The sequence below is a fragment of the Sminthopsis crassicaudata genome, chromosome 1 (assembly GCF_048593235.1).
Source record: "Sminthopsis crassicaudata isolate SCR6 chromosome 1, ASM4859323v1, whole genome shotgun sequence".
NCBI classification, from domain to species: Eukaryota; Metazoa; Chordata; class Mammalia; order Dasyuromorphia; family Dasyuridae; genus Sminthopsis; species Sminthopsis crassicaudata.
In genome coordinates, this window is record NC_133617.1 from 317,322,027 (window position 1) to 317,466,205 (window position 144,179).

The 144,179-nt window shown below is 32.8% G+C and overlaps 1 long non-coding RNA gene and 1 pseudogene across 1 annotated transcript; both read right to left on the reverse strand.

The window, feature by feature from the left end:
* Positions 1 to 25,338: 25,338 nt before the first annotated feature.
* On the reverse strand, positions 25,339 to 42,179 carry LOC141549859 (large ribosomal subunit protein eL20 pseudogene; annotated as a pseudogene).
* A 4,666-nt stretch (positions 42,180 to 46,845) lies between these two features.
* On the reverse strand, positions 46,846 to 118,733 carry LOC141554143 (uncharacterized). Its single transcript, XR_012485785.1, has 2 exons — positions 118,499 to 118,733; positions 46,846 to 47,816 (listed from the first exon to the last, which is right to left on the reverse strand). It is a non-coding gene; the product is annotated as an uncharacterized LOC141554143 (long non-coding RNA).
* Between the last annotated feature and the right edge of the window lie 25,446 nt (positions 118,734 to 144,179).

Below are 144,179 nucleotides of genomic sequence, written 5' to 3' on the forward strand. Positions count from 1 at the left end.
ATTTATTATTTCTGCCTTCCTGCATTTACCTTTGAGATCTTTATGTCCTAATATATGGTCAATTTTTGTATAGGATCCATGAACTGCTGAGAAGAAAGTACATTCCTTTCTATTGCCATTCAGTTTTCTCCAAAGGTCTATCATACCTAGTTTTTCTAATGTTCTATTTACTTTTAAAATTTCTTTCTTATTTGTTTTGTGGTTTGATTTGTCTAAATCTGAGAGTGCAAGGTTGAGATCTCCCACTATTACAGTTTTACTGTCTATTTCTTCTTGCAATTCTCTTAACTTTTCCTTTAGAAAGTTAGATGCTATACCACTTGGTGCATATATGTTTAGTATTGATATGGCTTCGTTATTTATGCTACCTTTCAGCAGGATATAGTTTCCTTCCTTATCTCTTTTAACTAGATCAACTTCTGCTTTTGCTTGATCTGAGATAAGGATAGCTACCCCTGCTTTTTTGGCTTTACCTGAATCATAATAGATACTGCTCCAACCTTTTACCTTTACTCTGTATGTATCTCCCTGCTTTAAGTGTGTTTCCTGTAAACAACATATTGTAGGGTTCTGATTTTTTGATCCAGTCTGCTATCTGTTTCCATTTGATGGGAGCGTTCATCCCATTCACATTTACAGTTAAAATTACTAATTCTGTATTTCCTGCTATCATATTATCCCCATATTATGCTTTTTCCCTTGACCCCCCTGAACCCGTTCCCCGATATTTAATTTATAGACCCCACTTGTGATGCAAAACCCTCCCTTTTCTTTAGTATCCCTCCCTCCTCCCTCCAAGTCCCTTCCCTTATTCTCCTTTTTCTTTTCCCTTTTCCTCTCCCCCCCTTTTAATGAGGTGAGAGAGAATTCTCTGAAAAACAAATATGTTAATTATTTACTCTTTGAGCCTCTCCTGATGAGAGTAAGATTCACACAATATTTTTCCCCCTCTCTGAATTCCCTCAGATATGGTATATTTTCTATGCCTCTTCCTGGGAAGTAGTTTCCCTCTTTTTATCACTCTTTCCCCTTTTTCTGCTACTAGCCCCTTCCCTATTCTATACCCCCCTTTTTTATATCAGTAAAATCAAATTATCCATGCATACTTTCTATATATCCACAACAGAGATACAGTTCTCAAGGTTCTGTGTGCCTTTTTCTGTTTCTCTTTAGTCTTGTGGATGTAGATCAATTTTTTTGTTTAAGTCTGGTTTTTTTCTTAGAAACATATGGAATTCCTCTATTTCATTGAATGACCATCTTCTTCCATGGAAAAAAATGCTAAACTTAGCTGGGTAGTTTATTCTTGGTTGCAATCCTTGATCTTTTGCCTTTTGGAATATCAGGTTCCAGGCCCTTCTATCTTTTAATGTGCAGGCAGCCAGATCTTAAGTGACCCTTATTGTGGCACCTTGGTATTTAAATTGTTTTTTCTAGCTGCTTGCAAAATTTTCTCCTTTGTGTGGTAATTCTACAGCTTAGCCACAATATTCCATGGTGTTCTTTTTTTAGGGTCTATTTCAGAAGGAGTTCGATGAATTCTTTTGACGTCATTTTTCCCTTCTGTTTCTATTATCTCTGGACAGTTCTCTTTGATGATTTCCTGTAAAATAGAATCTAGGATCTTTTTTTGGTCATAGTTTTCAGGAAGTCCAATTATCCTCAGATTATCTCTCCTAGATCTATTTTCTAGGTCTATAGATTTTCCCAGTAAGTATTTGATGTTATTCTCCAGCTTTTCATTTTTTTTTTTTTTTGACTGATTGTTGGGTTCTCAATGAATCATTCATTTCTATTTGTTCCATCCTGAATTTTAAGGAGTTATTTTCGTCATTCACATTTTTTAGTTCTTTTTGTATATGCCCAATTGAGTTTTTAACTGAATTATTTATCTCTATTGAATTTTTTTCCATTTCCCTATTTTTTTCAGAGAATTACTGTCTTTTTCCAATTCAGAAATCCTATTTTCTTGAGATTTTTTTATATTTTCCAATTCAGAAATCCTACTTTCCTGTGATTTTTTAATCTTTTCTAATTCACAAATTTTGTTTCCCTGTATGTCCTGTGAATTCTTTATTTTTTCCAACTCCAATTTCATAGCTTCCCTTTCCTTTCCCCATTTTTCTTCAAATTCTCTTAATTTTTAATAGTCTCTTCTAGTAGAGAGTTATGTGATGTGGGGCAGATATTGTTCCCCTTTAGGCTGTTATCTGCTGACACTATGCTGTTAACTTCCTCGGGGTTGGATACCCGCTCTTTCTCTGTGTAGAAGGAATCAATGGTTCTTTTTTGCTTTTTACTCATATTTTAAAAAATCTTTTGGGGTCTGTACCTGGGGTAGGAAGTTATTTATTTATTTCTTTACCAGCTTCCTCCTAGACTGAGTGGATGCAGCCGCTCCTTTGCCTGAGCTAAGAGAGAGCTTTGGGAGAGATTTCACCACCCCCTCCCTGGAAATGCCTCAGAGGTGATTAGCAGGGCTGTGCTTTGAGGTCGCTGCGTGACCTAGAGACTTCCCTGAGGTTTAAGACTGAACAGTGAAGGCGACACAAAGCCCAGCCAATGCGTCCCGTGGGGCGTGGATGTCAGCTGCTGATGTGAAAAGCCCCTGTGCTCAAACTGGAACTGTCTGCCCTGAAACCACGGTCCCTATTTCAAAGGTTCCACTTCTCTGGGATTTCCGGGGCTGAGTTCCACAGCCTCCAGCAGAGACAGGCACGATGTGTTGCCTTGGGCCATGTCTGCCCGCTTTTCAATCTCTTAAGTACCCCCAGGTGAAAGTCAGGACAGCCTAAGTCAGCCACACCCACAGTGCCAAGATCTATTATGTCACTTCAGGATTGGGGTGGTTCTAGTATCTGGCTTTATATTTTAAAGTGGCTTGATTTCTCTTCTGAACTGCTGTTTTATAAGCAGAGAAGAGCTAACAGCCTGTGCCAGATTCTTCTATCTCAGTGGCTTCTCTGATCCCAGAGCCCTCCCCAGCGTGATTGGAGCAGCGTGCCAACACCCAACCATCTGTGCTGGCCTCTTTTTTTTCCCTCCCCTGGGAACTGACCTTTTCTGTTGAAATTCCAGATTCTCTTCAGCTGGTAAGTCATGCTTCCAGTCCTTGTGGTTTCTATCAGTCCAGCGCTATTTTTGAGGCTAATTTAACTAAATGGTAATGAGGGAAGAAGGGAGCTCACAAAATCATGTGTATCTTCTCCACCATCTTGGCTCTGCCCCTCCCTATTAAAAAAAAAAAATAAAAAAAAAAAAAAAAACCTAGAGAACATAAAGGGAGCCTTCTTTAAAATGACAAGCAGTATCTCTCTAATCGCATAACCAGGCATTATCTGTAATGAGGATAAGCTCAATCCCAATAAGATCAGGTGTAAAAATAGGATGTCTCTTATTACCAATATCATTCACTATAATAGTAGCAATATTAGCCATAGCAATTTAAGAGAACAAACGAAATTGAAGGAATTAGATTTGGCAATGAGAAAATAAAACTCTCAAAATTATACCAAAAGAACTTTAGGACATCAACTAAAAAACTGTAGAATATAAGATAATGTCACATAAATCATCTGCATTACTTTATATGATCCACAAAGTGAAGCAGCAAGAGATAGAAAGAAAAAAAATCCATTAAAATAACTGTAAACAATATGAAATAGTTTGGAGTCTGCACATTAAGAAAACCTAGGACCTATATAAACATAGTTAAATTTTTTTAGCAAAAATAAAGGCAGATCTAAGTAATTTTTAAAATATTACTTGCTTGTGGGTAAGTCAAACTAATGTAATAAAATAATAATGCTGTCTAAATTAATTTATTTGATAAGTCTCCTACAAAACTGCCAAAAATTATCTGATAGAGTTTTTATAGAGAGAGCAACAACAACCTGGAAGAACAAAAGATTGAGAATATAAAGAAATTAATGGAAAAAATAAAAAGGAGTATGTCCTAGTAATAACAGATTTCAAACTATATTATAAAGCAGTAATCATCAAAGCTATCTGAGATTAGCTAAAATATTGAAGAGTAGATCAGAGGAAGAATTTAGGTACAAAAGAAACAGTAGTCAATAACTATAGCAACCTAGGGTTTGGTAAAGCCAAAAACCAGATGTTCTGAGATAAGAACTTACTAAATGACAAAAATTGTTGGGAAAACCAGAAAATAGTGCAAAACTAGGTATGGACAAACCTCTCACACAGTGTACCAAGAAAAATGGATGCATGATTCAGACATGAAGTATGACAATCATAAGCAAATATAAAAAAGCAAGAAGCAGTGTATCTCTTAGTTCTAATGAGAGCAAAATAATTCATATGTAAATGAAAGGTAGAGAACGTTGCAAAATGCAAAAAGATAATTTTGATTATATTAACTTTAAGTTTGTGTAAAATAAAACTTATGCCATCAAGATTAGGAGGAAAGCAAAAAGCTGAGTAACAGTTTTTACAGCAAGTGTCTCTGATAAGAGAATCTTTTTTCAAATATATAGGAAACACTTAAATTTATATAAATATTAGACATTCCCAGTTAATAAATGGTCAAAAGCTATGAACAGGTAGTTTTTAGTTTAAAAGATGAAAGCTATTTATAAGCATATGGAAAAGTGCTCTCAATCACTTTTGATTAAAAATTTACAAATTAAAACAACCCTGAGTACTATCCCACACCTCTCAGATTGGCTAATATTACAAAAAAAAAAAAAAAAGTGATAAATGTGAAAGAGAATCTGGGAAAATTGAGGCACTAATGTATTCTTTGTAAAATTATGAACTGATCCAATAATTTCGGAGAACCATTTGGACTATGCCCAAAGGGTACACAAATGTACATTTCTTTTGTTTTAGCAATACCACTACTAGGTCTGATTTACATAGAGAGAGCAAAAAAAGGTGGGGGGGAGAACGTACATATGCAAAAATAATCATAGTAGCCCTTTATGTGGTAACATAAAAATAGAAATGCCCATAATTTGGAGAATAGCTGAACAATGTAATGGAATACAATTGGGCAATAAGAAATGGTGAACAGGACAATTTAAAAAAAAATCTTGGAAAAACTCATATGAAGTGATGCAAATGAACAGTATCAGGAAAATATTATAGACAGTGTCAGCAACATTTTATGATGATCAGCTCTGAATGTCAGCTCTTCTAAGCAACACAGTAATCCAATACAAGTGCATAAAATTCACTAAGGGACATTCTATCCATACCCCGATAAAGAACGGATGGACTCTGAAAGCTGATGAAAGATTCTTCTTCATATTTTATTTTCTTTTGATCTGTTTCTTCTTTAACAACTATGATAAATATAAAATATATATTTAACACGATAGCACAGGTATAAACTATATCAAGCTGCCTACCATATCCAAAAGAAGAAAGGGAGGGAAGGGGAAAAAAAAAAGCTCAAAATATTGTAAAAATGAATGTAAAAATTTTCTTGACAATTAACTATGAGAAATGCTATTTAATGAAAAAATACATTGGATTAACAAGAAATCACAGCAGTCCTTTCTTCTTTCATAACTTCTGTAATATGGCAAGCATCATTGATAATGAAACATTGCTAGAATTTTGATTGCCTTAATATGTCCCTATGTGAAGGAAAGGGGAAATTGAGATACAAAGAATTTTAAATCAATTCTCATGCAAATTAATAATTCTAAGTAGTTAAATGCAAGTTACATCTTATATATCCTTGATTTTATTTTACTTCTTTACCTTTTTTTTCCTTCTGAACTTCCTTTATTTTATCTTATTATTAATTAGTGAAATAAAACAATTGTTTCCATATCATAGTACAGCTAAAGAAAAAAAATGATTGTGCATGAAACTGAAAAATTACTACACCCAACTTGCTATTCCTTTCAAAAATCCTACAGTTATCATGCAAATTTCTTTTTTTGCTTCCCTCTTCAGAAATCTACCATCAGACACAAATAAGTGTGTGTGTGTGTGTGTGTGTGTGTGTGTATGTTTGTGAAAAATTGTTTTATACATTTCTATTAGTTCTTTCTGTGGATACAGATATCATCTCTCTTATAAACTTTATATTTAATTTGGATAAGTATAATAGTTATTTATTCAAAGTCATTCTTAAAAGAAAAATGTTGTTACTATATAGAATCTACCCTTGGTTCACTTTTTTTTATTTACTTTGGATTTCTGTATTGGTCTTGGAATTTCTGCTACATTCATCTAGCAACTGTACTTGTTCCTCTCCAATTGGCACCCTTTGCTTTCTAGATATTCCCAATTATGCATTTCACAGAAATACCTTTGCTTTGGAAGTCTACCTCATTCTTGGTTTTCTCACACTGCAAATCATCTTTTTTTTCTACAGCTTCTTCCTCTGATTTTCTGGTTCCTTGTATATTCTACAATTCAAAGAAAATACCCTGGTCAAATAAGTTGTCCTTCTCCTCCAGACCACATTCCTGACTGTCTATACTTAGTTTTTCCAGCACAGTTTTGCTTTTTAGAGTCAAATTATACTTAACTATGCTCCAATTTGTCTTTTGAAATACCCAACTAATAAGATACTTAGACAAATGGTTTACATATCCATATGTAAAACATAAACAGTTTATCCATTACTGAGTCCCTTATATTAGTCTTTGGTTTTTACGTAATGTTTCTCTTAGATCTTGCATGTCAATTTTTCAATTTAGTTAAAAAGTTCAGGTCTTTATATAACAAAATCCTGAAAGCCTTGAAATTCATTGAATTTTTTTTTTCATTAAGGATTATGCTTAATTTTGCTGGTTTTGATATTTTTGGCCTAAATCTCAGTTCTTTTGCTTTTGAATAGTTAGTGTTCCAAGACCTGTAGTCTTTTAATGTAGCTACAGCTATGTCTTGTGTGATTCTAATTGTGGCAATACTATATTTGAATTGCTTTATTTTATTTCTTGCTCAAAATATTTTTTCCTTGATATCTAAGTTTCAAAATTTGACTATGATGTTCCTGTAAGTTTTCCTCATGGAATATCTTTCAGGTAGCAATTGGTGGATTTCTTTTTATTTCTGCCTTTCCCTCTTCTTTTAATAGTTGAATACAATTTTCTTTAATTATTTATTGTATTATTGTAACACAATTTCTTTTTAAATTGTGCCTTTTGGGTACTTCAATTATTATGTTTTGTCTTCATTTGTAATCTATATCTGTTGTTTTGCTTATGGGATGTTGCATAATATCTTTTATTTTTTTCATTCTTTATATTTTGTTTCATTATTTCTTGGTCTCATAGCTTTTCAGGATCCCTTTTGCCTAATTCTATGTTTCAAAAAGTCATTTTTTTTAATGCAGGAAAGAAAATCCAAAGGAAGTGTTTTATTTCCTCTCCTGAAGCACAAGTCCCTCCCCTGATTTCCCATTAATTGGATATTACAGAAAGTACAGGACTTGAATCTTCATCCCTACTTACAGAGTCCATCCTTTCCCCCACGGAGCTTACACTCTAGAAGGGGAAAGATAACAGTGAAGAGCAAGGATAAAGTACAAAAGATTTTTTTCAAATCTCAGGTCATCACACCTGATTACAAAATTCAGTTCCTGCCCCCAAGGAGCTTACACTGTTTTGAGAGAAGATCCATCCCATTATTCCTTGATGTCCTTGTGTGTTTCAGTTTTCTAATTTTAAGTATCATTTCTCCAATTTAATTTTCATAACTCTAGAAAACAAACAAATGCCCATCCATTTCTCACAATTTCTGCCCTTTTAAATTTTTTTTATAATTTAGTTTCCATTTTCTTTTCTAATCTTTCAAATGTGATTAAATCATACATATAAATCTTAATATCTGCACAGATCTCCTTAAACAGAGTGACAATTAATCCCTAAAGTCTCTGCTAATTCTTCTGGAATTACTAGGGTTGTACTAGACAGGAATGTACTAGAAATTAAGCTATCTCCAATTATAACACTTTTCCTTTTTTTTTGCCAAAATTCATTTTAGAGTCATTCTATTTTCTCATGTCATTCTGTTAGTGGTGTCTAACTACTCTGCTCCCTTCAATGTCTCTCTGGTATAACTTATGCAATAATATTTACTCACCAGAATCCAAATTCAGAACTAGATTTCTAGCCTTGAATCCATAAATTATTATCCTTCACTTAATTCTTCCTGATTCAGTCTTACTTTCTTCTTCAAATGCCAGCACAAAAGGAATAACCAATTGGATTGTTACACAGGTGCCCCTCAGTTCATAAGCAAAACAGGTTTGACAGTGCTGCATCCACAATATCACCCAAGGTTTGATTGAGGTATGTTCATCCCTGAGAAATTGCCAGAGCTACCCTCCATTACATTTTAAGGTCATTAAAGTTCCTAGATTTGAGAATCTTTTACTCTGTCATGGAAGGCAAATTGATTATCTCCAAAGCTAGGGTACTGGTAAAGCCTGGCTTATTCCCTCTTTGAAGGCTAAGGTAAAACAAAGTATTGCAACTCTTCTCAAGAATGTTATTTTGCAACCAGGAGGAATTCAGTCTCATGTTTTTCCATACTAAAGGGAGTCATTTTCATTTTTAAGATTCTGGATCTCCTTCATTACTTGGTTGACTTTCTTTTCATAATCTTCTTTTCTTTCTTTTTGTTTTTTTTTTCTCCAACTCATTTGATTTTTAAAGTATTTTTGTGGATTTTTCTATGAATTCTTTCTGAGCAGATAGGAGAGGCTTTTGTTTTTTTATTTCAGTATCCTCCTCTGAAGATAAATTTCATTCTTCCCTGTCCCCATAGTAACTTTCTCTGGTTAGGTTCTTTCTCCTTTTACTTGTCTTTATATACATATATACATACATATATATACATATATATATATATATATATATATATATATATATATATATATATATATATATATATATATATATATGTATGTATATATATATATATATATATATATATATATATATGTATGTATGTATGTATGTATAAATAAAATTATCTCTATTGGTGTAATCACCTCTAATCCTGAGGTATGGTTGATGGTGCCCTCTGGCCTCATATCCACCTTCAGTTTCCTTCCCCAAACCTAGAACCTAAAATCAAGAATTCAACTCTCCTGAAAGTGTATACAACTCTACCATTATTTTTGTACACACATACTAATGACAGTATTAGACATTTGGTTTACATATCCATATACAATCTCTGAGCCATTGCATTTGTACTCACCTACTGGCCATGTTCTGGTGTCCTCTCATCCAGTGCTATATCACAGCAGCACTGCTGGGTCTGGCATTCCTTATCAGGAGAAATTCCCTTCATCTTATCTGACTCCTAGGTCTGACTCTCTATACTGTCTGTAAGGGAGACATTCCTATAGTGCTTACAGTCTATCTCCTAATCTATGGTAGCTTATTGCTTGCTGTTTTATTGGAAATAATCTAGAGCTGTTTACACTTTAATCCTGGTATCTTTCTTTGGATCTTCTATTGTCCCAGGAGTATCACGATTCTACTTCAAATCTTATTTGTTTTTAAAGATCTAAGTTGACACTGAATTGATTTTTTCTTTGTCTCTTTTTTTGTTTTGTTTTGTTTTGTTTTGTAGGGGAAATCTAGAGAACTTTGTTTTGCCTGACCTACTCTGCTACCATCTTCCCAGAATGGTCTCTCCAAATGTAGAAAATTCTTAAGGAGTAAAATGTGAAATAAGGGAGATTCATGTTAAATTTTTATTTTTTTTTAATTGAGATGTTGAATTACAATTGAATAAAGTAATGAAAAATTGTTTTAGACAATTTTAGACACCAAAATGTTTACTTTGTAGAAATGAAATTTAAGCCATTTACTTTGAAATAGACATATATTTTCACTAAAAACATAAATTGTGTATCAAGTGAGTTTGTAAAAATCACAAGAGTGCTGCTCAAAATATATCTGATACCAATATTTGATTAGATTAGCTATGTGAAGGTCTCTAAACTGAGCAAAGGGATATAGTATAGTATAATTAATATCAAAAGTAACAAATTTGTTTAAGGAAATGGAAAGGAGGGCACTAATAAACTTTATTTTCTATGTTTCCCAATTGCACCAAAGAGGGAGACTCTAATTTCATGAAAAAAATATCTAGATATCACCAAAACTCCTAAGCATGAGGCTCCATGAAATTGCTCTCAAATGTTTCATTCAAAACTTTAATCATTTAAAGATTACAGTTAAGATACTGTAAGTTCTGCCACAGAAAGTGGTAATAGCACTAAATATATAGATTAGTGAGTATTATCATCTTTATTATATTCGCTTGGCCAATCCAAGAACACTTAATATCTTTCCAATTATTTAAATCTGACTTTATTTTTATGGCAAGTGTTTTATAATTTTGCTCATATAATTCCTAACTTTTCTTTGGTAGATAGATTCACAAATATTTTATACTATTGACAGTTATTTTGAAACTAAATTAATCTATTTATTTAGTGCTATACTAATCAGACTTCCAAGAAACTATTTTAATGACCTAGAAAAAATAACAACAAAATTCATATGGAAGAACAAAAAGTCGAGAATTTCAAAGGAATTAATGAAAAAAAAATCAAATGAAGGTGACCTTGCTGTACCTGACCTAAAACTATATTATAAACAGTAACCAAAACCATTTGGTATTGGCTAAGAAATAGATTAGTTGATCAGTGGAATAGGTTATGTTCACAGGACAAAATAGTGAACAACGGTAACAATCTAGTGTTTGACAAACCCAAAGATCCCAACTTTTGGGATATGATTTCATTATTTGACAAAAACTGCTGGGAAAACTTTAAATTAATATGGCAGAAATTAGGCATGGACCCACACTTAACATCACATACCAAGATAAGACCAAAATGGGTCCATGATTTAGGCATAAAGAACGAGATCATAAATACATTAAATGAACATAGTTCTCAGACTTGTGGAGGAGGAAGGCATTTGTGACCAAAGGAGAACTAGAGATCGTTATTGATCACAAAATAGAAAATTTTGATTACATCAAATTAAAAAGTTATTGTACAAACAAAACTAATGCAAACAAGATTAAAAGGGAAGTAATAAACTAGAAAAAAATATTTTTGCAGTTAAAAGTTCTGCTAAAGGCTTCATTTTCAGAATATATAGAGAACTGACTCTAATTTATAATAAATCAAGTCATTCTCCAATTGATAAATGATCAAAGGATATGAACAGATAATTTTCAGATGATGAAATTGAAACCATTTCCACTTATATGAAAGAATGTTCCAAATAACTATTGATCAGAGAAATTCAAATTAAGACAACTCTGAGATACCACTACACACCTGTCAGCTAGGCTAAGATGACAGGAAAAAATAATGATGAATGTTGGAGGGGCTGTGGGAAAACTTGGACACTGATACATTGTTGGTGGAGTTGTGAAAGAATCCGACCATTCTGGAGAGCAATCTGGAATTATGCACAAAAATAATCAAACTGCATAACTTTTGATCCAGCAGTGCTACTTCTAGGTTTATATTCCAAAGAAATACTAAAGAATGGAAAGGGACCTGTATGTGCCAAAATGTTTGTGGCAGCTTTTTTTGTAGTGGCTAGAAACTGGAAAATGAATGGATGCCCATCATTTGGAGAATGGTTGGGTAAATTATAGTATATGAATGCTATGGAATATTATTGCTCTCTAAGAAATGACCAGCAGGATGAATACAGAGAGGATTGAAGAGACTTACATCACTGATGCTGAGTGAAATGATCAAAACCAGGAGATCATTATACACTTAAACAATGATACTGTATGAGGATGTATTCTGATGAAGTGGATATCTTCAACAAAGAGAAGATCTAATTCAATTCCAATTGATGGACATAATCAGCTACTCCCAGAGAAGGAACACTGGGAAATGAGTGTAAACTATTTGCATTTTTGTTTTGCTTCCCTGGTTATTTTTATTTTATGAATCAAATTCTTCCTGTGCAACAAGAAATCCGGTTCTGCACACATTTATTGTATCTAGGATATACTATAACACATTTAACATGCATGGGACTGCCTGCTATCTAGGGGAGGAGGTGGAGGTAAGGAGGGAAAATTCAGAATAGAAGTGAGTGCAAGGGATAATGTTGTAAAAAATTACTCATGCATATGTACTGTCAAAAATAGTTATAATTATAAAATTAATTTTATAATGTTAAAAAGAACATGGTAATATATATATAGAAAAATTAATCCATTTTTAAATTTTAACCACAAATTTGTTCAGATTAAAACAAAACTTAATTAATAAAAATATTGCCTCTTAAAATCTATTGTTTTATCTTTTACTTATGGAAAGATGCAATTGATTAGTCAAAGTTCTTGGGTGTTGGGATGTTGTTAGATGAAGAAGTATAGTTGCCCCAAAACTTCTGAGATGAGGATATGCATTGTAAGGAAAAAAGTGTTCTTCAGTGAAAGCTACTTTGTTTATCTTTGTACTAAACTCATGATTTTGGCAGTCCTTAACACTTAGTAACTAAGTTACTGTTCCAATTTTTCATTTTCCCTGAAACCACTTCTCAAATGCCATCCATCACTAAACATATTCCCTTGCATAAATTAGATACCAGTGATTTTGTGGCAGCAGCTTCTAAGATCTTTTGCATTAAGTAAAGACCTTACTGAAAACCAGATTCACTTCTACTGTTATACCTTTATAAATGGATCCACAAGGTCACTATCTCAGAAGAGTTGGTTAGCAACTTTTTTAGTTAATTTATATTTTGGTTAATTTTATGAAAAAAATCAGGAAAATCGCAAGTTTCAGAAATGTCCAACTGGTACTTTTCAAAAAGTAAATATACATTTATATACACTATTTTACTTCAGTGCTAATGGTATACTATGGTTTTCAGAATGGATGTCATTTCCAAAGAGGTGATATTAATTTTGCAAATTGAAGCAACTAATACTTTATGAGTCATAGGATATAAATATTAGATTAGTTCATTATACTTGAGTTCTCACGTAACTAAGATTGGCATTTAAGAAAACTATAGAGGTCAGTACCAATCTTTCAATACACAAGAACTATTATATTCAATGAAAAGGAGACATCAAACTATTTCCCACTAGTTATGCAGTTTTTGACTTTGAAAAGAAACAGTTAATATTTTTCTTTTCTTTTTATCATTTTATGCTTTCTTAAGCTTCATATTTGAAGATCAAATGTTTTGTTCAGTTCTGATATATTCATCAAAAATCAATAAAACTCACCTTCATTGAATATTCATCTTTTCCACTGAAAGATAAAGCTTAAATTTGCTGGATTGTTCATTCCTGGCTGCAATCCAGGTTTCTTTGCCCTTCAGAATATCATATTCCAGGGCTTTGAACCTTTAAAATGGAAGCTGCTGGGTGCCAGGTGATCCTGATTGTGGCTCCTCAATATGTGAATTGTTTCTTTTCTGGCTGCTTGAAATGTTTTCACCTTTATCTGATAACTCTGAAATTTAGCTATGATATTCTTTAGAGTTTTCATTTTGGGGTCTCTTTCAGGAGGTGATCAGTGAATTCTTTCAATAGCTATTTTACCCTCTGGTTCTTGGACATCAGGGTAGTTTTCCTTGATGATTTCCTGAAAGATTTTTTTCATCTTTTCATCATCATGATTTTTACCTTGAGTGGGTTACTATCTGTGCTGAGTGGGTAGCCAAATCCTGAGTTATTCTGGGGTTCAGCGGCTCATTAGTTGCCTTTTGTAGTTGCATTTGATGTCTCACAGCTAGTCTGCTGATCCATTGACTTCTGAACCAGGGCACAGTAGCCAACACTTTGTAGTTTGATTGAGTCTCCCAGGAGATTTTCTTAGTATGTAGATGCCATACTGCCCTGGGTCCCTAAGCTATGCATGTGTTCAGGTGCCTCCCAGTACTGATTGAAATAGATCATTTCTGAAGTTCTTCCAAAATGTGGAAATTTGTTACACTCCAAATATTTGTGTGTTCTGTCACCCTGAAACAAGTTCAGAGGCTTGATCTGGCATTGATCTCAGGAAAGCTAGGAAGAGCTCAAAGATATGTCTACTCTCTGCCATTTTGACTCTGTCCCCCTCAACATTTCTTATTGAACAATAATATTCCATTACATTTATATACCATAATTTATTTAGCCATTCCCCAATTGACAGGCATTCACTCTATTTCTACTTATTTTCCAATATAAAAAGAAGTCCCACCAACATTTTTTGCACTTGTGGGCCCTTTGTCCTCTTTTATAATCTCTTTGGAATACAGATTCAGTACAGACACTGATAAATTTAAGGGTATGCACATTTTGATAGTCTTTTGGGCATAGTTCCAAATTTCTCTGCAAAATGATTGGATCAGTTCACAACTCCATCAAGAATCTATTAATGCCCCATTTTTTTTCTATATCCTCTCCAACATTTATCATTATCTTTTCCTGTCATATAAGTCAACCTGAGAGGTGTGAAGTGGTACTTCAGAATTGTATTAATTTTCATTTCTCTAATTCATTGTGATTTAGATTTTTTTTTCCTGAGGCAATTGTGGTTAAGTGACTTGCCCTGGGTCACACAGCTAGGACGTGTTAAGTGTCTGAAACCAGATTTGAACTCAGGTTATCCTGACTTCAGGGCTGGTGCTCTATCCATTGTGCCACTTAGATGCCCCAGGAATAAAAAAATTTAATGAAATAGAATCATAATATCATTATATATCCGATGTAAAGTAAAACAATGATAAGGCAATAATTGATATACCGCAAACAGTGTTGTCTAAGAAAATGTTTTAGTAATTAGCCTAATTATAGGTAAGCATAGGAATATCTAAACATTTTTCATTGTCACTTGTAGAGGTCTGCAGATATTGAGGAAATTCTGGATATGGTATGGACTCTTCAGCCCAGAGGGAAGCTGCTGACAATGTTTGGTTTGGCTCCCCATCTCCCTATGGTGCTTCTCACCCTTCCTGAGAAGTCAAGGAGTGTGTGACCATCTATGTTCTACTTGAAGTAAGGGGTACTTACAGTACATATCAATAGAAGGGTGCTTATAGTTAATAAGTGTGCTGTGGTGATGTAATGCTACTATAATTAGTACATACTCAGTGTGCTATAGTGATGTAATCATACTAAGGCATTTAAAGGCTGACAGGACTTCAAATAAAGGGACTCCTGCTTCATCATTCCTCAGTTACTAAGACCAAGGACTCGGGCTGGTCCCAAGAGTCTCCAGAATATTAGTTCTAACAGTATATTTTGGTATCCCATCATGGGGAATTTAGAAAGCATACTACATTTTGCCACCCCAACTTGGGGGCTCTAGAAAGCATACCATATTCACTAAATTGACTAAGATACAGTTTAAGCATTTAGTAAATCTCTTCAATCAAGAAAAATAGATTTTTTTTTTCCCTCAGAACATATCAGTCTAAGGGGTAAGGAGAACATGGCATGTGAATTAATATATGTAAAGGTAAAATGTAATATGGACAAAGAGGAAGACTATATAGTATATTGTAATAAATTGAAGAAGAGTATGTTTCTAACTAGGAAGAACAAAAATAGTAAGATGTTATAATACCCTGAGCCTTGAGGACATGAAAGTTTCCAGTAGGTAGACATAAGGAAACAAAGCCTTAAGGCATAAGGAAAAGTGTATGAAAAATCATCAAGGCAGGAAATAATAGGAGATAAGCAAGACAGAGTTATCAGTTTCAATTCAAAATAATATTTTGTATATTTTAAACATAAATAGAAAAAAGTTTAGAAACACATAATGAAACAAAATATGCAGAATTATAATATCAAGCAAAAGAATCTGCATTTTATCATAAGCAATATGAAGTCAATCAGGTATTTGAAAAGAATATTAAAAGAAACATATCTAAGCAATATAAATTTTTGTCTTTGAAACTATAAGAAGGCTAATCTGTGAAAAGGATATTACTGAGGGCAAAGAACTAGTTAGGATGTTAATATAATATCCAGGTGATTTGTACTACAATTAGTGAGATTACTGCATAAAGATTAGAAGACAAGAGAGAAGCATATTGTGATATTGAATCAATCCAATTTGACAGCTAATTTACTGTGGATGAGACGCAATGAAGATGAGAAAAGAATCAAAAGTGAATTTCTTTTAAATATTACATAATTAGGAGGATAAAGTCAACATAAAGAGACATATGTAATCTGGAGTAAGGACTACTTTTTTAAAAGGAAGATAAGTTTACTTTTTATCTTGAAAAAAATTGATAGGATATCTAGATTTAAATTCCAATAAAATCTTAGAAATATGAATCAGTTTGGGATATTTATAAGTGTTTGGGATTAGATATGTGAAATTAAGAATCATGTAAATTGAGATGACTGTTGAGTCTCTGAGATCACATGAGGTACTTGAGGGAGATGATATAACTAAATAACAGCAGGTCAAAACAGTCTTGAGTTGCAGCAGAATGCTAACAAATGATGAACGGTTCTTTGTAAAGAAAAAATACACAGCATGCACTTTTAAGTTTAATCTGAATTATTTAACCTTAACTCTACCACTTTCTTAAAATTAGAACAGGATTCAGCAAACTGAATCTATGAATCCTATGGACTGTAGGATATAATTTGTTAACTACTGAGCCAGTCACCATAATAATAAATCAATCTCTAATTTGTGCCCTTTGCCAATTTCCAAGGTATAAATGCTTATACTGAATATTTAACAATTTTTCCTCTGGTTTATGATGAGTCCAGTAAATCTTTACTTGACAGATACCTACTTGGAAGGAGAGAGAAAAAAAAAAGCCAGTGAGGAAGAATGTGATGTATTAAGAGGAGAAAAACAAACAAACAAACAAACAAAAAAATCAAAGGACATGGCATATGTGGAATATTTTGCAATCCTTAAAATACTGTATTAAGTCTTGCCATTATTATTGTAATTTTCATTATTGTGGTTATTATTGTTGTTGTTGTTGTTACATGAAACAAAGGAAAGAAAGAATATCTTAGAGTAAGTAGAGGGCAGCTTTGTCAAAAAATTCAGAAAAGTACAAAAATATTGCAACTGAGAAAATAATAAGTGATTTTTTTAATAGTGGGGTCATTGTTTGTAATGTTCTCTCTAAAATGTAATGCTCTCTGTTTCTGTTTTCTTGGGGTCTCTAGAGGCAGCCTTCTTTTAAGTTCAGTAATCGCCAGGAGAACAGCCAGGTGTTAAAGTCCAAATCCTTTATTATCTCTTTCAAAGCCTTGTCCTCCTTTGCTGGGGCCTGGTTAGCTTACTTATAGTGCAGTTCCTTTATTATTTCCTTCCTGAGGCTGGGCACCTTTCTGGAGAACCTTTCAGTCTGGCTTGGTCTTAGTGGGGGAAGTGCAGGAGTCCAGGCCAGCCACCAGGAAGATGGAATATTGAACTGAATTTCTCCCTTTGGTTTTGAGAGCTTAAGCAACTGTCACCAGTCCTTTACCTTCTCTCCAAATGTCCCTGAATGAATCTCGGCTGAGGCTCCTAGTTTATATGCTCCACATATAAGTATACACCAATCATTATATCACTAAGAAACCATTATTTGTTGTAGGATTAAATCAATGCTGAACTAGATTTAACCATTGTCTCCTCAATTCCACTTAGTACCTTGTTTCAAGTTCTGGCCCATAACAATTGTTGATCTTGGAGAGGAGATTCAATAAACAGCAAGAGAAATAAAGTAGTTGCAGAGCTCTGCAAAGCTTAAAGTTCTGTTAAAAGTTTCATCTGGGGAAAAGGAAAAGAAAAAAGATCTAAAAATCATTATGGAAAATGGGAGACAAGGGACCTCATGATGACTAGTGAAAAGAGAGTGACCTTGAGACAGACAAGTTTTGGAACAGATGCAATGGGAAATAATGAAAGAGATTTTTCAGAGAAGAATTAAAATGATTGTCTTGTTAGACTGAAGACCCAATCTAGATTGGACTGTATTACTGGATCTTAAATTGGAAGCCACTGGGGGTGCGAGTAGAGCCACATGTTACGGATGCATCACTTCCACTCTAGTTACTTTCAATGTCTGTATCATTATTCTGGTATACAACATTAATCTTAGTAATAGATTAAAAGAAAAGTTTTCTTAAAATATGTTCTCTTTCAAGTAATTTTTATTCATAAATGACATGGAAATGAAATGTATTTTCTAGTTATGTCATTCAATTGTAACTATCACTATTTTAAATCAGGATATGAAATAAGCAGGATAATTTGCTTTAATTAATAATATAGAAGTAAGCAGATTATGAAAAAAATATTATGGTTAGAAGGTAAGTTTGAAGCTAGAAATACCTGTCCTGCTTTTGACTTGTGATCCTGGGCAAGTTATTTGACCTCTCAATGTAGGTGGGAGCACTTTAAGATTACTACCTCCAAGGAAGGTGGCCCATATTCATAAAATCACAAGTTCATCCCTTGCCTCTTACATATTTTAATGGTAAATACAAAGTTATCAATTAACTAATTAATTATCAACATCACTCAAAATTATTAACATTATTATGTTAATTATAATATAATAATTAATAAGATATTATTATAATATAATAATTATAATAATTTTTACCATTAAAATATGTCACAGGCATTTCAATTATATGCTTGCTGTTCCTCTCTAATATTTCAATTGAGTTCAATTACATTTAGTATGTATATACAGGTTTGTGCACGTAAGGAAATCATTTTAGGCACATACATACACACAGAAACATACAAAGAAGCATACATGCAATGCTTGAATATGTTTGAAAACATGCATTAATGCACATTCATATATGTTTTAAATAACAGTATTTGATTAATTTGATGGCAAAATCTAAATAAATGAAAATATTTTAAATGATATTTAATTCTAAAATAGGTTTTAAATTTCCATTAAAATTCAAACTATTTAAAGTAAATATTTAAGTATAGCTAAAGTTTACATATGAAGAGTTTGGTAACTGAATAAACTTATCATTATTAGCATCATAAACTTCTTGGACGTGAAAAAAAAAAGAATAAAATCTCATTTGTAGTTAAAAAATAAAATATGTATTTAAAAAATCCAGCATAAATTTTGGAGATGATGGTTAATTCAAAAGCTTCCCTGCTCTTCTGATTTTGCCATTGAAAAATGGAATTTTGCTTCAGAAAAGATGCCAAGTCTGTCAATTTAGGTCAAGCATGTGCCTAAGCTGTCCTCTTCAGACAATTGCTTCCTTCACATAAGGTTGGCTCTTAAATCGTCAGCTCTTTCCGAAAGAAAAAAAGTATTTTTGTGGCATCAATAAAAGGCATGCTGATTTCACAATTTGTAGACCATTTTGTAATTAATAGGGCATTAGAAATCTCAAAATAGAAATCCCCTGGGTTAAAAATGAAGAGTTTAAATGGCAATCAACTATTTAGAAAAATACTACCCAGAATGACTGTGGAGCTCAAGAAAAGCTTGTTAAACCCATCAGTCTCCAGAGTGCCAGAAAATAATTTCTCCTGTGGCTTTTTAAGGGTTAGGATTAAAAGAAAAAATTTAGAAGTATTTGTGTGTTTGTGCATGTATATCTCATTTACGGCATTTTGTTCATGGGTGTCAGTTGCTACTCTGACAACTGCAATGTGAATGTAAAATTTACATCAGATGTAATCAAATGGGGGGACTTCAGTATGCATACTTCACATTTCTGCCTGAATGAGAGAGACTTAATAGGATTTAATTTTGCTAAGTCCCTGAGAGTACACACATCACAGGGAGTAGGGCTGAGGGGAGGAAAGAAAAGAAAGAATTATAAGAAAACATCCAAAAGCATTAAATGAAAATATATTACATCTTTGCTTTCTTCTTCTTCTGCCAATGAGCATAGATTTCAAAAGTTATTAGATGTAATGAATACATACTAGAAATATCTCAATTCTAATTAACCTCGAAGGGACACAAATAAATTCTAACTTGTAAGAATGAAGAGAGTATGAAAGGGCATATAAAGGAGAATCACTAACTCTGTGACTCATCCCCTAGGCAACTTAGATAATCTGCTGTGTGACAGCTGAAACAACATTTTCATCAAGCTACTACAACAGATTTTTACCTCTACCAATCTACTGTAAACAGTTTGCAACCACATTTTCTATAATAATTAAAAACAAACACAATGGAAGTTACATCTACATTTTAAATATTGGTCATTCCAGCAATGGTTTCCTTGAACATCTTGAACATATCTTACTGTATAACTTTCCTCTTCAATGAAAATCACATTTTACCCCAAAGGAATGATAAGGCCAAATATATAAGTAAAAAGTATTATTTTAATTATTGGAAAAACAATTTCCAGGTTAGAAATATATAGAGATAATCTTACTTACTTCTAGAACATTAAAATGGCTAGAGGCATAAGACTGATTAGGGAAGTGATCTTATTTATGGTATTATGTTATTATCTTCAGGTTTGTTTTTTTTAAGGACTTTGATAAGCTGAAAAATGTATAAAAGAAGACAAATAGACTTATGAAGTTCATGAATTTGTTGAAAGTACTGAACATTTTCAAAAAATTCATGGGTGAAAATTACAGCTGTCTACAAGTAGTTGCGGAAATCTTTTACAGAGAAAAAATTAGATTTGTTCTACTTGGCCCAAGAGGTAAAACAACAATAACTAGAAGCATTGAGTGAACTTTATAGAAGTTATGCTTAATATTAAGAATACATTTCCTGGGGCAGCTAGGTGGTGCAGTGGATAGAGCACTAGCCTTGAATTCAGGAGGACCCGAATTCAAATGTGGTCTGAGACACTTAACACTTCCTAGCTGTATGACCCTGGGAAAGTCACTTAATCTCAGCTTCAGAAAAAGAAAAAAAAAAAAAAAAAAAAAAAAAAAAAAAGAATACATCTCCTAAAACTTTGATCTGTCCAAACCTGGAATTGGATGACCCTAAAAGTGGTAGATTTCCCCACCTTAGAATTATTCTAGTACCACTACTTGTCAAGTAAGTTAAAACAAATATAGTTATATGTATGTGTTATACTGGTAGCTTCCATAGTCCTTTCCAATTTTTCAGATTCTTTGATTAAATTTTCATCTATTTGCTTTAACATGAGAAAAGGAAAACATTGATAAGTCAGGATTTCACAAAGGAAAAGAGGTTAAGAGAAATATAGCATGTTTTCTCTATAGATTTCTTAGCATCGCTCTTGCCTTAAATGTTTTCTGCATGATGTCCATATTCTACCTGCAGTGCTAAATCGTCTGGTACATATATAAATTACACCAATTGCTTATGTGATGGTTTGACCCAGTTCTTAGGCAACTTCCCTAAATTATAACATCTCCCCTATGTTTCCCATCCACCCCCTAAGAAGTTCAAGGAACATTTGGCAACTCTAAATTTGTAAGTTTCTTGCATGCTTGCATGGTGCAAAAGCCTATTGGTTTTAATAGTTCTACTTCCTAGGGTTGTTCTACTTTTCTCCTTTTCTTTCAATTATCCTAGATCTTTTGGACATGAAATCAGAAAATAAAGCACAGACTTTAAAGGTATACTCATAGCTATTTATGTTTGGAACTGAAAAAAAAAAAAAAAAAAAAAAAAAAAAACTATGTTCTACCCCTATTAATTAAGGTTCAAGAAAATTGGATGTAGGGATTGTTAATATCAAAAAAGTAAATTTGAACAATGTAAAGGAATTTTACTCATTCTATGGATTATTTTAAGATCTCATTCTCCAGCAATAAGTTACATTTATGATCATTTGAACAATCTAATTTACTTATTAAAAACTAAACTAATAATATAATTAAGCTCAAATTTTAATATACATTAGGGAATATATTTAACCCACATAGAGTAGGTAGCAGTAATGTCAGGTACAGGAAAAATAAAGCATAATTATTTTATCAAATTCAGATATTTAGAAATAATGTTTATATTTTTAATTTTTGAAAAAAATATATAAATATGAGAGGTGATATTCAATCAACAAATGTGAAAATTTTGTCAGTTAAGGGACTAAAATAAAACTGATTATCTTATAAAAAATAAAGATAAGAAAATGCCACAACAATGAATACAAATTTTAAATATGCCACCAAATGATTTTATAAATGTATTTACATTTGCTTAAAAATTGGATGAATAATTTTAAATTAACAAATTTTACAGGAAAAAAATCCTTTAAGAAGAAAATAAGTATGTCACAGGATAAACATTTTTTAATAAGAAGTAAATTTTTAATCATTTCTGAGTCCTGGACATCTGACATCAAACATAATTACACACAAAGCAGATTTCTGCATAAAAATTCATCGTGTTGCATAAATCTTGTGAACTGAATATTTGAAAGTCAGAACATATTTTCCTTCAACAAAAGTGAATTTAAGTAGTGGATAGATTCTCAATCTAAACTATACTAGCCTATTTATTTCAAAATTTAGCTAAAATACAATAAAAATAATTTAAAGTTAAAACATTTGCTCATTGTGCATATAAACAAGTGTATATATTCTAAATACTTTTGTAAACACAAAGGCAGGGCTTTGATTTAAAATGATTTAAAAAAAAATTCAATCACTCAGTTATTTCCCTATAGAGTATTCTCTTGCTCCTTGCTTTACTAGTGAATGGTGATATTTGCTGAAGTCAATCTACCAATTACTCCACATATCACTAAAAGTAAGTGAAAAATACAGTAATACCCTAATACCTTAAGCAGGTATGGTTACTTCTCAGTTGAAACTACTGATCCATGATTTTAAACTAAATTTAAATATTCTTTTATTAATTTAAATGTTATTGGAAGTAAATGGTTGAACTAAAATGATATTACAGAATAAGTGTTTACATTGCATAAAACCAGTGATATAATTTAGATTTTTAAAAAAAGATATATCTTATGCTTTATTAAGCATTTCTGAAATTAGGTCTTCTAGGAAACAAGACATCACGGGAAGAGGCAAACAAGCTAGTCCTGCCCTTTATAAAGCTACTATCCACTAGGATACTATAGATCCAAAGAAGAGTGTGAACCAAAGTACTAACAACTGGTTCAGAAAGTCTGCTTGAGTATCTTAACCTGAAGCTTGAAGGCATTTAGGAATTATGAAAAGGTGGTAGGGAAGGAAAGAGAGCATTCCAGACACAAGAAGCCTATGGCAAAGCAGAGAGTGGGGAATGCAATTTCCTTGACTTCAGAAGATTACTTTGACAACTTTTTAGAAGAAGAGAAGAGGGAAAGTGGTCAGTCAGGAGAAAAGATCTAAAATGTTTTCTGGGGTGAAAATATATCTGAAGCCTAGGGAAAAGGTTGTTGGTATCCTAGATGCTCAGGTGAAAGCAGATAGATTTAGCTTGAGATGGCCAGAAGATACCCAGGCAATGATTGAGATGCACTTGCCAAGCCAATCCTGGGGGAGAGGAAAATGGCATAGGAAAAGAAGGCATCAAGAATAGCTTGGGGTGGGGCAGAAAAGTTCAGAAGATTATATATAATCAGTATCCCATCTCCTGTCCCTTTTTGAGCTCTGATATTTTCAGTCCATCCAGACCCAAAATCCTAGACCTAGACCTTTCCTGCATAAGACCCAATGATTCTTGTTCCCTAATAATTTCTGTTGGCCAAGAGTGGGCACATTTTCGAGGTAGTATATGACTGAGTTCCTTCCTCCAAAGAAGATGACAGGGTATGTCTAACTCCAGAAAACATATGGTCATAAGGCTCCAGAATCAAGGAGAGGGAGAAGAGGAGCTCAAGTGAGGAATGTGTGGTAGAGAGGATAAAACCCAGAAGGGATGGGGACAGAACGGGGAATCTGGAATTATAGATAATGGCAGTTTAGGATAGAATTCTTCCAGTCCAATTATGCAGAACACCCTAAGAGCCAGTCTTTCTCTCTTCTTTATTCCTTATTACTTGACTGGGAGAGGACTTTGTGAACTTCAAAGGTTCTGAAGAATTTTTAAGTTCCACTACCATGCCAGAAGTATCTTCAGAATAGTTGTCAATATGATTTATATCAGGAACAAAAAACATACTGAAGAAAGTGAAGAAATGCAGCTGAAGTAATTCAAAGAATCCAAGATAAAAAAGTTATATCTTACCTAAGAGGGATCATCTTGAGGATTCCAGGAAAAGGACTCAAAGGATATTTTAGTTACCTCCACTGCAACATGATCTCAAAAGTTAAGCCCACTTTCCTTTAAACTTTTTATACACCTGTGGGAAAGTATTTCACAAACTCTCCCCCTCAATATCTATTGTTTTTTATACAAGTCAATAGGAAGACACACATAGTGCATACTGATAGAAATATCAAAGCAACTCATACCTCCAGTAATGTGTGTGTATGTGTCAAATGTCTATCTCTTCTTATAGTATTCTAATAATTATTATTCTAATAATTTTGCTTCTATAATCAATATTTCTCTAGGCAGATCACTCAGGTAGATTTCATGAATTTGATAATTATGGTTTTAAAACACTACCAGGAAATGCTTTCACATATCAGGTCCAAAGTATCACAGAATAGCATTTCCCAACTCCCCAGAATTACCCTTGACTAATAAAAAACATTTAAAATTTTACTTCACAAATCACTGACACTTTTTGAATCAGAGGGCTAAGGAGTGGGGAAGAATTTAACAAAATGACATGGAGAAAGTTTAGAAAACACGTAATAATTTTTAAAAAAGGGGAAAAAAACTTTTGTAGATGAGGATATGCTTCAGACTATTATTTGTCCTTAGCCAAGGAGTTGGAAAACACTGCTATAAAGAAACTTAACTATGGTCACTAAAAGTGTAATTTCTTGAAATTCAAGAAGTTAGAGGTAACATTACTATAGGTTTCTTTTTAGAGGAATAATGCAAAAATTTCTAAGTTTTCCTATTACAAAGGGACCTGAGAGCCTATCTCACTTATTCTACCACAAACATCTTTTAACACCTATTATTCTAGACACTGAATTTGCAAACAGAAAAATGTCTGTGATCTCCAGAAGTTTAAAATTCAATGAAGAAGAAGAGTACACAAACAACCAGTATATTAGGAAAGAAGATTAATATAAAGAGAATATCTGTAGTATGCTATGAATATATTTAGGATAAAATAATCTAAGAAGTTAATAGAACATATATCAGTCACTCTCATGGTAGAGAAGGCAATTGCATTGGGCCTTAAAAGCATACATAATTGGGTGAAGCTTAAACCCATCAGTAAAGGATCTGAATTATAATTTATATAAAATTCCTATAGGAGGATGCATCTTGGAAAAGAATATCAATCCTTTTCAACAAAGGGATTGTCTATGGCTGACCTCTATTTGCTTATATATCTTTTGCCCACTAATTTGCAAAAGCCTTAGTATTTCTTTTTTTTTTTTTTCTTTCTTTCTTTTTTTTTTTTTTCCAATTGGAAAATTTATTTAAACAGACCAAACAAAACATATGCCTTCTGGCCTCTGTGTTTAGAAGAAGGTGTTGGGCGTCTTGGTAGTGAAGCTTGGCTTGTGCTGAAGACACAGGACTCTGTGGGGCAGAGGGAACTTGATTTTGGAGTTGTGAAACCATTTGACTGCATGCCCGCGGCACTTGCTGGCAGGAATTTCTTCCACTTTCATAATCTGGATGGAATAGGCCCTGGCACGGTGACGGGCGCCCATATCTTGGTAGCATTAGGTGATGGCATCAGCGGTGGTCAGGTCCCTGTACTCCCTGTACATGTTGTGGGTCCCACTCCTGGAATCGTAGCGCAGCCAGATGCCAACGTTTTTCACCCTAAGAGGTGACTTCTCAAAGACCTGTCCGCAGTACACAATTTCTCCAGAAGATTTGTTCATCTTTTTCAGCTGGGAGACAAAGTACCAGAACCAGGACAACATAGTTAGGTGCAAAGATGTGCATCCCATAAAGAGGTGCCACCGGACTCTAGGGAGTGGGCAGGCACCACCTTGTACTCTTTCAGGGTGCCTGAGGCCTTTACAGTGCTGCTGCCTCACTCCCCCCCAACCTGCAAAAGAAGCCTTAGTATTTCTCACTAATATTCTCCTTATGCTCTCATTCCCCTTCAAAAGTCAACAATTAACCCACAATTAAAGGCAACTAGGTGGGGAAGTGCAGAACAAAGGATCTAGAGGCAGAAGACCTAAGTTCAAATCATATTTTAAACAGCTGTATAACCTCAAGCAAATTATTTAACCCCATCTATTAGGAGAGGAAAATAGGACCTATCTCCCAGCATTGTGAGAATCAAATGAGATGAAATTTGGAAAATTAAAACATTATTTACATGTTATTAGCATAATTGTTAGTATTGTTATCATTAATGATCAGATGTGTCTAGTTCTGACAAACAGGTATTTAATTGAAGTTTTAGTACAATAAAGAGGAATAAATTATAAACAAACAAAAAAGAGGAATAAAAAATAATCCCACATTCCTATGAAAAATATCAGATGAACTAGGTTCAAAACATTAATGTTACAGTTCTTCACTCTTCCTATAACCAAAATATTTTGTTCAGTATCACTAACCATCAAGAAGGGTTCAGTAAGTTTTGTTAATATGCTATTTGCTGTACAAAAAAGATAAAAGAAAAAGTCCCTTTGTTAAAGATGCTTCTTACTCAAATAGATATTTCACAGTTTTCTTAAGGACACTTTAATCTTGGGGAATTTCAAAAGCTTTTACAAACAAGTAGAAGATTAAAAACATAAGAAAAATATTTTTACTCCTTCAACATCTTCAGGATGATATATGACATAAATCCCACAAAACTTCTATTTCTGAGTAGTTTTTATTTGGTTTTATTTTTCACTTTATTTATTATTGATTTTTATTTTAGTTTTATTTTACAAAAGAAAAGAAGGAAGGAAGGAAGGAAAGGAGAGATTCACAAACACATTACATCTGTTTTAAAATGTAGTTCCAGTCCCAAAAACTTTTTTATAGAGCTAAAGAAAATCCTAAATCACATTTGTCTCTTTTTGCAATAGTATAGGAAAATTAATTAGTTCATTCAAATAAACATTCTCCTGGCCCAGCAAGGTTAAAAATTAATCACAGTGCAAATAAATGTCCTTAGTGAAGAATTTTGTACTCATCTTTTCCTTCATTTCCTTCTTTGTTATTTTTTTCTTGGGTGCTTGTTTAGAAATTAAATTTAAGTATTTTCTGACAGGTATTATATAAAATGAGGTAAAATAGAACAATGGAAAGAACAATATATTTGGAGAGGGTTGAACCAGATTTAATTCTTAGTTCTGCCACTCATTAACTGTACTTCCACAGGTATGTTACTTCATCTACTTAGAACTCAGTTTCCTCATCTAAAAAATGAAAGAATTGAACTAGTTACCTTTAGTATTCCTTTTAATTCTGAATATATAATCCTATGACTCTGACTAGAGAAAATGTAATTGGTAAAAGAAGAGACTGAGGGAGTGAAATATTATTAAATATAGAGGAAAATGATCTGTAATAACTACACAAGTGGTTCTGGCAAGGGACTTTAAAGTCTAAAGGACTTTAGCCCTTGACATCTCATTCAACAGAGTTTTACATAAAAAATGGCTTATGGTAATTTAATAAGAACTAAAGTGCAATAAATGAAGATCTAAATATCACTACTACCCACTGTCTAAATCACACATAAGATACAATTCTTCTGCTTAAAAATGTTCAAGATACATATTTCTGATAGGTAAAATTCTATTGCAAAAATAAGAATTTATAAATTTTTTGAAGAAAGACTTTCTTTAGTCAGTGTTTTAGAAATATTTAATTAATCATTTGTTTTCAAAAATCAACCCATGAGCATTTATTGAGTGTCCACTATTTTCCTTGAATTTTGTTAGAAGATTTGACTAAATTATCAGAATTGTCAGTTATCATTTATTATTAAAGTATCAGAATTATACATTTTCTTACTGAGATAATATTCTTACAAATTCTCAAATTCTATTGGAAGATAAAATGATAATCTATGATACCATTAGAAAATAAATCACGAAACACTTAATTTGGCTAAGATGGAGCTAGTTCTATTGTTTGTTATTTATGTGATCTTACTACTAGGTGTTTGCTTTTCTTGATTTCAGTTTCCCCCTCTGCAATATATGAGATTAACTGTATTAGATGAAATGGAAGGTTACTCTCCAACGTATGAAAATCTTATGAAATAATCCATCAATTGTTTTTTGTTTTCTTGAACAAAAGTGCTATAGGACTTGAGAAGATTAAGTTTAAAATATTTTTGTGGAAATAAAATTATTTTCCTTCATAATGAAATTATAAAGGAAATTGAACCAGGTTAAAAGATGTCAATGATTCCAAACACACACACACACACACACACACACACACACACACACACACACACACATCCATGCATGCATTCATCCACTCATCTATTTAACCCTATATATCTGCATATGTGTATAACATCAGTTTGGAATCATTGTACTGTTGTCTCTCATGTTAGAATGTAAGCTTCTCTAGATAAGGTACAGCTTCACTTTGCAATTGTTATCCCCAAAACTCCATATGATACTTGACAAATAGTTGACTCTCTATAAATACTTGTTGATTGATGTATATCTCAAAAAATATTTGGGATATTTTGTTTATTTGTTTATTTGGGGATTTTTATTTGCTTTCTTTATTTTTGTTTTTATCTAATAAAAGGGGAGCAAAAGGAAAGATGGTTCAGAAAACAGGCAAAGCTAAAAAGAATTGCTATGTATAATTGAAGGGCTTTTAGAGGGCACATCTTCTTGTTCTTCTTTTGGCAAGCCTTTGATTTCTTTTTCCTTGGCCTTGATAGTACAAAAGAAAATTCCACAATTAAAAAATAAATAATCATTTACTTATACTAGGCTAATTTTTAAGAAAAGAAAACTTTCCTTTACTTTATTTCTGCTTAGCATCTAGCATAATTATTTTCACAAAACAGAAGGTAACTAAATGTACTTTGAATTGTTTGGTCTGAAATCTCAATAAGCTCTCTATCAGCTAAAATAATTTCCTTAAATATTAGGTGAGGTAGGAGATTATAGGAAGAATAAAGGCATATGGTCAATTATATTTAATATATTTTTGTTCTTGTGACAGTTTTCTATCTTAAATCATTGATTCTTAGTTACTATCTAGTCTAATCCCTATCTGAAGCATGGAGGTGGGGAGGAGGGAATCCCAGGAATATTACCAACTAGCCTCCATCTCAGCACTTTCAGTGATAGGGAAATTATAATACATTTCAAGGCAACACAACTTATTTTTTGAGGGCAGGGATTTCTCAGGAATTCTAAGTCAACTACCAAGTACACCTTTACACTTACATTATATATTATATTACATTATTTTTATGTTATATCATGACAAACTTTTCTTCTCTGTAACTTCTACTGTTGAATGATAAATTTTCCTTTTGTAGTAAATAAAAAAATTCTTCCTTTTCCATGTTTTCCACATCTTGAATATTTCATAACCAGATATGTCTTTCCCAATTCCCATCTCATGCAAATATTTTCTCCATATTAAATATTCCCATTTTGCCAAATAGTCAAAATTTGGCATGATTTCCAGTACTATTAACATCCTTTTTTCTCTAATGTAGACAAACTTTGGCTTGCCTAAAGTACTCTTGAAATGCAATGCTTTAAAAATTAGCTGTCAAATGTTATACATTCTATTTCTCTGAGCTACATATACATACATATATATATATATATATATGTAGCTCAGAGAAAGAGAATATTTAAATATATATATATATACATATATATATATACATATATATATATGTATATATATATATATATATATATTTAAATATTCTCACATCTGTTTTCCTCTTTTCCTAAGTATTTGTATTAGTTTTTCAAAAATGAATTTATAGAAGCCACTTGTCAAAACAATTCAACTATTAATTACAGAAATAATTATTATTATTTGGGGGATGGAGCATAATGTTACCTTTTGATTGTATATCCCAGAGAGCACATAACCATTGCTAAATGCTTCAATGTAGAGTTTCATAACTAATTTATTCACAACAGAGCCAGTAGAAAATATTATTTTTAAAGTGATTTTAAACCTTAAGTTTACAAAAATATTACTTCACTTTGGAACATATGATCTGTTAATGTTTGATGAGTAGTACATAAAATATTATTATCAACAAACCCAATTTGTATCTTGTAGTTGCATTTTGAGGAATGTAGAGCTCTGGAACCTACTTATAAAAGTCTTTGTTTTCATTTTGTAAATACTACCTTGCTACCTACTATAATTATTCACCAGGTAGTAGATTAATTATAGAATGCATCTGACATCAGAAGACTTTTAATTAACAAGCCAACAAGAAGAATCATGTATACTCTATGGCACTACAGGAAGGATAACTTATTGCTAAATCAAACACGAGCAGAGTGTTTCATATATCATTGATTAAAAGACCTCAAATACATTTGGTAAAACTAGCTCAATTCTTAATAAAAAGAAAAACATTACTTTTGTGAGAAATATTTTCATTTCATTTAAAGAACTTGCATTCCAAGTGTTTCAAAAATAAATTCCCTAGATTGAAGAGAAAAATTTATTGACTCAAAATTTATCTGGAAAACACAAGAAAGAGAAAGAACATAGACGCAAAAGTCACAAAATGATAATTCTAATTGAGGATAAAAAATCCATCTTCTAAATTTTTAACTATTCACAATAATCACCAGCTTTATAAAGACAGTAAAATGTGACAAAAGCTTTGTACTGATGAGACTGAGGGGCCTTCTAGATATATTTAGAAATCAATCAACATATGTATAATCATATGTGTAAATTTATCTATATACAGATATATATGTGTACATACATACATACCTGCATGTGTGTGTTGTGAGTGCTATTTAATTTCTAATTAATTAAATGTGAAACTCTAGGTCAGGAAATTGCCTTTTACCAAAGCATATCAAAACACTGTTTAGCACTTTAAAGAATTAAAGATTTCACTGGGGCACTAGGAAGGTAGACAAATTGTACAGGATGAAACAGCTAATAAGAATCAGAAAAAGGACTTAAACTCTGACACCATTTCTTTCTCCATGACACCCCAATAACACCTCTATATTTTTTATTTTAAAATAGTATTATGTAATGAAAATATCTTTAATTAAAGAAATACATTATAAACAAAATTAAAGAAAAAAGGTTATTGCTCATCTTGGAAGGTAGAAAAAGAGATGAGTCAGAATAAATTCATTTGCCTCCGGTAAATATACACTGTATGTTTAAAAATAAAAAGGAGGACTATATATTTGGGGGTTATTAGTCTTAGTCTGCATCATTAACTCTTCAAAGTTGTTGTTAACTTTCGGTGACCTTCACTAGCCATGCAATCAATCTTTGATGACTATTAATTCCTTCCTTAGATAACTTGTCACTATAAAGTGTAATTTCTTCCTAGTTCAAGCAATCTGTAACATCATTACTGTGATTATTTCCTTCAAGAAAAATATGGCAACTTATATATAGCTTCTCATTATAAATAGTTATCTAAATCATGCATTTTTCCAAAAATTCCCATGGAGATCCATTCAGATGAATCTCTGAACAAAAACAATATGAAAGCTGCCCATTTTTCTCCTTTCTTGTTACATTTCTAGACCATAATTTCTTTTTTTTGGTCACATATTTTGGCATTATTTTGTCATCTATATGTCAGTCTCTCTTCCTATGCAAAATTCATAATTGGCAGCATGGAATAACCATATTTATATTCATGGTACATATTCCTTTGTGTTTTGAAAGATGTTCCATCCTAATTCTTCAAAGGTGATATATTACTTGTTTCAAAATCATGTCATTACTAAAAGAACACTGATGTTATAAAGATAAGTTTTGATTTCAGTGAGAACTTTTGATATCCTAAGTGTAATGAATATTTTATTTTTCCAAATGCAATGCAAATCACTATTTTTTGCTATAACTCTAGATTCAGTTCATTGTTCATCTGTAAGGTCTATCCAAGATATAAAGACATATTTACGATTGGTCTGAATCTATATGCCATATATCCTACTGTATTATCATAGTCTGAACGAAAAATATTCTTCATCCCCATATATGATTAGCACAACATTTTTGAGTTGTTCTAGTATCTTATTAAAGAGGCTTTGCCAGCAGCACAAAGACATCTGGAATTTGAAACATTTTGGAGATTGCAGCATCTATAAGGAACCCCTCTTTCATTTGGATTTTCTTATAAACACCCTCCATGACAGTGACAGACACCTTTAAAGAAAATATTTAACACACTTATTGTATGTCTCAGTCATTAGCCAGAATATTATAGAACAAATAAATAGCATGGTGTTCTCCACTTAGAGGATACAGCTATGTAGTTGCTAGAGAGGAATGCTCCAATAATATAACAGGATATAAACTTTCTCAAGTCAAGTATACTTCATGTGTGTTGAAACAATATGAGCCAGTTATAATAAAGTCCTGATTATACCTGAATGAGCTGGAAATAAATTCCCAAATGGATGGGGGTGAATGACAATACTTAACCATAGTGATTCTACCATGATTCAGCATCATGAGAGACAATTGTCAGCCCATAATGTTATATCGTTACATTTCATATTTCTTAGAGTAATGCTATTTCTGAAAGAACTATGTTTTGGGAATCTATAAAATTCCCTAAAGTATTACTTTGTGCTGTTGACCAAATCAGTAGGAAATCGAGAAAGAATAAAACTCCACTTGTTTACTCCAAAAGCAATAGAGCAAAAACAGAAAACAATTAAGGTCCTGAAGAGTATCAGATAAGGGTATTTTCTTGTCTATTCACCAAGCTCACTGTTAAACTGAACTGTGGGTATCAGGGCCCCACAACAATATGCCCAGATTTATCCAAGGTGGATTAGAGTCATAACAAAGTTATCTTCAAACATGTTGGCTACTATAACAAGCAATTAGAAAAGTTTATTCCAACCTCCTTGCTGCCCTTGCTACTACATTATATCTTATGTGAAAAGGGTAGGGTACAATGTAGCATGCATTGTTTTATTTACATATATACATATACATATGTATATACATGTGAGTATACACACACACACATGTATATATGTGCTTATATCCAGGATATTCCTGAACTCTGTGGCTGGGAGTCAAAAATCTGAGCAAATATCACCAAATTGCCTATTAGGAACCTATATCAATAAACCTGATGCTACTACTTCTCCTGGTTGATAAGTCACACATTGTCTACCTGTATTAGATACTGGGATACTGTCTTCACATTCCCCAGTTTCCCACATCAGTGTAAGGATGGACACTGTTTTGTAAGTACTCTCAGGAGGTGAAATGGTCAAGCCTACTGTGCCTGGAGGCAAATGATCTATAGGCCAGACAGGGACAGATTTCACATCTCCAGGGGACATCTCAATAGTCCCAGCTGCATACAACTCTATCCTTCCCAATTGCATACAACTGTATCCTTCCCATCATCAGGTGGGCTGATTGATAATGTCCAAGTATTGAATTTCTAAAGACACTGTGGGTTTAAAATCACCTGCCATCATGCCCCAAGTGTTTTTTGCCTCGGGCCTTGGATCTGGGACCCACTTTTAATTTCCCTGAATCCATCTACATGTTGATACTTAATGGAAGCCTTTGTTGCATTTTGAACATGGAATTTTGCACCTTGTTTTCCCACCCTGTTTTTTATGCCAACATTGAACTTTCAGATGTCCTTGGCAAAAGAGACCCTTCCCATGTTTGCATCTTGAAAAGGCTGCATCATGGCTTAGGTGCAAAAGGTATTTGTGCCCACTGTGGCACAGCATCTTATGATATCCTTTTTTAAAGGAGCATCCTTGCATAGTCCTACAAGCTTCATTAGCATTTTCTTTGCAAGTTGTCTTATCATAGTTTATGTTGCTACATTTTCTCCAATAGCTGTCAGCAAAGAGTTCATTTGGATCTTATGCTATTTTAGTGAAGGCTTGCCCTCAATCTTGTCTTCCTGGGAAGATTCCCCATGCTTTCATAGCAGCAGCAGCAATTTGCTCATATGCTGTGCTAAAGTGTCTACATAAAGACCTATCTACTAGTTGATAAGAGGTGACTGGTATATTAACTCCAATTTGCCTATTTCATTGGGCTTGTATTCTACAGAGTTCACTATATTCAGAAAGATACAACAAATTCTGTCCAGGTTCTAAACATGTCCTTAATTTCAAATCATCAGAGGTTAAAACTTCAAAAGACAAATTCTTTAATAGCATCTTAACATAAAACGATTTAGACCCAGAGAGTGCAAGACTTTTTCAGATCTTTAATAATTTCTAGATTAAACAGAGTGTATCTTCTTTTTTCTTGACCTGAAGAGTCAAACTCTTCAATCAAAGGATATGCTTCTATTTTTAAATCAGATATGTTCTGTCCTTCCTCTTTAGCTTTAATTAGTGCCCCCTTTGTAATTGTGTCATAAGGGGTGCGCAAAGCTGCTTCATGAGTGGTGCTGATAGTGTCACTGTTCTTTCCCCTCCTCCTTCTCCCTCCACCCTTGAGGACCAAATTGAGGATGGTCAAGAGATGGGGAATGCTCTAATGCTCAGGTGTAACTGAGCTGTGAAAGTGAGGAGCACCATACACCATCATAAGTTCATCAACACTGTTCTTGTCCAATTCTCCATGCTTTTCAGCTGCTTTGTAAGTACTATCCCTCTCCTCTTCTTTCTCCTCACACTTCTTTGTCTGGCTGTCCACATTTTTTTTAGAACTTGTAGGATTCTTTAAAGCCTATTGTATTATATTATATATAAGGAATGTTTCTTCAGTAATTGAATCAGGAACCATAGTTTCATAATGTTCAATTAGTTGCTCTCCCATTATTTCCTACATATCTGGCTCTAATTTTTCTTCCTTAGAGAGCCAAGGAGACATGCACTCTAATATATTTAGGAGTCCAGTGATCTGTTTTCAAGTCACCAACAAACCTTACTTCTTCATATATATATATATATATATATATATATATATATATATATATATATATATATATATATATATATATATATGTATATATATGTATGTATGTATGTTTATATATGTATATATATATATGTGTGTGTGTATATATATGTATATGTATATATATACACATACACATATATATGTGTATATATATATGCGTGTATATATATATATATATATATATATATATATATATAATCGAGATATACATATGATAGAGACAATTGATACTATATTTCTGGAGACAATGATACTATCAATCTAAATCACCCAGTTCTATTGATCTAAAAATATTAGATAGCATTGCCAGGTATTTAACATATAATTTAATATGTAAGGTATATTAGACAAATAAATTGAGCTATTTAGAAAGTAGGATGTACATTTCATGGAGTTTGTTTTAAGACCTAATTCACTGTCACTGCCTTATGAAAAATGCACTTTGTTTTCCTGACCTCAAAGTACCAGGAAATAGTTGGGGTTTGGTGACAAAGCATTCTAGATTCAATCTCTAAATGATTTAAGTTTGATAAAATGCTTACCTGACTTAATTTTGTTCAAATCCATTCTTAATAAATTTAGATGTCTCATAAAATTTTAAATTTTTGAAAATCTGTATTGTAATTTTTATTTTTAGGATAATTTTAATAGAAAATAATCATGTGTGTTTTATTAGCATTATGCAGTTGCAATATCTTCTAGTAGCTGAGCAAGGTGATGTCCCCTTCTCCCAGCCCATCTTTTTTCCCCCTTTGAGTGAAATTGAAACCATAAACCTCTCCTTTGATAAATTCTAAAATCATCTTATAAATAGCTTTAGATATTTGAAAAGCTTGTCAACACTTAATGAATTTTGGCCATCATCAATCTCAGGTGCCTTTCATCAAGCAAAGCCCCAAATGATCACAGTTTCATAGCCCGGGCTGCCCTTGCCATATGGTAAGTGCAAATGTTGCAAAAACTGTGAATGTTCTGTCAGGGTTCCTCACTGATGTTTTGATTGGATTGCTCTATTATCTGAACAAGTCTGCCAAAAGAAAGCACCTGCACAATGAAAAGTGTGCAGAAACTGCCAGTCTGCAACAAGAGAAGGAGGGTAAAGCATGTACTGACAAGTTACCTGTCACCATAAGATATGCTGAGTAGGTTATGATAGATGCTTCTGCATACATGATAACTCACAATGTCTTCCTCAAAGGAGGGGAAGCTTTAACTTTAGTAGCCCTGTGTCCTTGGAAAGGGTGCAGTAGTGCTTACTTCAGAGAACAGAATGAGATACTATTTATTAGCTTTTCTGTTGTAGTTCTTTGGAGGAATTATGAAAAAGGAACTAGAAAAAGAGTACAACTTTACAGCTTTGCAACTACAGGATTGGAAGGTGACTCAGTTATTTTGGGCTTCAATACAAAGAATATGGATGGTTATAGGGAAATAAATTATGAAGAAAAATAAGGGCTCCTTTTTTGAAGCAAAGATATATATATATATATATATATATATATATATATATATATATATATATATATATATATATATATATATATATATATATATATGGATATTGTGATTTTAAATTGGTATGCATGGAGTTTGTGGTGTCAGCAGAACATCTATGTAAAAATATCTAGCAGACAATTGGAAGCATGGAGTTACTACTCAAGATGATCTTGGTACAGACTATAAATTCATTTGCAAAGATATTAAGGTTAAAGTTAATAAAGTTGATACTTTTATCGCTGCTATTCATGATTCCACAAATATATTGCTGGATTTAAAATTCTAATTAATTAGATATCATAGACTCAATGTTCCCCCCCAAAAAATGTGCACTACCAGATACTAATGTACAAGTTAATATACTGAAGGTTAGAAAAAGCTGGGTTCAGACCTTCCTCTAACACTTATTCTTTTAGTATGAACAAATTATCTAAATTACTGTGTTGACATGGAGTTTTTTTTTTTTGAGAAATACAAAAGAATCTATGATGACTTTTCATAAAGTTTCAATGAATACAACACAATTTATTAGCAAATTATTATGCATCATGAAAATATCTAGCACAAGGAACAAACCCAAAAACTATGGCCTCAAGATTTTAAATTCTATTGAATAAAAATAAAAGCTACATAAGGAAAGCAAATATATAAAATAAATGCAATGTAAATTGAAAGGAATTCTAGGAGATTAAGATATAGAAGTACTTTGCAAAATTCAAAATGTCATATAAATAATCATTATTATTATTCATATAATACCAATTTATGTTTTCCCAAATTGTGTTTTCATTGTGAACAAAAGAATAAAAGAGAATTTATTTTGAAATTTTAAAATGAATATGAATATATATCAGAATAACAAATCACACTGTAGGATAGGAAGGATGATAGAATGAGACAAGCACTGGTTCTGGAATCAGTGGATAAAAATTCAAATCCTTCCCACTATCCTTATCCTATATGTGACCTTAGTTAAATCCTCATTCTCTTTGGATTTTGATTGATTTATCTGTAAAATGAGAGAGTTGGACCATATAACCCTTAGAAATACTTAGATTTCTAATCATCCTTTCTTGTTTCAGAATTTATGCTTAATTTTAGACTTCTGCTAAAAGAAAGGTAACAATCAGGGACCTATTTCTTTAAATGTCATCCATAATGTTATAACCCCAAGCATTAAAATTAAAACAAAACAGAAATCTGATCTAGTATTTAGTTAAGAATGATACAAGGAATATTAAAGTACAAATTGTTCATCTAGGCTCCCCTTTGTACTTATTGTTAAAACTATTCTGGGGAGTGGAGCCAAGATGGTAGAGAAGGCACATGTGACTTTCTAAGCTCCTCTCATGCCCTCATGCCCAATCTTTGAATTCAGACTCAAAAATAGTTCTTGACTGGTGAAATTCATGAAGATTAAAGGTACAAGGATTTACCAGCTGAAGATAATCTGGAGGACCACCAGAGCAAGTTTATCCTAAGGGACAAGAACAGAGCAGCACAGGTAGGGAGATAGGAAAGATGGCGAACTGAGCTGACCAGAGACTGGGTAGCCTCTGTGGCTAGAAGACTAGTAGAAATGACTCTGCCATAAGCTGATTGCTTTGCCTTGATTGTAAAGTAGTGGACCAGGAGAGAGATTAGAGCCAGAGGCACAGGGTACTCTAAAAATGCTAGAACTTAACAAGATCTGGCTGTACCCACACCAAACCAGAAGTGACTCAGCATAGATCAGCACAACTGTGCAGCTGCATTCTGGAGCATGGCCAGGGCAGCTGCAAACTACACGGCAAAGGGGTGCAGCCCAGGACAGCCTCTAATCTGCACAGTCAGGGGCTCTGCCAGGGGTAATAAAAATTTTCCAGCATGACTGTGCTTCCATGGGCAGAGCCACTTCTGGTGCTTTGGGGACTATTAGCTGGGCAACTGCTAATACCCACAGTCCCACAGCAGGTTTTGGATTGAGATAGTGACACTTTCACTGCTCAGCCTCTTGCCTCAGGGCAGTCGTTAATCCACACAGCTGGGTTCTTCACAGGGAACTTCCACAGCTCCCCAGTGCAGGCCTAAGTCACTTCCATTGGGGATCTATTTCCCAAAGCACTCAGGTACTTGGCCACTCTTTGTAGCCCATTGGCAGGCCATCCATACACCATCTCTGTTCTGAAGAGGAAGCTGGTAACCTCTTGGCCCTGGAGGCAAACCCTACAGACTTTTAAAAATAAGTAAAAAAAAAAAAAAAAAAAAAATCAAAAGGATAATCGATAACTTCTACACAGAAAGAGAGCAGGTTTTCAACCCCAGGAGACTAATAGCAGACAGTCTCCAGACAATTGGTGGTCAACAACACAAAAGACTCTCCTAGAAGAGACCATTAAAAACCTTAAAAGAGAGCTAGAAGAAAAATGGGAAAAGAAAGAGAAGCTTTGCATTGTAACAACTTCCTGAAATGTGAATTAGAAAAAAGAAAACAATTCACTAAAAAAAAAATTAGTGAAATAGAAAAAAAAAATTCATAGAGCAAAACAACTCATTTAAAAACACAATTGGACATATACAAAAAGAAGTAAAAAAAAAAAAAAGCTAATGAAGAAAATAACTCTTTAAAAATCAGAACATGAACAAATAGAAATGAATGATTCATTGAGACACCAAGAATCAGTCAAGCAAAACCAAAAAATGAAAACAACAGACCTGGAAAATAGATCTAGGAGAGATAATCTGAGGATTATTGGACTTCCTGAAAATCATGATGAAAGAAAGCCTAGATAGTATTTTACAGGAAATGATCAAACTGTCCAGAGGTAATAGAACCAGAAGGTAAAATAGGCATTGAAAGAATTCATCGAATACCTTCTGAAAAAGACCCTAAAAAAAAAAAAAAAAAAAAAAAAAAAACTCCAAGGAATATTGTGGCCAAATTTTAGAACTATCAGACTAAAGAAAAAATATTACAAGCAACCAGGAAAAAAAAAAAAGTCATATAATGAGGTGCCACAATAAAGGTCACTCAAGATCTGGCTGCCTCCACATTAAAGGATCAAAGGGCCTGGAATCTGATATTCCAAAAGTCAAAAGAACTTAAAATGCAGCCAAAAATAAACTATTCAGCAAAGCTGAGCATTTTATTCCATGGAAGAAGATGGAAATTTAATGAGATAGATGAATTCCATTTGTTTCTAAGGAAAAAAAGCAGATCTAAACAAAAAAGTTGATCTCCAACCATACTTCTCAAGAAATGCCGAAAAAGGTAAAAGAAACTCTTGAGAACTGTATTTCTGTTGTAAATATATATAAAGACCACATGTATAATTTGATTTTACTGATATAACATGAAAAAGGGAAGTGAATTGTAATTAATAGATAAGAAATATACTAGTTGATCAGTGGAATAGGTTAGGTTCAAAGGGAAAAAAAGGCCATAATTTCAATAATCTAATATTTGCCAAAGCCAACGGCCCCAGCTTTTGGGATAAGATCTCACTGTTTGACAAAAATTGCTGAGAAAATTGAAAATTAGTATGGCAGAAAGTAGGCATTGGCCCACACTTACCACCATACACCAAGATCAGATCAAAATGGGTTCATGATCTAAAAAAAAGAGATTATTAATAAATTAGAAAAGCATAGGATAGTTTACCTCTTAGATCTTTGGAAAAGGAAGGAATTTATGACCAAAGAAGAACTAGAAGTCATTATTGATCACAAAATAGAAAAAAACTTGATTAAATCAAATTAAAAAGTTTTTGTACAAACTAATGCAGGCAAGATTAGAAGGGAAATAATAAACTGGGAAAACATTTTTACAGTTAAGGGTTCTAATAAAGACCTCATTTCCAAAATATATAGAGAATTTACTCTATAAGAAATCAAGCCATTCTCCAATTGATAAATGGTCAAAGGATATGAACAGACAATTCTCAGACAAGTCATTATTAATCAGAGAAAAGCAAAAGCAAATTAAGATGACTCTGAGATATCACTATATACCCTAGAATGACAGGGAAAGATAATGCTGAATGTTGGAGGGGATGTGGAAAAAACAGGGACACTGATACATTATTGGTGGAATTGTGAATACATCCAGCTATTCTGGAGAGCAATTTGAAACTATGCTCAAAGAGTTATCAAACTGTGCATACCCTTTGATCCAGCCACATTGTTACTGGGATTATATCCCAAAGAGATTTTAAAGAGGGGAAAGGGACCTGTATGTGCAAGAATGTTTGCGGCAGCCCTCTTTGTAGTGGCCAGAAACTGGAAACTGAGTGGATGCCCATCAATTGGAGAATGGCTGAATGAATTGTGGATATGAATATTATGGAATATTATTGTTCTGTAAGCAATGACCAACAGGATGATTTTAGAAAGACCTGGAGAGACTTACATGAACTGATGCTGAGTAAAATAAACAGGACCAGGAAATCATTATATACTTCAATAACAATACTATATGATGATCTATTTTGATGGATGAGACCCTCTCGAACAATGAGATAGATGAACCAAACAAGTTCCAATAGAGCAGTAATGAAATGAACCAGCTACACCCAGAGAAATAATTCTGGGATTTGACTATGAACCACTACATAGAATTCCCTATTCTTATATTTTTATCTTCCTATATTTTTGATTGCCTTCACAGGCTAATTGTACACTGTTTCAAAGTCTGATTCTTTTTGTACAGCAAAATAACTGTTTACCTATATACATGTATACATGTATACATATATCATATTTAACTTATACTTTAACATATTTAGCATGTATTGGTCAACCTGCCATCAGGGGAAGGGGTGAGGGGAAGGAGGGGAAAAAAAAGAAAAAGAAATAGAAATAGAAAAAAAAAAAAACTATTCTATTCTCTGTCATGAAATCCACAATGAATTTAGTTGGAGATTCTGAATACTCTATACTCCAGATCACTTAATCATGTCCTACACACCTTGGAAAAGGATAATTTTCTTAACAGTTGAGTTACAGATACCATTCTTGCCTACTCTTTTCAATTAACATGGAGCAGTTTTCGATCATATATTGAAATGTTTATTTCCATATGTAGCTTGAGTTTTAGGTGTGTTTTTTTTTTAAGTAATTTTACAAATCTTCTAATAGTTATTTTATTTTGCAAAGAACAATAAAATAACCAGAGAAAGGTTTTTTCCTCTGACTCCCTAATTCAATTATATCATAAAAAGTCATTGTGTACTTCAAAAATAAATTAACTCAAGATGTTACTCAACTCTCCATCTGCTGCCTTCCTTTAAATGTATTCCATGTACTCCTGGATAAGTTTAAATGATTTTCCACTCAAAGCCAAGGGCTGTTTTTTTTTTTTTTTTGTTTTTGTTTTTTTTTTTTTAATGTCTGACTTTGTTCCAGAAACTGCCTCATAAACTGGTTGATCATATATATATATATATATATATATATATATATATATATATATATATATATATATATATATATATATATATATATATATATATATATATATATATTTTTTTTTTTTTTTTTTTTCTTATTTTTCTTTCACTTTCTCATTCCCTATGAACAGGAATTATTCCACAAAATATGCTTACCTGCTGTCTTTTTATGTAAATTACTTTTGATTGTAGTTTGAAACTTCTTAAAAAGTAACATTTGCACCATATTTTTACAAACCTCCATTTTGTAGAACAAGGGAAGATAATATAAACTAGATCTTTCTTCTTTCCCCTCCATTTTTCTTTTTTTCCTCCTGACTTTCAGTCATGGATGTTCAAGGCAATTTTTAAATAAACTAGAGTAGCTACACAAAAAGTAAAGCAAATTAGTAAATTTTGTTCAAAACATTCTGTTTCATTTGAGGTTTACAGGCTTATTAAGGGAGGGGGGAGCTCTGGAAATCATAATTGACTTTTAGGACTTGAATACATTCTTTAGATGGTTGCTAAGGGAAATCACTGTATATCCAGCTCAAACTACTACATATAAAATATCTTAAACTAGCTCACAGTGTGAGAAATTGTGGGAGGAAGATGAAAATTGGAGTGAATCTAAGGGAAAAAAATAAAGAACAAAGGCTATCTGGCAAAAACAAACAAACAAACAAACAAAAACAAAACAAAACACCAAAATCTGTTTTCAATTGCCCAGAAATAATCCACAATGTTATAACCAAATACAGTAACCTGCATTTGCAGTCCCACATGTTTTCGCATTTTCCTTTTTCCTCTTCCAAATGTGGAAAAGGTAGAGGAGAGAAAGAATCAAAGGCAGCTGGCAGGGGGGGAGGGGGGAGAGAAGAAAGTGGAGAAGATGAAAAAAAAAGAGAAGACAGGAGAAGGAAAGAGTGAGAAATAAAAGGTTAAATGTTTTGAAACACCCATTCTTGTTAGTCATGGGGAAAAGTAAAATGAACAATAATTTTACTGACAATTACATAGCACTTTAACATTTCAAGAGAGCTTTGTGATACAACCCAGTTGTTTTTTCTTGTCCTTTGTTCTCAAAGAGGATTATGAGATCCTGGAATGTGATGTCAAGACATGCAAGTGAGATTAAGTGTGTGTGTGTGGGGGTGGGTGTAAGGTCACCTGCCTCGCTTTCCCTTCCAAAGCCATCTGAGTCTATGACAAAATAAAGATGAAGACAACTGGAGATGGCCCTCCATGAAATTGGAGACTTTGACTTTTTAAAACTAAGGTGTTCAACAAGACTGTTTTACTGAGACCTATATCTATTTAGTTGTTAAAATTAGGTACCAATTGAAGTCAAGAATTTCCTCATGAGCCTGGTCCCCCAAAAATCTAAATAAATGAATCAATCATTCAATTTGGGAGGGGAAGACTTTGAGTTTTTGCTCAAAGCAGAAATGACTACTATTTACATTCAATCTGAGTCAATCAGGAGTCAAACAGTGACCAAATGGGACTTGGCATAGAACTTATTGGTGGTTGCCAATTATAATCAGATTGCTTGTGATTTAAGGCCTGGTTCTTAAGAAACAAATCAAGCCAGTAAGTTCCAGGATATCTTGGAAAGATTCAGAGATGCAAAAGAGGGGGGAAATGATTTTAAGAGCATCTGTAGGTAAGGATATGGTACCCTATATGGACAGAGAGAGGAAAGGAGGGAATGACAAAATGAAAAAAGAAGGAAGGAAGGAAGGAAGGAAGGAAGGAAGGAAGGAAGGAAGGAAGGAAGGAAGGAAGGAAGGAAGGAAGGAAGGAAGGAAGGAAGGAAGGAAGGAAGGAAGGAAGGAAGGAAAGAAGGAAGGAAGGAAGGAAGGAACTAAGAAGGGCAGGAAGGAGGGAAGAAAAGAAGACAGAGGAAAGGAAGGAAGGAGGGAAGATTAAATCAATGACCTAGTAGTGGTTCACATAAATTGTTCCATCAGTTAAGAAGAGGGAAAGATTATTTTTGGATAACAGTAAAAGATCACTCAGGCAGTGAAATTTATATTTCAATGTGAAGGATGGTAAACTTTTAAAGGTAGAGATATCATGAAAAGGCATTCCAGTTAGAGATGAAGATTATTATCACACATTTTTATTACACATATGAAAGCTGTGTATGTTTGGGGGAACAAGGAGTAAATCAGTTTGGGTGAAGTATAAGGTACAAGGAAAAGATTTGTGGGAGATGAGACTGGACAAATAGATAGAACTTAGATGGCTGAACATGTAGTTGCTGAGTATTAAATAGTAAGAACTTCATATGGTAGGTAATAAGAAGGTACTCAAAATTACTGAGAAGGAAGTTTGAAATGATTAGAGCTAAATTTTAAAGACTACTATTCTGGACACGTTGTGTAAATACTATTAAAAGTTTCATTTTATAGATGAAAAATACTGAGAATGAAAGAATAAGTGGTTTTCCTAAGGTCATACAACTAATAAATATCTGAGGCAAGATATGATTTCAGGTTTTGACTCTAAGTAAAGCATGACAGTTTGATCAGACATAACAACTGATTAAATGTAAAAATACATGGATTCTGGAAAGGTAATTTATTAGTTTTTACTGGCTGTGTGAACTTACGATCCTTTACTAGTTTTCTCATCTTAGGGAATTAGAGAATAATAATTACAATTAACAGAAAAAGACAAGTCAGAATCCAGAAGGAGAAGTGATAGTTATAATTGTTGGCACTGATATTATTACTAGTATTGTTGACTATGAAAAATGGGAGAGGGAAAGATGCATTGTTTTGGACATATTGAATATGAGGTGTTAGAAGCACATCCTTGTGAAATTGGCTACTATAATATATATATATATATATATATATATATAATTTGAAATATGGTCCTAGAATACAACAAAGACTTGGAATAGAAAAAAAAATATATATATATACATATATATATGTATGTGTATATATATACATATATATATATATATAGTAAGACTTGAAATGATTCCATAAAGGTACTATTTGTAGCCATATAAGTGACTGAGATTGCCAAATGAGTGAGTGTAATTAGTGAGAAGGAAGAAAAAAAGATAGAACTTGAGGAAAATCTAGATTAAGGATGTAAAAGGAAGTAAAGGATCTATCATAAAAAGTAAAATGCTCAGAGAGGTAGGAGATAAAGAGATTTCATGGCAACAAAAATGTAGATAGAATTTCAAATAGACAATGCATGATCAAGAATTTAAGTTTGAGGAGAGGAATGAAAGGAATGAGGACTGAAAATAGTCATGAGATTTAATGATTGGAAACTCAGTGGATTACAAAGGAGCAATAAGTAATATTAAAGTGAAAGCATCTGAACACTATCTTCAATCATGAAGCTTGGAGAGATATGGAAAGTATTTTTCAGGATTGGAAATCGACTGTGAAAGGAGAAGAAAGAATTATTTGGCAGGGAGAGATGGAAGATGAATAGGAAATGGTTCCCAAGGAAAGAGAAAGATTTGGGGCTCTCTATAAAATCAATTAAACGTTTTAGGCTGATTGGGCAAAATTAGGGCAACAAAATGTTCATGTTCCAACCATTCTAGAGAGCAATTTGGAACTATACTCAAAGGGCTGTCAAACTGTGGATGCCCTTTGAACCCTAAGTGTCTTTATTGGGTCTGTATTTCAAAGAGATCATAAAAAAGGGAAAAGGATCCACATGTGCAAACAATGTTTGTAGCAGCCTTTTTGTAGTGGCAAAGAACTGGAAACTGATTGGATGTCCTCAGTTGGGGAATGGGTGAATAAGTTATGGTTGTATGAATGTTATGAAATATTATTGTTCTACAAGAAAAAATCATCAGGATGATTTCTGAAAAGACCTGAAGAGACTTACATGCTAAATTGATGCTAAATAAAGTGAGGAGAACAAAGAGAACACTGTACACAAGAAGATGATTATATAATGACCAACTGAGATGGACTTGACTCTTTTCAACAATGACTTGATTCAAGCCACTTCTAATAGACTTATGATGGAGAGAACCATGGGTATCCATAAAGAGCACTGTGTGAACTTTGTGTGGATCACATCATATATTTTCACCTTTTTAAATTTTTTTTTCTTTCTCATTTTCTTTCTTTTTGATCTGATTTTTCTTGGCGTAAATTTGGAATATGTATAAAAGATTTGCACGTGCTTAACATATATTAGAGTATTTACTGTATTGCAGCAAGGGAGGGAGAAATATTTGGAACCCAAGGTTTTACAAGGATGAACACTGAAAACTATCTCTACCTCTGTTTGGGAAAAAAAAAAAGAAAGTTATTATTTTCTTTAAAAATGTATCAATTTAAAAAATGTAGCAGTTCCAAGTGGACAGATCATTTGACATAGAGTTAGGAATCATTAGGTTCAAGTCATGTTTCATGTCTTTCTTGTCTTATTATCCTGGGCCAATTCCATCAATGTTAAAAGGGTGAATTGCACTTGATAAACTCTAAGATCTCTTTGAACCCTAAATGTTTTCTTTCATCTATGTCTCTTTGATCTGAAGCATTCCAGAACTTGAAAATACTATCCCCCCATGTGTTTTTCACAAATGATCACTTTGAGGTGGTGATTAGTGGGTTTTTAATTTTTTTTGGATTTCTACTTTTCCCTCTTGTTTTATCACTCTAGGATCTTTTTCTTGGATTATTATTTTTTTTTTGCATTTTTTTATATACAAGTACTTTTTTGGTCACAGCTTTCAGGTAGTCCAATTTTTTTCATTTATTTTCATTTCTTTATCTGTTCTCCAGATTTGTTGTGTTTTTTATAAGTTTTTTCACATTCTGTTTTATTTATTTTCAATGTTTACATCCTGTTTTGTTGTTTCCTGGTCTCTTGTGGCTTTGTTGGCTTCCCCTTTTTCAAATAATTATTTTCTCCTTTCAGACTCTCCATTTCTAGTTAGCTAACTTTTTTCATAATCTTCTTGTTTTTCTTGGATGGTTTTTATTTTTATTGCTTTTTAAAATTTTTCCCCAATCTCTCTCACTTCATTTTTAAAGTCTTTTTAAATTGCTCTATAAATTCCTTCTAGGCCTGTAACCATATAACAATACTCTTTGGGGTAGAAGGGACATTTTTTACTTCACTGTTCTCTTCTGCAGATGAATTACACTTGTCCTTGTCTGCATAATAAATCTCTATGGTTGGATTCTTTCTTCTTTGCCTGTTTATTTATTTTTAATAAAAACAACTATTAATGTAAGCACCTCTAATCCTAGGGGGGTGGTGATGTTTCTAGCTTCACTTCAGTTCCTTCCTCTGACCTGGAACCCCAAACCAAAAGCTCCATCCTCCTGCAAGTGCCTGAAGTCAGTAATATCCTTCTCCCATTGTTTCTGTACCCCCTGGGTGTGCTTCTTCCTTCTCTCCCAGAGTCCAGTCTTTGCAACACACCTGAGCCTTGTGGTACTAATAGAGGTTTCATCAATCTTCCTGGACTCAGATCCCCATTCCTCAGGTGGGAGGTAAAAGTTGAGTTACCAGCCGACCCCAGCTAGTCCCAGGGTTCTCTACTTGCTGTTATTTATGGAGCTAGCCTGGAGGTGTTTTCACTTGACAATGGTTAATCTTTTTCCTAGAGTTTTCCTTCAGTTCTTCTAGGGTTCTGCCCCAAGTCTTCTTTGTTTTACCTGAGGCACAACTTTGTTATTTTTGTGGGGGAAATCTGGAAAGCTTGAAATGTTCTGGCCTATTGTTCCATCTTTCCAGAATCCTCCATGTTTTATATTCTTTAAAACATCCAGTCACTTTAATGAAAAGAAAGATGGAGTATACTGTGACTTTCCCCCTTTTTTCCGTTTTTGTTCAGGATAGCTTCAAAGCCATTACAAGAAGAATGATGAAAAGATTGGAAGAAAAGAACCTGCACACAAAAATGAAAGTGAATTTAATTTTATGATAGGAATAAAATCATTACAAGCCAGATTATTCCCAAAACATTCATGAATCTGACATATAGACAATAAATAAGTGGAAAAAAAGTGTCATTGTTTGTGTTTCAATATTGATTTATTTTTATTATGTCAAGGGCTGCAATCACAATTTATCTAACTTCACTTGTGCTATACAAGGAAGTCAAACTGATACTTAAAAAAGATGAAGTGGATAAGGATAACGGTACCAAGTGACCTATACCATAATGATCATAGAAGAATAGATCTAAAGTTTAAAATCCATCTTATCCAACCCTCTTCTTTTACAGATAAAGAAATTAACAGCCAGAGATATTCAATGAATGGCCAATAGCCAACATAGAAAGCAATCATAAAGGAGAATATGATTCCAAAACATTTTATTCATGTTCAATACATTTTATACTATACTATATGAACTCCATAAGTCCATATTAGAAGTAACATAATACTAAAATAGATACATTTATAGAATCAAAGGAATATAAATAACTTAGAGACAACTCATTACTATTCCATAACAAATTGAAGAAGACATCATTAAGTGTGAACCAACCTTCCTACTTTCTAATCTTTCAACAAATTTTATGAGAATGTTCTATGTACATTTCAAAAGTGTCCTTTAGAAAAAGAGGGGAAAAAACCTTTTCTGAAAAAGTAAAGGTTTTCCTTAAAAGTTTATATATTTCAGCCATAAAATGGATTGCCTTATGTGATATATGATCATTCTATGATAATTATGTGGGAATTTTTTTAAAGAATCAGTTGACAAAAAATTCAAGTATGTGACTCAAGGCAGTATTGGGTATTTTTAGACCTCTTCAAAGCAGTGAATGTTGTATTTTCAGTTAATGTCCTTAAATGATTTATTACTCAATTACAGTCTGTTAATATATATCCCTTTCTAGAGTCCCCAGCGTTTGTTATCAATAACTGATTTAAATGCATTAGAAAGAAGTTGCCCTAAAAGATTATAATATATTTCTTTCAAGTTTGTATCAATATTAATATTAATACTAATAATAGGTAGTCTTATTAACAGCAAATTAAAATTATTCACCATCAATAGCTAATAAATATTCTATTAAAATTTAACACATTTTATTGTCAAATATTGTCTTCTTTATGCATAATATCCAGGGCCTACCAACAGTGTTCCTGGTGAAAGTAGCCATAATATATAATTTCAAAGATTCTTCATGGTTTATAAACATTTTACTTCTTTTTAAAATATTTGAACCATGTTTTTGTATTTTCACTATAATTCCCATATCCATTTTTAATTTGTATTGAAACCACCTTTTTTTCAATGTATATATAAGAAAACCTTATTGGTATTTTTAAACTTTACCTTCTGAGTTTTTGAAACATGTTGTTGAATATGTTACAATTATCTCTACAGTTAATCTTTTTTAAAATGATTGTGAACAATGCAATATGATGTAATCAAGTATCTGACAAAATTATTTTTCTTGCTTCTCTTATAAGGAAATCTTGTTCACCTTTCCATTTAGCTTTAACTTTTACTTTTACTTCTTTCTGAATTTATGCTGAAAATAGCAAAAATAATAAGTTTAAATCCCACATTAACTATGTCAGCTATTTTGTCACAGATAAAGAACTCTTATTTAAAATATCTTTATATAAATTAATTATTATGGTTTATCTTTGTGTTATTTTAAATAAGTATTTACCTAATTTTATCCACTGCTCCTGTTTTTACAGAAATATATTAGGGCTACTGAAGGTAATTTTTTTCTTTGTTTTATTAGTTTTAATGGCCACAATAAAAATGACCAGTATTCTCATGGCCCTATTGTCATCAAGTATTCAGGAAGCAGGAAAGCTGTTCTTTTTAGGGTAATATTTATGGTCTTTGGAACATATAAATTATTTCCAAAATAGCTGGTCAGTAAGTCTTTTCCAAACAAGAATTATTAATCAGAATAAAAAAAAATCTGTAATATCTGAAACCTCAAATTTCTAACTTTTTGTTAACATTTCTATTTCATTTGAATTATTGACCATAATCTGACTCTTAGTTTAATGACATCCAAAACCTTCAATTGCATCTATAAAATATCTCTTTTATTACTCAAGGATATCCTATGGATTTTTGTTCCTGTCCAATGAAATTATTTTCCCTTTATAAATGTATAATAATATGATATAGTGATATATGTAAAGTATTCAAGGCTGTTTAAACAGAGAATAAGTTTAACAACTTATGTGGTTAAACAAGTTCTTTGAAGCATAAAAACTACAAATTTTGCTTCAATGTAGGCTGCTTTATGTTATTTAAGAAGCATTCATGTTTGAAGAGACTTATCATCATCAGATTGAGCACCAAATAAATAAATTTTGTTTTTACTTATATTAACTCATAAATGGATAGGCATGTTTTAATTTTTGAACGAAAAAATTTTATTCTAGGAAACTTATAGATCTGTGAATCATTGAAGACCTACCTGATACTATCGGTCATATCTGACATTAAATATTTGTAGAGAAGATTCTTCTGAACCTTTTGTTTATAATTTAAAACCAACATTAGACCACTTGGATTTACTTCAATATTATGGATAGTACTCATCTGACCTATGATTAGATGACTAATCTACTGTGAGGCACTCAATAATGTAAAACCATATGAATAGGAGTACAACAGCAATCATTATATGTTGACATGTTAACAAGGATAGTTAAAGAATGGGAAATTACTTTTGGAATTATTGAAGATTTGGATTTTTAATGAAGTTTTATATTGTGTTGTTCTTTTTAGTAATCTGTAAAAAGCTACAGTTGAATGGAGTAGGAAGTAGCAGAGAATAATTTGAGGTCATCAAAGAGAAGCTGCATGTTTTTTTGTTGTTGTTTTTGTTGTTTGTTTTTTCATTAGATTGGGACTTTCTGTGTTTCTCTGTTCAGTGATCCACAGAAAAATAGGGGTGAAAATCCATACATTTGTTTTGTTGATTCCCCAGGTAGAGCATGTTTTGTGACAATACCCATATAATGTTTGTCAATATTCTAATAATCTTAGTCTGTAATGAGGAAACTCTTAAAAACAAGTTATTCAATATTTATGATACACCACTTATTCTAAGCCACCAACCAACCACTCTGTGAATATGTTTTGAGAGGCCAGCATTAATGGTTATAACAGCACATGATGAAAATTCTTTGGAGAAATTTACTTTTGGGGAAGGTGAAGCCAAAATAGCAGAGTAAAGGCTGAAATTCACCCAATCTATCCCCCAAACCACTCCTAATTTTTTTTTTAATAATGAATAATTTTTTTAGAGCTTCACAACACCTATAAAGATGAAGTAGGACATATTCAAAGACAACTTAGAAGGTCAGCAAAAAGGTCTGTGGGAGTCCAGTGTGCAGTTCTGGTGCAGGCCATGCCAATATAGTCACAGGCTGGGATGCAGCCCCAGCCCTAGCACCAAATAAGCAAAGCAGGAACAGGTACGTCTAGGGACCTCTGAATCTGCAGCAGAACTGCCTGTTCCTATACCTTTCAGTCCAAAGATGGCAAAGACAATTTGGAAAATCAGTAAAAAAGGTGGGTGGAACCAGTGTGGGAGAATAACATGCAATCCCATTAGAGGCAATGCCAGTGCAATTCTGGCCCCTGCCTCAGCCCCAGACGCAGTCCCTCTAAATCAGTAATGGCACTGGCAATTATTTGACCTTTTAACACTGAGAAGCAAAAGAGGCCCTGGAAGTTCAGCAGCAAAGGTTTTTCAATAGGGTGATAGGTCTTTGGGAAAACAGCAAATGAAGAATGGGCATGGACACTGTGGTGGCAGTGGAGGATTCTCAAGAATCTCACAAGAGGTTGCTTCATTAGCACTGACATAGGACTTTGATGCTTTAGCACACTAGATCATACTGTGGGGCAAGGAAAATTCCAATAGTTCCAGAGCAGAAAAAAAAAATTCCATTTGAAATAATTGTAGACAAAATAAAATATTTGGATGTCTACCAGCCAGGACAAACTCAGAAACTATATGAACACACTTACAAAACACTTCTTATACAAAAAAGTCATATTTAAACAATTTAAAAAATATCAATTGCTCATGGGTAAATTGAGCCAATTTAATAAAATGACAACTCTACCCAAATAGAGCTACTTATTCAGTGTCTTACCAATTAAAGTACCAAAGTATTATAGAGCTAAAAAATAACAAAATTCATCTGAAAGAACAAAAAGACAAGAATATCAATGGAATTAATGAAAAAGCTACAAAGAATGGAGGCCTAGCAATACCAGACCTTTATTATAAAGCATCAATCATAAAAAATACTTGCTAGGGGACAGCTAGATGGCACAGTGGATAGAGCACCAGCCTTAAATTCAGGAGGACCAGAGTTCAAATCTGGTCTCAGACAATTAACACTTCTTAGCTGTGTGACCCTGGGCAAGTCACTTAATACCAGCCTTAAGAAAAAAAGCAAAAAAACAAACAAAAAAAAAACAAAACCTACGTGCCAATGGTTAAGAAATAGAGTGATAGATTAGTGGAATAGGTTAGATTCACATGGCATAATAATAAAGACCTATAGACACCTAGTATATGATAAACTATGAAACTCAAGCTTCTTCGATAAGAACTGCTCCTTCAGGCTTTATTTTTATACTATATCATCATCATATACATTTATTTAGGTCAACATAGTCTTTAGACATGTGTCTGACTTATTGTCCTTTATATGTTACTATATTTGACATTTATTATTTTAGTAAGTTTTTTTATGATAAAATGTTAATTATTGATTACATTATGTGAAGCTAATAATTAAAGGTAAATTTTATACAAGGTTAAATATCAATGAATTTTGTTAGTTTACTTAGGTCTTCTTTGTCAATCCTATGGATTGTTTGATTCCTCTATTTCTCTGACTTTGAACCATGTACATAGACATTCGAGCCAATTCCTTGTTATACTTTAACCAGCTTTTGGTTCCTAGATATTGATCTTTTCTGAGTCTAGGTTGGTAAACACCATTATTTCCTAGACCTTTGGATTCTCTCCCACAGTGACAATGCTTTCCATGGTGTTCTCTCCTTTATCATTTGTCTCAGTGAGAGATTAGTTTTATTAGGACAGAATATGCATGTAAAATAATTTCTAGTTAAGTTGCCCAAATTCTCCTTGTAACCAGATATCTTTAGATAATGTTTAGTGCTGTAATCAAGCCAATTATAAGTTATATAGGAAATAGTAGTCCACTAATGAGAATCATAGAAGGAAATGTTCCTGCATGAGTGCTGTGCACATTTGATCTCAGTGCTGGGCTTTGCCAATCAGCTTAGATATTGTGGTTTCCAACACATGCCTGAATGAAATGGATCTTTTTTGCAGATCTTTGAAATTATCTTCTGCTGGTAATTTCTTACACTCCCAATATTTGCAGGTTCTGCCAGTACAGAACTAATTCAGAGGCTGGATTTGCTAATTAGTCTGAGGGTTGTGGGATAAGGTCAGAAAGAAAGGGGTTTCCTCTCCACCATCTTGCACCAACCCCCATTTGACAAAAAAAAATGTAAAGAAAACTGGAAAATAATGTCAGAAACTTGGCACAAATCTACATCTCACACCACATATCAAAATAAGGTCAAAATGTGTACATGATTTTGGTATAAAATATTTTACCATAAATAAATTAGGAGAGCAAGGAATAATTTACACACCAGATATTTGCAAAAAGGATGAATTTAATGACCAAAGAACTACAGAAATTATGGAATGCAAAATGGTCAATTTTAATTACATTAAATTAAAAAAGGTTTTGCACAAAAATCAATACAAAGAAGATTAATAGAGAAGTACAAAACTGAGAAAAAATTTACAGGCAATGTTTCTGATAAAGATCTCATTTCTAAAATATTTAAGAACTGTGTCAAATTTGTAACATATATCATTCTCACTGTGATAAGATGATGAAATTAAAGTCTTCTAGAGTCATGTGAAAAAATGCTCTAAATCATTATTGATTACATAAATGCAAATTAAACTAATCTGAGATACTACCTCAGATTGACTAAGAAGACAGGAAAAGATAATGAGAAATGTTAAAGGAATGTGGAAAAATGCTGGTAGGTTTATGAATTTATCTAACCATTCTGGAGGGTAATTTGAAACTGTGCTCAGGGGACAGAGACAAGGTGGCAGAATAAAGGCAAGAACTTGCCCAACCTCTTCCCCAAATTGCTCCAATTTTCTTTAAATAGTGACTCTACATAAATTTTAGAGCATCAGAAAATCCAAGAATATAGAGTAGAACATTTGAAAATAAAAAAGCTTTAATAAAAATATATATGAAAAATAAATAAAATAAAATAAAATCAGTCTTTTCAACATTTTTATAAAACAATAATGTTCTATTACCTCTATATACTCCTACTGGTTCAGGCATACCCCAATTGATGGGTATCTACTCATTTTCCAATTTGTTGATACTACAAATAGAGCTACTACAAAATTTTTGCACATGTGTGTTATTTTTCCTCCTTCATGACTTCTTTGGACTACAGACCCAATAGTTTCATTGCTAGGTCAAAAAATTGCATAGCTTTATAGCTCTTGGAGCACAGTTGCAAATTTCTTTCTGGAATAGTTGGGTCATTTCACAATTCCACCAACAATGCACCAGCAAAACTCCATGTTTTTCCACATTGCCACCAACATTTATCATGACCTTTTCCTGTCATCTTAGCCAGTCTAAAAGGTGTGAGTTGGTACCTCAAAGGTGTTTAAATTTGCATTTCTCAAATCAATAATGATTAAGAGCATTTTATATGACTGTAGATGACTTTAATTTCCTCATCTAAAAAGTGTATGCTCATATTCTTTGTCCATTTATCAATTTAGAGATGACTTGTATTCTCATATATTTTAGTCGTTCAGTATATATTTTAGAAATGAGAAGTATGCCATAAACACTAATTGTAAAGATCTTTTTTCCCTAGCTTTGTGCTTGTCTTTTAATCTTGTTTGTTTTGGTGTTTTCTGTGCCAAAATCTTGTTAATTTAATGTAATTTAAATTTTATATTTGCACATTATAATATTTTCTGTTTTTTCTTTGGCCATAAATTCTTCACTTCTCCAAAGATCTGATATGTAAATTACCCCTTGTTCTCATTATTTATGGTATCATCCTTTATCCCAAAACCATGTACACATTTTGACATTATCTTGGTATGGGATGTGAGATGTAGCTCTATGATGAGTTTCTGACATTTCATTTTTCCACTTTTCTCAGCAATTTTTGTCTCTGATAGTTATTAGCTATTTGACTATGTCATGTAACTTTTCTAACCCTCAGTTTCTTTATCTACAAGATAAGAATAATAATTTTCTAAAATGGTAATATTTAAGTAATTTATTTCCTTTTCTTTTAATCTGGGCAATTTATATTTTTATGAATATCCTTTCCTTTTGTTCAATTGCCAGATTTGCTATCATATAGTTGGACAAAATAGCTCCTTATTATTGTTTAATTTCTTTGTGATAAGTTCACCCCTTTCATTTTTGATGTTGGTGATTTGTTTGTTTTTCTTTCCTTTATTAAATCAAATTAATCTTTTGTACAAACAAAACTAATGAAAACAAGATTAGAAGGTAAGTAACAAATTGGGAAAACATTTTTACAGTTAAAGGTTCTGATAAAGGCTTCATATCCAAAATATACAGAGAATTGACTCTAATTTATAAGAAATCAAGCCACTCTCTAACTGATAAATGGTCAAAGGATATGAACAGACAATTCTCAGATGATGAAATTGAAGCTATTTCCACTCATATGAAAGAGTGTTCCAAATCACTACTGATGAGAGAAATGCAAATTAAGACAACTCTGAGATACCACTACACACCTGTCAGATTGGCTAAGATGACAGGAACAAATAATGATGAATGTTGGAGGGGATGTGGAAAAACTGGAACACTGATGCATTGATGGTGGAGTTGTGAAAGAATTCAACCATTCTGGAGAGCAATCTGGAAATATGCCCAAAAAGTTATCAAACTGTGCATACCCTTTGATCCAGCAGTGCTACTACTGGGCTTATATTCCAAGGAGATACTAAAGAAGGGAAAGGGACCTGTATGTGCCAAAATGTTTGTGGCAGCCCTTTTTGTGGTGGCTAGAAACTGGAAAATGAATGGATGTCCGTCAATTGGAGAATGGTTGGGTAAATTATGGTATATGAATGTTATGGAATATTATTGTTCTATAAGAAATGACCAGAATGAATACAGAAAGACTTAGAGAGACTTACATCAACTGAAGCTGAGTGAAACGAGCAGAACTAGGAGATCATTTACACTTCAACAATGATACTGTATGAGGATGTATTCTGATGGAAGTGGATATCTTCAACACAGAGAAGAGCTAATCCAATTCCAATTGATCAATGATGGACAGAATCAGCTACAGTCAGAAAAGGAACACCGGGAAATGAGTGTAAACTGTTAGCATTTTTTGTTTTTCTCCCCAGATTATTTTTACCTTCTGAATCCAATTCTTCCTTTGCAACAACAACAACAAAATTCGGTTCTGCACATATATATTGTACTTAGGATTTACTATAACATATTTAATATGTATGAAAATGCCTGCCATCTAGGGGAGGGGATGGAGGGAAGGAGGGGAAAAATTCGGAACAGAAGGGAGTACAAGGGATAATGTTGTAAAAAATTACCTATGCATATGTGCTGTCAAAAAAATGTTATAATTATAAAATTAATAAAAACAATTTTTAAAAATCAAATTGATCAGTTTCATATATTTATTGATTTTTTCATAAAATCAACTCTTATTTTTATTACTTCAATAGTTTTAGTTTCAATTTTATAAACTCATAAAACAATTATTTAAAATATATAATTATAATAAATCTATCTTACATTATTTAAAATATATAGGGACACAGATATATAGAATGCTTTAATTCTAAATAATGTGGCAGTCTTAGACTCACGAGGAAAAGGGTTTTAAAACAATTTTGTCTCACCTATCCTCAAAACTTAATATTGAGCATGTTCATAGCAGTGGTAAAGACTGAGCTCTCAAGTACATTGCATGTATATTTCTGGAATTATTTAAGTTGCAATTCAGTCAACTGCTCATTATGCCATAAGGAATTCTGTTATTTTTCGGAAGGTATTTTTTTATTTTATAATTATAACTTTTTTTTGACTGTACACATGCATGGGTAATTTTTTTTTTACAACATTATCCCTTGAACTCACTTCTGTTCTGATTTTTCCCTTCCTTCCCTCCACCCCTTCCCCTAAATGTCAGGCAGTCTTATACATGTTAAATATATTATAGTATATCCTAGATACAATACATGTGTGCAGAACCGAACAGTTTTCTTGTTGCACAGGAAGAATTGGATTTAGGAGTTAAAAATAACCTGGGAAGAAAAATACAAACAGTTTACACTCATTTCCCAGTGTTCCTTCTCTGGGTGTAGTTGATTCTGTCCATCATTGATCAGTTGGAACTGAATTAGATCTTCTGAAGGTTTTTCTTGAAACTTTTTAATTTTTTATTGTATCTTAATGTTCCCAAGTAACCTTTGGATTTCATTTAATATCTGCACGTGCTAATTGGCCTTACTAGTGAAACAAAGAAAATAAATTACATAAAGGAGCAATTGTTTCCTTTTCCCCAGAACCATTGTAAAGATCCATATGGTAAATACTGAACACATTTCTATTCTTTATAATTCTTCAAATAATTAAGATAAGGAAATATATTGTGAAATAGATATCATATTTGAGATATACATGAGAAGTTCTATTAAAGTTATTTTATTTAACTGAAACTAATCAGTAAAAATGTGGAGCATGAATTGTTTTATTTTGTCAGGAAGATTGGCTCCTGGGGGAAATATTGACTTCCAAGTAGTTAAACTGAAAATGAAGATTGGCACTTTGCAAAGACACTAACATCAAGGCTCTGTTGGACATCATTAATGTGAAAAACACTTTTTCAAGGCAAAACAAAATGGAGTGTTCTGATGTTGTAAAGGGCTTGTTTTAGGATCTGTTTTTTAAGATCTTTCATCAAATGGGAAATTAGAGACTCTTCACTGGCCAAGTTACCTGAATTTGTATTTGTATGGGTAAGGAAAAATAACTTGTTCTTCTTTTTATTTCTTTTGGTAGAGTTACTGGGTTGGAACTTGTTTATTGAAAAGTTTTTACTATTCATGCTTATACCAATTATTAAATTGTTTTAATTGCAATAACAACAAGAAATTGAGGACACAGGTAAACAAAAGTTAAGTGACCTGTTAAGGAGCAACAAATTAAGAATATGAGGTAGGATTGATCTAATATATTCTCTCCATTGTGCTGTCTTGCTATTCTATGTAGAATCAGCCATTCTTTTCCTACCAACTGCATCCATTTTCAGACAGTGCTAGCATTTTGTAAAGAGCGGATCAGTCCATTATTTTCCACCTGTCTCTTTCTAGAACTCTTATTTTGGTCTAGTTTGTTAAGCCTTTCCTTGTCAGCCTTTATTTCCATAGCAACTATCTACAAATTTCCTACTTTTTTGTCCTTTCTATATGAGGTATCCATTTGTGTCCCATTCAAAACTAATATCAAAACTTGATGTTCACTAATGCAAAACAAATCACCATCTCTATCTCCTCTGTCACTCAGCCAATAAATATTTATTAATCACCTACCTTGTGCCAAGCTCTGTACTAAGTGCTGGGGATACAAAGAAATACAAAACAATGTCCTCAAGGAGCACTTCATCTAGTGCAAGAAGACAAACATATAAGGAAGTATATAATTATCCCTGCTACTAGGGGATAACAAAGACCTGTAGCCAGATGGAAATTATCAATTGTCTCTCCTGGGCTTTTTAAAAAAATGAGCATTTGCAGTGATGAAAATGGCAGGTCATATTAATTACATTAATTATATCGAAGAAATATTAATTCAGGAATACTAGGATCACTTTCTATCATCCTCTTTAATATGAAGGCAGCACTGATTTTTTCCTCTTTTTTTTTTTTTTTTTTTCCTAAAATGGAGATTGGATTCCCTTTATCTTTCAATTTTCATTCTCTCTTTTCCTCTTTTTCTCTCCTTGGGCAGTGTGAGTTTTAATGATTTAATAACAGTTCTCTCTGTCATAAATGATAGTGGCGGGGTATTACTTGGAAAAGAAGTGGAAAGAACAATTTTCTTCTTTTTTTTTAAAGGAATTGGGAAAAATGAAGTATATAGAGGTATTTGCAGTGTAACGTAGATAACCTCAGTAATATTCAACTTAAGGAGAATCATTATTGTTGTTTATAATTTAGTTAACATACATGTTTGCAAAATTCCCTTTATTGTGTCCAGTTTTTTTCTGAAAATGAGAGGAACCATTCTACAAATGTTACCCACCAAAAAAAAAAAATAAATTAAATGGCAATGTAAATGTCTTAGTATTTTTAGTATTTTTTAGGCAATTTAAATGTCTTAGTATTTAGTATTTAGTATTAGTATATAAAATGCCTTTTAACAGAAAATGAGTATGTATATATTTAGTGGAAAAGTAGGTCAAATTATTTTGCTTTTACTCGTAAATAAAAAGCTCAAATCCTTTGGTGGATCAGAAAAATGCCTACATTGATGTAGTTCTCACAGAAATATTTCATTTGACCATACTTTATTTACAAGTATTTTGGATATTAATACTTTGTATTGAACAAAGAATTACATAGATGCTTTATTTTGGCATGATGATGTCTCTGAGTTTTCAAAGACAATGACACAAAAGAGCAAAATTGCTCTTTTTTTTTTTTTTTTTTTTTTTTTTTTTACTGGAAAAGCTTCAACTTTGGTGTTCTCTGAAAACAGAGCTAAGTAAGTCTGCAGAGCAAACTGAAATTGCTTTTCTAGGACTAGCCTAGCTACCAGAAAAGAAGCTTATTTAAAGCAAGTTTCCCATAATTGATTTTAAAAATATATAATATCAATATTCAAATATGTAATATTTGTTCCCCGATGACTGAGTTGAATACTACAGGAGAGATTTAATTATATTACTTTTTTTTTCATTCTTACAATAAAAAGTATTAGATAGAAAAAAAGTGAGCAAATAAATAGGGCAAATACATTGAAGGGGAAAACTAAGGAGTTTATAAATCTGGTTTTATAATGCCTCCTACCTGCTTACTTTTTCATTATTTTTCTTAAGATTCTTGACCTTTTGTTCCTCTGGGTGAAATTTAAACCTGCTGCTGAATAGAACATCAGAGCAAAAAAGGAAATATATCATCCTGCCTGTCAAGTAAGGAAGCATTTTTTCCTGTACAACATCCAAAATAAGTCTAAGTTTAAAATGTTACAAGGTTAAGAATTCTGTAAAATATTTTCTGATTAAAATGAAATCAACATATATATCAAAGGAAAGAATTAACTATTATTTAATGTATGTTTGAGAAATTTTACCTAAAAAAGAATCATAGGTATCAGTGAAACACTCTTAAAAGGCCAAAACACCTTATTTTAATTATCATGTCTAAGCAATCTGAATTATAGTGTTTGTGGTTAATTAGGACAGTTAATATTTATTTTCAATATTTATCTCCTAGAAGCTCAGCTTATCTAATATGTTCATATCTAATATCCAAATGATATAAATAAAAATTAATCATTCATGTCAGTGTAAGGCTTACAGGTTTTCAAGAGGTTATTTAATGAGGGCTAATTAACAAGTATGAATGGGTTGTGTTCTGTATCACTAATAGGATCGATGAGATAATGGATTTATCAAAGAAAAGAAGTATTTGGTATGTATATCCAATCTCATAATTCCTTAAGCTCCATATGGAAATAATATTTTTTGTGGAATCAATTGATATTTGCTATTTTTAAAATTTGAAAGTTCTCATATTTGATAAAATTAGTTTCATGGATTATAGAAAAGAGGAATCTAGTCTCTTTTTGTTTAGAGCTAAAACAGTTGATTTCTGGAGAAAACTACCATTCATCATTAATAATCACATATTGAAGACTAAATGGTCAGTAAAATAATTATGCATTTATTAGGGCTATAGATTGTCAAAAGTGTAAAAATATAAAATTTAGACTCTGCTTTCAAATGAATAATTCATTCTATCAATGCATTAAACAGATTTTGTATTATTTAAAGCTGCTAAACTGAACTGATAAACATAGCCTAAAAAACCCCCTGTATTAGGGCATATGGTATAGTGAATAGAGTGGTGCCTGCCATGAAATAAAAATAATAATAATAATAATCTTCCTGAGTTCAAATGTGGCTTCAGCTATTTACTAGCTCTGTGACCCTGGGCAACTCATTTAATCTTGCTTGTCTCGATATCCTCATCTATAAAGAATGAGCTGGAGAGGAAATTAAAAATCACTTTAGTACCTTTGCCAAAAAAATACCAAATGTAGTCATGAAGAGTCTGACAAGATTGTGTCTGAACAACAACAGATAACATACTAAAAAAGAGTTAACTGAAAAATTAGCTCCCAAATTTTCAAAGAATCTTATCCTTCAGAGTAACTCCCAAGACAACTGGTAAATAAGATTTGCTCAATGATATTATGAATTGATAATATGGTCAAATTTTTGACATTATTACTAGCACAGTAAAAATAAAATAGCATATGCTAAATTCCAAGAATGGTGGCAATATGATATACAAATGATATAAATGAAATTTAAGTGTTTTTTTAAGGAAAGGGGGAAAGCCTTCAGAAAAGAAAATGACTGAAGCTTTAAAAAAAGCAATAATGTATGTAAGTTATTGGCTAATTTGATTTTTTAAAAAGAGAAGAAAATTAAATATCTTGTATCAAAAACAAAAAAGTGTTAAATCATTACCAATGAAGAAGAAATTAAATCAATCATTAGCAAATATGCCTAATTATATGCCATTAAATCAGATAATCTGAGAGAAATCAACAAATATTTACAAAAGTAAAAAAAAAAAAACTACAAGATTATAAGTAGTTTATTTTTACTTGTCTATTTATGTCTAAATAGACACATCTTAGAAAAAAAAATGAACAAGTTATTAATAAATTCCCTAGAGAGCAAAAACAAACAAAAACACTGCTACCAAAAATCAAAAAGAGAGCCAAATGAGTAATCTAGTGAATTTTATCAAACATTTTTTAAACTATTTCCAATACAATATAAGCTATTTGGAAAAAATAGGCACAATAGGAGTTCTAATAAATTGAATTTATGACACAAATATGGAGCTGATATCTAAATGAGGGAGACCTAAAACAAAGAAAGAAAATTGTAAGCCAGGTTCCCTAATGAATATGAATGCAAATATTCTAAACAAAAGACTATCAAGGTAATTATAGCAATACAATATGGAAAGGATTGTATACTCTCATATTTATACCAGGATTGTAAGGTTTGTTCAATATTAGGAAAACTATCAACATAATTGACCACATCAATAATAAAACCAAAAGAAATCATATGCTTATTTCAATGAATACTGAAAAGTTTTTTTGAGAATATACAGTACTCATTCTTAGTATAACATTAGCAAGTATAACAATTAAGGGTGCCTTCCTTAAATTAATAAGCAATTTCTACCTAAATCCATCAGAATGCATTAACTGTAATTGGGTGAAATTATTAGATATAGTGCTAGAAAAATTAACTAAAACAATACAAAAAAAAAGAAATGGAAGGAATTAGAATATGCAATCAAGAAACAAAACTAATACTCTTTGCAATGATATATTATACTTTGAGAATCATAGAGAACCAAATTTAAAAAAAATCTATTTGAAATAATGACCAACTTTAGCAAAGTTTTTTTTTTTTTTTTTTTTTTTATTATTATATATATATATATTTTATAATATTATCCCTTGTATTCATTTTTCCAATTTACCCCCCCTCCCTCTATTCCCTCCCCCCGACGACGGGCAATACCATACATTTTACATGTGTTACAATATAGTCTAGGTACAATACATGTGTGCGAATATCACTTTCTTGTTGCACAATAAACATTAGAATCCGAAGGTACATGCAACCTGGCAGACAGATATTAGTGCTAACAATTTTCATTCCCCTCCCAGTGTTTCTTCTCTGGGTGCAGCTACCTCTGTCCATCATTGATCAACTGGAAGTGAGTTGGATCTTCTTTATGTTGAAGATTTCCACCTCCATCAGAATACATCCTCATACAGTATTGTTGTTGAAGTGTACAGTGATCTTCTGGTTCTGCTCATTTCACTCAGCATCAGTTGATTTAAGTCTCTCCAGGCCTCTCTATATTCCTCCTGCTGGTCATTTCTTACCGAGCAATAATATTCCATAACCTTCATATACCACAATTTACCCAACCATTCTCCAACTGATGGACATCCATTCATCCTCCAGTTTCTAGCTACAACAAAAAGAGCTGCCACAAACATTTTGGCACATATATGTCTCTTTCCGCTCTTTAGTATTTCTTTGGGATATAATCCCAGTAGTAGCGCTGCTGGGTCAAAGGGTATGCACAGTTTGATAACTTTTTGGGCATAATTCCAGATTGCTCTCCAGAATGGCTGGATTCTTTCACAACTCCACCAGCAATGTATTAGTGTCCCAGTTTCCCCACATCCCCTCCAACATTTGTCATTATTTGTTCCTGTCATCTTAGCCAATCTGACAGGTGTGTAGTGGTATCTCAGAGTGGTCTTAATTTGCATTTCTCTGATCAGTAGTGATTTGGAACACTCTTTCATGTGAGTGGATATAGTTTCAATTTCTTCCTCTGAGAATTGTCTGTTCATATCCTTTGACCATTTATCAATTGGAGAATGGTTCGGTTTCTTATAAATTTGGGTCAGTTCTCTATATATTTTGGAAATGAGACCTTTGTCAGAACCTTTGTTTTTAAAAATATTTTCCCAATTTGTTACTTCCCTTCTAATCTTGTTTGCATTAGTATTATTTGTACAGAAACTTTTTAGTTTGATGTAATCAAAATCTTCTATTTTGTGATCAATAATGATCTCTAGTTCTCCTCTGGTCATAAATTCCTTCCTCCTCCACAAGTCTGAGAGGTGGATTATCCTCTGTTCCTCTAATCTATTTATTATCTCCCTCTTTATGCCTAAATCATGGACCCATTTTGATCTTATCTTGGTATATGGTGTTAAGTGTGGATCCATATCTAATTTCTGCCATACTAATTTCCAGTTTTCCCAACAGTTTTTTCCGAATAATGAATTTTTATCCCTAATGTTGGAATCTTTGGGTTTGTCAAAGATTAGATTGCTATAGATGTACCCTTTTTTGTCCTTTGTATCTAATCTGTTCCACTGATCTACCGGTCTATTTCGTAGCCAATACCAAATGGTTTTGGTGACTGCTGCTATATAATATAGCTTTAGATCAGGTACACTTAGACCACCTTCCTCTGAGTTTTTTTTCATTAGTTCCCTTGCAATTCTTGACCTTTTATTCTTCCATATGAATTTTGTTGTTATTTTTTCTAGGTCATTAAAATAGTTTCTTGGGAGTCTGATTGGTATAGCACTAAATAGATAGATTAGTTTGGGGAGTATTGTCATCTTTATTATATTCGCTCGGCCTATCCAAGAGCACTGAATGTCTTTCCAATTATTTAAATCTGATTTTATTTTTGTGGCAAGTGTTTTGTAATTTTTCTCATATAATTCCTGACTTTTCTTTGGTAGATGGATTCCCAAATATTTTATACTCTCAACATTTGTTTGGAATGGAATTTCTCTTTGTATCTCTTGCTGTTGCATTTTGTTAGTGATATATAAAAATGCCGAGGATTTATGTGGATTTATTTTGTATCCTGCCACTTTGCTGAAATTTTGAATTATTTCTAGTAGTTTTTTAGCAGAGTCTTTGGGGTTCTCTAAGTATACCATCATGTCATCTGCAAAAAGTGATAGTTTGATTTCCTCATTTCCTACTCTAATTCCTTGAATCTCTTTCTCGGCTCTTATTGCCGAGGCTAGCGTTTCTAGTACTATATTGAATAGTAATGGTGATAGTGGGCAACCTTGTTTCACTCCTGATCTTACTGGGAAAGGTTGCAGTTTATTTCTATTGCATATTATGCTTACTGACGGTTTTAAATATATACTCCTGATTATTCTAAGGAATAATCCATTTATTCCTATACTCTCAAGAGTTTTTAGTAGGAATGGATGTTGGATTTTGTCAAATGCTTTTTCTGCATCTATTGAGATGATCATATGGTTCTTATTAATTTGATTATTAATATGGTCAATTATATTAATAGTTTTCCTAATATTAAACCAGCCCTGCATTCCTGGAATAAATCCTACTTGATCATAGTGTATTATCTTGGAGATGATTTTCTGAAGTCTTTTTGCTAATATCTTATTTAAGATTTTAGCATCAATATTCATTAAGGAGATTGGTCTATAATTTTCTTTCTCAGTTTTCGATCTACCAGGTTTAAGTATCAGTACCATGTCTGTGTCATAAAAGGAGTTTGGTAGGACTCCTTCATCCCCTATTTTTTCAAATAATTTATATAACATTGGGGCTAATTGTTCTTTAAATGTTTGGTAGAATTCACATGTGAATCCATCTGGCCCTGGGGATTTTTTCCTGGGGAGTTGATTAATAGCTTGTTCTATTTCTTTTTCTGAAATGGGACTATTTAAGCAATTTATCTCCTCCTCTGTTAATCTAGGGAGCCTATATTTTTGGAGAAAGTCATCCATTTCACTTAAGTTATCAAATTTATTGGCATAAAGTTGGGCAAAGTAACTCCTTATTATTTCTCTAATTTCCTCTTCATTGGTGGAAAGATCCCCCTTTTCATTTGTAAGACTATCAATTTGATTTTCCTCTTTCTTTTTTTTGATCAAATTTACCAAAGGTTTATCTATTTTATTGGCTTTTTCATAAAACCAACTCTTGGTTTTATTTATTAATTCAATAGTTTTTTTACTTTCAATTTTATTGATTTCTCCTTTTAATTTTTGTATTTCGAGTTTAATTTTTGGTTGGGGGTTTATAATTTGGTCTTTTTCTAGCCTTTTAAGTTGTAAGCCCAATTCGTTAATCTTCTCTTTCTCAATTTTCTTCAAATAAGCCTCTAAAGATATAAAATTTCCCCTTATTACTGCTTTAGCTGCATCCCAAAGATTTTGATATGATGTCTCATCATTATCATTATCTTGGGTGAAATTGTTAATTGTTTCTATAATTTGCTCTTTCACCCAGTCATTCTTTAAGATGAGATTATTCAGTTTCCAATTACTTTTTGGTCTATTTACCCCTAACTTTTTACTGAATGTAGCTTTTATTGCATTGTGATCTGAGAAGAAGGCATTTATTATTTCTGCCTTCCTACATTTAATTTTGAGATCTTTATGTCCTAATATATGGTCAATTTTTGTATAGGATCCATGAACTGCTGAGAAGAAAGTATATTCCTTCCTATTGCCATTCAGTTTTCTCCAAAGGTCTATCATACCTAGTTTTTCTAATGTTCTATTTACTTTTTTAATTTCTTTCTTGTTTGTTTTGTGGTTTGATTTGTCTAAATCTGAGAGTGCAAGGTTGAGATCTCCCACTATTATAGTTTTACTGTCTATTTCTTCTTGCAGTTCTCTTAACTTTTCCTTTAGAAAGTTAGATGCTATACCACTTGGTGCATATATGTTTAGTATTGATATGGCTTCATTATTTATGCTACCTTTCAGCAGGATATAGTTTCCTTCCTTATCTTTTTTAACGAGATCTACTTCTGCTTTTGCTTGATCTGAGATAAGGATAGCTACCCCTGCTTTTTTGGCTTTACCTGAAGCATAATAAGCTCTGTTCCAACCTTTTACCTTTACTCTGTATGTATCTCCCTGCTTTAAGTGTGTTTCCTGTAGACAACATATTGTAGGGTTCTGCTTTTTGATCCAATCTGCTATCCGTCTCCGTTTGATGGGATCGTTCATCCCATTTACATTTACAGTTAAAATTACTAATTCTGTATTTCCTGCCATCGTATTATCCACAGATTATACTTTTTTCCCTTGACCCCCCTGATCCCCCTCCCCGATATTTAATTTACAAACCCCCCTTGTGACGCGCAACCCTCCCTCTTTTTTTTTTTTTTTTTTTTTTTTAGAATCCCTCCCCCCTCCCTCCAAGTCCCTTCACTTATTCTCCTTTTCCTTTCCCCTTTTCCTCTCCCCCCTTTTAATGAGGTGAGAGAAAATTCTCTGAAAAACAAATATGTTAATTATTTACTCTTTGAGCCTCTTCTGATGAGAGTAAGATTCACACAATGATTCTCCCCCTCACTAAGTTCCCTCAGATATGGTGTATTTTCTATGTCTCTTCCTGGGATGTAGTTTCCCTCTTTTTATCACTCCTTCCCCTTTTTCTGAACCGACCTCCTTCCCTTTACCACACCCCCCTTTTTTTCTTTTATATCAGTAAAATCAAATTATCCTTGAGTATTTTTTATATACCCACAACAAAGTTACAGTTCTCAAGGGTTCTGTGTACCTTTTTCTGTTTCTCTTCAGTCTTGTGGATGTAGATCAAATTTTTTGTTTAAGTCTGGTTTTTTTCTTAGAAACATATAGAATTCCTCTGTTTCATTGAATGACCATCTTCTTCCATGGAAAAAGATGCTAAACTTAGCTGGGTAGTTCATTCTTGGTTGCAGTCCTTGATCTTTTGCCTTACGGAATATCAGGTTCCAGGCCCTTCTATCTTTTAATGTGGAGGCAGCCAGATCTTGGGTGACCCTTATTGTGGCACCTTGGTATTTAAATTGTTTTTTTCTAGCTGCTTGCAGGATTTTCTCCTTTGTGTGGTAATTCTGCAGCTTAGCCACAATATTCCGTGGTGTTCTTTTTTTAGGGTCTATTTCAGAAGGAGTTCGATGAATTCTTTCCACATCTACTTTCCCTTCTGTTTCTATTATCTCTGGACAGTTCTCTTTGATAATTTCCTGTAAAATAGAATCTAGGCTCTTTTTTTGGTCATAGTTTTCTGGAAGTCCAATAATCCGCAGATTATCTCTCCTAGATCTATTTTCCAGGTCTATAGATTTTCCCAGTAAGTATTTGACGTTGTTCTCCAGCTTCTCATTTTTTTTGTTTTGTTTGACTGATTCTTGGGTTCTCTGTGAATCATTCATTTCTATTTGTTCCATCCTGACTTTTAAGGAGTTATTTTCTTCTTTCACAGTTTTTAGTTCTTTTTGTAAATGCCCAATTTCATTTTTAAATGAATTATTTTGCTCTATTGAATTTTTTTCCATTTCCCTAATTTTTTTTTTTTGAGAATTATTTTCTTTTTCCAATTCAGAAATTCTATTTTCTTGAGACTTTTTTATCTTTTCCAATTCAGAAATCCTACTTTCCTGTGTTTTTTTAACCTTTTCTAATTCACTAATTTTGTTTCCCTGCATCTCCTGTGAATTCTTTATTTTTTCCAACTCCAATTTCAGGACGTTGTTATTTTCTATCATAACTTCCCTTTCCTTGCCCCATTTTTCTTCGATCTCCCTCAATTTCTTAAGAGCTTCTTCTAGGAGAGAGTTATGTGATGGGGGGCAGGAATCGTTCCCCTTTAGGTTGTTATCTTCTGAATCTTTGCTGTTAACTTCCTCGGGGTTGGATACCCGCTCTTTCTCTGTATAGAAGGAATCTATAGTTTTTCTAGCTTTTTTGCTCATACTTAAAAAATGTTTTGGGGTCTGTCCCTGGGGTAGGAAATTATTTACTTCTTTACCAGCTTCCTCCCAGACCGGATGGATGCAGCGGCCCCTGCGCCCGCGCTAAGATAGAGCTCTGGGAGAGAGTTCCCCACCCCCTCCCTGGAAGCGCCTCAGAGGTGATTAGCACTGCTGTGCTTCGAGGGCGTAGAATAGTGAAGACAGCAAGAAGCTCAGCCTATGTGTCCGGGTGGGGAGTGGACGTCTGCAGCAGGTGACGTGAGAAGCCCCTGCGCTCAAACTGGAAGTGTCTGCCAGAAACCGCGGTCCCTAGTTCAAAGGTTCCGCTTCTCTGGGACTTCCTGGAGCTGAGTTCCACTCCCTCCAGCTAAGCTAGGCAGTGTGTGTTGCCTTGGGCCGTATCCACCCACTTGTCAGTCTCTTAACTATTCTCAGGAGGTAGCTGAGGCCACACCCCCTGGTGCCTGAGTCACCCCCAGGGTCCGAGGAAAATCTAATCAGAGCTCCAAAATATTTTGGCTTTCTCCTCTGAACTGCCAAACAATTAGCAGAGAAGAGCCAACAGCCCGTGCCAGATTCCTTAACCTCAGTGGCTTCTCTGTTCCCAGAGCCCCTCCCAGCGCAATGGGCGCAGCGTGCTCCCACCCCACCGTCTGTGCTGGTCTTTCTTATTCCTCCCCTGAGAACTGACCTTTCCTATTGAAACTCCAGATTCTCTTCAGCTGGTAAGTCGTGCTTCCAGTCCTTGTGGTATCTATCAGTCCTGAGCTAATTTTGAGACTTAATTTATCTAATTGGTTGTGAGGGAGTGAGGACGTTCACTGAGTCGTGTGTTTCCTCTCCGCCATCTTGGCAAAGTTGTAGGATACAATTTCCATGTAGGATAAAAATATTTAGAAGACAAAAGCCTACCAGCAAGAGATAGGAATATAAATTTCACTTATAATAACTCTAATCAATATAAACTACTTGGGAGTCTACCTGCTAAGACAAATTACAAGAACTATATCACAGAGTACTTCACACAAATAAAATAAGACCGAAACAATTGGCTGAGGGGGGTGGGGGGGGTAGGGGCAGGGATTATCAATTGCTCATGGATAGGTAGAGCCAATATAATAAACATTTCAATTATGTCTAAACTAATTTACTTGTTGCCACATAAATCAAACTATCAAAATTATTTTTTTAATTTTAAAATGTATTCATGTAATATTTTTCTAGTTACATTTGAAACATTTTTATTAAATATTTTTAAAACATTTGAGCTCTAGATTCTCTCCCTTATCTCCATTCCTAATCCTATTAAGAAACTATGTGTAGTTGTTAGGTTCTTACTAAGTGCTAATGAAATAATGAGATGATAGGTTCTTACTAAGTGCTAAGTTGGTATTTAACAATTCTCTAGTTCTAGCCTTTAAGGGAAGTTTTATCCCTTTGAACTTCCGGGGAAGAGCTTAATGTTCAAAAGAAGCAAATTCATTGGTAGAAGTAATTTTCCCACAAGCCCTTGGGTTATCCCACGCCCATTCTCTGGGAAGATAAAAGAGGGCGGCACTCTGGAGGAGAAGGACTCTAGGTCAGAGTTGGTGGCTTTCTACAGGAATAAGAATCTGGCTGAGAGATTGAGTTGAGACAGCAGATCTCCTCCCAGAGAGCAATGGGCAGTTTCTAGAAACAACAGAACTTTACACGTAGTGGAGTTCCCAATTTTCTGGTTACTAGAGAAAAATGGGGGAGTTAGGAATCCAGCTGTAGAGGCTGAAGATGCAACCATAACTCCAGTAATAACAACAATGATGAGAAATTATACTCCCTGCCTGGAGAAGGGGATATGCAGTGATGGTGATGGAGGGCATAGCTTGATTTCCACCTGGTTGCACTCCTTTTGACTTCTCGGTAATGTTCCACCCAAGAACTTCTTCATCCTGCAAGATCATAGCCCTGAAACTCCTACCTTACCAGTACATTGTACAGCTGCTGTCCCTTTGATTGGCAGTCAGAGGGAAAGCCCTACCCAGAATTTCCTTTTAAGGAAGATGCTTAGGGCAGTCATCTCTTCAATTCCCATAGCACCCACTCCCCCTTCTGCACTTCTCTACCATGATCCAAATTAAGTCTTTTTCCTCTCCTTCCCTTTTTAAACATCATTTTGTTCACTTCTTCCTAGAATGTAAGTTCTTTGATAGAATGTAAGCTTCTTGAAGAAAAGGACAGTGTTTCCTGTTATTAATACTCTCATTGCTTAGCACAGTACCTTGGCAAGTGCATATTAACTGACTTTCAAGAACAGTGTAACTATTATTACCTTTGATTCTAATATTGCTACAATATTTGTACTTTTTGGGAAAATGGTGATTAAAAAAAAAGAAATGAGAAGACCAGATGAACTAGACTAATTGTACATAGAGAAGGTGATGCAACTTTGAGGGCATATCAATTCTAATTATATTTGAAAGAGGGGGAGAACAATATAAACATCAAAAACATTGGTTCTTATTATTATCCAAAATTTCATTTCTTCAAACTATGTATGAGAATAATCTACAGAGACATTAAGGTCATTTCTCATGAAGATATGAGAAAGGACTAGGCAGACTTTCTTTCTAAAATGATATTCTACAGCAGACTACACACATCTTTACACTCATACAATTGACAGAAAAATATGGAGAACACAAATTCCATTGATTTTACTATTTGTTGGCTGCTAAGAGTTTTATGATAGGAACGGACCCTAAATGCCACTTCCAAAAGCTTAGAGGAGAAAAGACACAATGCTTTGTGAAAGGAACAATAAAGAAGTAAGTTTGGTTGGATCTTAGAATTTGGGGAAAAAATAAAATATAATAAACAAGACAGGAAAGTAAATTGAGTCAAGGTGGTAGAGGTTTTTTAATAATAGAGTTTCTATTTGATTCTAGAAACCATATGGAGATATTGAATATTTAATAGAGTAATTACAAGTTTAGAAAAAACTATTTTAGTTACTGTGTGGAATTTCTCTTAGTTATTTTTGTAGGTAACATTTTGTTGCTTGCATCAATTCCCTAGGAAAAAAAAAAAAAAGATCTTCCTAAATGAAATCCATAATTATTCAAAGTTTGACATAACTATACAGAGAAATAACTAAGAGCCTAATTATGATCCACATCAGGATACCCATAATAATATATATCTATGACATATACAATAAATAACTCTGATCTGAGCCCAGAATTGAACAAGCAGAATAACTAAATTGTTTTGGAAGGCTGACCAGGTGTTTTATGAGCTTGGACTTCTTTCTCAAACAAAGGACCATCTTTTTAACACTGTTTTTGTTGTTGTTGTTGTTGTTGTTGTTGTTGTTGTTTGCTTGTTTTGTTTTGTGGTTTGTTTGTTTTTTCTGGTGATTTGTGGCTGTGAATCACAGAACACCAAAGGCTTTGAAGAATTGAAAATGAGGAGAGGCATATAAGTAAGTTTAGCAGGCTGCCATATATTACAAATGATAAATAGAAGTATCAATATGAAGAATGATAACTATGGGGAGAAAAAGGAGCTGATCACAGAATGAGAAGATTAAATAACTGATAGAAAGTCCGGATGCTCTTGGGTGTCCGTGCAATGGCAAGATCTCTAGAAGGCATATTATGTGGGAAGAGGCCATAGAAAAAAACAGCAAAGAATGAATAGGTGTGAATTAGTTTTGATTTTATACTTTGAGATCACTGATCCTGTGAGTGGAAATTAGATCTAGAAAATAGTGAGAGAATGCTAAAACATATAAAAATATTGAATAACATTCAAGACTAATTCCAGAAGAATTCAAGAGAAAATTCTCTTCTGTAGAGAGATATATTAATGTCTCAAGATCTTAACCAAAATTGAATAAAAGCTTTACCTAAGATAATCATTTTAATTTTTCAATGGTATTATAGAATTTGAGAAGATAAAAGATAAAAGACAGCATTTAATCTCATCAAGTAAGTAAAGCTTCTTTGATACCAAGTTATGTATGAAATAGATACAAATATATAAAGCATAATGATCTAATATGTAAATAGTCAAGGGATAATGAAGAATTTTCAAAGCATTGCAAATGTTTAATAAAATCCTGAAAAAAAAGTTATCATTTATATTTGGAGTTGCAAATCAATTCAACTCAGATTTTACTTTACATTTAGCCAGTTGTTAAAGATTACAAAATATTGGAATAACCAATGATGTAGGAACTTCAAGAAGACTAAAACATTGTTAGGTTCTTACTAAGTGCTAATGAGATAATGAGATATTAGGTTTTTACTAAGTGCTAAGTCGGTACTTAACAATTTTCTACTTCTGACCTTTCCTGGGAGTTTGACTTGTGAATTCCTGGGGAAGAGCTTGCATGCTTAGGAGTAGCAAGTTCATTGGTTGAAGTACTTCTTCCCAGAAGCCCTTGCATTATTCCACCCCCATTCTCTGGGAGGATAAAGAGGGCAGCTCTGGAGGAAAAAATCAGTCTACGCTCTAGACCAGAATTGAGGCAGCTCTCTGCAGGAAGGGAAATCACTTCTCTGGACGAGAGTTAACGGCAACTGTCTGGAGACAACTGTTCTCTACAGGAAGAAGAATCTGTCCGAGAGATTTGAGTTGACACAGCAGATCTCCTCCCAGAGAGCAATCAGCAGCTTCTGAAGACAACAGCACATTACAATTGGCGTCCACAATGTGGGGCAAGGATTTTTGTTATCCTGCTTATTCTGAGCCCTTCAGAGGAGCTAGACTGGACCATTGCACACTTAACTTGTCTGCCTCTATTTCCTCATCTGTGAAATGGAGAAAATAATGGCACCTACTTCCCCAGGTCGTTGTGAGCCTTAAATGAGATAATATATGAAAAGCATTTGGCAAACCAAGGGAGGTTGTAAGAGCTAGCTGACTTGTTGGATGACAGTATCCAAACTAGGATCCAAAAAAAACATCATTGGTAGAATTTTGATAGAAACTTTCTTATCTAATTTGCATTTATCCACTTCAACCATATGTCTTCATACTGTATTGTTGTTGAGGTGTATAATGTTCTCTTTGTTCTGTTCATTTCACTCAGCATCAGTTCATATAAGTCTCGTCTAAGCCTCTCTGTATTCCTCCTGTTGGTCATTTCTTACAGAACAATAATATTTCATAACATTCATTCATATACCTTAATTTACTCAACCATTCTCCAATTGATGGACATCCATTCATCTTCCAGTTTCTAGCCACGACAAAAAGGGCTGCCACAAATTTTATGGCACATACAGGTCCCTTTCCCTTCTTTAGTATTTCTTCTTTGGGATATAATCTCGAGTAGTAGCACTGCTGGATCAAAGGGTATGCACATTTTGATAACTTTTTGGGCATAATTCCAGATTGCTCTCCAGAATGGTTAGATTCTTTTACAACTTCACCAACAATGCATCAGTGTCCCAGTTTTCCCACATACCCTCCAACATTCATCATTATTTTTTCCTGTCATCTTAGCCAAACTGACAGGTGGCACATTTCACTTTGATTGAGTTCAAGGAGAACTTTCAAGGTTTGTTTGTTTGTTTATTTGTTTGTTTGTTTGTTTGTTTTCTTAAGAGGGTCTTGCTTCTCATTTCACATAGAATAACATCATCCCAAGATAATCACATATCATAACTTATTAACCCATTCCCTGACAGAAGGATAACTCCTCAATTTCTAATGTTTTATCCTGAGAAGAGAGCAACTACAAATATTTTTGTACATATCAGTCCTTTTCCATTATTTAAAAACCTCTTTTGGTATTCATGCCTAATGGTGTATTTTTAGGTCAAAGAATATGCATAAATTTATAACCTTTTGGGCATAGAACATATCTTTTGATCATTTATCAATTGGGGGATGCATGGCTCTTATTTTTTTTTTTTATAAATTTAACCAAGTTTGTTCAAGGGTTGAGAAATAAGGTCTTTTGAGAGAAAAAAAAATTCAAAATTTTATTTTATATTTACTAATGCTAACTGTATTTCCCCCAATTTTTTCTATTCATTCTTTTCTTTCACCCTGTCCATTCTCAAAAGTTTTTCTACTAATCACTCATTCCCTCTCCTAATATGCCTTCATTTTTTCTTCTGACTACTACCTCCCTCAACCTGAGCTTCCCTCTTATAGCCCCACACTCTTTCTTATCTATCCTAGTATTTCCCCCTTTTCTTTCCCCTTTCTCCTCCCACTTTCATATAAGTTGAAACAAGTTTTTATAATAAATTAAATATGTCTGATAAACTCTGAGCCTATTCCAGTAAGATTAAGATTTAAACAATGCTCATCTGCTTCCCTTCTTTCCCACAACTGTAATATGTCTTTTTCGCCTTTTCATGTGATGTAACTTTTCCCATTTTACCTCCCCTTCCCTCTTCTTTCAGTACAATCAATCCCTTTTCCACTTGTAATTTCTTTATATTATCATAGTAAATTCAATTTAGAATTTACTCCTATATCCTCTAAGTATACAAAATTCTTAAGAGTTAAAGATGTCATCTTTATATATAGGGATGTAAACATTTTAACCTTTAAAAAAAGAGGATTTTTTTCCTTTGCCTTTTACCTTTTTTAATGCTTCTCTTGAATTTTGTATTTTAAGATAGAAATTTCTATTCAGCTATAGTCTTTTCATCAAAATTAAATGAAAATGCCCTCTCATTAAATGTACATTTCTTCCCCTGAAAGATAATGTTTAATTTTGTTGGAAGCTTGAGTATTACCTGCAGTCCAAATTTCTTTGCCTTCTGGAATATCACATTCCAGGTCCTTAATCCTTTAATGTGAAAGCTATTAAGTCCTGTGTAATCCTGATTATGGCTCCACAGTATTTGAATTATTTTCTGGCTGCTTATAGAATTTATCTATACTAATGCCTAGAGCAATGATCCTCAAACTTTTTAAAATAGGGGCACTGTCCCTCAGACTGTTGAAGGGCTGGACCATAGTAAAAACAAAAACTCACACGCTGTCTCCACCCCTCAGCCCATTTGCCTTAAGCCGGCGGGCCACATAAATGTCCTCAGCAGGCAGCATCTGGCCTGTGGGCTGTAGTTTGAGAACCCCTGGCCTAGAGTTTGAATTTTCCAGTCTCTTTCAGGTGGTGATATGTGGATTCTTTCAATTGCTTTTTACCCTCTGGTTCCAGGACATCAGGTCAATTTTCCCTTTTTCTCAGTACATTCCTCTCTCACTCCTTAATTTAATCATCCTTACTTGTGCCCTGCATCTATATAGACTCCTTCAAACTGTCAAAATACAAATGTTTTAATGAGTTACAAGTATCAGCCTCCTATAATGGAACATAAACTGATAAATCTCATTAAGTCCCTTATGATGGATTATCCCATTACACATTTCCTGAATCCCATATTTGAAAACCAAATTTTCTATTCACCTTTATTTTTTTCATCACAAATGCTTGAAAATCCTCCATTTTCTGGAATGTTCAACATTTCCCCTGAATGATTATACTAACTTTTTCTGGGCATGTAATCTTAGCTCCACTGCTTTCAAGAATATCATATTCTAAAACTTCAATGTAGAAGCAGCTGAATGTTGTGTTATTTTGACTTTGTATCTACACTATACTTGAACTGTATCTTTCTGGAGGCTTGCAATATTTTCTCCTTCATCTGAGAGTTCCCAAATTTGGCTCTAATATTTCTGGGGCATTTCATTTTGAGATTACATTTAGGAAATTATCGGAGAATTCTTTTGCTTTCTGTTATGTTCTCTGATTCCAGAATATGAGGGCAGTTTTCATTGATAATTTCTTGTAAGATGATGTTCAAGCTCTTTTTTTTTAATCATAACTTTCAGGTAGAATTGTTTTTTATTTTTTAATTTTGTTTTGGCTTTATTATATCTTGATTTATCTTAAAGTCATTAGCTTCCATTTTCTCAATTCTAAATTTTAAGGATTTTTTTTCCAATGAGCTTTTGTACATTCTTTCCCATTTAATTAATTTTGATTTTTAAGATATCCATCATTTCATTAACTTTGTATATTTTTGGACCACTCTCAATTCTTGTCCTAAATTGTCCTTTCACTCTTTACAATGATTTTCTTTTCTTTTCTTTTTCTTTTTTCTTTTTTTTACATTTTCTATCTATTTCTAGTATGTTGGGATTGACTTGTATCAATGAATCAATGAGAAGAACAGTGTCTCTTTTATAGTTGATCATCACAAAATCTTGATGTTGTGTAGAGTGTATTCTTGATTGTTTATTTTGTTCATCATCACTTCATGTAAATTATTTCATGCAAAGCTTTATAAGCTCATCTTGCTCATAATTTTTGTATAAAAATAATATTCCATACATTCATATTTCACAATTTATTCAGCCCTTTCTCAATTGATGGGCATGTATTTATTTTCCAATACTCTGTCAACTCAAAAAGAGCAGCTACAAACATTTTTCCACTGCGGGGTCAAATGGTATGCACAGCTTTATATTCCTTTGAATATAGTTCCAATTGCTGTCAAGAGTGGACCATTTCACAACTCCACCAACAATGCGTTAGTGTCCCTTGTTTTCCATGTCCAATCCAACATTTATAATCTTGTCCAGTCTGAGAGCTGGGAACTCAGAGTTATTTTAATTTGCATTTCTCTAATCAAAAGTGATTTGGATCATTTTTTCATATGACTTTAGATGGCTTTAATTTCACCAAATTAAAATTCTCTGTTCATATCCTTTGACTATTTATCAAATAAGGAATAACTTTTATTCTTATAAGTTTGAGACAGTACTTTATATATTTTATAAATGAGACCTTTGTCACAAACATTGGTGAAAAAAAATCTTTTTCCAGCTTTGTACTTCCCTTTTAATCGTGTTTAAGTAATTTTGTTTATGCAAAACATTTTTAATTTAATGTGACTAAAGTTGTCCATTTTGCCTTTCATAAAGTTCTCTAGTTCTTCTTTGATCACAAATACCTCCATTCTTCAAATCTATGATAGGTAAATTATCCTGGGCTCTTTTAAGTTGCTTATAATATCCCTCGTCATGCCAAAATCATGTAATCTTTTTGAACTTATTTTGGTACGATTTGAGGTGTAGGTCTATGCTGATTATATATTATTTTATAGTTTTCCCAGAATTTTTTGTGAAAAAGTGATTTCTTTTTCCAGAAGTTTTTGAGTTTGGAGGTTTAATCAAACACTAGATTACTATAGTCATTCATTATTGCATTATGGATATATCAATTTTTCCCACTGATTCACTACTCTTATTTCTTAGTACCAAGTGATTTTGATGACTGCTGCTTTATAATAGTTTTAGGTATGGTACTGCTAAGCTACCTTCCTTTGCTTGTTTTTTTTTTTTCATAATTTCATTGATATTCTTAACCTTTTATAGTACCATATGAATTTTGCTATTTTTTAGCTATATAAAATAATTTTGGCACTTTGATTGATATGACCCTGAACTACTGGACCAATGTAGGGAGAATGGTCATTTTTATTATATTAGGCCTGCCTACCCATGAATATTTGATATTATTTCCAGTTGTTTACATCTGAATTTATTTATGTGAAAAGTCTTTTGTAATTTATTCATATAGTTTTTGGGTTTTTCTTAGCAGGTAGACAAGCAAATATTTTATTTTGTCTACCGTTATTTTAAGTGGAATTTCTATCTCTTACTGATGGACTTGGTCAATAATATATAGAAAAGCTTGTTATTAGTGTGAGTTTGTTTTTTTTTTTTATATCCTTGCAACTTTATGAAAACTTTTAATTATTTCCAGTAGGTATCTGGATAATTTTCTAGGATTCTGTAAGTATATCATCATGTCATCTGCAGAGTGATAGTTTTATCTTTTCATTGCCTAGGCTCATTCCTTTAACTTCTTTTACTGTTCTTGTTGCTAAAGTAAATGTTTCTAGTTCAATACCAAATAATAATGGTGAAAATGGGTATCCTTGTTTCACACCTGATTTTATTGGAAATGTGTCTAATTTCTCTTTATTGCAACTAATGCTTGCCATTAAATTTAGATAGATATTTTAAAGAAAACTCTCTTGAGTCCTATGATCTTTAGTGATTTTTAATAGGAATGAGTGCTGTATTTTATATATTGTCTCATTATTGTTATTCTCCTCAATGATATTATTGGTTGTTTCTGTGATTTGTTTTTAGATCCATTCATTATTTAGAATTAGATTATTTAATTTCCAATTGTTTTTTGCTCTATTGTTCCCTGGTTCTTTATAGAATTTAATTTGTATTACATTGTGGTCTGAAAAGGAAATATTTACTATGTCTGCCTCTCTGCATTTGATGGTGAGGTATTAATGCCCTAATACATAATCAACGTTTGTGTGGATGCCATGTCCTGCTGAAAAAAAGATGTATTCCTTTCTGTCTCTATTCAGTTTTCTGCAGATGTCTACCACATCTAGGTTTTCTAGGATTAAAGTCCCTTTTTTATTTCGTTTATATTTTGTGATTAGATTTTCTGATTCTGAGAGGGGAAGTTGAGGTCCTGCATTAATATCATTTTGTTGACTATTTCTTCTTATAACTGATTTAATATGTTCTATAGGCATTTAGCTGCTCTGAAACTTGATGCATATACATTTAGTATCATTATTATTTCATTGTTTAAGATTCCCTTTAATAAGATATAACTTCCAGGGGCAGCTAGGTGGCGCAGTGGATAGAGCACCAGCCTTGAATTCAAGAGGACCTGAGTTCAAATGTGATCTCAGACACTTCTGGGCAAGTCTCTTAACCCCAGCCTCAGGGGGGAAAATAAATAAATAAATATATATATATATATATATATATAATTTCCTTTAACTATATCCATTTTACTTTTGCTTTATATGAAATCAGAATTGCTACCACTACTTTATTTTGTGTCAGCTGAAGCATAATAAATTTAGCTCTAGTGTTTTAACTTTACTTTATATGAATTTCTTTGTTTCAAATTTGTTTCTTATAAACAACTTATTATAGAATTATGTTTTTTAATCCACTCTATTATTTGCTTCTATTTTATGGGAGACTTCATCCCATTTAAACTCACAGTTATGATTATCAGCTCTGTATTTCCCTCCATCCTATTTTCTCCCCTATATATGTTTTTGCTCTCTTTTCCACTATGTGCTCCTCAATAGTATTGGTTTTCTTTCCTCCCTTTTATCTGGTCCTTACTTTTTTCTTTCCCCCTTTTCCTCCTACTTCTTTATAAGGTAAGATAATTTTTTACACCTTATTGTGTGATTTAGTTCCCTTTTGAGTAAAAAACTGAGGAGATTAAACTTTAGATGATGTTCATCCCCTTTCTTTTCCTCTATTGTAATAGGCATTTTGTGACTCTTCATATGATTTAATACATTACATTATACCCCTGCTTTCCTCTTTGTCAAGTACAATCCTTTTTCCACCACTTGATGGCATTTTCTTTGATGTCATCACATCAGAATCCATTCCCAATCACTCCCTCTCTTCATTTGATGCCTCCTTCTAATTGGCCCCAAAATAGATACAATTCTCAAGAGTTAAAGATTTCATTTGTCCATCTAGGTATGTAAAGGATTTAAACTTTAAATAATATGTATTTTTCCCTATTTATCGTTCTTGCTTCTCTTGAGGCCTGATTTGAAGATTTATTTTTCGGTTTAGTTTTTTTTTTTTTTTCTTTTCAATAGAAATAATTGAAAGTTTCTTACTTTACTAAAGATCCATCCCCTACCCTGAAAGATGACACTCACTTTCACTGAGTAGTTAATTCTTGGTTGTAATCCAAATTTTTGGCCTTCTGGAATATGATATTCCAGGCTGTACGATCTTTGCTTGCAGATAATGCCAGAACCTGAGTAATCCTCACTGTTGCTCCTAGATATTTGAATTGCTATTGTCTGTCAGCTTTCAGTTTTGTTTTGTTTTGTTTTGTTTTGTTTTTCTTGATATTATAGTTCTGGATTTTTGCAACAATGTTCCTTGAGGTTTCCCTTATGGAATATCTTTCTCAACATGACCATGGAATTCTTTCAATTTATCCCTCTGTTTCTAGTATATCAGAGTAGTTTTCCTTAATGATCTCTTGAACAATGCTATCAAAGATTTTTTTTTGTCTTGGCCTTCAGATAGAGCAATAATTTTTCAGTTATTTCTCCTAAATCTATTTTCTAGGTGATACCTCCAATTTTCCAATAAGGTATTTTCCAATAAGATATTTATGTGAAAAGTCTTTTATAATTACATTCATATAGTTTAATAGATTTTCCAATAAGGTATTTTAGATTTTCTTCCATTTTTTTCATTATTTTTAGTTTATTTGACTGATACTTGATGTTTCATAGTCTTTAGTTTCCATTTGCCCCAATCAAATTTTTAATGTGTCATTTTCTTCAGTTAGTTTTTGTAGCTTCTTTTCCATTTCATTTATTCTACTTTTAAATGTGTTGTTTTCTTCAGTGTACTTTTTTTTTTTTTTTTTTTTTTTTTTTTTTTTTACATTTAGTCCGTTGTCTTTTAAGGTTTTGTTTTTTTTTTTTTTTTTTTTTTTTTTTTTTTTTTTTCTGCAGTGGATATTTTTGCACTTGGCCAACTGTATGTTTAAAGCTGTTGACTCTCTCTTGCATGTTTCTCATTCATTTTTTTTCTTTTACCTCTCTTATTTGCCTTTTAACATCTTTTATAGAACTTTCAAGAAGGCTCTTTTTGCTTATGACCCATTCATATCACACTTTGAGATTTCTTCTGTGGACATTATCCTTATCTGAGTTGGTGTTTTGTCTTTTTGTCACCATAAGAGCTTTCTATGTTCAAAGTTATTTCCTGTTTTTTGCTCATTTTCTTTCCTTTTCTTTTTTGCCTTTTCTCTTTACTTTTATACTTTTCTTCTTTACTTTTATTATTGAGCTCTGTTCCTGGCGTAAATGGGATGGCTTCCCAAACCACCTGTGCCATTCCAAGTCTTGGCTTTGAGCACACAAGTCACTTGGAATTGGTGTTTTGTTTACAGCAGGGAGTAGCTTTACCTGCTCTTTCCAGGAAATACCTTAATTTCCCAGAATTTGCCTTCTGAGCTGTTAATTGGGACTGCCTTACTTGTCTCCTGTGCTACTGAGCCAGGACTAAGGTTCTCAGAAACTGATCTGCTATTTATGATTCTATCACTAGCTTTCCCAGATTCTATCTTCAGCTGGGCTGAGCACCCCCTTTCATTATCTTTCATGAAGGACTTACAATCTATCTCAAGCTGGAGAATGATTTCCTTCCATCATATTCTATGTAGAGGCTTTGTTTCATGTGGTTTTCAAGGTAAAGTGGAAGAGCTCAAGCAGCTTCCTGACTTTACTCGACCATATTGTGTTTACCCCTGGAAGTGATCTGATTCCTTGCTTTCACAATCAAATTTGAGTTCTTTAATGGCCTGAGCCCAATTCTTTTCTCTCAGAGAGTTTGGATGTAGGATCTTTGACTTCATTATCTTCTTCTGAGTCTATGTTTTGATCTTGTCACCATAGTAACTTTCTATGAACAAATTTTGTTGTCTGGTCATTTTCCAAGCCTGTTACTTAACTTTTAACTCTGTGAAAGTAGGGCTCCATTTACAGGGTGGAGGTGCATTGTTCCAAGCTTCAGGACTTTTGTACAGCTGTTTCCAGAAATTCTTCTAGAGACCTAACCACAAGTCCTCTTTTCTCCTCTGGAATTGTTAGGAATGCCCCTTCCTCACTGTAGCTCTAAGATCCCATGTGCTAAAACAACAGAGTTCTGCTAAATTGATACTGGGCCCAGCCCCTGTGCTGGGACTATACCGCCTCCCATGTTGTAGCCAGACTTCCTCTGCTGACCTTCTAAGGTCTCCTTAGTGTCTGGAGGGAGACCTGGAAGCCTCTAGTATGGCCACTGACTCACAGGTCCTACCTTTTTGACACTGTGGCCAGGCTACAGTTACAGCTAAAGAGGCATGCCCTACTCTGAGATTGCACACTGGACTTTCAACATAGTTTTCTGTTGACCTTTCAAGTCTACTTTAGTGTCTCTGAGCTGAGAGCTCTAGAAACATTGATGCTGACTCAAAAGTCCCTAGATATGTTCTTGGCATTGGGGTGAGACTTGGGACTGGGAAGCATTGTGCTGCCTGGGCATGCACCCAAACTGTACCTGGACTCCCAACCAGGTTTTATAGGTTTTCTATTGCCTTTCCAAGTTTCCTTCAAATGGAAAATGTTCCACTCCATCTTCTTGAGTGCTGTAAAATTTATTTAGAGCCATTATTTTAAAAGAATTTGAGCTATATGGGTAAGAGTTTGGATGAGTTCTTGCCATTACTCAACCATTTTGGTTCCACCACCTCTATCCAAAATTTGATGAAGCAAGAAAAATAACATCACAAATCATCTGGAAGAATAAAATATGAAGAATGTCAAGAAAATTAATGGAAAATATAGAAAGGAAGGTGATATAGGTATACTAGATCTCAAAATTTATAATAATAAGGCAGCAGCCATCAAAACTATTTGGTACTGACTAAGAAATGGAATGATGAAGCAGTGGAATAGATTTGGTACACAATATATATTAGTCAATGTCTACAGTCTTTTAATGTATGATAAATCAAAAGATCCTGTGTTCCTTGGGATAAAAACTCATTATTTGAAAAAAAAAACTCCTGGAAAAAATGGAAAACAATAGGACACAAATTAGCTATAGACCAACATCTCATGCTATATATCCAGAGGAGGTCACAATGGGTGCATGTAATTGGCAGGGAAAGGGGAATAAAATACTATTAAAAGAAATAAATTTAAAAAGTGAAGATTGAAATAATGATAGTGACAAAATCAATATATGCTAGAGATTATCATTTTATTACCCATTTGTCTCCTTCTCCCTGTGCTTGTTTTTGTGGAGTACTTCCAATAGGAAATTCCTCCATTGATGCAAATTATTTTAATAATCTTTCGTATGGAATAGATTGCTAAAATAAAATGGTAACATTATGTGTATGGGATTTTTTTTTCTTATATTCCATCTCTCTGTGTTTGTGACTCGTCTGTCTCCCACTTTTTTACACAGAAACACAACTTATTTTTTCTTTTATTAATATTTGTCTCCCATCCCTCCTTCTTCCCCTTAACATTAACAAAATTGAAATATGAAATGCTTGAAAAAATTAGCCTTGTAAATAAAACAAATATCTACATTGATTATGTTTATGATTATGAATCAAACAACTATTTCTGTTCATAGTTTTAAAGAGAAACTTTTACTCTGAATCAGTTTAGTTATTTTATTTTTTTTAGTAAGTCTCTTAAAAACCATCCTTTTCCTTCCCAATAACTCTCCAAAGTTCTTCTTTTTTAACAAAAAAAATAATAAGAAGTATTTAAATAAAATAATTTAATACATTGGTCTTGTATGAAAATGTTTGTTCCATCTCTGGAACACTAGCTCTTTGCTGAAGGTTAGGAGGTGGCCTTTGGCTCTGGTCCTCTGAAGTAATACATTGTTCTGAATTGCAAAGTAATTTGATATTATTTTTTCTTATATTATTCTGGATTTCATTTAAATACCCTCTACCAAAAAAAGAGGTTTTGAAGAGTTCCTTGGGACACTGAGAAATGAAGTAATTGCATACAGTTATCATTCTCATAAGCATAAGTCTATGCTAAGAACATGAATTCTTTCTGACTACAAGATTAGTAATTTATTTTTTTCCTTTTTGATATCTCTCCAGTTACATATTAAAGGAAAAGAAGTGAAGGGAATCTGGGGTGAAATGGGAAAAAGATCAATAATTCAGATTTAAACACAAAATATTGTTTAATACAGATTTAGAGATTTATTAAATTTAACAACTTAAAAAGAGAAAAGGAAAATCAAATACAATCTTCCTCAAGTTTGTATCAGGTATTATTACAGCAATGATATTCTGAAATATATCACATTTACCAAAATAATTTTAAAATGTATTTTTATTGAAAACATAGGCATTATCTTTGATAAAGTGTTCACCTGCCCCAAAACAAAATTTATTTTTAAGTTGTCATTCAGTAACTATCCTTTTTTTTTTAATATTTCAAGTAACTCTAATCCTCTACTTTTAGTATTCTTACAGCAATATGACTGGATTTGCTAATATCACCACACCCTGTATAAACTTAGCAATAAAAGATGAAAAACTCAAAAAAAAAAAGTCTTGTTTAAAGTTACAGAAAGATTTCCCTCTTTTCAATGAAATATGTTTGTGTCTGTATGCATACCACACATAACTAAACTTGGAAGTCAAACATTGCTGTTCAGAGCTTTTCTTTTCCATCATATTTCCTCAATGATTGGTGTTAGCATTTTGTTTAGTTTTCCTTTCACTAGAATAAAAGATAATTGAGCATTTGTTGACTGTAGACATGAATGTGTGATAAAGCAGAGTTACTAAAGAAAACCATGACTAGAAAGACTACATTATTAAGAGAAGGGGGGGGGGAGTGTCTCTCTTAGTAGCCCCTTTCCCCACCCCCAGAATAGCAAGGAGGTGAGAATTGAAACAAATTCATTCTATATTTTTTAAACAATGAAATGATGATCCTGTAAATATTTATATTTCACCTTCTTCTACCAATGACTATTCATTAAATTACACAGTAACATAATTTATTTCACAGTCAGTTTTAATTAAAACATCTGTTCAGACTCCAAGGGAGTCTATGAATCATTAATTTGGTTACATAGCATTTGTTTCTATATCATTTTCTCCCCAGTAAACTCAAAAGAATGCATTTCATATGATTATATTTGCATTTGTTAAAATTAATTAAAGCTAATTATCACATAGTGGACACAGGAGTTCAAAGTGATTAAGAATTCTGTGTTTATACATCTTTATGTAAAAGATTAAGATATGTATAGAGGTATCCTTTTCCCATAGTAATCAAAGCAGTCCTCTTCCCACCTTAGCACAACCTAATTTAGGATGAAATATTACCTCTTCAAGCTAATTTCTCACCAGGGAGCACAGTGCTTTATTCCAGAGGGAAAGAGTCCACACAAATCAGCTGGTAATTATGAAAGGAAACCAGTGAGATGTCCACCTTGCCTACATGCACTTATAAGATTCTTGATCTTTTTTTTTGTTTTGTTTTGCCTAAGTGTTTGAAATATTTATTTAATTCATCATATGCTTTTATATGCAGATAAAATTGTGAAATTGGTTTTCTATAATTCTAATTTGCCTCTCAGATTAGTAGTCTTTAAAGTACTCTAAAACTGCTCTTTTAAAAATAGTTGTGTCCTCTAAGAACAATGGAATAGCATGATATAAATATAAATATTCTTCAGGTTAAAACTAGGCATAAAGTTAAATAATTTAAAGTTTTATAGTCAGTGTATGTCCAAGGCTCATGGCTGAGCCCAACTCCTCCTAAAGCCAGTTCTCTATCTTCTATTGCAGTATTGACAAATTAAAATAGGGACCAATAAAACATACACAAGGGTTGTTCTGGGCTGCATACTGATTTGGAAAACCATACCATTGAATAATTTTCTCTCTTTTTTATTATATTTTTTTGTTAAATAGTTCCCAATTTTGGATCTTATACAGTTCAAATGTCATGTGTTTGAATCAGCCTTGTCAGCCCTGTCTTATTCCATATTTATGAGCAACTTTACAGTTCAACAGATAACTTCTAAGACTTTAATTTGTGAAGGTAAAGCTTCACAGTACTGGCAGAAGAAAACATCAGGAGTAATTTGTGCTGATGATATCACAAGTCTAATTTTAAAAAATCCAAAAATGTCAATACACATATATTAAATATACTGGGTACCTTCTGTACTCCCCAAATGTATTTACGAATCTCACCTATTTAATAAAATCTGTATATTGGAATGCATCAGATGTATGAAGCAGGGACCGTCTTCAAAAGCAAAATGTTTTTTCTCAAAGAGAAATATTTCATACTTTAGATAAACATACAAAAAGATAAATTTACTTGTTCAAAAAATAAAATTTTATGCATTTCATCTACCACTTTCAAAGAATTGACAAAAAATAGATTTTTCTTCATATTTGTGCTAAAAGAGTATAAGATATGTTTAACCCTATTATGTAGTAAGATCAATTTCATTAGTTTGACCTATTGTCTAATTAATACATATGTATATTCATTATATAGGAGCTCATTTTCCTGATAATAGATTTGTTGGGAGTAGAATATTCATTCTGGGATATGTATATGTATGTACATATGTGTGTAAATATATATATATATATAATGTTTATACATGTGTATGCATGTGTATATGCAGATGCATATGTCTCTTTTATCTGCTCTATAATTCTGTTTGCTTGATTCTTTCCTTAATCATATATACTTCAAAATGCATAATGTAGAAAAGATGAAGATCAAGCATGAATTTATCATATTTTAGCATTTGCTCCTAAACTCTGTGAATATATTTTTTAAAGCTACAAGGATTCTAACTTTTAAAGGTTTTAAAAGTGTCTGGAGTTTCCTACTCTACTGTATTGTTTCCAAATTTATATATTTAGAACTAAGCAGTAATATTTGAATTTTTAATCTTAATGCATTTATATTATCACCACATAAATCAATGCTTATTTTTTTTTTCAACTGTGGTGCTTTGGTGATTTATATCACAAGCTTTTCACCATTAGCTGAAGTATTAAGACTATGATGAAGTAGGAGAAGCTAGGTGGCACAGTATATACAAGATGTTTTAGACTCAGGAAAATGAATTCAAATTTGACCTCAAATACTTATTTAATAACTCTATGACCTTTGCGAAGTGACAGCCTATGTTTGTCTTTTCTCTTCATCTGTAAAATAGGGATAATAATTGCCTACTTCCCAGGGCTTTTGTGAAGATCAAATGAGATAATTACAAAATACCTAGCATACATTAATTGATATATAAATGTTAAATATTGTTGTTAATTGTTATTAAATCTGTAATAAATAAAAAATTTAATCATCAAAAAGTGAGATAATCTTAGGAGAACTTTAAATGAAGTTGACTGAAAATGTTGTGCTTAAACTTAAATTAAGTATGTTAAACCTCTAGGTTAATCCTTGGTTACCACCAGGTTAGAAGAAAAAAAAAATGTATTTTTTGTTACTTGTTTTTCTAATAAAGGAGAGACATAGGATCTCCTCTCTTTACACAGTAAAATAAACATAAGAAGTCAGTTTATTATCAAATGAGTGTATATGCATATTAGGCAGTAGCACAGTTGTTCAAAGCTTCAGATTTGTACTTTTGATTATTCTGTTATGAGGAGAAAAAATTGACTACTTATTCAAGAAGAAACAAAAATAGTGTGCATATGGGTGTGTCTGTTTGTGTTATTGGATAAATGAGATGATATAAAAACTTCAAAGAACATTTTCCTCAGGGAAATGATTACAAATTCAGGTTTTGCCAATGTGTTTCTGTGTATGTGTGTGTGTATATATATATATATATATATATATATATATATATATATATATGAAATCTTATCAGAAATGCTTATAGAAAAGGGAAATGAAGATGTTTTCAGGCATCAAGGGAAGGAGAATTACTTTCAGGGGGGAGAGTTCTTATAGGAGTCAGGAATTCTCTACACCTATAAAACTCACCCTTCTCTCTACTAAAGAAGGCAACTAGGATTACAACATTTAAGGATAAGACTACACAGTTGTCTCTTTTTTAAAAAATATTTTAAAGACTAAAGCAGAATCAATGTCCTCAGATAAGTTCCAGATATGGATGAAATGTTTTCCTTCTCTCCTCATCTCAGGAGATGATTGGTACATCTGAAGGAAACCATTGACTTGAGTATCAGGTGTCTAAAGTGCCAGCACAATTGGGTGACAGTGTTTTTAGTAGAGCATACCTTTTTGGATTTTTCCAATGGACTAAAAGAAAGAGTTATTAAAAATAAAAAATTCTCAGATCTATCAGTAGATTTCCGGACTTAAGGGATTGTAGTTTTGTTAGATTTCTCTTGTCCTGTGAAGACCCGTTACTGGAAGTGATGAACAAAAGCCTTCATTAACTTCTATTTAATTTTTCTTTCTTTATATTTTTATTTTCCTTATTCACCTCCTTCAACAGTTCCTTTTTTGATATTCTTTGGGGAGAAGTGCAGGTGAAAGCCTCACTTCTAATCACTGATGTAGAAGTAGTTTCCAATCTAAATAAGGTTTTGATTTTCTGTTCCTGTGGTCTCAAAAGGTTAATTCTTATTTTTTCTTCAGCTTTTTCCTATTTATAACTTTGCTCTTGTTGGGAGCTTCTCTCTAATAAAATATAATTTTTGTAATCTTCTAAGGAAAACAGATTTGGACTCTGAAATGGTTGAGGCAGAGCAACATCTGGAACACCTCCAGTTCTAGTAATACTTTCCTTTCAATATGTTCCACAAATGTGATGGTAAAAGAGAATTTTTGTCCTGGAATCAGGAAGGCTTATGTTTGAATCTAGTTTTGAACACTTTCTAATTGTATGATTTTGAATATCCGCCTTTCCAGGTTGTTATGAGGATGAATTTAGAAAATATCTCTAAAGTGTTTAACAAACCGTAAAGTGTTTTAAATAATAGCTATTATGATGAATAATATAGAGGGTGTTTTAAGGTATATTTATTGTGATTGGCTCTTGAGCCCTTTTCAAGGCTACCTTTTGCCTTTGTTGTCCACCTGATCCACCTCTCCTGTGTGGCTCCAAAAAGTGGTAGCATGCACAATGGCCACATCCCAGTAAACAAATTTCAGCAGACTGGCTAAATTAAGTTTAGGATAACTGAGGGATCTCAAATATGTCAGTGAGTTTACAGAGTTTCTACTACAATTTTCCTGTGGTGGAATGGGCATATGAGAATAGTTTATTGTTATGGCCATGAAGGGAACTGAAATGAGTATAGTAGAGCATATAGAGCTTGGTTAGACATTGAAGACACCAAAATTATTTACTGAATTTAGAATTATCGCTAGTCATATTAACTCTGTCCTGCCACTGGACGGTGATGACTCTGGAAGAAAGAAGGTAGCCAAGAACTGCATACAACTCTACCTCACTTAAATCAAATTTACACACAAATTATCACACATACCTTTTCTATCTATGTCAAAGTCTCATACTGACAGGAGAGTGACAAAGGAGCAGGTATAAATATATCAGTTGCTATAGTCACAACTTAGAACACAAATGGCCCACACCATAGGATCATCTACCATAGGATCATCTTTTCACTGGAGTGTTATTGGAAGTAAGTACCCCTGGAGTGTCTGAGAAGTCTTTTAAGGATTACACTGTTTACCTCATGATGTGGGGCAGGGACTAGGAAAAGTACCCTTAAAATTGTCTGTTTATTTAACCTGGCCTTGGAAGGCAAGAAGACCATCCTATTGTTAAAACACAAAAAAAATTGCACAAAGCATCTTCAAAGATAATTTCACTTACCATCAATACATGGAATGTGTATATATGTATAGACAACACAAAATCCAGTAGACATGAAAGACAAGCAGATATTGTTGTGAGAGAACCCACCAGGAATCACATCTAAAAGGCAGCCTTGAAAGCAAACATGCTGTAAAATAAGGCCCAGCTTATTGAAATCAGAGCTGGATACAGGTTTTTTTGGTTTTTTTGTTTTGGTTTGGTTTTTTGGAGAAGCAACACTGAAGGGGTTGTCGATTTTTCAATCAAAATTAATATAAATAAAAATTAATATAATCAACTACCTCAAGGAGTGAATGACAAGTTCATGACAATGTGTTTGCCACATTTAGGAATTGCTATACTACTACCATAAGTGTCTGTGTTCCCATCATGATGAAAGGATGATGACAAAATAAAATTTTATGAAGTCCTAGAAACCCTTATCACCAATGTGACAAAAAAGAAGTCATGTTTAAAACCTGTGTTACTTTAATGCTAGAGTAGGCTCAGACAACCAAACATGGAGGGTAATCTTGGGAGAAATAGAGTTGGAAACAAACAATAGCAATGGTCACTTATTACTGAAGACTTCTGTGTCTCATGATCTTCATATCATCAAGATTTCTTCCTTTTACCTAAACAAGATAAAACCTTGTAGATGCACTCTTGCATCAAACCTTGTCATTAAACAGACCATGTCATTGTAAGAAGAAGAGAGAGTCAGAATGTCGGAGTGACAAGAAACTGTGTGGCACAGAGTACTGGACATCATAAGCAAAGGTATCTTCTCCAAGTCAAATATTATCTTTCAACAAAATCAGCAGCCAGAAGCCAAAAGGACCACCAGAAAAATTAATGTGAAAATATTAGAGTGCTTTTCTGAACAGAAACAGTTTGTTGTTATCTTGGAGAGAAAGTTGGAGCCAACACACAATTGGCAACAGTAAAGCAGGAAAGGAGTGGGCAGCTTTCAGAGATTTGTTGTACAGCATTGCATTTGCTCATCTGAATCAGAACACTCACAAATATCAAGAATCATTGGACAAAAATGATGGGGAAATTCAGAAGCTAGTAAAATGAAAACTCTATAGTGTACCAACAGTATAGTTCATCTGTCTCTTGGAAGAAAACATTTCATTCCATCAAAAGTAAAGTTCAAGTAAAGATTGAAGAGATTAAGCATTCTTGGCTCAGTAAGAAGGCAGAAGAAATTCAGTTTTCTGCTGATAGAAATAATCCAAAGTTATTGTATGATGCCCTAAAGGTTATTTATGAGCCCCAGACCTATGATGCATCTCAACTACTCAATGTAATGGAACCATATTGATTACTAATATGGACATAATCATAGATATATCCAGGACAATTCCATGGTATTTCTAACAGATCATTATCAATCAATACTGAAGTCATTGACCATTTGCATCAGATTAAAATCAATCACTCCCTAGCTCATGTTTCAACTGAAAAAGAAGTTTTGAATGCCATTAGGCAAAACACCTGGTACTGATTCTATTCTACCTGGGATTTACAAGATGGAGGTTATTTTGTTCATATACATGCTGCCTCAAATTTTGTGAATTATATTGTAAAAAGTGGTTATTTTCAAGGAGTACTATTCTATTGTCCATCTCTTTAAGGTAAAGGCAATAGATTGTCCTGTGACAATCATGGTGGAGGAGAGGTAGATAAATAAGGATCTGGGACTAGAATTATCTGCCCACACGCCCAGTTATTGTATAATTGTTATAATGGAATCAGTCTCTTTTCAGTGATATTTCAAAAAATTCAAGTTATAAAGACAATCTATGAATATTAAGGTTCTCATGATCCAAAATAATTCTAAGTATACTCTGCAATCTGTTGTCTTTGGGAAGTAAGTATATATACACAGAAAACACCTACACACTCACACATACACACACACAATTTCAAGGGAGATAAAGTTTGCCATTTGCAAAAAAAAAAAATACTTTTTGCACAAGAATTGTGACCTACTGGGAGTTTGTTCATCTCAGCAAAATCTATAGAGAGCAATAATGAACATCAGAAAAACTGCAGCCCATCATTTAAAGCAATTCAATCTCTGGGACTAACTTGAAATGGAAGATGAATTACCTTTTATCCTTAGAGCAGAATACCCGTTAAGGATTAAGGTCAGTGAAAGAGAACATGAGAATAAAATACACAGGGTAATTCTTTCTTTTTTACTTGTCTGTTAAAAGTCCTTAACAATACTACTAGTCAATATACAAAGAACACATTCTAAGAAGCAAGGAGCAAAATGTGAGGCCAGAATAAAAGCTACACAGGGCAGCTTTTTAGTTGGAGATAATGTGAACTTAGTACTTAAGGTAACTGTAAAAACAACCCAATTATGTTACAATTCAGGGGTCTTTAAGTCAACAGTAACTGAATTATATCTACAATGATGAGAAAAAGACTGTATGAATGAGTGTTTTGTCAAGTCCTTTGCCACATTAATTACTAGGGAAATGATTATGGAGATATCCTGGAGCTTCTTCAGACACCAAGCAGTACATCATGTATATTTATGCCTTAGAAAGATATTAGCCAGTTGTGAATACAATATGTGACTATAGAGACCAAGACTAGCATTATTTCTCCCTTTCTAGCACAAAGTTAGATAATTTCTTCTCTCATTCCTTCTCATTTCAATGTTGAGGAAAAAGGATTTCAATTTGAATCACTGACTTTACTATGTAGCTCAATGACCTGGTACAGTTCCTTTAAATGCCTCATATGGCTTAACTGTCAAATTAGCAAGCAATAATAGTTGATGATTAAAGCCCTTTCCTATCTATGGTCCTGTGTGTGTGTGTGTGTGTGTGTATGTGTGTGTGTGTGTGTGTGTGTGTGTGTGTTAGAGAGAGAGAAAGAGAGAAAGAGAGGCAAGCAGGCAAAGACAGAGACAGATATCAGAGGTGGAGAGACAGAGATAGAGACAGAGAGGAGAAGAAGAAGAAGAAGAAGAAGAAGAAGAAGAAGAAGAAGAAGAAGAAGAAGAAGAAGAAGAAGAAGAAGAAGAAGAAGAAGAAGAAGAATCAAAGGAGAAAGAAGAAGAAGGAGATGAGGAAGAGGAGGAGGAAAAATTCCATAGAAGGCAAATCAAATCATCACTACTACCATCTTAATTCAGAACCTGATGGAGACAACATAGGACCTGGAATTAAAAAAAAAAAAAAATCTGTGGATCAGGGTGTGACCATTAGAGTATTAATTACACTGTGTCAGGAAATTATATGGCATAGGAAAGAACTTCCCAGATGCTTGTTTTGTTTTGTTTTGTTTTGTTTAAAATATGTTTTGTTTTTTCCCATATGTGGAACTGCTCTTGGGTTACATTTCCACCATATTTGAGATTTGCCTTCTTAATAAGCTTTGCTTCTTCTCTACCCTAATAAGAAATAAATATTGTATTATCTTTGGACAAGTTTTCAGATATTTTTCAACTGGGAAAATGAGTCTGGCTTTTTTTGACTCCACACAATCCATTAAAAAAATGTTTTGTATTTTTATGAAATGCTATTTACTATCCCTTACTCAGCTCCAATGCTTCTGAAACCCAAATTTCTAAGTGAACTCTGTATATAATAGTCTTCTTAAAGTATTCATCCCCAGGAAATGTTAGTTTGACTTCGTCTTAACGTTCCACTGTCGGTTGAAGAGTTGAAAGAATGGTGACTATTGGTGTACAGGTAAGAGGCCCAGAAATTATTGATAGAGAAAAGTTGGAGTCAGTTGCTATTCTGAAATACATCAGTTAAATGTTCTGACTGAGGTTGCCTGAGTAAAGAAATAACTCTGAAGGATGGTAAAAGAGATGGAGATGGTACACATATATAGACAGTTTACTGTTAGTTATTTCAACTAGTGGACAGAAATGCTAATTATACTTATCCATGTTCAAGAGTCAATGAAACTTTATTATTCAAAGGATGAAAATCATACCTCCTTATAAGAATTACTAATCTGATTCTGAGAGATTCCAATATGCTTCTTTCTAACTAAGCTAACGATAAGTTTACCCCTGTATAGTCAGAGGACACATATCTCAATTTGATATCAACAGGCATGTTATCTATCAGTCAGGACTTTCCCCAATCCAACATGGGATGTTTGAGTCTCAAGCATGAGGATAATACATGCCAGTTCATGTGGCACCCAAGAAACAGGCTGATGTTTCAAGTATGGTTTTAATACTTTAATTATAGTATTCCTAAGTTTTTCACTATATAATTTGATGGATGATTTACTGCACAATAAATAATAAAGTTGTATATTACATATATATATACATATATATGCTATTCTTTCATATCAGAGCTTCTACATGTAATGTTCCTTTGTTTAAGAATATACACTTTGCTTACTATATCAAAACACACAAGTATCTATGTATTTTATTGAAAAATAACATATTGGAACTAAATAATGTAATCCTACAAAGTGAGTAAGTGAAAATACAAAACACAGAAACAATCAATGATTTCACCCAAGGAAGTCACAATTATGAAACAATGTAACACAATTTATGGGATATAGCCAAAGCAATTCTTTGGGAAATTTTATATCTCTAGATGCTTACATGAATAAAATAATGACAGAGAAGATCAATGGATTGGTATGCATAAAAAGGGAAGCAAACTGACAGATGAAAAAAACTCCAATTAAACAACAAATATGAAATTCTAAAAACAAAAGGAGACATTAATAAAATTGAAAGTAACAAAACTATTGTTTTGGATAAGCTGAGGTAATTTACTAAAAATGACATTTCTAATTAAATACATAAATAAATACATTTTGCCCAAATATAGGCCAATACATCTGATAGTCAAAGTAAAAATGGATGAATAATTATAAAAATATAGATTGCCTAGATTATCAGATGAAGAATAGATTACTCAAATAGCCCCATTTTATAAAAACAAATAGAAGTCATCAATGAACTTACCAAAAATATCTCTGGGATCATATCAATTTACAATTTAATTCTACCAAACATTTAAAGAACAATTACTTGCAACATTATATACACGATTTGGAAAAATAAAGGAAGGAGTCCTTCCAAATTTCTTTTATGATAAGGTGCTATCCTAAACTAGGAAGGCCCAAAACAGAAAAAGAAAATTATAGACCAATTTCCTTAATGAATATTGATGCAAAAACCTTAAATAAAATATCAGCAAAGAAAATACAGCAACTTAACCCCAGGATAATACAGATAACTAAGAAGGATTTATACAAGGACATAGGGCTGGTTAGATATCAGAAAAATTATGAGCATAATTGATTAAAGCAATAATAAAATAAACAAAATTCATATGATTATTGGTGCAGAAAAACCATTTGACAAAATACTATACCCTTCCTATTAAAAAAAATTAGAGCCTATTAATAAATGGAGTTCTCCTTAAATTGATAAGTAGCATCTATGTGAAATCATCAGAAAACATCATTCTTAATAGAGATAAACTAGAAGCTCAAGGGTGAAACAAGATTGCCCACTATCATCACTACTGTTGAATTTTGATCTGGAAATGTTTGTTTTAGCAATAAGAAAAGAAAAAAAAAAGCCAAAGAAATTAGAGTAGGTAATAAGAAGTGAAATTATCATTCTTTGCAGATGATACAATGGTACACATAGAGGATCCTAGGGAATCCACTAAAAATTATTAGAAACAATTCACAACTTAAGCAAAGTTTCAAAATATAAAATAAATCCAAATAAATCGTCAGCATTTCTATTTGTTACCAACAGCATCCAGCAGCAAGAGATTCAAGGAGAAATCCCATTTAAAATAATTATAGATAACATAAAATATGTGGGCATCTCCCTGTCAAGACAAAACTAGGAACTAAATGGACACAATTATAAAATATTTTTCATATAAATAAAATCAAGTCTTCATGAGTAAGCTGAGCTAATTCAATAAAAATGAAATGTTTAACTAAATTAATCTACTTATTCTAAGCAATACCAATCAAACTGCTAAGAAATTATTGTATAGACCTAGAAAAAATGACAAAATTTGTCTGGAAGAACAAAGATCAAGAAATCCAACGGAATTAATGAAAAAAAAAAAAAAAACTGCAAAGAACAGTCACCTAGCTATACCAGACGTAAAACAATATAAAATAGTAGTCATCAAAATCATTTGGTATTAGCTAAGTAAAATAATAGGAAATTAGTGAAATAGATTAGGTTTACAAGATAAATTAGTCCATGGCTACAGCAATCTCCTACAGCAAACCCAAATACTCCAGTTTCTAGGATAAAAATTCACTATTTCATGAAAAAAAAAATGCTGGGAAATCTGTAAAATAGTATGACAGAACCTAGGCATTGACAAATACCTAAAATCATAAATCAAGATAAGGTCAAAATGAATTTAACAATTAGACATTTTAAAGTAAGACTATAAGCAAATTAGAAGAACAAGAGAAAGTCTATTTCTCTGATCTGTGGAGAAAGAAGGAATTTATGGCCAAAGAGAAATAGCATGAAATGCAAAGTGGATAATTTTGACTATATTAAAATAAAAAAAAATAAAAAAAAAATAAAAAGATTTTATACAAACAAAACCAAAGCAAGCAGAAACCTGGGGGAAATTTTTTTACATCCAGTTTTTTCTGACAATGGCCTCATTTCTAAAATATATAGAGAAGTTCCTCAAATTCCTACAAATAAAATCCATTCTCCAATTGATCAATAGTCAAAGAATATGACCAATTTTCAGACAAAGAAAGTAAAGGGTCATTTTAGTCATATAAAAAAATGCTCTAAATGAGAATTGATATAGAAATACAAATTAAGACTACTCTTAGATTGGCTAAGATGACAGGAAAATATAATGAAAAATGTTGAAATTGATATCAGAAAACTGGGATACTAATATATTGTTGGTGGAATTGTAAACTGATACAATGTTTCTGAAGAGAAATTTGGCACTATGTTCAACAGACAATAAATTTGTGCTTACCCTTTTATCTAGCAGTGTCTCTACTGGGTCTGTAAACCAAAGAGAGCATAAAAAAAGAAAAAAAATTGCAGGAGAGGAACCAAGATGGCAGAGTAAAAACAGGAACCTGCCTGAACTCTCGGTTTTCCTCAGAATTCAAGCTGTAAATAAATTCAAGAGGCCCATGTGATAGATAAAAGCCAATTCTCAGAGCTGCATAGGAAGCTAGGACAGAGGAAATGCCTTTTGGGGATGGAGCCAACATAGCCAAATGAAGGAAGGAAGCTGCTCAAACTCTCCCAGTTTGCCTCAAAAAATACATAAAACTAACCCTCTGAACAGAGTCTCACAGAAGGAAATCAGTCTGCAGCTCACAATAGACTGGGCAAATAGCAAGAAAGGTCAGTCTCAATGGAGGTAAAGTGGTGTTCAGTCCAGCTCAGATGGACTCAGGGAAATCTGGTGAGAGGGTTGTAATCATAGCAGATCGGCAATTGATACTCTTAATCCTGGGCTTAGTCGTACAATATAACAAGTGTATAGATAGATAGATAGGTAGGTATAGATATAGATATAGATCTAAATATATAGATAGATAGATATATTTATATAGATATATATAAATAGATATAGATATAAATATAAAAAGATATACATGTGTGTGTGTATATATATATGCCAAATGCAAAAATAAATAAATAAATCCACTGAATAAAAGAACATCATCAAAAGTAGAATTAACCAGCTGTAAAGAAAATCACACATCAAAAAGTATAATGGGGCAAATGGAAGCTAATGACTGTATGAGATATGAAGAATCAGTCAAACAACTAAAAAGAATAAAAAATGGAAGAAAATGCAAAATAACTCAGAAAAACAGCTGACCTGGAAAAGAGATTTATAAGAAAAAAATTTAAAATAATTAGTCTGCCTGAAGTCCATGATGAATAGCCTGGAAAGCATTATGGAAAGGGATCATCAAAGAAAACTGCCCCAATATCCCAGTAAGAATGGGAAATACTCATTGAAAGAATCCATTGATCGTTTTTGGAAAGAGATCTCACAAAGAAAACACAAAGGAGCATTGTTGTGAAACTCAAAAACTACAATCTCAAGGAAAAAAAATATTGCAAGCTTCCAGCCAAAAATAATTCAAACATCAAAGAGCAACATTCAAGATTACACAAGATCTGGAAGTTTCTACAATAAGGAATTGGAGGACCTTGAATAACAAACTCTGGAAAACAATGTAAATGAATTGCATGAAAATACAAAAAATATAAACTAACCAGATTGAGAGAAGAGAAAATAAATAAATTACTTAAATTGTCCCATTTTAGAAAAAGAAACTAAAATACTCCCTAATAAAAAAAAAAATCTCCAGTGCCAGATTCAAAAGTGAATTCTACCAAAAATTTAAAGAACAATTAATTCCTATGCAATGTAAACTATGTGGATTAAAAGGTAACAAAGGATTGTTGTCAAATTCTTTCTGTGACACAAATATGGTACTAATACCTAAACCAGGAAATGCCAAAACAGAAAGAAAATTACAGACCAATGTCCCTAACAATAGTGATGCAATACTTTTAAATAAAATATTAGCAAATATATAATAACTTATTAGCAGAATAATACACTATGACCAAGTGAGATTTATACCAGGAATAAAAGGCTGGTTCAATATCAGGAAAACTATTATCATAACCTCCCATTTCAATAACACAACCAACAAAAAGCATTTGATAATCTCAACAGATAGAGAAAAAGCTTTTGACAAAATACAGAACCATTTTTATTATAAACACTATACAACAGACACATAAAGGGAACTTACCTCAAATTAATATTTTAAAAGCAAGAGCAAGAATTACTTGTAATGCTGAGGAGCTGGACACAGTCCTAATAAAGGGTGAAACAAGGATGCCTTTATCACCAAATTATTCAAGATTATACTAGAAATATTAGCTTTAGGAATAAGAAAAGAAATATAAATTAAAGGAATTAGAATAGTCAAGGAAGAAAAAAAAATATCCATCTGCAGATGATATGATAATACATATACTTAGAGAATCCTAGAAAAAAAAAATCTAAAAACCTATTCAAAACAATTCACAGCTTTAGCAAACTTGCAGGACATAAAATAAACTGACCCAAACCATCAGCATTTCTATATATTACTAACAAATTACATATATATATATATATATATATATATATATATATATATATACATACATACATACATACATATATATATATGTATAACATAATTCTATATATTACTAACAAAGCTCATCAACAAAAGATAGGAAGAAAAATAAAATAACTGTAGACAAAATAAAATATTTGAAGGCCTACCAGCCAAGACAAACCTGAAAACTATATGAACACAAGTACAAACCATTTATATTTTTATTTTCCAAAAAGTTTATTGATTTTTATAATACAGTACATTATGAATCTTGTTGCAAGAAAAAAATCAATACAAAAGGGAAAAACCATGGGATTATTAAAAATAGAAGAAAAAAAGAAGTGAACATAACTGTAGTGTCTGGACTAGCTCTTTGGAAGATCTTGAGACCAGACTTGATCTTAGTGAAGGAGTTCAGGATGCAGGAAAGCCACCAAGATGGATAGTCTAAGATGGAGTCTCTTCTCATTTCCAGGCCTCTCAGCCCTTAAATACCTCCATATGATTACATCATTACAGCACACTATGTGCCAACTATAGTGATTACATCATTACAGCACATGTGCAAATTAGAGAACCATTATCTCATCAATCACACTGAGTTTGTGCTAACTATAAGCACCCTGCTGTAAATATCCCTTGCTTCAAATAGAACACAGGTGGTCACACCCTCCTTGATTTCTCAGAAAAAGATGTGAACACCTATTTGCCAACATTGAGCTTTCAGATGCCCTGCCTTATCATATTGAAAGAACTGACAAGTCTCTTTGGATGTACCTTCCCAAAAGGACTCTGTCTTTCCATGTTCAAAAAAGTCTCCATCATATTCTGGGCATAAAATATGACACAGTGTCTTATGATCTCATCTAAATGAGCATCCTTTTTTAGTCCTAGTATAATTCTTCTGCAGTTCTCATTACCATTTTTTTAGCCAGTTGCTTTATCATAATTTCTGTTGCTTCATTTTCATCAATAGTTCATATGACAGCTGTCTGCAAACATCTCATGAAATCAGCAAAGGGTTCATTTGGACCTTGCTCTATTTTTATGAAGGCTTCCCCTCTATCTTGTCTTCCTGGGAGGATGCCCCATATTTTGATAGCAGCAGCAGCAATTTGCTCATATGCTTTCAAAGAGTAATTAATCTGAGCTAAAGTGTCTGCATAAGTTGGTCAAAGATGACTGGTATATTAAGTCCAGGTTGCCTATTTCCTTGTTATTGTATTCCACAGAGTTCACTATACTCAGAAAGCCACAACAAGATTTGTGAAGGTTCTTAAACATGTTCTTGCTACAGATTTCCAGTCATTAGGGGTTAAAATTTCAAAAGCCAAAATCTCTAATAGCATCTTAACATAAGACAATGTAGACCCGTAAAAAGAACAAGCTTTCTTCAGATCTTTGATAATATCCAGAGTAAAAAGAGTGTATTTTCTCCTGACTTGATCTGAAGAGTTAAGCTCTGAAATCACAGGATATGATTCTATTCTCAAACCAGATGTGTCCTGTCCTTCCTCTTTAGCTTTAATTAATATCTCTTGTAATAGTGACTTGGAGGGTGGGCAAAACTGCTTCATGGGTGGTGCTGATGGTGTCACTGCTACTTGAGCTCCTTCTTCTCCTTCTTCCCACAAAGGCAAATTTGAGGGAGATGGGAAATGCCCTAAGGGCACTGGGTGTATGAAAGTGAGAAGCAACACACTCTTTAAACTTATCAGCACTGTACTTAAGATACTTAACTTTTAGCCTGCTCAACTCCCCATGCCTTCCAAACTGTATGTCAGTACTAATCCCCTCCTGCTCTTTCTCCTCACACTTACTGGCCTGGCTTGTTTTAGAACTTGTAGGATTCTTTAAAGCCAAGTGTATTATATTATACATAAGGAATATTTTCTCAGGAATTGAATCAGGACCCATAGCTTCATAATATTGAATTAGTTGCTATTTCCCAAATATCTGGCTCTAATGATTCTTCCATAGGGAGCCAAGAAGACATGCACTCTAATATATTTAAGAGTCCAGTGATCTGCTTTTGATTATCCAACAAACCTTGCTTCTCTATTAACTTAACTACATATGTTTCATAGTTTCCTCTGGGTGGGGGAGCCTCTTTTTTTTTAGTTTTTTCCTCCATTTCAGCTGAAAAATGAAAGTTTACCTTACCAAATTTAACCATTTTTGTATTTACCCTCTTTCTAGGTCACAGGGATTTATCTATTGAAATCGCCAGTTTTGTCAGTTGAGCTGCTCAGTGTAGGACATCACATCTAGGGCCTCAGATCCAGACCCCCAAATTTAGGTACGTAAATGTATTTTCCTTCTGGAAGTCCCTGTTCAGGTGCTAAAATGTAGCATCTGGATTATCTCCCTGAATGATCTCGGGACCAGCTTTGAGCTTAGTGCAGGAGGCAGGAGGCAAGAGATCAGGATGAATGGTCTAAGATGGAGTTTTCTTCTCATTTCCAGGCCTCTCAGCCCTTAAATACCTCAGTATGGTTACATCATTACAGCACACTGAATAGATGTCAACTAGAGTGATTACATCATTCCAGCACACTAAGTATGTGCAAACCACAGAACCATTATCTCATCAATCACATTGAGTATATGCTAACTATAAGCACTCTGCTGTAAGAATCGCTTGTTTCAAGTAGAATACAAGTGGTCATGCCTTCCTTGACTTCTCAGAAAAAAAGGTATGACTATTAAGAAAAATGGGGAGCCAAACTAGATATTATCAGCAGGTTTTCTCTGGGTTAACAGGTTTTATACCTTACCCAGAGTTCCCCCATTATCTGTGGCCTTCTACACATAGCATGTGTTGATATACATTCAATATCCATAGTTCTTTTTCCAAATGCAGACAGCATCTTCTATCCAAAATCTGTTGGGATTGCTTTGGATCACTGAACCACTGAGAACCAAGTCTTCATCATCCACCCTTGTTGTTATTTTGTATAATGTATTCCTAGTTCTACTTGTTTCACTCAGCATCAGTTCATGTAAATTTTACCAGAACTTTTTAAAATCAGCTTATTGATCATTTTTGATAATACAATAATATTCCATTATTTTCCTATACCACAACATCTTCAGCCATTCCCCAGGTGATGGACATTTACTCATTTTCCAATTCTTTATTACCACAAAAAGAGCTTCTACAAATATTTTTGCACATGTGGGTCCTTTTCCCTTGTTTAAGATTTCCATGGGATATTGACCCAGTAATGTCACTGCTAGGTCAAAGAGTACACATATTTTTGTAGCCCTTTGGGTACAGTTCCAATTTGCTCTTCAGAATGAATTGACCATTTTACAATTCCATCAATAATATAATAGTATCTCAGTTTTCCCACATCCCCTCAAATATTTACATTATCTTTTCCTGTCATCTTAGCTAGTCTGAGAGGTATGAGGTCATACCTCTAATGTGCATTTCTCCAGTTAATAGTGATTTAGAGCATATTTTATATGACTATAGATGGCTTTAATTTTGTCACCTGAAAAGTGTCTGTTCATATGTTTTGACCACGTATCAATTGGAGAATGATCGTATTCTTATAATTTTAACATAGATTTTTATATATTTTAGAAATGAGACCTATATACAATGGCTGTAAGGATTTTTTCCCTTTTAATCTTGTGTGTGTGTGTGTGTGTGTGTGTGTGTGTGTGTGTGTGTGTGTGTTGGTTTTGATTGTAGATTTTTTTTTAATTTAATGGAATCAGAGTTGTCTCCTTTGCCTTTCATAATATTCTCCAGGTCGTCTTTGTTCATAAATTCCTCTTTTCTCCAAAGATCTGATAGGTACATTTTTCCTTGTTCTCCTAATTTGTTTATAATATTAATCTTTATATCCAAATCATGTAACCATTTTGACCTTATTTTGGTATGGGGTTGAGATGTAAGTCTAGGCCTAGTTTCTGACATTATTTTTCTGTGTTCCCAGCAATTTTTGTCAAATAATGAGTTCTTATTTCAAAAACTAGTTTGGAGGTTTATCGAATGCTAGATTATTATAGGCTTTGATTCTCATGTGGCAGGTATCTAATCTATTCCATTGATCCACCACTCTATTCTTAGCAAGTACCAAATATTTTTGTTGACAGCTGCTTTATAATATAGTTTTAGGTTTGGTACTACTAAACTACCATCTTTTTTTTTTTTTTCCATTTTTATTTTCAATAATTGCTTTGATATTCTTGACCTTTTTTCTTACAAATGAATTTTGTTTTTGTTTTTGTTTATTTTTTCTGGTTCTATAAAATATTTTTTGGGCAATTTGTTTGATATGGCACTGAACAAGTGGGATAATTTAGACAGAAGTGTATTTAGTTTTGCAATACTTGGTGCAACCATGAACAATTGATATTTTTTCCAGTTGCTTACATCTGACTTTATTTGTGTAAGAAGAGTTTTGGAATTGTGTTCTTATCATTTTTGGGTTTTCTTGTCAGGTACAGCTCCATATATTTTATTTTGTCTGCTGTAATTTCAAATGAAATTTCTCTTTTTTTAAAATATCTTGCTGATGGGCTTCGTCAATAATGTATAGCAATGATGATGATTTGTGTCAATTTAATTTATATCTTGTAACTTTGCTAAAGTTTATTGTTTCCAGGAGGTTTTTGGATAATTTTCTAGCATTTTCTAAGTATATCATCATATTATCAGCAAAGCATAATAACTTTATTTCCTCATTGCATATTCTAATTCTTTTCATTTATTTTTCTTATGGTAAAGCCAACATTTCTAGTACAATGGTGAATAAAGGTGGTGATAATAGGTATTCTTGTTTCACCTCTGATCTTAAAGGGTCTAGCTCCTTTCCATTACAAGTAATGCTTGGTCTTGGTTTTAAATAGATAATGCTTATTATTTTGAGAAAAGCTCCCTTTATCATTATATCTAGTGTTTTTAACATGAATTGGTGCTGCATTTTGCCAAAAGCTTTTTCTGAATCCTATTGAGATTATATAAAATCACCTTTTCCATTTTTCATACTGGTGATTTGGTTTTTGTCTTTCCTTTTTCCCAATCAAATTAACTAAAATGCATAGATTTTGTTGTTTTTTTCATAAAACCAACTATTAGTTTTATTAATCAATAGTTGTCTTAGTTCCAATTTTATTAATCTCTCCTTTGAATTTCATAGTTTCTAGTTTGGTCTTTAATTTTTTCCCCCTAGCTTATTTAGTTGCATAACAATTCATTGACCTCCTTTCTCTATTTTATTTTTATAGCTATTTAGAGATATACAATTTTCCCTAACAACTGCTTTGGTTGCATAATCTAGGTTTTATTATTTTGTCTAATTATTATTATTCTCTTGGATGAAATTATGTATTGTTTCTGTGATTTATTGCTTGACCTAATCATTTTTTTACAATTAAATTATTTAAGTTCCAATTGGTTTTTAGTCTATCTTTCCCTGGCCCTTTATTGAATATAATTTTCACTACCTTGTGGTCTGATAAGGAAGCATTTGATATTTATGTCTTTCTGCATTTGATTATGAGTTTTTTTAATGTTCTAAAATATGGTCAATTTTTTGTGTAGGTACCACGTATGAGCAGGGCAAGAGTTCATTATTTTCTGTCCCTATTCAATTTTCTCCAGAGGTCTATCATATATCTAGGTTTTCTATCAAAATCCCTAGTTTCTTTTTTATTTTGTGGTTAGATTTTTCTGATTCTAAAAGGGGAATGTTGAGGTTCCCTACTATTATAATTTTGCTGTCTCTTTTTTCCTGTAACTGGCTTAAATTTTTCTCTAGAAATTTTGCTGCTCTACCACTTAGTATGTACTCATTTACTATCATTATTTCTGTATAGTTTACAGTATATTTTATTAAGATATAATTTCCTTCCTTACCTCTTTTAGTAAGATTTCTTTTTACTTTCCCTTTATCTGAGTTCACAATTGCTACATCTGCTTTTTACTTCAGCTGAAGCATAATACATTCTATTCCAGCTTTTTACCTTTACTCTGTATGTATCTCTTTACATTATATATGTTTCTTGTAAACAACATATTGAAGGATTCTGTTTTGTTTTTTTAATCCTCTCTCCTATTAGCTTTTGTTTTATGGAAGAGTTTATCTCATTTACATTCACAGTTGTGATGACCAGCAGTGTATTTTCCTCCATCCTTTTTTCTCTAAAGTGTTTTGTTCTAATACTCGACTATTCTTACATATATGGCATAACTGCAACTTGGTCAGAATGAAAGTTTTTTGGGGGTATTTTCTTTGATAGGTAACTATTATTCAATTTATTTTATTATTTATTATTCAATTTATTATTCACAACATATGCAAAGATAATTTTCAACATTTACTCTGGAAAAATCTTGTGTTCCAAAATTTTATGCCTCCATACCCCTAGACAAAAAGTAATCCAATGTAAGATAAATGTGCAATTCTTCTAATCATGTTTATAATTCCATGCAAGGAGAAAAAAAAATCAAAATGGGACAAAATGAGAAAGAAGGTGAAAATATTATGCTATTATGCGTATTCAGCGTCTCTAGTCCTATTAGAGATAAGATTCTAATTGTGGATGGTTCTTTGCTTCCCAAGTCTATTGAAAATGCCTTCAATCACTTCCTTACTGAAAACAGCCACATGCATTAAAGTTGGTTATCATGTAATCTTGTTGCGGTATATAAAGTTCTCTTGTTCTATTTACATCACTAAATATCAGTTCAAGTATATCTTTCAGATTGTTCTGAAATCAGACTGTTCATCATGTTATAGATCAATAGCATTTCATTACATTCACATATCAAAACTTATTCAACCATTCTGCAGCTGATTGGCATTCACTCAATTTCCAATTCCTTGTCACTACAAAAAGAGCTGTTGCAAACCAAAAAGAGTTGCTGCAAATGAACAATAATTAACATGAACACATTAAAATAATGAAAACACCAAAATACACTATTATATCAAAACATGTGGAAAATAGGGGAAAATGTAACCATTTTCTTTTAAAACACTAAAACCATAAGCATAAAAAAGAAATATTTTAATTTTACTATAATAAAAAGTTTATATCTAAAAGCAACCAGGAAAAAAAAATTTTAACATTTAGTGGAAGTGAATAGATAACCTGATTTATTGCATTCCTACAGGTGCATTAGATTAAAAGATTCTATACAACTAGAGCCATTCTCTTATTTCTGCCTATCATCAGATTGGCTATCATTAAAAAAGGTGAGGAACAATCCCTTTATCAGGTTAAAGGACTAAGGCTTTTATTTTCTGATCAAGGATGCATTAATTTTCCCTTCTTGCTATTCTTTAAAATCATGCTCCATTTCAAAACTTGGCATTTTCATTGATTTTCTTCCCATGCTTGGGTCAATAAGGTGGCAAAGACAATAGAAGTTTGGCCTGGCTCGGAATGATCTGAGTTCAAATCCAATCCTGAATGCTTATAATGTATCAGATTATATAAAGATATACACAAGATGAATATTACACTTGATTAGTGCCTGATTGTGTAAACTGACAGAAAGTACATTTAATTGGAACTTAGGAGCTTGAGTAGTGAATAGTAAGAATAGTAGAAATATTTTTCCTTAGCAGGATTATTCCAAGAATTCTGGCAAAGTTATTGAAACCAGATAATTATGTTCTATTTATTCAAATTTAGATCTGCTAGTTAGAGATTGTTTGAGTTAGCAAGTCAACCCAAGAGAAACAATGGGGTTCTGACACCATTTCTTGAGAGGATACTACAGAGCTTTGTTTCAACTATTTCACATAAATGAAATTTTTTTTGTTTGTTTTTTGCTGAGGCAATTCGGGTCAAATGATTTGCCTAGGGTCACACATCTAGGAACTGTATTTGAAACCAGATTAAAACTCAGGTCCTTCTGACTTCAGGGATGGTACTCTATCCACTAAGCTATATAGTTGCCCCAGAAAAAATGTAATTTTTTAAAACTACGTTACTGTATTAGCAACCAAAAAATTCAATATAATCATAAATTGAATTGAGAGGCATATTAACCAGCAGTAGAGGAATGATATTCTCACTGTTATCTTCCTGTAATCAGGGCACATCTGAAATATATATAACTTTGGGGAAAAATAATTGTAAACTGAAGATCATCTAAAAAAGAGCAACCAAAATGGTTAAGGAACTTCAATCATGCCATTTGAGGATTAGTTGATCAAAACAAATAACACTTAGCCTGGAGAAGAGAAGAGTTAGGAGGGAACAACTCTTCAGATTTGTTATATAGGAAAAAAAGATTAGAATAATATATTTCAGTGAATAGAACTAGGAAAAATAAATGAGATTTTCTTCATAAAGGTCAAATAAGAGGCAATTTAAGCTTAAGTTAAACAAGAAAACCTTGCCTGACATTTGAGCTAATAAAATTAGAATGTGGTGATTTGAGAAATAGTGACATCTTGGATTTCTTCAAAGTTATAATGATTACTGGGGAATTCTGTTAAAACGGTTGGGGATATTGGATAAATTTTAAGATCCTTTCCATTTCTGTGTATTTGTTTTTGTTTTAATTATGGGATGGAAATCTAGAAAATCAACTGTTGCATTATCAGAATTCAGGAAAATAATAATAATAATGATCCCAAAGCAACGGGTGTTTATTCTCTAATCATTTGAATCATATTTACAACATATTGATGAAATTGTATTCTTATTGTATTCAAAATGTCATAAATGCTGGAACTCTATCTTCCCAGAAATCAGCAGGAGTCAGGATTTATTCTAGATCCTTACCGTCCCCTCCAACGCCAGGTCACAAGTTCGAGTGAGCATGAGTTCCACCACCCAAGTTTCTCCTACTCCTCCAACACAAGTCACTTCCCCCTCTTTGTCCCACCAATCAAGTCAGCACAGAACAGCTGGGGAGGGTCAACCTTCAAACAAGTTAATAGGGAACCGTCCAATTGTCAATTAGTCTCACGTGCTTCATTATCCAAGTGCATTGCTCAGTTCTAGTTCTTTACATCTCCCACTTTCTTTTGTGATAACTGCAGCTAGGAAGAAAATTAAAGATATTTCAGATTTTAAATCTAACTTGAGCTGGGCAAAAAAAAATTAGAATTGCAGGTGTTCTGCTGTATATGAACTTGATATGGACAGGTCAAATAAGTGATCAAAGAAAAACTAAGAATCTTTCATTGCTCCAGCTGAGTTATTTAGAGACACAATTCTATTAGTATAGGATAACATTCAGAGGGCAGCCATAGAAATGGGAAAATAGTTTCTGCAAAAGGTCAGTGGCCCAAGGATGTGTACAACACAAAAGAAAAAAGTATTAGATTTTAAATAGGGTGCAAGAAGTTTCAAAAAGAAGTTCCTTTTTTACATGAAATGAATTGGATAGTATTAGAGAAAAATCAAGCAGAAAATGAGAGGGGGGAAGAAAGTTAAGTGCCACATAAAGAAAATCATTAATGGGAAGGTCAAAATATGAGAGTTAGTCAAATAATTCAATGTATGTTGGGTGTTTTTTTTTTTTTTTCATATACAAGCCAAAATCAACTTTTCACCGGAAGTGTGCAGTGACAGAAGTATCTCCCTGATCTTTCTAATTGGCTTCAACTATGGAAGACATCAGTTTATTTTTCTGAAAGGTAGATTGGCTTCAACTATGGAAGATATCAGTTTATTTTTCTGAAAGGTAGACAATTATCTTATGAAGAATTGTGGGTAATAGTACAAGGAAATTTAAGGATCAATAACATAACTTTTTTAATGGACAGAAGAAATTTTGGGGATTAATCATTTTGGATGCCAAATTTAATAAAATAGTAATCCTAATGAAAAATGACAACAGACAGTTTAGAAGATAAAAGTCTTTTCAGGTTTTATATTAGTAAAAGGATGGTGCATGAATTTAGAACTGCAATGATTCACACTGGCTTTTCATAAAGCTTTGATCTACTTGAAAAGCTTGAAGGCAAATTTCCAGTTCCTTGAATTGTTAAATTATTAAATACTTCTAAATGCTTAAAATCAATCAGATATTTATACACAACCATCTGCTGAGACAATCTTCTGAGAGATGTATCAACCATATTGTGAATAAATAGATAAAGATATGTGTGTTTTCATAAATTGAATAAGTAATTCATTCCATATAGAAAAATGAAAAGGACCCAAAGGGAAAGAAGCTCCATTCAATTTTTCACTTGGGACCAATATGAACTAATAAACTCAAAGGGAGTAATACTTAGTCATTTTGGAGATCCAACTGTTGCATAATTGTTTAATAAATGGTTACTATGTTTTCTGATATTTTTTATGTTAAAAATATGTAACTATCTTAGAAAAACAAGCGCCAAAAACAAGGGTTTATTTTTTTTAAAGTTATTACAATTTTAAAAACAATAAATAATATGAGACTAATTTCATTGCAAAAACTCAGTACATTCTAAAGCCAATCATGACATAAGGGGTCTAAGAGTTAGCAATGGGGAATTTTGACAGAATGATTTAGGAGGAAGGGGTGGGAACATTGAAGAGTTTAGAGAATAACTTTGATTGAAATAATTATTTAGTGAAACAGTTTTCCTTTCAGAAGAAAAATAATGAAGCAACAATGTTGGACATGGCTTGCTCAGGCCAATTGGGAAAAAAGATGATGTTACCTTTCTCCACTGCATCTGTTTGTTTTTGACTAAAAGAGAGAGAGAGAGAGAGAGAGAGAGAGAGAGAGAGAGAGAGAGAGAGAGAGAGAGAGAGAGAGAGAGAGAAAGAGAGAGAGAGAGAGAGAGAGAGAGAGAGAGAGAGAGAGAACAGAGAGAGAGAGAGAGAGAGAGAGAGAGAGAGAGAGAGAGAGAGAGAGAGAGAGTTGTGATTTAGCATGAAGATAATTTTTTCTGTACTTTGCTGAAATTTGTAAAAAGATGGTCCAGATAAACATTAGGATAAGCATGTAAAATTTTTTAAGACATCCACAAAATTTAGTTATCCAGAAGCTTCTAAGTCACTAGGTGTCAAAACATGAAGAGAGGAGGCGGAGCCAAGATGGCGGAGAAGAAACACACGTCTCTGTGAACGTCCTCACTCCCTCACAACCAATTAGATAAATTAAGTCTCAGAATTAGCTCAGGACTGATAGATACCATAAGGACTGGAAGCACGACTTACCAGCTGAAGAGAATCTGGAGTTTCAACAGGAAAGGTCAGTTCTCAGGGGAGGAATAAGAAAGACCAGCACAGACGGTGGGGTAGGGGCACACTGCGCCCATTGCGCTGGGAAGGGCTCTGGGATCAGAGAAGCCACTGAGGTAAAGGAATCTGGCACAGGCTGTTAGCTCTTCTCTGCTAATTATTTAGCAGTTCAGAAGAGAAAGCCAAAATATTTTAAAACTCAGATTAGATTTTCCCCGGATCCTGGGAGTGACTCAGCAGATCTGGGCACCAGGGGGTGTGGCCTCAGCTACCTCCTGAGAATAGTTAAGAGATTGACAAGTGGGTGGATACGGCCCAAGGAAACACACACTGCCTAGCTGAGCTGGAGGGAGTGGAACTCAGCTCCAGGAAGTCCCAGAGAAGCAGAACCTTTGAACTAGTGACCGCGGTTTCTGGCAGACACTTCCAGTTTGAACACAGGGGCTTCTCACGTCACCTGCTGCAGACATCCACTCCCCACCCTGACACATAGGCTGGGCTTTGTGCTGTCTTTACTATTCTATGCCCTCGAAGCACAGTAGTGCTAGTCACCTCTGAGGCACTTCCAGGGAGGGGGTGGGGAACTCTCTCCCAGATCTCTATCTTAGCTCAGGCGCGGGGCCACTGCATCCATCCGGTCTGGGAGGAAGCTGGTAAAGAAGTAAATAAATAATTTCCTACCCCAGGGACAGACCCCAAAAGATTTTTTTAAATATGAGCAAAAAAGCTAGAAAAACCATAGATTCCTTCTATACAGAGAAAGAACGGGTATCCAACCCCGAGGAAGTTAACAGCAGAGAGTCAGCAGATAACAACCCAAAGGGGAACGATCCCTGCCCCCCATCACATAACTCTCTCCTAGAAGAAACTCTTAAAAAATTGAGGGAGATTGAAGAAAAATGGGGAAAGGAAAGGGAAGCTATGATAGAGAATAACAACGTCCTGAAATTGGAGTTGGAAAAAATAAAGAATTCACAGGAGATACAGGGAAACAAAATTTATGAATTAGAAAAGGTTAAAAAAAACACAGGAAAGTAGGATTTCTGAATTGGAAAAGATAAAAAAGTCTCAAGAAAATAGAATTTCTGAATTGGAAAAAGAAAATAATTCTCAAAAAAAAAAAATTAGGGAAATGGAAAAAAATTCAATAGAGCAAAATAATTCATTTAAAAACGAAATTGGGCATTTACAAAAAGAACTAAAAACTGTGAAAGAAGAAAATAACTCCTTAAAAGTCAGGATGGAACAAATAGAAATGAATGATTCACAGAGAACCCAAGAATCAGTCAAACAAAAAAAACAAAAAAAAAAAAAAATGAGAAGCTGGATAACAACGTCAAATACTTACTGGGAAAATCTATAGACCTGGAAAATAGATCTAGGAGAGATGATCTGCGGATCATTGGACTTCCAGAAAACTATGACCAAAAAAAGAGCCTAGATTCTATTTTACAGGAAATTATCAAAGAGAACTGTCCAGAGATAATAGAAACAGAAGGGAAAGTAGATGTGGAAAGAATTCATCGAACTCCTTCTGAAATAGACCCTAAAAAAAGAACACCACGGAATATTGTGGCTAAGCTGCAGAATTACCACACAAAGGAGAAAATCCTGCAAGCAGCTAGAAAAAAACAATTTAAATACCAAGGTGCCACAATAAGGGTCACCCAAGATCTGGCTGCCTCCACATTAAAAGATAGAAGGGCCTGGAACCTGATATTCCGTAAGGCAAAAGATCAAGGACTGCAACCAAGGATGAACTACCCAGCTAAGTTTAGCATCTTTTTCCATGGAAGAAGATGGTCATTCAATGAAACAGAGGAATTCTATATGTTTCTAAGAAAAAAAACCAGACTTAAACAAAAAATTTGATCTACATCCACAAGACTGAAGAGAAACAGAAAAAGGTACACAGAACCCTTGAGAACTGTAACTCTGTTTTGGGTATATAAAAAATACTCAAGGATAATTTGATTTTACTGATATAAAAGAAAAAAGGGGGGTGTAGTAAAGGGAAGGAGGTCGGTTCAGAAAAAGGGGAAGGAGTGATAAAAAGAGGGAAACTACATCCCAGGAAGAGACATAGAAAATACACCATATCTGAGGGAACTTAGTGAGGGGGAGAATCATTGTGTGAATCTTACTCTCATCAGGAGAGGCTCAAAGAGTAAATAATTAACATATTTGTTTTTCAGAGAATTTTCTCTCACCTCATTAAAAGGGGGGAGAGGAAAAGGGAAAAGGAAAAGGAGAATAAGTGAAGGGACTTGGAGGGAGGGGGGAGGGATCCTAAAAAAAAAAAAAAAAAAAAAAAAGAGGGAGGGTTGCGCGTCACAAGGGGGGTCTGTAAATTAAATATCGGGGAGGGGGATCAGGGGGGTCAAGGGAAAAAAGCATAATCTGGGGATAATACGATGGCAGGAAATACAGAATTAGTAATTTTAACTGTAAATGTAAATGGGATGAACGATCCCATCAAACGGAGACGGATAGCAGGTTGGATCAAAAAGCAGAACCCTACAATATGTTGCCTACAGGAAACACACTTAAAGCAGGGAGATACATACAGAGTAAAGGTAAAAGGTTGGAACAGAGCCTATTATGCTTCAGGTAAAGCCAAAAAAGCAGGGGTAGCTATCCTTATCTCAGATCAAGCAAAAGCAGAAGTAGATCTCGTTAAAAAAGATAAGGAAGGAAACTATATCCTGCTGAAAGGTAGCATAAATAATGAAGCCATATCAATACTAAACATATATGCACCAAGTGGTATAGCATCTAACTTTCTAAAGGAAAAGTTAAGAGAACTGCAAGAAGAAATAGACAGTAAAACTATAATAGTGGGAGATCTCAACCTTGCACTCTCAGATTTAGACAAATCAAACCACAAAACAAACAAGAAAGAAATTAAAAAAGTAAATAGAACATTAGAAAAACTAGGTATGATAGACCTTTGGAGAAAACTGAATGGCAATAGGAAGGAATATACTTTCTTCTCAGCAGTTCATGGATCCTATACAAAAATTGACCATATATTAGGACATAAAGATCTCAAAATTAAATGTAGGAAGGCAGAAATAATAAATGCCTTCTTCTCAGATCACAATGCAATAAAAGCTACATTCAGTAAAAAGTTAGGGGTAAATAGACCAAAAAGTAATTGGAAACTGAATAATCTCATCTTAAAGAATGACTGGGTGAAAGAGCAAATTATAGAAACAATTAACAATTTCACCCAAAATAATGATAATGATGAGACATCATATCAAAATCTTTGGGATGCAGCTAAAGCAGTAATAAGGGGAAATTTTATATCTTTAGAGGCTTATTTGAAGAAAATTGAGAAAGAGAAGATTAACGAATTGGGCTTACAACTTAAAAGGCTAGAAAAAGACCAAATTATAAACCCCCAACCAAAAATTAAACTCGAAATACAAAAATTAAAAGGAGAAATCAATAAAATTGAAAGTAAAAAAACTATTGAAATAATAAATAAAACCAAGAGTTGGTTTTATGAAAAAGCCAATAAAATAGATAAACCTTTGGTAAATTTGATCAAAAAAAAGAAAGAGGAAAATCAAATTGATAGTCTTACAAATGAAAAGGGGGATCTTTCCACCAATGAAGAGGAAATTAGAGAAATAATAAGGAGTTACTTTGCCCAACTTTATGCCAATAAATTTGATAACTTAAGTAAAATGGATGACTTCCTCCAAAAATATAGGCTCCCTAGATTAACAGAGGAGGAGATAAATTGCTTAAATAGTCCCATTTCAGAAAAAGAAATAGAACAAGCTATTAATCAACTCCCCAGGAAAAAATCCCCAGGGCCAGATGGATTCACATGTGAATTCTACCAAACATTTAAAGAACAATTAGCCCCAATGTTATATAAATTATTTGAAAAAATAGGGGATGAAGGAGTCCTATCAAACTCCTTTTATGACACAGACATGGTACTGATACCTAAACCTGGTAGATCGAAAACTGAGAAAGAAAATTATAGACCAATCTCCTTAATGAATATTGATGCTAAAATCTTAAATAAGATATTAGCAAAAAGACTTCAGAAAATCATCTCCAAGATAATACACTATGATCAAGTAGGATTTATTCCAGGAATGCAGGGCTGGTTTAATATTAGGAAAACTATTAATATAATTGACCATATTAATAATCAAATTAATAAGAACCATATGATCATCTCAATAGATGCAGAAAAAGCATTTGACAAAATCCAACATCCATTCCTACTAAAAACTCTTGAGAGTATAGGAATAAATGGACTACTCCTCAGAATAATCAGGAGCATATATTTAAGACCTTCAGTAAGCATAATATGCAATAGAAATAAACTGCAACCTTTCCCAGTAAGATCAGGAGTGAAACAAGGTTGCCCACTATCACCATTACTATTCAATATAGTACTAGAAACGCTAGCCTTGGCAATAAGAGCCGAGAAAGAGATTCAAGGAATTAGAGTAGGAAATGAGGAAATTAAACTATCACTTTTTGCAGATGACATGATGGTATACTTAGAGAACCCCAAAGACTCTGCTAAAAAGCTATTAGAAATAATTCAAAATTTCAGCAAAGTGGCAGGATACAAAATAAATCCACATAAATCCTCGGCATTTTTATATATCACTAACAAAATGCAACAGCAAGAGATACAAAGAGAAATTCCATTCCAAACAAATGTTGAGAGTATAAAATATTTGGGAATCCATCTACCAAAGAAAAGTCAGGAATTATATGAGAAAAATTACAAAACACTTGCCACAAAAATAAAATCAGATTTAAATAATTGGAAAGACATTCAGTGCTCTTGGATAGGCCGAGCGAATATAATAAAGATGACAATACTCCCCAAACTAATCTATTTATTTAGTGCTATACCAATCAGACTCCCAAGAAACTATTTTAATGACCTAGAAAAAATAACAACAAAATTCATATGGAAGAATAAAAGGTCAAGAATTGCAAGGGAACTAATGAAAAAAAACTCAGAGGAAGGTGGTCTAAGTGTACCTGATCTAAAGCTATATTATATAGCAGCAGTCACCAAAACCATTTGGTATTGGCTACGAAATAGACCGGTAGATCAGTGGAACAGATTAGATACAAAGGACAAAAAAGGATACATCTATAGCAATCTAATCTTTGACAAACCCAAAGATTCCAACATTAGGGATAAAAATTCATTATTCGGAAAAAACTGTTGGGAAAACTGGAAGTTAGTATGGCAGAAATTAGATATGGATCCACACTTAACACCATATACCAAGATAAGATCAAAATGGGTCCATGATTTAGGCATAAAGACGGAGATAATAAATAGATTAGAGGAACAGAGGATAATCTACCTCTCAGACTTGTGGAGGAGGAAGGAATTTATGACCAGAGGAGAACTAGAGATCATTATTGATCACAAAATAGAAGATTTTGATTACATCAAACTAAAAAGTTTCTGTACAAATAATACTAATGCAAACAAGATTAGAAGGGAAGTAACAAATTGGGAAAATATTTTTTAAAAACAAAGGTTCTGACAAAGGTCCCATTTCCAAAATATATAGAGAACTGACCATAATTTATAAGAAACCGAACCATTCTCCAATTGATAAATGGTCAAACGATATGAACAGGCAATTCTCAGAGGAAGAAATTGAAACTATATCCACTCACATGAAAGAGTGTTCCAAATCACTACTGATCAGAGAAATGCAAATTAAGACCACTCTGAGATACCACTACACACCTGTCAGATTGGCTAAGATGACAGGAACAAATAATGACAAATGTTGGAGGGGATGTGGGGAAATTGGGACACTAATACATTGCTGGTGGAGTTGCAAAAGAATCCAGCCATTCTGGAGAGCAATCTGGAATTATGCCCAAAAAGTTATCAAACTGTGCATACCCTTTGACCCAGCAGCGCTACTACTGGGATTATATCCCAAAGAAATACTAAAGAGCGGAAAGAAACATATATGTGCCAAGATGTTTGTGGCAGCTCTTTTTGTTGTAGCTAGAAACTGGAAGATGAATGGATGTCCATCAGTTGGAGAATGGTTGGGTAAATTGTGGTATATGAAGGTTATGGAATATTATTGCTCGGTAAGAAATGACCAGCAGGAGGAATATAGAGAGGCCTGGAGAGACTTAAATCAACTGATGCTGAGTGAAATGAGCAGAACCAGAAGATCACTGTACACTTCAACAACAATACTGTATGAGGATGTATTCTTTTTTTTTTTTTTTTTTATTATATATATATATATATTTTATAATATTATCCCTTGTATTCATTTTTCCAAATTACCCCCCCTCCCTTATTCCCTCCCCCCGACGACAGGCAATACCATACATTTTACATGTGTTACAATATAGTCTAAGTACAATACATGTGTGTGAATATCATTTTCTTGTTGCACAATAAACATTAGAATCCGAAGGTACATGCAACCTGGGCAGACAGATATTAGTGCTAACAATTTACATTCCCCTCCCAGTGTTTCTTCTCTGGGTGTATCTACCTCTGTCCATCATTGATCAACTGGAAGTGAGTTGGATCTTCTTTATGTTGAAGATTTCCACTTCCATCAGGATACATCGTATGAGGATGTATTCTGATGGAAGTGGAAATCTTCAACATAAAGAAGATCCAACTCACTTCCAGTTGATCAATGATGGACAGAGGTAGCTACACCCAGAGAAGAAACACTGGGAGGGGAATGTAAATTGTTAGCACTAATATCTGTCTGCCCAGGTTGCATGTACCTTCGGATTCTAATGTTTATTGTGCAACAAGAAAATGATATTCACACACATGTATTGTCCCTAGACTATATTGTAACACATGTAAAATGTATGGGATTGCCTGTCGTCGGGGGGAGGGGGGGTAATTTGGAAAAATGAATACAAGGGATAATATTATAAAAAAATATATATATATATATATATATATATATAATAAAAAAAATAAAAAAAAACCTGAAGAGAGCAAAATTTCCAAAGCCTGGGAGGTTCATATGAATCTTTAAGTTCTAATTCATACTGATTAACAGAAGAAGGAGTAGGTCATATGGTAACTTGGTAAGCATTCACATAAACCTTTAATTTAAAACAGGGTTCTTGATCTGAACTTGTTTTTTTTTAATGTATTTCAAAATAATAATAAGCCATTATACTAGGACCTTACATTTTTAAAAGATTTTTATAAATGTTATCTATAAAATAGTTGTAAAAATTGTAACAATGATGTGAATTATGAGTATTAAGTGAGATAAAAATTATAAAGTTGTTATCATAATGTCTTATATAAAGCAAGAATTTCCTAAATGTTAATTATTATTATCATCATCACATTACTTTATCTTCACAAAAGCCCTAAGAAACAGGTGCCATTATTATCTTAATTATATTATAGATTAAACCAAGGTAGACAGAGGGTAAGTGACACATCTAGTAGCAAATAGCTAACAAGTATCTAACACCCAGTCTGGACTAAAGTCTGTTTTATTTCTGCTCTAGTACTCCATCTAATGTGCTATCTCACTTGTTTATGACAGTTTTCTTTTGCAATGCTCTGTATTTTATGTATTCACTTGAAAACATGTTTATTTTTAATTTCTTATGTAATCTTTTAAAATTTATTATTGATCTTTTTTAAATAATATTTTATTTTTCCAATTGCATATAAATATAATATGCAATATTTATTTTTGGAAGACTTTCTACTTCAACTTTTTTCTCCCCATTCCCTGACTTACCTCTCTCTAACATAAAAAGTAATCTGATATGGGTCATATATAAACTGCTGTGATATGGGAGCCACCTACCAGTGGCATGGTCCTTAACAATTTACCATTTTTTGTTTTAGATGGGATTATTTTCCCCCCACAGCATGGTCAGTAAGTTTGTGCATTAGCTGTTATCTGAACCTGCACATTTGAGAGTGAAAACAACACTATAGAAGGTGTAGAATCTTGTGAGATGTCATGGAGGCAAACTTTCAAATGGAGAAGAGGACCATAGTCAAAACAGGCATTTAACCAGTCTCCTGGTCTGGTCCTTCGATGTGTTGGACCATTTAATTACCCAGACTAAAAATGACTTACCGGGTCTCTTCTCTCTTTCCTTCCTCCTGGGTTACTGAAGGAACTTTGGAATGATCTTACTCATGAACAGTTGTCATGAACATGGGCACTGCTGCTTCTTTGTTTATGCCCCATGTGTGAAGATCTGGTTGTCTCTAAATTATCCTTCCAGACTGCTATCTCAACTCAATCTCCCAGCCTAGACTCTCCTTCCAGACCACCATCTAAACTCAATCTCCCAGTCAGACTAACTCCTTGCCCTACTGCCCTTTTCTTTTAGCCTAGCAGAGAATGGGCTAGTGAGAACACAATGGGGCTTGTGAGAACTCCTGCAACCAATGAACTTGCTCCTTTTAAAGGTTGTGTAAACTCCTTTTCAGAACTCCTCTCAAAGGTACAAACTCCTCCAAATGTGCAAACTCCCCCCCCCAAAGGTGCGAACTCTGAGCCAGAGAACCTTTTAGACAATCTGAGTTATCACCCTTGTAATCCTACCACCACGTTTGGACGCTATATGTTGTGATATGGGAGCCAACTGTCAGTGGCTGCTGGAGGTCTAACTCAGAACTGTAGAATGAATTTCTTCATGTGAGAGGATGATGATGGTGATGGTGATGGTGATACAAGGAGATTGAGAGGCAGTTGCATTTTTTGACCTCTCTCTCTTCCCTCTGCTTCCAATTTATTTCATTCACAATCTATAATGAACACCTTTGTCTGCAAAGTCTGCCCTGCAACTCCTTCAGATGTTATGATCCATAGCTGTAGAGGCTCTTGGAAAATTAACCTTCCCCTTCATTTAGGCATGGACCTTGACAATAAACAATCCTTGAAAACATATTTTCATATTAGTCATATTGAGAAAGAAAAATCAGAACAAGAAAGGAAAAATAAATAGTAATAAAGTGAAAATAGTATATACTTTGATCTGCCATCAGTTTCCATAGTTCTTTCTTTCAATGAAGATAATATTTTCCATCACAGGTGTATTTGAATTGTATTGGATCACTGTATTCCTAAGAAGAACTAAGTCTATCATATATGATCATCTCACAAATTATTGTTACTGCATACAATGTTCTCCTAGTTCTACTCACAACGATCAGCATCAGTTCATGCTAAATCTTTCCAAGCTTTTCTGAGAACAGTCTGCTCATCATTTCTTATAGTACAATAATATTCTAGTACTTTCACATATCAGAACTTATTCAACCATTCCCTAAATTGATGGGCATTTACTCAATTTCTAATTCCTTGCTATTATCAAAAGAGCTATTGCACAATTTTTGTCCTTACAGTTCCTTTTTCCTCTTTTATGATCTTTTTGGAATACAGATACAGTAGTGACACTAATGGATCAAAGGGTATGCACAATTTTATAGCCCTTTGGGCATAGTTACAAATTGCTTTTCAAGAATAGTTGGATCATTTAACAACTCCACCAACAATGCATTAGTGTCCTAGTTTTCCTGCATCCCCTCCAATATTTATCATTATCTTTGCCTGTAATCTTAGCCAGTCTGATACTTGTAAAGTGATACTGAATGCTTGATTTAATTTGCATTTCTGTAATCAATAGTGATTTATATTATAGATGGCTTTAATTTCTTCACCTGAAAATTATCTGTTCATATCATTTGACCATTTATCAATTGGGAAATGATTTGTATTCTTATAAAATTATTTCAGTTCTCTACATGTTTAAAAAAGGATGCCTGTAGTTCCAGTGGTCTTATGATGAAGATAACCATCTGCACTCAGAAATACAACTGAGGGGACTGAGTGTGTATCACAATATAGCTAAGAAATTAGGCTACTTTCCTTTGCTTCTTTCAATAATTTCCTTGATATACTTGATCTTGGAGTCTTCCCCATGAGATTTTTTTTTTTCACTCTATAAAATGCTTTTTGACAGTTTGATTGATATGACATTGAATAGTCGGTTAATTTAGATAGAATTTTCATTATTATATTAGCTTGGTCTTTCCATAGCAATTGATATGTTTTCTAATTTTTTAGATCTGACTTTATAATTCAGTGAAAAATGGCTTGTAATTAATTGTGTTCATATATTTCCTGAGTTTGTATTTCTCCTAAATAATGTTGTCTCTATACTCTATACACTTATTTTAAATGGAATTTCTCTTTCTATCTCTTGCTGCTGAAATGTGTTAGTAATATTTCAAAACATTTTTCTGAGGAGTTTCTAGACTCCGGACTGTCAAAAGCGTCCTTAGCATAAAACATTGAGCTCACATGGTTTAAAGGCAATTTATCATTTGAAATAATCATAATTTTCTTCTAGTTTAAGTAAAATTTTTGTTCTCACTTTACTATGATCTTTTCCCACTTATTACTCTATGTGTATTCTTTTGTTTAAGTTTTTGTGGAAACAATATGATAACATTAAATAAAGAAAGCTTGCTTCAGAATCAGGAAATTTTAGAATAAAGTTCAATTTCCAACACATACTAACTATATGACCCTAGATAAGTCATTTTGTTTCACAGTGATCTCAATGCTCTTAGAGATTAAGATTATAATTTACAGTGCTAATATGTATTGGAGCAGTTGCTTCTCATAAGGAACTCCCTAATCCAAAGAAATCAGAAGCCCAGAAAAAATAATAACTGGTAACAATTATTATCATCTTAAATCGTTTCAATATTTAATCTAAGAATCTTGATCTCATCCTCTTTGTTGAAACTTGCAATCCACCCATGTCTTTTCATTCCTTATTCTTGCCCATGTTCTCTTATATGTATGTTTTATACCAGTAATATTAAAACACGATGTAACTTTATGAGTTATTTTTTTTTTTAGAAAACTATTGCCTAAGTAGCCATCTTTGTAATCCAAACATTTAGTCCCTACAAATAAACATGCTTGCTAGAGTCATAGAAACCCAAATGGAAAATAAAGCCTTCTAGGAATTTTTAATTCAGATTGTCATTTTACAGTTCATAGAGGTACTTTTGTCTCCCAGAAGGCATAAAGAAATGAATCAATAGTCGTAGTTATGTTTGCATCTGTCTTCATGAATAATTTATAGTAGACAGGAAAGCAGGGATAATATTAAATTATAATATTGATCATAGCTAAGAAAATAAGTGATTTAAATTTGTTATCCAAAAGATTTTAAGAAGTCTTTCTTTCTTCCTTCCTTATTATTTACAGCATAACAAAATTTGGCTTTAAAAAAAATGTACCTTCAGTGTTCAAGGTGATCCTTTGGTAGTATGTCTAAGCATTTCTATTATTTTAATTAAATTTTAAAATTTTAAAGCATCAACTTCAGGAGTAACTGTTTTAAAACTGTTTTTATTTTAATATCACATTTGAAAACAGGATGCATTCCTGACAAAGGCTTATAAACTAGGTTGTACATATTTTACAAGAATCCCATTTCTGGTAACACATAACAATAACAGTTTGAAGCAATAATGTATGAAACTTATTCTCACAGTCCCTTGACTATGTGTGGCTTTTAAAAAATCTATTGTATTGAAAAAATAACCACCATTCTTTATAACTCTACTGAAAAACCATGAGTAAAGCATTTACAAGAAGATGATTCTACTGGCATAATATCAGGTCAACGATTTCTTTTTCTAGCAGTGGCAGGGCATTTACCCCAATGTTTTCACCATCTTTATCTGGCATTCCCTTGTAACCAGTGATCTGTGTTTCTTTGGTGTTTGGACTAGAGCAGGATCACATACCATATAAGTAAGTATTTTATAGGTCAGTCCTTATAATCATGCATAACATGTTAGACTTATACCATCTGCACATGGGCATCAGAGTACGCCAAAGGTATTTCATTTCCAATCTGCTAATAATATGGTAAAGAAATAGAGTTCTAATTCCCCTCTGAGACACACATGAGCATGCACAAAAAGCAGTCACAGTGAACAATATTGACCTTCTTTCCTTCCCAGATGTTTCAAGTGAGGAAGATATGCTGCTATAAGCCTCTGAATGAAATAAATGTCTTGGGTTTTTACTATCCAAAACAATGCATGGTCTGGGAATTCAGGCCCCTTTGACTCTGAAAGAATTCCACATTCAAATAGAGTAGTGACCATTTTCTTTATGGTTTCAAAGTTTAGCATAATCCCTTAAAAGTTACTTAATAACTGGTTATTATCAATAAGACTCGTGGTATTTATTTAGGATCTAATGAAATGTCTTGAACATTACTTATCTCTTGTATAATAACTGGTTATTATCAGTAAGACTCGTGGTATTTATTTAGGACCTAATCAAACGTCTTGAACATTACTTATTTCTTGAGTCTGTGTCTCATTCCCTCAATTAGATTGCCAATTCTAAAGGAACAGATTAAGCCCTATACATCTTCTATTTCATATACAAGAACTGGTATAGTGTTTTATACATGGTGAACATTCATTTCATATGTATGTGTTTGATTATCCCACCAAATGAGGTTTACTGATGTCCTTATGAGGAGATAATTCTTTTGTCAACATTTATTTCACATCCCTGTTCCTGTCATCAGATACTCATAAGCTCTTTGATATGGACCTAAAAGAGAAAATAAAGGGTGTCTAATCTAACACTTTCAATTTAGTTCCAGAGAGGTTAAATAATTGGTCCAAAATCATAATAAGAAAAGTCAGAGATGGGATCCTCCACTCTACTGCATTGCTTTTCCTGTCTTAAGAATTGGAGATTGATCTCAATTAATAAGGAAAATGTATACCACTCTAGTTTGAACTTGTGTTAAATGGGTTCATAACAAGTCCTTTTTTATTAAGCTAATTTTACTCTAATTTTTATATATGGAGTAACTGGGATAAAAGAGTAAGTGACCCACACAGAGTTATAACAGGAATAGGTGTCAGCGACACTTCTCTCCTTCACTTCTAATTGATCTTCCTACATAATGAAAAGTCTGCCCCCTTGTTTATGCATTTCCAAGGAAAGGGCAGATTATTTTGTAAAAACCTTCAGTGAGTGACAACTTTATTTACTTATGAAATGAAATGGTTTGAAATCCCCCAACTGGTAAATCCTAATTTGAACTCATATGTTCTGACTGTACACCAGTACTCTCTGCAGTGTACCAGTCTTCTTTTTTTTAAAGTATGGCAATACTTGGGTTCCTCTGATCCAAGCTCACTATTTATGCCTAAACATTTAAAATAATAATAACTGTGAATCAACATTGATTTGTGTATTGATATTAATTAATAATCATGCAAAAAGTCAAAATCCAATTACATTTCTTATTGAGGAGTTTATGATTATGTTTATCAATTATAGTACTGCTTAAAGTTATTCTATAAGAATCACTGTTACCAAGAAACAGAACCAAGGAATGATCTTTGAGGTGTGAGTAAAGTGAATGTTGGGACTAATATGAAAGATATGTTATTAAATTGAGACATCACTTAAGCAATAGACCAATCAACAAGAAGACAAATGAAAGGAATAAGTTAGAGTGCACTTGTTATGCAGACTTGAGGGGAAATATCACAAAATACTTTAATCAGTAGAGCCACCCATGCAAACATCAAAACTTTCTTTGATTCTATTTCAAAAAGAGAGAGAATTAAGTTTTGCCCAAGAAGCTCTACATGAAAAGTGATTAACTTTTACAAATTTGTTATTCAGTTTACAGATTGACCTCTCTCTCCAGATGCTCAGAACTTAATGTAACTGAACTGATTAGTTAAGAAAGTGATTCTCAATTGATTAAGAAAAGGAATCTAGAGTGACTAAAAGGTACCTCTGAAGAGAATAAGAATTGTCTTTACTGGTAGTGGTTGTGTGTTTCTGGGATGTGCATATTTTAGAGCTGCCAAAGTTTCTAGTTAATGTTTCATTAATGGCTAATTTCATAATTTGCTTTAATTTTTTCTCATTATGTTCTAATCTATGCTTGCACAAATGGATTGATTTTGACAAAAAGAAGACTACTATTATTTTTCCTCTATATGTTTACATATCTGTTTATAGCTAAGAAGAAATAAAAACTCAGGAAATTTTCACAGCTGTTTTTACCTTTGAGTTTTGTGAATTGACTTCCTAGCTAGACACAACTGCATCTGAAATGGTGTCTCTATGACATAAAAGACACCTGAAAAATGTTGCCAGTTCAGTTGGAAAAAAATCAATAAAAACAATTTATTTTGTAATATATAGATAAAAGCACATAAAATTAGATAACTAGCTAATCATTTCACTTAACAATGAAAGTATTGCAAAGATGGCCAAACAGTTTTATTTGAGATGTATAATACAATATAATTAAAGGATTTCTAATTAATATGAGAGAAACTTCATAAAGAAATATATTTGTGGAGAATATTTTAATAAGCCTTGGATAAAAGTTAAGATAGAAAATGTTTAAAATAGTATAAATTATAAATGCATTTGTTTTAGTTTGATATGTTGTCAAAAGTAGCTACTGAATACACAGCATGGGAAGTACTAATCATAAACAGTCATCACGAAGAAGTCATGCTTACTTTTTTCAATATTTATTGGTAAATTAAATATATGGCTAAATTTTGTTTTTAAAGGATGATTTTATCATATTAAGAGGTCATTCTCTTTTTTCTTTAATATGTTATTGATGTACTTTTTCAAAGTATTTTTCTGCATTTATTGATAAATTCATGAAGTTTGAGAGTTTTTCTTTTCAATAGGATTAATTATGCTACTCATTTTTCTAAACTATATTTGTCTTCCTGCTTTTAATCCAATTTCGTTGTAATGATTTTTTTAATAAATTGAAAAATAAAAACAAAATTTCTTCTAAATTTTATTTTAAAACTTTAATTGGACAACCAAAATTTATTTGGATACTAATCTGTCCTATATTGCCTTATCTTTGGGGATTCTATATTTTCAGAAAGTGTATAAGGTAGATTTAAAGACATGGAGGGAAGAAAATTAGATCCAAAACTTGAGCAATTATCTATGGAATAGAACAAACATAAGGATCTAGTTAGACTTAGAGAAAAATGATTGGAGAATAATGAGGGTCTTAATTAATGGAATAACTTAGAGATTAATTATCTAAGAGATATATGAAAACAACAACCATCTACCAAATGGAGCTATTAACACTCTCTGAGAGGAGTAGGTATTTAGCTTCAAAAAAGTGCCTTGTATTAAGAGTAGTCTTCCTAAATGATGACCTCAAATTTCCTACTTTTAATTTAAATGCATTTTCTACATAAAGAAAAGGAACTTCAGTTCCCTTGTATGTACCTCAAAGTAAAGGGTAAATTGTTTTCCATAAACCTTCACTGGCTGAAGAAGATTATATTATCTATGTAATGACATAGTATAAAATCTCCTAAACTCTTCAATAATTAAGGACTGTTACAAATTAATACAGTTTTTCAGTTAAGGAATGTTTCATGTAAACTCTATTATGGCATATAATAGTTTTTTATTATTAAACTGTTAGTAAATATATCTAATAAAATATAAGTAATTTCATGGGAAGAAATCTAAGACACAGGGAAAACCCTACAGTAAATTTCCAAAAACAATTATATTTCTTGGCTGTTATTATTCTAATTATTTGCTTAGGAAAGAAATCTATACATTCAGAGATATTGAAATAAACAATGGACTTTTTAAAGAAAAATTATAGAATACATTTTCTATATAATGTTCCTGGCATTTGAAAAAGAAAAGTGTATCTTCATATTACGATTGATTTTATATATGTTATTAAACACCTGTGCAGAAGTTTTTTGGTTTTTAGTTTCTTGATAGAAATATGTAATGTTACAAATTGCTTTTTCACATATATTATCACCACCCCATCCTAAATTTTGGAATAGTTGATGCATTTTATTTTAATCAGGAGCTATGAAAACTTCCCTCTCATTAGAAGATAACATTATGTCCCTTCCCAAGTGTTTTAGCATTCAGCTGAAGAAATTGTTAACTTTTTTCTTCTTTAAACTGTCAGAACTTGGAACTGTTCTTTATTCAATTCTCCCAGCATGATTTTCTTTGAGTTCAAGTGAGACAAAAGTCATGGCCTTAGTGTGCATTATTGAAACACACTGCTTTTAGTAATGAACCATGAAGATGAAAGATCATTTTAGTATGTTAATATGTCAGATTATGTAATCATCTCCTTTCGGTATATGTGACATTGAATGAACCTAAAGTAAATGAGTTGTTATAATTTAGGCTAAGACTGAAATATCCTTATATCATTTCTATATTAGCATTCATTTATAAATTACATTTTAAAATAAAAAATTATTTTATGATAGACCCTTTAATTAAACATGAATAAAAGACAATTAGTAAAATTTTATAAGACAATCTCATGCTATGTGATTCACAATATGTAGTTCACTGAAGGCTATTAAGAAACATGAAACAACTATATGTATATTTCTCAGCAAAAATAACTATTTATCAATTAGCCTGGTATGTTTAACGTGCTAACCTATGACTTACTCTGCCCTGTTGAAAGTATAACAAGTTTAATCAGAAGTTCTTACAAGTGACAATCTAGTGTAGTGGTGTAGTTGATACAGCACTGAAACAGGAGTTAGGGATATGAGTTCAAATTTTCTCTCATTCACTGTGAACTTTAGAAAGTCATTGTATGTCTTATCACTGTGTGTCTTATGTCTTATGACCATCTATAAAAGGGTGATAATAATGAATCTTACCTCTCAAGGTTACTGGGAGGATCAAATGAAATAATAAATACAAAGTACTTTGCATAGTACCTTGCACATAATAAGATATATATGTTATAGAATTTGAGTATAAAAGAGATAAGTGCTAGTTGGGCCTTTTAAATACAGAGTGCCAAAAGTAGACTTGGATTTGTACTTTCATCTTTCAAGAGTCCTTGTAAAAGTCAACCCCCAAAATGACTTGTGTGATTTACTGAATTCCAATGTGAATTGTACAAAAATTCTAGCCATGCCTCCAATGTTAAAACACAAGTCCTAAAGAGTAGATCCTGAATCTCAAATAGTTTGAATGGAGGCAGCTGAGAGGTCTGGTCCTTCATTTTATGCCCTATAACCTTTGTCCCATGTCCTCCCTTATTAGAGTAGAGACCCTGTTCTACAATTTCCTCAAATTGTGTCAAAGCTTATCCTGTAGTTATCACTAGAACTTATATGGGTGATATGGGAGAAGTGGTATAGGATTCTGATTCCAATTACTGGCATGGACAATATACCATGAGGAGCTGATAGTATTTGACAAAATTTAATTGTAAAAAACCAAAGAAGCTAAAGTTACCTGATTTTTCATTTATACAAAAAAGTCATAATATCTTCTCATTTAAAATCTTGGTTTTATTATATTTTGGGGATTCTTTCCTCACTCTTTGATGGAAGACAATGGGGATGTGATCTAAGATGTTAATTATAGCTACTGAAAGACACTTATCCTGACCCAAAAAGAATTAAATCAGAAACAGCTGGTGATGGCTTAACTTTGATTCTAATAACTTTGTATTTGGTAATAGTTTACACATCTTAATGCTAACTACTTCTCTCCAGGACCTAGTTTGCTTGAAAGGTCTGATGAATTGGAAGGTAATCTGTGAAGTAAAAAGTCTTTAAGGGAAGATCCCAATTTAACTGCAGTGTAAATTTGGATTGCAAGTGCAACAGAAAGGTTTGCTAATTGATCAGAAGTTTTGCCTTCCAATATTGTTTCCCTTTCAAAGAAGTGTGTGTGTGTGTGTGTGTGTGTGTGTGTGTGTGTGTGTGTGTGTGTTTGTGTGTGTGTGTGTTTGTGTGTGTATGTGTGTATGTGTGCTAGTGTGTACATTTATGAATAGACACTTAATAAAACTGAAGACCAAATTTCTAAAATCTCTGAAATATGTTGCTGACATTTTAAAAGACATTTTGACCAGAAAAAATGACTAAACAACAGAATAGAAGGGATGGGGGTGAGGAAGGAAACTCATCATGAGTGTATTCACAGGAAAAGAAGTTGGGCTATTCTAAACATTTAGGACAACCCACCTACATTAGAAAAGCATTTATGGAAATTTAATTAACTCTTTGGAGGCTTGACCCTTTTAAATCTGATAACACATGATAAATTGCTTTTTATAAGCATTTAATTACTGTATGTATATATGTTTATAATAGACTTCTTAACTGAAGATTTACTCACCAAGAGCAAATGGCTCTCTGTGGGCTAACTAATGTAGTTATTGCTTATAACTATTTTTGATATTATATTCTTCATCACCCACAAACTGTCAAATAGAGCAATCAGGCAGGTCTAGATAAAACAGCAAGGCAGTGTGAGGGAAAGAAAGAACTTATGTGCTGGGCAAATTAACCCACCACTACCTAAATCAGAACCTTCATCTGACTGATGGAAATAGCTCAAGACCCTGAATGCAAGAACTCTGAGAATAAAAATTCCCTCAAGACCACCACCCAGATTTTCATCCTAACTGTCAAAGAAATCATAAAAGAAAGTAATCAATCTGGAAAAGGTTCCACTGACAAAACGAATTGCTGAAAAACTGCCACTGACAAATATGCCTAAGACCCATTAGAGTAGCAGGAACTTCCAAACCACCAGATAATTTTCCAGTATTCAATAAGAAAACTATCTCTGTGGAGATTGGATCTAGCAATAACTTCTGAACTTGATGCAGTCATGTCTACTAAGAGCCTCCAGAAGAAAGCTATATCATCAACTGGCCACTAGTGCACTCATCATTGAAGTCACAAATAATTGAACATGAGTGAAAAATGACTAAACAATAATAATCTTGGTATGCTGGACTAGTAGATCAGTAATCCATACACACTGTGATAAACAAACCAATGACTTGTCAGATGGTATAATGAAGTTTTAATAATGGAACTGAGTGGCACACCTGATCATTGAATATGTTACAGATTTCTTGCAGTGGTCCCTTAGTACTCGTTAATTGGTTCCAGAAGGCATGACAGCTGTTAAAAATAATAAGTATGGAACAAAATTTTTCCATTAGGAATACATCTCCATTCCATAACCTAACCATCCCTCCCAACCCTGTTTCCCCAAAGGGGCAAGTGGGGCTTCCAGTTTCAGAGAAACAAAACAACCCAGTGAGCAACTCACTTGTTAATGCAATTCAATTTCCAAGAGGAACCAAGATCTTTATACTCTCCCCTAACCTCACCCCACTCCATCTGGGAGACAGTGAAACCTTGTATGTGCAAATAGAAGCTTATTCCTACATGCCTGTGGCTGCCAGGCATCCTCAATCCTCCACTGCAACTACATCCCTCAGCTACTGTTTTTTGCCACTGCAGCTGCTCCTGCTTTTGCTGCTTGTCTTCCTGCTAAGCATGCCAGTCACTCCATATTCTTTCTGCTTTGGGAGCCAGGAGACTATATGCTGGAGCCACAGAGTTTGTGAGCCAATCCTTCTGCACAATCTTAGCATTAGAAGTTCCAACCTGACAGTCTTGTGCACTACTGCCTTCAGTGGGGAGAAGCTGCCCATGACTTAAGGCAATGTAGTGCTAGTGGGAGCTGGGCAATATGCCAACTCAACTTCATATCATTAGACAACAACCAAGTGCAATTAAGACTGAGCAAGTATTAAGAAGCATTATTTTTTTCTTATTGGAAAGAGATGAATACTGAATTCAATGAGTATTGAAGCAAACAAGTGCCAAGTTATTTCTGTATTAAAATAAGAAGATCTGAAAGATCAGTCTCCAAAAGTAGCAGAACTTTTCTAAAGATTCTTCCCACCCCCTTATTTTTTCCTTCCTCAATTCTTCTCTTCACCTATGCATCCTATTGACCTCAAGATAGTCTTTTATAGTCATTGCATACTATAATGCTTTAATGAAACATAGAAAATCAGAGATTTATTAAAGGGAACTAAGCTCAACAATTAAGTAGACAGAAACAATATTAAACAAGTAATGGATGTTTTATGTTTCAATATTAGTCAATGCAACTATTCAAGGATGATGTCTCAAGGTAGCATCATCCAAAGATGTGGAGGCCACTTCCCAGAAACCTTTTATAAATCACAGAAACTGTGAAAACATCTATCTTTCATTTCTATACATTGTATTGATGGATTTATCTCTCTCATCCTGAATATTCACTGAGAATGTGTTGAAAGAATGGATGAGAGTAGTACTTAACAGAATCAATTCTTCATATATATATATATGTATGTATGTATGAATGTGTATATGAATATATATATTTATACATATATATATATTTATATATATATATATATATATATATTTATACATATATATATATATATATAAAATCTTTGAAAATCCCCCTATCCATTATACAACTATAACCCAGCACCCTGACTTAAAATATTAAAGTTAAAAAAAAAAGTTTTCAATTGTTGAACCACCTACTCCAAATAATTGATTCTAATGCAATTCTTCCTTGCCTAAAATTTTCAGAATATAAAATCTCTACTTTAGTGAAATCTTATATATAAGGTCTTTCTTGATTCCCTAGTTGTGAGTACTTTCCTATCGCCATTATTTATATTCATTTTATATATTTTATAATATTAGCCTACTTGTATATGTTTTCTCTCACAATAAAATATAAATTGTTTAAATCAGAGAGTGTCATTTTTATCTTTGTATCATTAGCCCTGAAGCAGTTGCAGGTACATAGCAGATTCTTAATTATTGGGATTGATTAATTGACCTTTCCATGTTTAAAGGCTTGCTTCCTACCTTATATTATTGTAGTATAACTATATTCAATTTAACAATACATATATATATATATATATATATATATATATATATATATATATATATATACTCTATATATGCAAATATATATGCATGTTGAATTAAATCAACATATGAACATATGTATGTATGCTATATAGCAATTTTTTTTAATGAGTCTATCAGTGGAAGATGTTATCCCAGATAGTGATAAGTAGGCCTTCTTACAGAAAGTGAATAGTCCTTTAAGTTTAACTACAGTCTTTTGACAATGAAAAAGTTATGTTGTTAAATATGGAAATAGTCAGCTGCAGAATATTCAGAATTATTACCTTTTTTTTTGGAAATTCCAGGTTATTTTGAAGCAGACTTCCTATACTTTAAAATCACCTCCACTTTCTGCTCCATTCATGTGTGGAAACTTTTGGGAAAATACTTTCATTCCCCTCATTCACTAGTCTCATCATCTTTGGCCTATGACACTGGGGACAGGAAATCAATCAGATAAGCTTAAATGAGACTCTCTTGGCTCCCTATCCCTCCCATAATTAAGGTTCTTTCCTTCATTATCCAGGCAATCTAATTTTTGTTTTCATGTTCTATTATGATCATGTCAACTAATCTTGGTGTTGGGAGACTGACCTACTTTTACAATAGTTTTGTTTCTGTTGCTATTTCTTTTGACCTGAAACCCATGCAGAATCTGAATCTCTTTCCAAGCCTTTCCTTCTATCAGTTTATTTCTTTTATAAAACTCTTTATATCTTCAAACTGCTGAAACAAATACAACAAATGCATGATAATGTTTAAAATGAGATTCTTCATAACAAATGGATTGAATAAAACAAACTACTCACCCTAATATAAGCACACATATACTTTTATTTAGTACCAAATTATAGCCTCAATTTGAATATCATATAATGCACAGTTTCTAATAATAAGCAACATATGTAACATGAGTTATTCAAATCTTCTACACCATCCTAAAACACATTTCCATTGCATTTAAAAATATTACCAAAATATGAAGATTTGAGCAGAGTTTTATAATTGTTTTCTAGTATAACCATTTAATGAACAAAGAAATTCTCTATAAACATTGAAATTAAATGTCAACCTTTAGGGCTTCAGCACCAATTTTAGTAAGAGGACAGGAGCCACAATAGTGAGACTGTTAACATTTCTTGCTACAAGATTAACTTTTTTTTCTGTTTTTTTTTTGCATTTTAAAAATTAATTTTATAATGATAACTTTTTTGACAGTATAAATGTATGGGGTATTTTTACAACATTATCCCTTGCACTCATTTCTGTTCAAAATTATCCCTTCCTTCCCTCCATCCCCTCCCCTAGATGGCAGGCAGTTCCATACATGTTAACTATATTATAGTATATCCTAGATACAATATATGTGTGCAGAACCAAATTTCTTGTTGAACAGGAAGAATTGGATTCAGAAGGTAAAAATAACCTGGCAAGAAAAACAAAAATGCAAACAGTTTACACTCATTTCCCAGTGTTCTTTTTCTGTGTGTAGCTGATTCTGTGCATCATTGATCAATTGGAACTGATTCTGGTTCTGCTCATTTCACTCAGCATCAGTTCATGTAAGTCTCTCTAAGTCTCTCTGTGTTCATCCTGCTGGTCATTTCTTACAGAGCAATAATATTCTATAGCATTCATATACCACAATTTACCCAACCATTCTCCAATTGATGGGCATCCATTCGTTTTCCAGTTTCTAGCCACTACAAAAAGGGCTGCCACAAACACTTTGGCACATACAGATCTCTTTCCCTTCTTTAGTATTTCTTTGGGATATAAGCCCAGTAGTAGCACTGCTGGGTCAAAGAGTATGCACAGTTTGATGACTTTGGGGCATAATTCCAGAAAAGCTCTCCAGAATGGTTGGATTCGTTCACAACTCCACCAACTATGCATCAGTGTCCCAGTTTTCCCACATCCCCTCCAACATTCAAAAGATTAACTTTAAGATATTATCATGATTCTACATTGCCATAGATCATCTTTAGGCTAAATGGTCATCTTTCTTTTTTTTAATTTTTATACCAGAAGATCAAAAGAAGCAGTTGATTAATAGGAAAATAAAGCCTTTGGAAGATATATACATCTTCCAACCAAAGTCATGTCATTTATCTCTAATTAGTAATCATACTATATAAGGATCAAGAAAGTGTAAATATTATTTTTCCTAATTTGATTTAAAAATGTAAGATATCTTCTTTACACTTTTCCACATGGAAACTTTATTTTAGGATATCTAAAACTCAAAGATACATATAGTTACTTTTATTTAATATTTTCCCCCAAATTACATGCAAAAGAAAATTCAAGATTCACTTTAAAAACTTTTGAATTTAAGTTCTCTTTCTTTCTCCTTTTCTCCCTTTCCACTTTCATTATGAAAGCAAGGAATTTGATGTACATGTACAGTCATAAAAACATATTTCCATGTTAGTAATTTTCTGAAAAAAAACAGACACACATAAAACTAGAAAAAAATAAAATAATGAAAAATATGCTTTTATCTGCATTCAGATTACATCAGTTCTTTCTCTGGAGATGAATAGAATTTTGCATACTAAATTCTTTGTATTGCTAATCATTGGATCATTGTATTGCTGAGAATGGCTAAGTCATTAACATTTTGTCATGATATGATATTGATGCTACTTTATACAAGGTTCTCCTGGTACTTCACATTTCATTTTAAAGCAATTTATGTAAGTCTTTCCATATTTGTTGTTTGCTTTTTATTTTTTTCTGAAAGCATGAGTTTGTCATTTCTTATAGCATAATAATATTCCATCACTGTTCAGCCAATACAATTGATGGATAGCTCAATTTCCCATTCTTTGCAACCATTAAAAGAATGTCTGCAACCATTAAAGGAATGTCTACAGATATTTATATTCATGTAAGTCTTTTTCCTCTTTGCTTTTTATCTCTTTTGGATACAGTTCCAATAATAGTATTGGGTAGTCAAAGGTTATTGTTTTATGGCATTTGGGGCTTAGTTCCAAATTTCTTTCCAGAATGATTGAATCAGTATACAATTTCTCAAACAGTGCATTTGTTTCTCAATTCCCTTGCCTAACAGTTGACATTTTCCTTTTCTGTCATATTAGATAATCTGATACATGTATGGTAGCAGGTCAGAGTTGTTATCATTTGCATTTCTCTAATCAATAGTGATTTACAACTTTTTTCACATAACAATAGATAACCTTGATTGCTTCATATGAAAGCTGCCTATTCATATTGTTTGACCATTTATCAATTAATGAATCACCCTTATTTCCATCCGTTTTACTCAGTTCCCTATATATTTGAGAAATGAGGTCTTTATTAAAGAGAGTTGCTATAATTTTCTCAGTTATGATTACTATGTATTTCCCATTCTATTTCCCCACAGTTTATCCTATTCTCAACTGTAAACATGTTCTTTCTCAAAAGTGTTTTGCTTCTGTCTTTTAAATTTCTCAATATTTTTTCCTATCAGTCCTCTGCCCCTTCTCTAAAATTCTTCCCTTCCTAATTTCCTCTACATTAAAAGATATTCTATACCCAAATGATTGCATATGTTATTTTCTCTTTGAGTCAATTCCAATGAGAGTAAGGATCTTGTGCTCACTCTACTTCCTCCATCTTTCTTTCCACTGTAAAGGCCTCAGTCCCTGTTTTATATGAAGGGAGTAGTCTCCAAAGACAGATACAGCAAAACTGACTTCAAGAGACAATATAATAACTATACAAGATTTTATAGATATATTTCATCTCCTGTATGAAATGTATATTTATATTTTTCCTTCCTTTCATGTGAATTTCTTCCTATCAATCTAAACATTCCAATAATGATCTCAAAGTTTTGTTTTTTTTTTTCTTAAAACTTTAACTTTTTATTTAAATATTTCTAATTAATTAATTGGCTAAAAAGAAATGTCTTTATGTACTCTTCAGTTTCACTTGGATAAATGAAATAGATTGTTTTATACTTTTATAGTTCTATCAAAATTTCCAGAGATCATCTAATGTGTTAACCATACTGTCATAATGTGTTCTAACAAAGTGCAATTTTATGTCATTCTTAGGGAATTATACAAAAATATTCTGAAGACAGACTTTTTTATCTACCCTGCCCTACTATATCTAGAATAAATTCTCATTTTCATCTACCTGGGTCATTTCCAAAAACCTCATCTCTTTCCAAGCCACTAAATATACCACTGCCATATTAATTTTCCTGAACTATGATGCTATCATGTAATTTCTTTGGTCAAAACCTTTCATTGACTTGTTCTTAGTAAATGAAAAAATGTTATCTAGCTTGGGATTTAACTCCATCTATAATCTGGCTCTGCACCAAGGGGCCTTTAACTCCTCCACATTTGGCAATATCATAATCAGTAACTGATATTATTGAACAGTTTGACTTAGGATAAGGACATAGATGAAATCTTCTTTTTCTAGAATTACAATGGCATCCAAAGAATTATGGAATCAGGATGAAATTTTCTATTTTGAATAGGAGATAAATGAATGAATGAATGAATGAATGAATGAATGAATGAATGAATGAAAAAATATTTATTAAATAGTAAGTGTGCAAAAACCAAAGTACCTGTTAGATATCAGAGATGTAAATAAAAATGCAAGGCAATCCCAGCTTTCAGAGACTATACATTTTAATTGGAAGGACAACATAAAAAAGATGTTTCCTGTAAATCAGGTTTGAAAAAAATCAGTGGTTTTTGGAAAACAGTAACAAAACATCCTCTTTAAGATCATCTTTATTAATAAAACTATTAACTGAACCACTTTATAGTGCCCAGGAATATGATATTGAAAATTTTCTTTGTTGGACTGTCACTGATTATTATAAGAGATGGTGGCTATATCAATAATAATATATACTGGGTTGGAAGCAGAACAGATGGTGTGGAGGCAATACTCTTCCTGAGATCCTTAGATTTATCTTACATTGTGCTCCATTTCTCTTTCTCAATTCAAAATCATTATTTTACTAGCTGCATTTGGAAGGGAATATGTTGTATGGAAAAAGTTCTAAGGGACAATGATAAGGATCCTTCCATGGATATTAGGAAAAATCATCATCATCATCATCATCACAGAAAAGTTTATATAGAATTTTTAGGTTTGCAAAGCTTTTTAATTCTGTTATGTCACTTGGTTCTTATAATAACTCTGTGAAGCAGATACTATTATGAAATAATAAAACTTAAAACTATCCCAAAGACACAATGAAAACTGAAAAGAATCAGAAGTTCCTCCATTTAGTCAGTCTAGAGAAAAAGATGGTGAAAAGCTAATAGAGAGGATTCTGCAAGTAAAATGCCCAAGTACAGAAGATGAGAGATCTTGGGAGATTTACTTTAGTGAAATCATCTCAGACGGGTTGAGATGGATTAAGTGACTTACTCAGAGTTATAGTAGTAAATGTGTAAAGCAATATTTGAATGTCTTGTTCACTCTAAATACTCAATTCTATCCCTAAACATTCCACTATACCTCATAATCTTCATTGTTTCCATTAAATACTTCTCACTTTGAGAAAAATAATAATAAACAACAAATCTGTATTTCTGGGATTTAATGTGCAGGGGTTCGTAGACCTAAAACCTAGTTTTTGGTAACATAAGTCCTTCTAACTTATTTGTGTTATATATCTACTTGATTAAAGGACATGGAAGTACCTTGCACAATGTAGAAAGGTTGTTCTTTTCTTAGCCAGAAGCATAATCAATCATACCTACTACATTATAAAAATTACACTAAGTGCTAGGTCTTCAAAGAAATAAAAATAAAACAATGGGAGTCTTTTTGATCTCAGAAAAGTAACATTCTAATTGATGAAATCATATACAATTACATATATATGTAAAAAAAAAATTACCAAATACCAGCAAGTAGTTTAGGGAAGACATTAGCAATTGGAAGATTCGGGAAGAGTTTCATGTTGCAGATGGTACTTATGCTTAATTTTGAAAGGTGTAATGATTTTATAGAGTAATCATAAGAAGGTGGTTTCCCAGATATAAGATATAGTAAATAGAATGGCAAGGAGAATAAAGATGAATTATCCAATGTGAAGAAACACAAGAAATGAAATTTATCTGTGTTGAAGTTTGGGAAATGATGCAATAAAAGTGAAATTGGATAGGTAGGGTGGGGACTGATTGTAAAGGACTAAATGCTAAACATCAATTGGTTTTATGCAAGAGGGACTAAGAAACCACCAAAGCATACTAAATAGATAGTGACCTATTTATACATACACTTAAGGAAAATTACTTTGGAGAATCCATTAAACTAAAACGATACTTGAATCAAAGAGACAAATTAGGAAATCATAAAAGCAGTACAAGTTACATATTCTGAGGACTTGAATTAAGCTGATGACTAATGAATAGAGTACATGGATAGATATGAAAGCTATTGTCAAAAATTTGAAAATTGACTAGATATGTACTTTCATTTCAGAAACTGAGAAAGCTAAGGTGACAAACATTGGAGATTGAAAGGAAAGTTATTTCTCACTACAAAAGGAAATTGAAGATAGTTTTCTTTAATGGTGTTTACTTTTTCAAAGTTTTTTCTCTCTAATACAGTGTACATAAGCCTACTCTGTATCCTCAGTGATCAAAGCAGACCTGCCATTATTCCTGGAAATATTGTCATTTAGTTCCTGAATGGTCCACTTAATTCACTTCTAATTTTCTAGCAATCATTCCTCTTTGAAGGTTATTTCCTTTTAAGAATGTAAGTCAACGATCACCAGTCCTTTATTTATTGACTAACCATTGTTTTATAGCATTAAATCTCATATCCTTGCTTAATAAAACATACCTTCTTGAGTATGGAATGAGAATATAGTAGACAAGACCAAAAACACTAAAAGTTATATATGTCTAAATATGTCTCAAATTCCCCCCACCAAAAGTAGAAATAAATGAAATTTGATTGCAGGTTATGATTAGTGTTTTTTGGGTTTTTGTTTTTGTTTTTGGTTGTGGTGTTATTGTTTTTTGGTTGAGGCAATTGGGCTTAAGTGACTTGTCCAGAGTCACACAGCTAGGAAGTTTTAAGTATCTGAGGTCAGATTTGAACTCAGGTCCTCCTGACTTCAGGGCTGGTACTATATCCACTGCATCACCTAGCTGTCCCTAATTAGTGTTATTTCACATTGTTTATTTAAACCAACTAGAGCATGTTTGACATTTTAACCACAAAATCAATAATGAGATAATGAAACTGGCCTAGCAAATTATGTCTTTTCAGCTACAATGATTTGTGAAATGGTTGCTATTCTTTTCAAAATGATCCCAATTTTTGTTTGAAAAAAATTGCAAGTCTATTCCTGGATTTTCTCTTTAAACTGACTACTCAATATTTACCATAACAGAGTCAACATTTTTTTTCCCATTTTGTAACTCACAGGGCAACATTTGGCCTTTTCTAAACTTCAGAGATGTACAAGTTGGTAGCGACATATCCCTAGTGATGACTTGAGTGTGAGAGTATCATAAAATAAATTATCAAAGACATATACATTAGGGACAGACCATTCATCTAAGAAGAGTGAAGCACAAACACACCTAATGTTGTTTTGATATTATCTATTAACCATATTTTAAAACATCAGAAATTTGCTTCCAGAATCCTTAAAAGAGCCCCTCTTGTAGGTGTATGTAATGTATAGTCACGAACAAAAGTTAGGATAAAAACTTTTGGATGGATTTTAATGTTCATCAGTGGATAGAATACCTACCTAATGAGATCATAAATTCCTTGAACTATTGAAGTATAATCATTTTTGACTGCAGTAATATGTACCAATTTAATAAGCTTTCTTCAAGATGTGATCAAGTAGACTTCAAAGCACTGAGACTTACACATGCACTAGTTCTTTCTTTTGTCTTTTAGTTCAATCACAGACAAATCTTGCTTAGCAGCTGTTGAATGAAATCAGAAGCTTTTAGGTATGAGACAAAGAAAAATATTACAAGGAAGAGAGTATATGAAGAGTTTGTGGTTTCCTGCATTAGATTGTAAGCTCTTTGGAGCAGAAATTAATCTTGGCCTTTTGTACTTTAGGCTCTTAGCATCAAGCAGATAGGTGACACTAAACAAATGTTTATTGATTGATCGGTACAAAGACCAGTTCTATTCTGTTTGCTTTCTTTCCAAAAAAATTGGGAGTGAGAAGAGAGCAAAAACTAGGGACACATTTACATATTCAAAACTAACTAGTAGAGGAAGAAATTTTTATATAGGTTACATGATGTAATTTACTATTTTGTGCCACTTTTGTGACTCATGTATGCTATAATCTATGAATTATTCCAGTTATTCCATACACTACTAAATGTCAATAATTGAAACATTAGCTCGGATTTTTCTGACTTTTATATTGACAGATATGCTTAATTAAAGCAAAAAAATAAAGTGGGTTTTTACTGAAATTGATACTTGTATTCTTTTACTTTGCAACTGAAATGTCATCCAGTTTTCTGTGTTTTCTCTCTGAAACCAAAATTCATATCAGACTTACTTGAATAATAACACAGATTGAGATACTAATACATACCTGTCAGATTGGCTAAAATGATAGGAAAAAATAATGATGAATGTTGGAGGGGATGTGTGAAAACTGGGATACTGATACATTGTTGTTGGAACTGTGAACTGATCCAACCATTCTAGAGAGCAGTTTGGAACTATGGTCAAAAAGTTCTCAAACTGTGCATACCCATTGATTCAGCAGTGTTTCTACTTGGATTATATCCCAAAGTGCTCTTAAAGGAGGGAAAGGGACCCACAGGTGCTAAAATGTTTGTGGCAGCCTTCTTTGTAGTGACAAAAAAACCGGAAATTGAGTGGATGCCCATCAATTGGAGAAAGCCTGAATAAATTATAGCATGTGAATACTATGGAATAATATTGTTCTGTAAGAAACAACTAGCAGGATGATTTCAGAAAGGCTAGAGAGACCTACTTGAATTGATACTAAGTGAAATGAGCAGATCCAGGAGATAATTATACACGGCAACAATAAGACTATATGACAATTGATTCTGATGGATGTGGCTCTCTTTAACATTGAGATGATTCAAATCATTCCACTTGTTCAGTGATGAAGACAGCCATCTACACCCAGAGAGAGAACCATGGGAACAGAGTGTGGAACACAATATAGCTTCTCACTCTCTCTGTTGTGATTTGCTTGCATTGTGTTTTCTTTCTCAGATTTCCTTTCTGTTAGGATTACTAAGTGAGAACTCAGGTTGTCTGGATAGTGACAAGGTGAGAATTCAGGTTGGACAATTACAAAGTGAGAACTCAGGTTGACTTGATGGAAGGAGCAGGCTTATTGGCTGAAGTGGTTCTTCCCAGAAGTCCTTGCATTATCCCACGCCCATTCTCTGGGAGGATAAAAGAGAGGACAGCCAGAGATAGAAGAAGACTCTGCATTGCATCAGGCTTGACGGGGCTCTCTGCAGGAAGGGAAGTCACTTCTCTGGACAAGAGTTAACAGCAACTGCCTGGAGACAACGGTCCGTTACAGGAAGAAGAATCTGTCAGAGAGATTTGAGTAGAAGACACAGCAGATCTCTTCCCAGAGAGCGATCCAGCAGCTTCTGGAAACGACAGCTCGCTACACTTGGTGCCCAACATGGGGCAAGGACTTTTGCTTATCCTGACAAGAGGAGCTAGACCAGACCTTCGCACCTTTCTGTTCCTTCTTGATCAGATTTTTCTTGTGCAACAAGATAACTTTATAAATATATATATACATATTGGACCTAACATGTATTTAGCATGTATTGAAGTACCTGCCAGCTATGGGAGAGGGTGAGGGGAAAGAGGGGAAAATTTGGAACAAAAGGTTATGCAAGGGTCAATGTTGGAAAATTACCCCTGCATATGCTTTGTAAATAAAAAGTTTTAATAATAATAAAAAATAAGAATGAAAAATAACTCAGATCCATGAAAGAATTGACCCAGGATCATTCACTTTTAAGAATCTTGGCAAATCACTGAGGAATTTGACCTCAAAATCATGTAAAATGTCATTTAAACTTCTTTAGTTATGGACTCACTTTCTTATTAGGAATCCTGGAAGCATAATTTTACTTATACTAAAATACTAATAATTTTATCATTTTTCCCATCCAAAATATTCAAGTATTCTTTTCCTCATGAACTATTTATTACACTAGAGAACTCAAAAGATGTGATGTAAGATTACAAATGAAAATCAAATTCATGAAGTTCTGCATGAAATATTATCTGAGGAGTTAGAGTGATATCCAAATTATCCTTCAGAAAAACAGGCACACAATAAACCATAAAGTCTATTGTTTAACTTAAATTCAAGAAATAATATTTAAAATAATTTAGTTAACCATTCAAATTAGCATGAAAATGAATACTTCTGATCAGTACTAAGGATGAGATACCTTAAATAAGGAAATTAGCAACCCCTTTATTTTTCTTCTCCTGTAACCTGCAATAAAACTTTTATCATTTTGCCAGATGACTTCATTACATATAGATCAACTAATATCACTCCTCTTTTCCTAAGTTCTTCACTTATGCTATAACCAAAAAAAAAAAAAAAAAAAAAAAAAAAAAAAAAGCTTCTCTGACTTTTTTATGATAATGTAGGTGTAAAGGTTGAACTAATGCAGGCTTCTAATCAAAAAAGAGAAGAGACTCAGGAAGATGTTGTCACTCAAATCTTGAGTTAACTCAAGAATTTAAATTTCAATTGATAGAATTTTATATTTTTATTTTTTTTTAATTTTAAAATGGTTAATTTTAAAATGATATACTTAACTCAGGAGGGGTATTTTGTTCCAAAGAGTTGGAACAAGGCAAAGTAACAGATGAAAAGTGGAATTACTTAAAAATAAAATTAGACAATATATAAAAATAATTGATTTTTAATTCGGTTTCCTTCCTCTTCTCATTTTATTTTGTCTTTAAAAATATATTGATAAAAAAGAAAGAGAAGAAAAGCAGAGGTAAGAGACACACTGAGAAAGTTCATGTAGTTTCTGTCAAATAAGTGACTTGAATACAAGTCTTCTTAAGCTTTCCAAGTCAGCTTAATATACAAAACTCAACATTGCAATATGAAGCAAAAAGAAATTGAAAAAAAAAAAAAAAAAATATATATATATATATATATATATATATATATATATATATATATCATGATTAGTGCTGCTTGGTGTGTTCTAAATAAAATCCATAAGTTTTTAATTTTATTTTATTTTATATTACATGTAAACAAAAATTTAACACCGATATTTTTAAGTTCCAAAAATTTTCCTTTCCCCACCCTCTTTCTTGAAAGTCAAGCAAATTTATATAAATTATACATGGGCAATCATGAAAAACATTGATTTAATAGCCAGGTTGCAAAAAAAGAAGTTTATATGTACATATATATATATATATATATATATATATATGTACATGTATATGTATATATATATATATGTGTGTGTGTGCATATATGTATGTATATAGTATGTATATATGTGTGTGTGTGTGCATATATGTATGTATATAGTATGTATATATGTGTGTATATATGTATGCTTTTCTCTATATTTAAATTCTACCAGTTCTTTTCCTGGAAGTGTATAACATTGTATAAGTCCTACAGAATTATTTTTGATATTTGTATTTCTCAGAACAAATAAATTTCTCGTAGTTGACCATCGTACAATATTGTTCTCACTATATACAATCTTCCCTTGCTTTTTCTTATTTCACTTTGATCAGTTCATATAAAACTTGTCAGATTTTTATTAAACCTCCTTTTCTGTCAGTTCTTTTATCAGAATATAATTCTATAACAATCATGCACCGGAATTTGTTTGGCCAGTCTCCAACTAATAAATATCAGGTAATTGAATCAATTAGAATAGGAAATGAGTAAGCAAAACCATCGTATTTGCAGATTATATGATAGTATATTTGGGGAACCACAGAGAATCAATTTTTTAAATGTACTTGAAATATTAACAATTTTGCAAAATTGAAAGATTTTAGATAAACCTACATATAACATCAGCATTTCTGTGTATTAATAACAAAAACCAACAACAAGAGATAAGATGAGACATTCCATTAAAAATAGATTTAGGGAGCAGCTAGGTGGTGCAATGGATAGAACACCAGCCCTGAAGTCATGAGGACCTAAGTTCAAACCTAACCTTAGCAACTTAACACCTCTTAGCTGTGTGACCTTGGCCAAGTCACTTAACCCCAATTGCCTCAGCAAAGAAAAAAGAAAAAGAAAAAAGTCATGAATAAAACAAATGAAAAAAATGAATCTTCAAAAAAAACTATCAAAAAAATTTAAAAAAATAAATTTAAACAATGTAAAATACTTGGGAGTCCATCTTCCAAGATGAACCAAGAATTCTATTAATATAACTACAAAAAACTTATCACACAAATTAAACATGTATGTAAAGGAACAAATGAAATTTTCTTGTGGAGATAAAATGTACTTTTCTTTTCATATAATGCATAAAAATGCTTCTTACATATTATTATTTATAAATCTAGAACAATTTGACATTTTTTCAAAATTGTCATTTATCATCATCTTGATCCAAAGACAACCATAAACTATGGAATAATCAACATTCGTGAATCTATCCTGTAACACATACAATAAATTGGTTATTGCTTTATACCTAAAGATAGTCATAAATATTGCTAATAGTTATCTGTAAGATACCACTGCTCATGGTAAGAGGTTAAGTGTGAAAATCAGATAAAAATATCAGCTACCAAATCTTTGTATAATTACATTACATTTTACAAGGACATCTAATTATGTAGAATTAATATCATTTTTGTTATTTCTAATACTTTCTGAACATTTATTATGTTTTGATCATTCTAAAACT